This window comes from Amblyomma americanum, unplaced genomic scaffold, assembly GCF_052857255.1.
Source record: "Amblyomma americanum isolate KBUSLIRL-KWMA unplaced genomic scaffold, ASM5285725v1 scaffold_22, whole genome shotgun sequence".
Classification (NCBI taxonomy): Eukaryota; Metazoa; Arthropoda; class Arachnida; order Ixodida; family Ixodidae; genus Amblyomma; species Amblyomma americanum.
Window position 1 is genome coordinate 867,918 of NW_027526494.1, and position 142,315 is coordinate 1,010,232.

At 48.1% G+C, this 142,315-nt stretch overlaps 7 protein-coding genes across 8 annotated transcripts; 5 read left to right on the top strand and 2 right to left on the bottom strand.

The window, feature by feature from the left end:
- Positions 1–9,262: 9,262 nt before the first annotated feature.
- On the bottom strand, positions 9,263–17,938 carry LOC144111985 (uncharacterized). Of its 2 annotated transcripts, none has more exons than XM_077645072.1 (5): positions 17,715–17,938; positions 14,512–14,735; positions 11,972–12,125; positions 11,409–11,528; positions 9,263–9,402 (listed from the first exon to the last, which is right to left on the bottom strand). In XM_077645072.1, exons 1-5 carry the CDS (start codon positions 17,818–17,820, stop codon positions 9,368–9,370), a joined length of 639 nt encoding a protein of 212 aa, XP_077501198.1. In that variant the 5' UTR covers positions 17,821–17,938; the 3' UTR covers positions 9,263–9,367. The 2 variants fall into 2 exon arrangements, with proteins under 2 accessions (XP_077501198.1, XP_077501199.1); XM_077645073.1 differs by having other exon boundaries at positions 11,364–11,528.
- Positions 17,939–20,846: 2,908 nt separating this feature from the next.
- LOC144111980 (endothelin-converting enzyme 1-like) lies at positions 20,847–45,341 on the top strand. The gene is made up of 5 exons (XM_077645068.1): positions 20,847–21,600; positions 24,253–25,388; positions 25,974–26,176; positions 39,803–40,170; positions 44,792–45,341. Exons 1-5 carry the CDS (start codon positions 20,884–20,886, stop codon positions 45,089–45,091), a joined length of 2,724 nt encoding a protein of 907 aa, XP_077501194.1. The 5' UTR covers positions 20,847–20,883; the 3' UTR covers positions 45,092–45,341.
- Positions 45,342–52,666: 7,325 nt separating this feature from the next.
- Positions 52,667–57,332, top strand: LOC144111981 (uncharacterized). Its single transcript, XM_077645069.1, has 3 exons — positions 52,667–53,409; positions 55,409–56,546; positions 57,136–57,332. Exon 1 carries the CDS (start codon positions 52,714–52,716, stop codon positions 53,392–53,394), a length of 681 nt encoding a protein of 226 aa, XP_077501195.1. The 5' UTR covers positions 52,667–52,713; the 3' UTR covers positions 53,395–53,409; positions 55,409–56,546; positions 57,136–57,332.
- A 3,967-nt stretch (positions 57,333–61,299) lies between these two features.
- Positions 61,300–66,884, top strand: LOC144111983 (endothelin-converting enzyme 1-like). The gene is made up of 2 exons (XM_077645070.1): positions 61,300–61,664; positions 65,958–66,884. Exons 1-2 carry the CDS (start codon positions 61,332–61,334, stop codon positions 66,255–66,257), a joined length of 633 nt encoding a protein of 210 aa, XP_077501196.1. The 5' UTR covers positions 61,300–61,331; the 3' UTR covers positions 66,258–66,884.
- An 8,199-nt stretch (positions 66,885–75,083) lies between these two features.
- On the top strand, positions 75,084–89,039 carry LOC144111988 (endothelin-converting enzyme 1-like). The gene is made up of 5 exons (XM_077645075.1): positions 75,084–75,779; positions 77,685–78,820; positions 79,416–79,618; positions 83,374–83,741; positions 88,523–89,039. The coding sequence occupies exons 1-5, from the start codon at positions 75,084–75,086 to the stop codon at positions 88,820–88,822; spliced, it is 2,703 nt and encodes a 900-aa protein (XP_077501201.1). The 3' UTR covers positions 88,823–89,039.
- An 8,256-nt stretch (positions 89,040–97,295) lies between these two features.
- On the bottom strand, positions 97,296–139,370 carry LOC144111989 (uncharacterized). The gene is made up of 10 exons (XM_077645076.1): positions 139,182–139,370; positions 138,701–138,785; positions 136,446–136,603; positions 133,943–134,048; positions 131,442–131,611; positions 114,527–114,653; positions 110,676–110,804; positions 108,943–109,119; positions 100,805–100,928; positions 97,296–98,980 (listed from the first exon to the last, which is right to left on the bottom strand). The coding sequence occupies exons 1-10, from the start codon at positions 139,368–139,370 to the stop codon at positions 98,926–98,928; spliced, it is 1,320 nt and encodes a 439-aa protein (XP_077501202.1). The 3' UTR covers positions 97,296–98,925.
- LOC144111984 (uncharacterized) lies at positions 116,268–128,508 on the top strand. Its single transcript, XM_077645071.1, has 3 exons — positions 116,268–117,270; positions 123,784–124,029; positions 128,339–128,508. Exons 1-3 carry the CDS (start codon positions 116,268–116,270, stop codon positions 128,506–128,508), a joined length of 1,419 nt encoding a protein of 472 aa, XP_077501197.1.
- Positions 139,371–142,315: the final 2,945 nt, after the last annotated feature.

Below are 142,315 nucleotides of genomic sequence, written 5' to 3' on the forward strand. Positions count from 1 at the left end.
AAGGTTCACCTTACGTGTGCCCCAAAACTTTTGCTCGTACTTTACTGGTCTCAAACATAATCTTTGATCCAATCTGTAACTCTATTACAGCCAAGCAAGTGCTTACTTTGAACATCAGTTCTTAATGCGAACTGTGAAATAATGCATTTGATAAAACAAAGAAAAAGACAACAACCTGGCTAGGTTTGAAAAGAGCGAAGGGGAGCTCCTGCGTGGATTGTTTCCAGCATGTGGGTTGTAGTTCGCAAATATTCCCTAAAGCCGCATTGGTTGGGATCAATTTATTGTTTGCTTCCAACGAATGGTATAATGTGCTTCAGGATAGTTTCAATGATCTTCCATTCAGCACAGGACGGTGAAATGCGGCGGTATAGCTGTATGCATTTGTAGTGTCACCAGATTTAAGAACAGGAAGAAATCTAGGAGCCAAACGGCGATTAAAACCTATCACAAAGAGGCGGTACGTTCGAGTTTAAACAATTGCTTAATTTTCTTTGACAATTATGCTCCAACTAAACTGACTGCAAGGCAACTGTAGGACTAGTGGGAACAGTTCCGGAGAAGAGACTGTCCGGGCCCCTGTCCGCGCGAACAAACCTGGAACTACCAGCCACCACTTACACGACTATCAAAGAAAGCCAGAAAGTTGCAGATTAAAGGCTTCATTCATGAACTGATTGGCTGCAAACTTTGTTATCTGCAAGTTACCTGTAGGACTAGTAGGACCTGCTTTAGAGGCAGTCTTCGTCCAGGCGCCAGTCCGCGCATATATACCTGATTTGTTGTCGTAGTTATCGCCTCCTGGTTTTTCGAAGTACTGCAGCACAACAGATGTGGAATTCCAGTCGTGGACGATAGTCAGGTTCTCATCATGAAGCCTCCAGCGGAGAAGCTGCCGACGCAGAGAGTGACGGACATCCAGAATAAGCGTTCGTGCTTGTGGTCGAAGAGAACCAGGGAGAGTGGCGCCGCTGAACCTGAAAATGTGTGCTGTGTCTTAGTTAAATTTCATGGTGCAATGAATAAATGAAACATAACATATCTGAGGCTCAGGCAGCCGTTCGCTGTTTAGTTATAATTTTTTACGTCGTCACCACGACCCGGCCGACAATGTCACCGCGGCCCGGCCCGTCCTATCTACGTCTGAAATGCAGAGGTATACGTTGGAATCTTCATTCTTGGTCGTTGAGAGGGACATACAGAACGCAAGTGAGAATAGCGCAGGAAAAAATGGCAAGCGAAAATCTAGTTTCACTCGAGATGATTGACAGAAGTGTAGGGGATGAGCGATGTGTGCGAGAGATGTGCAGAAACGCAAAAGAGCCAAGTCCCACACGTAAAGGTATGAGTATTCGGGTGACAAACCAAATATGCTTCAATAAGCACGGGAAGCGACGAATGAAAAACCCGTCTTCCATGATTTGGCCCTCCCTCGTACTGGGATTTTTCTCGTAAGCCTGCAATTTGTTCAAATCGACGTAGTGCGGACGGCTTGTGCAATACTGTATGCCCTATTCAATGCAACAAGGTACACGTTTCTGCTCCCATCTTCTCGCCTTGCAATGAATGAAACTAAGAGTTAAACCTTTTGCTAGTTGTTTCAAGAACTGTTTTTATTATATTGGGACAACATAATTATTCAAATGAACACAAGGCCTGCAGTACTGTTTCCAATTTTTGTTTGCCTCGCGTACTCCTGTCACGCTACCTGTGAGACTTGCAACAAGGGTCTCTCATAGGCAGTGCATTCGACCACTCTGAAATAACTGGCATCCAGCAATGCTATGAAGCAGTACCTCGGCTCTGTGGTTATTGCTCCGAGAGCACTACGCTCAATCTTTATGCATAATCAGCCTCGTCTTCGGACCAAAAGGTTGCACATTTAGACAGAAAAGTTTGGCGAAGTGAAAGTCATCCTTTCAATTCTTTTTGAGGGCTGTCTGAATGCCAAACTAACGACCGCTCTTCATTTGGACATCACAACTTCATTTAACACCACCACTCCTTCAAAAGAACATTTCACTCTCAGGCAGCAACTGAGTGGGGCATTGAACAAGTTCCTGAATCCAGAGGCAAAGCTAAGAAACATGTTTGTGCGTGTCTCGGAATTGCCTTGTGAAAGAACTTGATTTTATGTTCGTTACAAACGATAGATGCGAAGTATTGCCACATATAAGAACCAAAACTCTGAGCACTTAGTACACTATGACGCACCTGTGAAGCGAGGCGACGCCGGTGACGACGTATGTTTTGCTGAAGCAGAACGCGCCATGCCCGAACTCCTTCTGCTTGGTGCCGTAGAAATTGAAGAGAAGCTCCTGGTTTCCAAACCACGCTGCCACCTGAACTGTGCACCAGGACAGAAGAAGGTACATTTCTTTCTCCCCGTACTCCGGCCACATCTTCAAGAAGTGATAAAGAAATGGGCATGAATTGGTGAGAAACTGGACATCTTCATCCTCGTGCATGTCCGCACCGTAGTCGAGCAAAACTTTCTTCCACCGCTCCAGCGTCAGGTTTGGGACCATTTGGTGCTAATAATAATCATTCACCTTCAACGGCTTATGTGCTACCGTGGTACTCCAAAGCCCGTTCAAAATTTTTTCTTCGAGTTTCCTTGTTTCCTCAAACATCACCACATCACCTTGTATACCAATGCTGCTTGCTACGTTGAGGTTTCTTTTGAAAAGTTCGAAATAACTTTCCCTGCTCCCAGGAGAACGATGGTGCTCGACTGTCCTCTGGCCTAATATGTAGAATTCCTGCGATGGTCGCAGAAGCACATGCTGTTTTCGCCCACTGGAGCTTACATCGACGCTGAGGATGCCATTCCCAACGAAGTCTGATTGACAGGTGCAGGAGGGTCTGCAGAAGGTCCAGATGGTCTTCCCTGAGAGGCCACACGATGTTCGCTGTTTGCAGCGCCAAGACGACGTTCGGAAGCTGGTTACAGTCGGCCTTGGCAACGCATTCGCAACTGAGGTAGAACGCAGCAGCGCGTTGCATTACACTTTGTCCACTCTGGGGTACCTTCATACCTTGAACAATAAGGGACATTCTGGCGAGAGTGTACAGAAGTGCATCGTCGTTGACACTGACCTCATAGCGACTGTTCCAGCCATCGCAGACGTACTGTGAGAAGCTGTCGCAAGGGTTCACTGAGGAGTTGATGGACTCTCGCCGTCGCTTCGAGTAGGCGGTGCATGCGAGGGTGTCGCAGGTCTTGTAGCGACGTTCCTCGATGCGGCTTCTAAATGCCAAAACCACCGTCAAGATGAAGGCCAGTACAACGCAGGGAATCCCGGCGCAGGTCTCTATACACACGCGGCTCTTAGCGACATCAGGACTCTGAAAGAGTGTGTCACGGCAATATGTATAGTCTCCACAATTTTGTGGTCAAATCATCTGGGTGCCCTATACGCCTGATCCTAAAGAAAGGGCATGAGCCTGTATAACGTATGTGGTCTTCTCCTGCACTTGTCCTTCTTAAAATTGTTGTTGTCCATCTGATCAAGTAACGAGTCCAATAATTGGCTCCGTTTAAATAACTGTGGGTATAAGTAGAGGTGTTCGTGCTCTATCCTCTGGTAACAATACCAGGTGACTGCATAGCGAGGCAAAGGTAGATAATTTTTTCCCAGGCAACGCGTATTCCTTGTACTTTAGCTAATGTTCTTCGTATAAGTCTTGCACTATACACATTGTTGGAACGGAATGTTTTGTAACTCACAATTACGACATTAACTAGTCTGTTTGCATCAGTTACTCTCCAGGTAAAGATTGTCGAACGGAGCCGTATTGGATCCTAAAGGGCAACTTGCCTTGCAGCTGATGGGACCAGTTGACGTTAAAACTTGTTCATGCCAAGGAAGTAACGAGACATTTTCGCTTAATTTTCCTGTGTTAAATGTGCGTGCAATATGATGACGTTGTTTTCTCCAAACCACAATAAGTCGTTCCAATTCTCGGTTATATCATTCACAAAACTATTAAAACATGCTGGAAAAAAAGTAATGCAATACTTCATTACAGGACCAGCCATTCCGAATATCATCACCATCATCAGCCTGATTACGCCAACTGCAGAGCAAAGACTTCTCCTATGTCTCTCCAATTAACCCTGTTCCCGAATATACAAAGCTTCAGTCCACACTCTGCAGAGAGAAAAACGGCAACGAGAGAGCGACGCCAAGGCTATTTACTGCAATTAGTTTTATAATGATGGCCTGTAAGCGTGCTCCGTTCCATTGGAACAAGAAAGTATCAGCTGAAAAACACTGAGCCAAGTAACGTCGTTTCTCCTCAACTAGCGAAAAAAGCATTCCTTTTTGAAATCCAACAGGCTCTAAGCAGGGCTCTCTGTAGGCCCTAACGAGGCTCGTGGTCGAAGGAGTACAGAACTTGTCAAGCTATAGCTCACGACAACTGGTTGAAATCTATCTTCATTTTACGCTGCACGTTGCTTACCATAATTTTAAACCTGAAGGCTTCTGCCCCTCTTCAGGGCGCTCCACGGTGGGCTGGGCCTGTGCACTCTGGGATCTTGCGTTGGGTTGGTATGCAGGGCTGCTTGGCTTGGTCGCTTCCTCAGCCTCGACGTCGGCTTTGACTCGAGTCGCCTTGCATATGGTGCGCGTTGTGTGATGCGGCTCTGTGTCAGTGCTCTGGACTTGCTCAGCTGGAACGGCGGTGGGGTCACCAGGAACATCGCTTGGGGCAGCACCTATGTCGTCGCTTGCTTTTGGAAGCAGCGCTTGGCCCTCGCTCAAAGATGGCTTATTGGTACCCTCTCTTTCTGTGAGGCCGAGTGGTTGTAGTCGGCTCGCGTTGACGACGCCGCGCCCAGCAGTCGGGAGGTGGGCCAGTGTTGGCTGCTGATCTTTTCTGATGGTACCAGGAACATCTGCTGCTCTAATTGTCGGTGTTTCGGCGAGGGCTTCATGCGTGCCTGTCTGGTCGGAAGTCTGCTTGCCACGATCGGTGATTTCTTGTGTTCTTTTGCAGCTGTGACGTTTGGGTGGCCTCTTGGCACTTCTTTGCTTCTTACACGAGGTTGTGGACGAATCTTAGTCATTTCCCGTGTCTTTCACATTTTTAGGTGTTTTCTTCTTCGACCTCTTGGAGATTCGGGAGGACCTTGACGCCTTTGTGGTTTCCTTGGACGCGGAGTCCTGATCCATTGAGGATACTGTAGGAGGGCTAGCTTCTTCTTCACCACGAGAGTACGCTATGCGTGGCCACGTTTTCTCGTGACCACGAGAAAAAGTAAAGAAAGAAGAAGATACCAACTAAAGCGCGCTTTCGACTAGTGTTTAATTTTATTTTTGTCTAGGAGTCTCGCGATATGGATCATTTTCGATCATGCACTCGCGTACTTCACCGGCCCGTAAATCCTTTGCCGCTCGGCGTCCACCTTTGTAGACACCATTTCTTAACATACCCGCCAAGGTAGATCAGTGGTTAGGACCTTTTGCTAATGAACTGTAAAACCCGAGTTCGAAAACTGCGTTTCGGTGGAGGCAAAACGCAAAAGGCCCCGTACATCACCGGCCCGTAAATCCTTTGCCGCTCGGCGTCCACCTTTGTAGACACCATTTTTTAACATACCCGCCAAGGTAGATCAGTGGTTAGGGCCTTTTGCTAATGAACTGTAAAACCCGAGTTCGAAAACTGCGTTTCGGTGGTGGCAAAACGCAAAAGACCCCGTGTACTCAGCGATGTCAGGTCATGTTTAAGATCTTCAGGTGGTCGAAATTGTCCCGGGGACCTCCACTACTGAATCTATTTCTCTCATCTTTCCAACATTCCCACCTGCCTCTCTTCACTCACGGCGTGGTTGAAGTGTCCACCCAGAAGTTAACGCTAAGTTCTTGCTTTGCTTAAAAGCTGTTCTTTTTAATTTTTCTAAAAGCGTCTAGCCTTCTATACAGGACGTCAGTTCGGTAACTTGGTCAAAATGCTTTGGAATATGGAAATGCCACTGACCATCAAAGCCTGTTTTTTGCGAAAATGTCTGGGGTGATGATCGACCCCTGGCAAGTACTTGGGTGTCCATGTTGCTTATCGTGAAAGCGAGCACTGCTGGACTTTGCAGACAATGGAGAGAGCAGAAAAGTAGAAAGGGGCCAGCCTCTAAATGTTTGCCAGATCTATTGTATGTAACGTCTTTTTATCAATACACTCTAATGTGTAATGCAAGTACTGCATTGTTCCCGTCTAAGCTTTCAGAGGCTACACAGGATTTTCGCAGAGTTTGTATGCGGTTCTGAATGGGAGATATGCAGCAGAGCGGGTAAACTTGTTCAGCGGGTAAACGAAGGACGCTGGGGCTAGGTCCTGTTTTTACGGCAGTTCGTAATTCGGTTTTTGTTTTTTCGACAAGTCGATGATCCTTTCCTGCGCACGGTGTTGCAAAAGCTACCAGATTGGCTGTGGGCTACCAGATTTTGTTGCGTCCACTAAAAACACTTCGGTGAGGATTTGTGGTTACAATAAAGCAATCGTAACAAGTGTTCCTTTGCTGGCATATGTTCTTCCAATGAAGTAAAGAAGAAAAAGAATGGTACCGGCCTTGTGCGACGTTGCTTTTCCGGAGCCATTGTACTGGACCTTTACACTGGAGATCCAAGCAGTTACGTTTTAAAAAGAGCCAAGAATATGGAAGTGCCGCCAGGAGCAAAGACCTTTTATTTCAACCCATGTACTGTAACGTTATCGGTTAAGAGTTTTTTAGGAGCATGGAATTGCTTCTGCCATGGAGATTGCATGTTTAATTTGTTACAGCCAGCAACAACAGACCGTGATTTCTTAAATTGTTCGGAAGGAATATTACAACGGACAATAGACAAACAATTTCCATTCGACTAATACGGCATTAGCTACATATACGTAGAGAATGAAGTCGGTAAACCAGTTGATTAAGTTAAGCTGATGTCCCTCCACTGTATATATGGCGCTCCAGAATGGGAGGATACCACCCCCAAGCCAGACCTGCTCAAATTTACTTTCGTGAAATTATGCATTGGTTTGTCTTAACCCATAAACAGGCGTAGAAAATTCCCGAGCAGCTCTCAACAGTAGAGTCTTTAATACAGCTGCGCGAATTTTTATTTAACAAAACCAATCTGTGGCTGGCTGATAACGACGTCATTGTGTGCATATAAATTATGTTCTGCGTGCTATTTTGGTTTTTACATGTTGTTATGCATTGCGTGTTTTTGTGAAATGTCGTGCTATGCAGAAGCTGGGTATTAGAAAAAAATTTCTGTGGCGCAGTACACTATAGCATTGCTTCAGAACGCGTAAGATAGCAGTTCCGAGTCAAACGTTTTTCTCTACACCTTAGATTGTTTTCTTAAGTGTTCACATTCTGCAAACCGTGTGTAATTTTCCCTTTGGGGTGTGTTCACTTTTAGTCGCCTTCCAAGAGCTTTTTGAGCGAACATCGCGTTTAAGCCACAGGATAAAAACCAATTTTTCTTTTCTTTTTCTTTACTTGAGCAACCATTTTTCGCACTCCTAAAATAGTTTACTATTTCCCATCCCGCTGTGTTTACCTTGTATACAAGTTGTATGATAAGGGGCTTTGTAGAAAAATTTGACGTTTAAGAAACTTTCAGACCACTTAGGAGACAACACCAGGAATTCGCACGCTGTACTGTTGAAATGGAAATACGCACCAACTACATTTATGGATTTCGATAAGTTGCACGGCGTGCCTCGGAAGTTCTCGGAAGGTTTTTCTAAAGGATACTCGACAATAGACCATATTCACACTATCAGTCAGGTGACAAAGAAAAACGCAGATTAGAACCTACCCCATATATATATATATATATATATATATATATATATATATATATATATATATATATATATATATATATATATATATATATATATATATATATATATATATATAAATTTTTTAGATTCAGAGTAAGCATTTGACTCATTTGAAACCTCAGCAGTCATGCCGGCATTGCAGAATCAGGGTGTTGAAGAGCATGTATAAATATACTTGAAGATACCTTTAACGGCTGAGTGGTACCAAAATCGATGTCCAGCCATAATTGACCGGGCACAACACGATGGCGGCCCCTAAATTTGGCCCGGGTGGTTTACAAATTATGTTCCCGGCCACCACCGAAACTTCACCTCGGCCGATTTCGAACGAAATCGATGTCCAAACGTAACTGATCGATCACAACACGATGGCAATATCGAAATTTAGCCCGATCCACCTTCGTTTAGACCAAAATCACTGTCTAACAAATTTAGCAGTGGCTTAGCTCGGCTATGCCAGGATATACGTAGCGTGAGCAGCAATTTCGCTCTCCTTCTCTATGGCTATACCGCACTGGCAAACGCCCCGCTATACGTATACCCCCATTGATACCTCTGCGCATGCGCACAAAATTTGAGGCGCTATCAAGCTGCTCCGGCGCACGCAGCGTCAGACTTGTCTAGTTCACAACGGAAGCGCACTGATGGGCACGCGCCGGCGCCTATGCGTCTGCCCGCGTGGCGGCGGCGGAGCGCGCGGAAGCTGTGCGCCGTGTGACGTCACTGCTCCTCGCGCATACGCAGCACGGCACGGCTCTCCATAAGCCACGCGATACTGCTCAACCTCAGCAAGTGTAGCTCACGCTACAATATAACTGACCACGCCCGACACGATGCCGACCTCTAGATTTGGCCCGGGTCATTTCTAAAGTTTGCCCCGGGCCACCTGCGAAATTTTACAAGGTCTATTTGGACCAAAATCGATGTCCAACAATAACTGAGCGTGGCCTACGCGATCGGCCTCCAAATCTGGTTCCGGCCATTGTCTAAATTTGACCTTGGCGATTTGTGAATGCTTTCACATTATTATATAGATTTAACCAAGTTCCAACCCTGTGGTGTGTCATTTCTATCAAAGGCACACAATGATGGCTTACCTTATGACCCTTGATCTTTGAACCTGAAAAGAGTGTCGTGGTGGCTCTACCGTGAGGTCACGTGACATGACGTCCACGAAGGGCGCATACATAAACACCGCGTAGCCGCGCTTGACTAATTAGCCATGGAAGAAGAGTCGGGACCATCTGTCTAGCTATGCCAGGGATATCGCAGACCTTTGGGTATAACCATGGTTACACCCTGCCTAAGTTTTTATTATCTGCCTTAAAATGTGCCTGCAGCCCACGCAACTTCAAATATGATGTTTTTGTAGTTCGTATGTGAGCGTGATGAAGGATATAAGTTCAAAATATGACCCTCATTTATTAACTCTTTTTTATTTAAAAAACACCCATTTGATACATAAGGCGGATTAATACGTCCACCAAGCAAGCGTAGTGAAGACATTGCTTCCTGAGGTGTCTCAAGGAGCGGTCACCGCAGAAGAGAGCGTTGAGCCTGCACACAGAAAGGGGAAACGAATTGGAGGCCACACTGAAGCTCCGGCATTAGGTTTGATTTAGTTTATGAAGGTTTAACACACTAAGATATATTAATCTATGAGGGACGCTAGTGAAGGGTTCCGGCAATCTCGACCACTTGGGGTTCTTTAACGTGCCCTGGCATCGCGCCGTACACAGGCCTCTACAATTTCGCCTACGTCGAAGATCATGACGCGATAGCGTGGTTTCATTCCCTTATATGCAAAAAGTCATTCTCTCTTTGACATTCATAGATCCATGGGAGTGCTCGTACTCCTCTGGAGCAGTGGTGCAGCGGTTAAGCGATGCGCCACTACTCCACAATGGTAGGTGCTCCCAGCAGTGGGCCTTGTGTGACCTAGGTTGCTCTTCTCGAGCGACCAATCATTCTAACTACAGCCTGTCACGGTGGCCAGTTTGCTCACTTAAGCCCCGCATAACGGGCATGACGCGATAGCGTTAAAGCCCTATGCCCATTCCACACTTCACATTCATATATATCCCTGGGAGTCCTCATCCCTAGGAGTCCTCATACCTGGCGCAGTGGTGCGGTTAAGCAATTCGCCACTGCCGTGCGATGGCAGGTGCTACCACCGATGGGGCTTGTGCGGTCCAGGTTGCTCTTTTAATTTAACTCCCACCTTCCGCTGTGGTCAGTTTGCTCGCAATCCACTGGGAAGATTGTGAGGACTCAGTAGGCCACGTCACCTAGGGTTGCTTCTGCGGGTATTTTTCGGTCACAACGCCAACGACGATTATGCCAAAGACGGCAGCGACACCGACTTTTCTGCAGAGGAGAGCTTGACGCTGTCGTGTTCAAATTGAGGCCACTCTCTTTCAGTGAAGAAAAAAATTACGGGACTCAAATGCTGCAGAAAGTATGGAAAATTTTATGGCACGTAACAACAAGCCTCCAGAACATGCTTCGTTGACCCTCTCCGGCAGGAAAGGCTGTTTCCGGTCGCTTCGAACCAATTTGTGTTGCTGCTAGAATCGGCTGAAACCAGCGGCTTCATGATGCCCCTCTAAAGGAACTACTTCCTGTACACTTGGCATCCTTCTTGGGGAAGTTAGTATTCGACTGCAGCAAATTTCATTAAAAGCACATGATCCTAATAGATACAGGTTGCAAGTGGTTATTTTGATCTTTGGAAAATAATCATGTGGACAATAATTCCTATTGTTATTCCTATTTAATTTCCGAAGTGGAAAATAATTTTTAACTTAAAAAATAACCAAACCGAAAAACCGAATGCTGTTTTTCATGTTTATTTTTGTACTAACTAAAGTTGATAAGTGAGCATGAAAATTTCCGCTTTCAGAAATGGTTTGAATGGGCAAATGATTCCACATAAAATGCCTCTGTTACACCAGCTGCTTTTGACCTTCCGGTTCGAGCGATTATTGTAACGAACCAAATGGGGATACTCGGAGTTTAACTTGCTATTATACCTCTAACAGGAGAGATAAGGCTACTTTTTTACTACATGCCAGTAAATCGGGAAGGGGTTCAAACGGCACATCAGGATGTGAAAGAGTATTCACATGCATCAGCAAAGGTACATAGCTAAAAATAAATTACTGATCCCGGATTTAACATTTTTGTCACCCACGCAAGTTCCAACAAAATACACCTCTCCTTAGATGCTGAACAGCTATATCTTAGGTACAGTGACCTGATCCTTTTTTATGAGCAGCGATTGCATTCATAGTCTTTAACTGCTTAAATACCACCTGCCTTTATAAAGTTCAGGTACGTATGAACAAGCATTTTCTTATGAAACAACAATTTCTCCAAGGCCTCAATGGTGATATTGCCAAACTCCTTCCACTTTCCTAGTGTGCCCGGAGGCAACAATTATGAGACCGTTTCTTGGCTGGCACCAGCCTCACTTTTTGAGCGACACACACCTAAAGATTGTGCTTAGTGACACTCACAGAAATGACACTACTTGCACTGGGGAAAACCAAAGGCTCATTAACCTATGCATGAAGCATGGCTTGTCTCGTCACTGTTGTCACCACAGTGGTTGACGCCATCGCATGTCAAGTTGCTTGAGATGCAGAAGCTGTTGAGACACTCAAAGTCCTGGCAGTTAAGACCTGTAATCACAAATAATGGCAGCTGCTGAACTGCTACAACAAAAACACAAAAGCAGTGGTCTAACAAGTGTACGACATAATGCATGCTAGAAAGGCACTTAATGTACGCCTGAAATTGAGAAAATTATCCTTCTTTTATTGTTACCTGAAGTTCAGGAAGTCAAAAATATGTCGTTAAAGACAAATAGCGAAAACTGCTAATGAAAACGTTTATGTGCGCCGTTGACAACCGAGTGCTGCACTTGTCTTGGGATACACTGCTGCACTACTTTCAGGCTATACAAACACTGCTGTGGTGCACCGCTTTACGCAGCACAAACTACTGTGCTGTGTAAAAATCTCGGGCACCTCAGAATTTTTCCATCACGATAATTTCGGGTTTGTCTGCAAATCCATGTCACAGTGCACTTAGGAGTAACTTGCTCCAAACTGCTGTTTCTCACCGAGAGGTTGGATGTCCTTGTAGGCAGTGATGATTAGTTTGAAGCCGTTTTCTGGTGGACTTGAGTTGTCCGTGGTATACTCGAGGGTTACAAAGTTCGTAAGCGTGAAGATGGTCCCCACATCCGTGTGGGTGCTCCCACATGAAAGGTCCACCTGTGGCCGCATAGAATATGGTTACCGGAGCTCACAAAATGGCACCAGAGAAAATTCGACTGATATTTCTCTCCATTGTGAGAAATTTACAGGAGAAAAATTTTCTTACAATGTACTGATCTATGATCCTGAATGCAATCTGACATAATTTTGACATGAATGCACAATTTAGGTTTTCCTCAAGCACTCTAAAAATGTGCAGCATGCTGTATGTACACATCTTATGAGCAGAATTTCGTAGTAGTGTCCTTCTGTGTTGTCCTTAACAGGAGTGGTATGTTTGAATAAAATTGCCTAATAAGCAACAGGCTAACCCCGAAATCTAACAGCCAAGGATTCGAAGTTGTAAAATAGTGCCCTTTATCACGCAGGGTGACAGTGAAGGACACTAACAATTTTTTTTTATCGAGATGAAAATTGTTGTAGCATGAATGCAATAAGAGCACTGTGCTTGAGAACAGCACCAAGCGAATATTCCTCACAAGAATATGTTCATGACGATTCATTCATTCATCCAGGAAATTTTTTGCATTTTAGCCCAACCAGAATTATTTGCGTGAATCCAACAAGAAACCAATGCAAGAGTACAGTAAATTTATGGTGTACTATGGAAAGAATTCTCATTATTAATTCCATGCAATTATATCTATGAGTGGTGCATATATCTTTTCACTATAAAATATATGATACCTCATATGAAAACTGCCCTACACACATGCAGTCATTCCTCAAGTTATTCAAGAAATATTAGCCATATCGCTGATTATCACGGGGTGCAGTTGAATGCTTAGATTCCATGCTTGAAAATTTTCGGCGAAAAATGACAAATAAAAAATGTTATGATAATTGCCCATAGGCCTAGGTATAACAATTTGCATTCGGAGGTGTGCTTACATGAGCTTTTTCTTAACTTCTTGTTCATTAAACCGAGAACAAGCCACATTGTTAGCTCCAGGAGAAATCATTTGTCCACAACAGATAGGAAACTAGTCGAGTAATCATTTCAATAGCACGGACTTATATAAGAAAGTAGTAATAATTCTATGATCTTACTTTTTTTCCTCTTCAGCTACAGCCGCCAATATTTTAATGCGAAAACACTAAGGTTGTCTCACAAACATTTCCGGCTACTCTCAATAAATTCACCGATTAGTCGAGAGAGGTCAGACATTGTGACGCCATCAAAACCTGTCCACCACGGATTGTGAGAGAATTACCCTGTGTCACGAGGCAGTTATTATTTATTGGTCCAGAGGGGTTACGTGTCGTCAAAACCTGGCCACTATTGCACCTCACAACCTGGCCCCGGGTTGTCAGCTACCTTCTCAGCGTGGCAAGTGACAATGAATTCAATTCAAAGTGGTTGCCACTTTCCCACAGTGGAGCTCCGCATACCAATTAGGAGAACTCAGAAACAGCACCCTGGATCTCGCAAGCCCCACCGGCACCTGTGTGTTAAACTGCCACCTGCTGGGGCAGTAGCGCATAGCTTTTAACCGCTGCGCCATTGCACCAGAAGTAATATAAGGACCCCCCCGCGATCGCCGAGTGCTATTGACAAGGTCTTAACGTCATCAACACCACGTCACCACCAGAGGAACAATAATAAGGAATCACCAATTTCAACAATCCGAGGATCGCCAACATTTGGTAGCTGGCCAACCCCCAATTTCAAAGGACCTCCGAAATAATCGAAGCAGGCCCATCCCCCAAAAATGCATTAAAACGGACGAGCTAAGCGGGAATTAGTTGGTGAATTAAGGTGGATTAGTGTATAGGATAAGTAAAATTCCATTTGATAATCAAATTGAATGCACTGGTACATTCTAGGTGATTGATACAATCATATAAAGGCAATGGAACAGGTTCCAACCAGATTTCTGGCGGGAAAATCGCAGGGGGAACATTAGGCACTCTTTTTAGACGCCACTACAGGTAAACTGAATGCTTTCGCATTTTTTTAAGAATGTGGTTAACAAGGCCTTCGGGTTCCATCCCTTGCATATGTTTACATGTTCCTTCAGGCTGGCTTCACTGCAAAGATTATCAAGGAAAAGTGACGCTAGCTTGCAAGCAATGGTATCTTCTCTACACTATTGTTGATAGGACATAGCATTTGCATAGGATATCACAGTTCTTGTAAGAGCTTTGTAAAAGAGAGGCAGGGACACTTCGATTACGCGTTTCTGCTAAAAGATATGTTCTCTACAAAACATTCATGTATGCATGCTAGTCACGGCCGTTAACTTCCGATGAACACTGTCCAAATTGTGCATGCGCGCGGCTCTAGTGACAGAAATTATATAGATGGCAAAGCAACGCATTTTTCCCTGGTTTTTAAAAACACTGAACACAAAGGAACATCCGTAAGGAGACATTCCAGCACCTTGTGATTCCCTATGGGTTGGGAGCCATCAAAAACCTTTAGATGATCGTTGCAGTCCAAGGCCAGCTTTTCAAAGCGAAGCATGAACCGCTTTAAGATGGAGTCGGTCTGGAAGACGATAAAACAGTCCCGGTTGTTCTCGCTTTCTGACGTCAGCACGGCACCGTCAATCGTCCTGAAGATAGTGTAGTGTGGGCCTGTCATGCACAGCGACGAGGTATTAACTGCAAAACATAATAAAATAAATGTTTGCAATATAAACTCTACGTACAAATTTTAATATTTCATTTCTTGCATGGGAGGCCTGAAGAAAAATGCCTCGCATATATGCAAGAAAATGCATGCATCTTTCATGATAATAATTTTAGAACAGTTCTTTTCCTCCTCTCCCGTTGCCATTCCGTCTATTCATTTTCCGTACCTGTCTCACCCAACGTTGAGGGCTTAGATAGCCTCGTACCAGCTGACGGAGTAGTTGACTTTGGCGACCCTGGCCCAGGAAATTCTCTATGCTTAATATCCTCTATGCACTGGAATTAATTTTTCTTTCTCCCTCACTCTTTCTTTCATGCATTATAAATATATTGTCGCGACAGAATTAAACTTCATATAATGCGTTGCCGTACCTGCGTTCGCCGCAAAAGTGGCAGACTGGTCAAGAGGACAATTCAGTTAATCGGTTTTCTAGTGAACAAAATTCGCCTCTTTTCAGACGTCTTCCATAACTGGAGTTACTATGCCGCATACAGCATCTGTTTTCCTCAAAAAACCCATTTTAAAAAATTAGTAGCAGGCTTCCCAGAACTACCTCGTATATCTGCGATTGACGCATCCGCAAACTGCGTGCATAGCTTAATCGGTTCAAATGTGCACATCAGTGGATTCACAAGCAGAACCCATGTATCAAGGCACATGAAATCACGCTCATTTGTCTATTAACCGGCAACGATGCACTTTCGACGCCGTTTCGTTAGAAACATTCATACTTGGCAGCGCAAAAAAACGAGGACAAAAGCGAACGAGGAGGCACAACACAAAGAAAGGGGCGACGGTCTGAAATTCACATTTGAATTACCACAATCAGGCTCCATCCAGTTCCTAGACCTGAGGATTGATTGCCACGCGAGTGGTGTGTGCTGGGAGTATCGCCCACGAACGGAAAAGCCCCTCCTCAATCACAGTTCTGGTCATTCGAAATTGGTAAAAGCCGGCATTGCTACTTCTTGCCTAAAAGCTTCTCTCTCAAAATCCTGCTCCCACAAGGTTGGAACAAGCTTCCTGGGACAAACGCGCAGGTTAAAGGAAGCAGGTTTTCCTGATCAGACTCTGGCTAGGGTCACTGAAAGGATCTTAGCCAGGTCAGGCAGGCCCCCAGTCATCGCGAAAGAGAACGGTGCGGAAAAACGATTGGTAGGAATCCCCTACGTGCACGGCATTTCACAGCGCCTAAGAAAAGTGGGGGCGAGGTACGGGGCGAAAGTTGTTTTCACCGCGAAAAACAAACTCGGTGGTGTGTGCAGTGCTGTGCGCAAAAAGATTGAGCATGGTGGTAACCGCGCAGTGAATGATTGCACGATAGCCCGCAGAAAGAGGCTCACAGATTGCGACACATGTGTTGTGTATCGCATTCGACTTTCATGTGGTAAGAATTACATCGGCCAGACTGGTAGATGTATCAATGAGCGCCTAGTGGAACACCGCAGATCTCTAAAAGGTGCTGTGTCCTCCAACCTCGCTTTGCACTGCAGGGATTGCAAAGATTGCTTTCTTCACCTTGACAGGACAAGTATCTTGTTCAGGCACAAAGATATGGCATGCCGGAAGCTGATAGAAGCTTACTTGATTAAGAAAGAGAGAGAAACGTGTGCCGCATCACCGTCGGTCAGCCTGCAGGATAAGGAAGTTCCTTTTCTGCGCAGTTTCTTGGGGGCAAGTAGACAGTACGGGGAGTTGGCCTGATGTGATTGAATTTGGTTTTCCTGTTGCTGTGGTGTTCCTTATCACGCAGGAATGAAATGTCATTGATTTCTTTGTGCACCGGTTGTGGCGGTTCCTTTTGTTGTTTTTGTGTTTTATCACGCCTATAAAGCTTCCTTTCAGTGAATAAAAGTTCAGTTGATAGTACTGCTAATGTGTTGTGTCTCTTCGTTCGCTTTTGTCCTTGTTTTTTTGCGCTGCCAAGTATGAATCCACACCAACTAGCCCAACTTTCTGTTCTTATCGTTAGAAACGAAGGCTCTGCACTATGTAGCAGCAAGAAAGACAGTTCCGAAAACGTACATTCGGGCAGGAATTAAACGCCATGCATGCATTCTCTGTACTTTTCTACTTTTCAGCGAGATATTTCTTTACAACTTGTTTACGAATCTCTACTTCGGTAGACGCTTTAAAGAGACTCATGAATCAGGCCAGTTGCTTGCTACAGCTGAAAGCACAGAGGTGAAATGAATTGGTTTTTGATATGTTTTTTGGGGGAAAGGAACTGGCGCAGTATCTGTCTCATATATCGGCGGACACCTGAACCGCGCCGTAAGGGAAGGAATAAAGGAGGGAGTGAAAGAAGAAAGAAGGAGGTGCCGTAGCGGAGGGCTCCGGAAAAATTTCGACCACCTGTAGATCCTTAACGGGCACTGACATCGCACAGCACACGGGCGCCTTAGCGTTTCGCCTCCATAAAAACGCTGCCACCGCGGTCGGGTTCAAACCCCTGTAGTCCGGCTCAGTAGCCGAGCGCCCTAACTACTGAGCCACCGCAGCGGGTAAAAGAGGTTAAATATTTTGACTTGTTCACAGGCGCTGTTTGCGTTTCATTTCATCCTGACTGTGCACGCCCCAATCGCGATGCCATTTTGACTCAGCTAGCTTTAAAAAAACGCATTAAACGAATGTAATTCACGTTTCCTATTATTATTATCGCTCCCGGCGTTAGCCAGTAGAGAACTGGGATTAATCGCCTCACATGCGCGCAGTTCCCAATTCTTGTCACAAGCAAGGCCGCCTGATTTTGAGCGGAGCACAGCAGCTGGGTGACAGCCTGCAACGGCGTTGCGTGGGTGATCACCTTTCCCATCACCAGCGTTCTTTTTATAGGGGCCCGGAGGATCGACAGAGCCGTGCACATTCATGAGACACACTAATGGCGCATGCATTGCGCCGCACGGTGGCTAGTGCGGAGTAGAGCTCTCTTATGCGCAGATACTCACAGTACTTGTTCGGGTCCGCGAAGGCGCGGTGCATGCATATGAACAGCGATAGCAGCAGAAACGGAATCACGGCGAACGACCTGTGGACTCGCTGGATGTTGGACATGATCAGTCTTGCCTGCGGATCACGTAATGTCGGCTTTTCCTCACGCCGAGCCACAGCCTCTTCGGCTCGCCTCCACACGCGATAGCACTCCTCGCACCATATATGGCAAGCCGACGCTTTCCGCCAACGGATGGCGCCGCGGGCAGGGGGGGGGGGGTCTATGATTAGCGACTCTCCTTCGACGGTCGCAGGCGCTGCCTAATCGCGCCATTAAAAATACTGCGCCCCACTCGGGGTATACGAACGGCAGACTGGTATATCTGACCGGAAATGTATCCGGCAACTGCAGCGCTGAATCGTGCGATAGCGTTCGCGTGCAACTTGTGCCTTCCAAAGCAGCAAGCAGAAACTCTAGCAGCAGGGACCTCGGAACAGGGGAAGGGGCAAAGGGGGGGGGGGGGGGGTCGACGCCCCTCCCCCCTTCTCTTCACCCGGTCTCCAACTGCTCGCGCTCAGATAAAAGCTTCAGTTCAAGTACTTAATTATCCTAAATAACAGTGTGCCTGAGCCAGTTGGCTTCGTAGGCAGTCGCAAAGCATTTGTTTGAGTAAGCTAAACAAGTCATGTCCTTACAGAAGTCGTTGGCTGTCTCATCTGTGTTCATGAGCATGATTAAACGAACTGAAAAAGCAGAATTGGCAACAGCGTCAGCACTTAGTGCGTACCTAATCCCGTCAAACTTTTGTTTTTCGGAAACTGCTTGCTCTTTGTTCTCCTTTCGTTGAAGGATTGTTGTGCAAAATGGCGCGCACGACACAGACAGAGATAGCCGCGCTGAGAGCCGTGACCGACGCGTCAAAACGTCGGAAGTTAAGGAAACTTTAACGTTCATAAATAAGGGATATGAATAATTCGAAAAGCAGCTTAACGCAGTTCTGGAGGAAAACAAGGAATTATAAAAAAAGAGCGTCTTCACGAAACATGAACAGAGAATGAAGGAGTATAACTACACTTGAAAGTAAACTTGTGCAGTGCGAGCAGTCTTCGCGACGGTGCAAGTTGGAAGTAAAGGGAATAAAGCGTATCAAGAGAACCTTGAGACGATTGTACGGAAAGTGCGCTTTGCCGTAGGTGAAGCGTTATCTTCTGCGGACATCGAGACCTGTCATCGGGTGCCAACACAGGGCACAGATGCATCGAACTTTAGTGTGCAGTTCAGAAGCCTCAAGCTAAGTTACTGTGATCTCGGAAAGGCCAGGAAACAATGCCTCACAAATGACTCATTTATATTGGCGCCTTGCACAATCCAAGCTGAAAACCCTCCTCTTAGCGATTATCGTCGTCTTTTTGTCAGTGAGCCCTTATGTCCTTGTCTGAAAGAGCTTCGGTCCTTGTACATCGCAAAAAAGCCCCAGTTTCACTGGCAATATGTATGGACAGGAAATGGGCATATCTCTGAATGTAAGACGGAGGGTATTGAGTCAGTTCAGATAATTCCTTCTAAGTTCTCGAAAACCTCATAAGGAACATCGTCATGTTCAGGCGCAGTTTTGCCACTCGCTTCTTCAATAGCAGCCAAAAACTCTAATTTGGTAAATGCTGCCGTTATCCCCGTTTTATCAACCGCGTCCTTTGTCGGTGGACGAGCCGGTCACTGTGCATGATTCGGAAAGAAAAAGACTGAAGCTTGATCTGCAAACGCCTCTGGCGTCAGCTGTAAGGCGAGTCTGATACTCTATGCATGATCTTTGGTGTGCAGTCCCGCTTACTTGGCGCTGAAAATCCTCCAGAGGGCCCTCTTGGTTGTTCCTGAGACCGAACGACTGCGACGGTCGTTCCACGTTATGCGCCAGTTGCTGTTCATAACGGCGGTACAGCGCTGTCACTCGATTTACTTAATATTTTTTAACGTGTTAGGACGGCATGCAGCCTCTACCTTCGCCTGTTTTTGGCGTGTCCAAAGTTCTGGAAGCTGAAGGTCGGGACATGGCTGATCCTCGTCCACTGTCGTTGTAATGGTGTGATCCTTGAAAACCGTTTGAAGGGTGGGCACAGTACTATTCGGACTGACTGCATGTGTTCTTTTATCCTACCGTACGCCATCCCAATTGGTTACAGAAACTTTTCGGAATGTTCATCAGTCCCAAATTTAGACCTATCGTAATAGGGGCATGCTCACTACACGACGCATCTAATTCTGCCGACCATTGTAATTCACCAGGACCATTTCACCAAGTCACATCTTGTGAGTGTGTTCGTGTTGCAAGGAGTATTGCGAGCTCTGGGTGATTTCGCTGTGTCAACACCATTTCTGTGAAGGCAGCGTAAACTTGACCACCCCTTTGGAAATCACAATCATATCCTCAAACAGTGTGCGGAGAGTTAAAATATCCACCAATTGGGTTACAGGGCATGAACGACGAATATGTTTAACCCATCCAAGTGGTTCTGGGATGTGCGTACACGTACACAAATATCAAAGGCGTCTTGTTTAGGCGCGCAAGTACCGCAAGTACCGCAACTACTTCCTTCTGAGTGTTTCTCCACTTGATCAATTCAAGTGGCGTTTGGGTAATATTGGCCAAATTGTAGATAGCAGGTTCTTCTGGCATTTCCGTTTCTGCTCTTGACATTTTGTCTGGGGTAGACGGGCACTGGTACCCTATATATCTATTGATAGCAAACAATCGGTTTTGTTCCTGTATCAAGAATGCCCATGAACGCAGATGTCCTGTTCTATGGATCCTCCATTGCAGGCTCTTCCCAAGTCGCATCATCAAATAGCTCTTGAGAAAGAGCAGTAAATCATTTATTTACCACTATAGCGGTGCTCTTTGTTTCCGTCGTCTTGCCTTGCTAATTTGAGCTTTTGATTTTTTTTCGAACGCTTAGACGAAGTGCTTTCATGATCATTAGATTTTTAGAGGCCGCATTTCAATTTCGCATCGCCCGATTTTGCCACACAATCTGGGTTAATTGTAGAAGTGCACCGGTCTAGGCTTGTACGATCTCTTGGCCTTTTGTTTTTTTTTTTTTTACTTAAGCGCGCGGTCAATAGAACGCCTCTGCACGAGAAGCGTTCGCACGTGACGAAGAAGCAACAGCCTTCCTAGAGCGCCGGTCATGGATCTCGACCCTCCGCCCATGGATAGCACGAAGACGTCAAAGGCATTCAGAGCCTCCAAGAAGGCGAAGAAGAAAGTAGCCCAACAATCGAAAGACACGGAACGAGAGAAGGACTCGTCCAGAACATCGCGCAAGAAGCGAAAAATCGGCGCAGAGAGATCACCCGAACGCCACAGCGGCACAAGAACCCAAGAAGTCGCCGATGAACGCAATCAGGCTTCTGACCAGGCAGGCACGCATGAGGCCCTCGCCGACACACCGACAATTAAAGCTGCAGATGTTCCTGGTACCACCACAACCGATGAGCAGCCAACGTTGTCCCAGCTCCCGACTGCTGAGCATGGCGACGGCACCGCGATGCGACTACAACCGCAAGGCCTCACAGAGACAGAGGGTACCAATATGCCACATTCGAGCGAGGGCCAAGCGCTGCTTCCAACAGCGAGCGACGACTTAGCTGCTGCACCAAGCGGCGCTCCTGCTGACCTCACCACCGTTCCAGCTGAGCCAGTCGAGAGCGCTGACACAGAGCCACATCACACGACGCGCACCATACGCAAAGTGACTCGAGCCCAAGCCAGCGTCGAGGCTGAGGAAACGATCAAGCCAAGCTGCCATGAAGACCAGCCCAGCGCGAGGTCCCAGAGCGCGCAGGCCCAGCCCACCGTGGAACGCACTCAGGATGGGAAGAAGCCTCCGGGTTTTCGAATGATGGTAAGCAATGCCCAGCGCAAAGTGTAGCATAGGTTTCTGAGTTTTCATGAGTGATGACGTGCCTATAGGGCTGCGCTTGTTGCACGACCAACCCCACTGAGCCCAACACAGAGCGCTGCTGAGGGCCTTTTGTATTTGAAATGGGAGAAGTATTATATTTTCACAAGTTAAAGGGCAATGATGTTCATGAGTTCACAAAATTTTGCAGTAAAAATTTGCACCTTTTCCCTTCATCAAGGAGGCTCACGGGGAACCATGATATTTTAATAACCCCATATAAACTTGAGCTAATATCACTTTTATTGGCTGTCCGTAGGCACTAACTTTGCTTCTACTTTTCTTATTTTGTTGTTTCCCACCCTTGCCGCATGCCGCCAGCATATTGTGGGCAGAAGCTGTATATTTTCAAAATTGGCTTGTCTTGTCCTGCAGTCTTGCATTCCCGTATTGTTGCATTTTTTGTTATTTTTCTAGAGGATGTAACCCAGAATTGTAACTGCTGAGAAAAGGTTGAAAAAAAATGGCGTTACGTGATTGAACGCACATTGCACACACGAAAACAAACAACCCGACAGAAACACCTAGAGCTGCTTACGTGTGAGATGGCGTTTGCCCGCCCGCTTACATTGTGATCGCAGTCGCCGCGCGCTGCCACGAGATGCAGCCAGGTTCCACGCAGCTGGCAATACTACCTCTGCTTGGCTCTACGTAGCCGCCGCTGCAACCTTTCTTATCTGCGCGCTGTCCCGGCTTGAGGGTATGATGAGACAGCTAATGGGTTAATGGCCGTGTATGCAGAATTGGTCTTCCTGTACTTACCATTCAGAGGGCACTTGGAATCTTTATATCGCTCTTGGTGCTGCGATTAAATGGTGCGTCACTGCCCTGGGATGACAGGCGCTGCCAGTGGTAGAATTTGTGCGATCCAGGTTGTTCTTGCCGAGCAACCTCGCGTGACCAGTCGTTAATTTAACTGCCACCTGCCAGGCTTCGTGTGGGCGCCCTGCATGTGTTGCAAGCGTTTCTCTGCGGCGATAGCCTGCTTGTCTTTGAACCTGATCTATTCGCGCCGCCACGGGTTCGACTCCCAGATAATGACGTGATATTAATCCTGGATAGTGACCTGATTTCTTTTTCGCCTCTTTTGCTGTACGCTCCCAAGGTGGACATAAAAGATACGATTTTGCTCGGCTCTGAACCTCCGGATTAATGCTCTCGCATTAAGAGAAAATATATGCGTTGAAAGCACGAAACTAAAAAAAATAGGCAGTGGCTTAGCTCTGGTTAAGCCTGGATATACAAGCGAAAATCGATGATGCCGTGATCTCCGAAGCGAGTACTTCTGGATTGGACGAATTTTGTTTCTTAGCTTTTCTGCGTAGTCTAGCAGCAGCCGCACTCTCATTCCCTTCCATGTCGAGTGCCTACGCGTATTCTCTGGCAAGCGCAATATATAGCACTCTTGCGCATGCAGATGACGTTCGTTTCGTTCTTCAGGTGTCTGGGACGCTCGTTGAGCTTTTAGCCTTTCATTTCTTCGTTCCTTTTCAGCCAAGTTCCGTGGTAGCACTTCTGTATCGGTGGTATCACTCTCGTTTCCTTCCGTGTTGAACGCGCACGCCTATTCTCTGGAATGCGGTTATATAGTCGGCCTCCGCGATAAACACGCGCTTGCGGCGAACGTCAAACGATGACACATAGCGCGCGGCTGTGGCCAGCTGCACCGCTCGGGACGTAACGCACAGCAGCGGCGAAAGGTCAGGCGACGGAGTCGGCGACGGCCACATGCGCCGTGTGTGACGTCACTCGCGCTCCGACTACGCCACCTCGCGCGAAGGGCGGTGTTGAGTAGTGTAGAGAAGCTTTTCGCTTCAAAACATCGCGTACCCAGGCTGCATGCAGAGCTCGGCGGTAGAAGTGCGTATACAATAGGGCCATAGAAAGAAACAGCGCCGGGTGGGCTTTCACTGCACAGTCCATCGCTAAACAGGCTCTAAAAGATTGCCTGGATGTAAATAGAGATAACTTCCTGCGCCTTCATTGCAAGGATAAGCAACACGGTGATTTGACTCAGTCGGTCTTGTGCACTGTGGGTTTTTTACCCCGTAGAGTGGCGCAAATTGCGACCTTAGGAGTTTGAAGTTCAATTAAATTTGGGTGCGTTTCTGGTACGCAGTGTCGTTCATATTCGGTGATCTTCATGCCGGTATTGTGCTGGGATGAAAATATAGAGATGGTTTATATATTCATGTCCTGTTTTGCACCACCCTCCCGTTTTAGTCACTCGCCTTGAGAATTATAAAGTATTCGATATGACTCAGGTTTCTCAAATTCTCAAATAAGGGTGCAGTAACAAATTCGTGAATCTTAAAAGCAAATACACCTGAATTAGATTTTTTTGCTCCTCTCCGCCCCTTTTTCATTTGTGTTCTATTAAAATGTTCCGCTTTCCACAAAGCTTTATGAAAAGGCACATCTCGTTTTTTCCGATACCTTTTACTGGTCAGGTGGACATTGAGAATGAAGCAGGAGTGTAGCAAAGAATAGATTAGGTATATTGTTTCATGTGCATTCTCACATATTGCACACACAAAATGCTTGAGAACGAGATAGCAGAAACCTAATACTTCCTCCTGTGGCGCGCCCTTTCAGAGCCCTGATGTCCCCAAGAGGAGCACTTGCATCAAATGTTGCGCCGGGACATCGTGCGTATTACTAGCCGTCATCGTGGCGGTGCATCTGGCACTTCGAGCGCCCTCCCGTGAACGTCACTACGAGACCTGCGACACGCTGGCATGCGCCGCCTACTCGAAGCGGCTCCTAGAGACCATCAACTCCTCAGTGAAGCCTTGCGATAGCTTCACTCATTACGTGTGCGATGGCTGGAACAGTCGCTACGAGGCAAGCGTCCATGACGTTGCCCTGCTGTCTGCTCTTACTCGAATGTACTATATCGTTCGAGATATGAACGTACCAAAAAGTGGGCAAAATATAATGGAACGCGCCGCAGCTTTCTACCTCAGTTGCGAATGCGTTGGCAAAGCCCGCTGCAACGAACTACTGAACGTCGCAGTGGTTCTGGAAGCAGCGAATGTCGTGTGGCCCCTCAAGGCGCAGCGTCCGGATCTTCTACACACCCTGCTCCACGTGTCGATCCGACTTGGTTGGGCAGGCATCCTTGCTTTCGAGGTAAAAGCTACTGGGCCCAAAAAATACGTCCTGCTGCGACCACCGCAAGAGTTCTACATATTGGGCCAGAGGGCAAAAGAGCAGCTCCGTTCCCCTGGCAGCAGGCAACATTATTTCGAGGTACTGAAAACAAGCCTCAAGGCCGCAAGCAGCGCTGCAGTTCACGGTGACTCGGTGACATTTGAAGAAACACGAAATATTGAGCTAAAGATATGGGACGACCTTTGGAAAAGAGCTGCCTTACATCCCACGTCCATTATGAAAGAGGGGCTTTTCTACAATTTCGTCCCAAACCTCACGCTGGAGCGGTGGAAGCAAGCTTTGCGAGACTACAGAGTCGGACTGCGCGAGGACGAACGTGTCGTGTTCATGAGCGATTCCATTCCTTTTGTTCACGCCTTCTTCAATATGTGGAAGAAGTACGGGGAGGAAGAGATGCACCTTCTGCTGTCCTGGTGTACGGTTCAGGTGGCGGCGTGGTTTGCTAACCAGGAGCTGCTAATCAACTTCTACGGCACCGAGCAGAAGGTGGAGATCGTGCACCGGGCATTCTGCTTCAGCAAAACTTTCGTCGTGACCGGCGACGCCCTGCTTCACAGGTGGGTTTGGTTCCTGATAAATTCGTTCTGATAGTTCTGCTCTTATAGTTTGGTTCCTGACAGCAGCAATAGTTCGCGACTTGTGTCTATTAGTTTTGTCCTCGTCTTCCACACGAAGAATACAGTTGTACTGATGAAACTTGATGAAACTGTATAACTGTTTACTTTAATTGCGCTGATATATTTTGGTCTGCATATGACGCGTAGCCATCTGCAAAATTAAAGAAACAATTTGCTGCCGCGCCATGAGGGTGGCGTATACCCATGTCAGGCACTTTCCGGTCTGTTCGCTATGCCTCCCGGGCCAATTTGTATGAAATTATCTCAAACAAAAAAGAAAGAAAAATAAAAATAAAATCAGCTTGTCCCTTCCCATTTCTCTCTCTCTGCTCTTAACTTGAACGGTCAAGAATCAACCGCAGCTGTGTCCTCAAGCGTGTGTACAGGTACGATTTGCGCCAAAGCCGGCTTGCCATGAAGATTTATGAAATTAGACCTAAACAACGGTTCGCTTCCTGAACCTCAGACTGCTTCATTTTAATATTGCACCATGATATGAAACTAACACATGGCACACATTTTCAGATTCAGCGACGCCACACTTCCAGCGAGAATTCGGCCTCAAGCACGGGCACTGATCTTGGACGTTCGCCAGTCTCTGCATGGCCGGCTTCTTCGCTGGAAGTTTTATGATGAGAACCTGACAGTGGTCCACAACTGGAACTCCACATCTGTAGCGCTACTTTACTTCAAGAAACCGGGAGGAGGCGACTCCGACGACAAATCAGGTATGCACGTGCGGACATGCACCCGGAAAAAGACTTTTCCGAAAGCAGTTTCCACTAGCCCTACAAGTGCCTTGCAGGCAATCAAGTTGGAGTATATGTCACAGAAAATGAATCAATCTTTAAATTCTAACGTTCTGGGTTTCTCTCAAAGACAGGTGGCTATTTAATTGGTTCATTCCGGAATCCGGTGACACTATAAATGCACCGAAATATACGGCCGCATTTCACTTAGTTGCGCTGAATAGAAGATCCTTGACTGTCGTTAAACCCGCCGCGGTGGCTCAGTCGTTAGGGCGCTCGGCTCCTGATCCGGAGTTCCCGGGTTCCAACCCACCCGCGGCGGCTGCGTTTTTATGGAGGCAAAACGCTAAGGCGCCCATGCGCTGTGCGATGTCAGTGCTCGTTTAGGATACCCGGGTCATCAAAATTATTCCGGAGCCCTCCACTACGGCACCTCATTCTTCCTTTCTTCTTTCGCTCTCTTCTTTATCCCTTCCCTTACGACGAGGTTTAGGTGTGCGCCGATATATGAGAGAGATACAGCGCTATTTCCTTTCCCCAAAAAACAATTATATTATAATGGACTGTCGTTAACCACAAGATGACATTAATTGAAAATAATTTATTCGATCCTAACTAACGCGGCAGAGTTGTTGTTAGGCTAGTTGGATTGACACTTGTAATGTCATCAAGTAATGCCGTACTTGTATTGAAATCCTTTCTAAAAAAGAATGTGCACTATTGCGTGTGTGTGTCATGGATCTCTCCGGAGAACACTCGGACTGAAAGAATGGACTAGGCGACGGGTGTGCCCACACAAACGCACATTTAATACACCCTACGTGGCACACATCCTAGAACACAAATCTAACAAAACTAACACTAAACACAAAGACTATAAATACACACGACCCGAGCACACTGCTACTAGCGTCTACTACTAGTGTTCTACTATTAGCGGTCGGCGTTCGTGCTCACGGTTGGTTCGGTGTGGTTGCAGCGTTGAATGGATCCAGTAGGCGGCGTCGAGGCGGCGTACGCCGTGCTTGGGCTGGCGTCGCTGGCGGCGTTCGACGCGCTTTGGCTGGCGTCGCTGGCTGCGTCGTACAAGCTCCAGGTCCAAGCGCCCGTGGAGGTGATGCCGGTGTTGTTGGCTTTGGGGGCACCACCCGGATGGGTAGCAACAGCGCTGGAGATACCCCTGGCCGTAGCAGGTGGTGGCGTCCTCTGTTCACTGCCCGGAACGGGCTCATGCACGGCAGGAAGTCCACGATGCGGAGTCGTAGAACGCGAGCTCACCGGAGCAGTAGCCGGCGTCGCTCTCTTCCAGCCGATGTGTCCCTGACCCGCCGGAGCCTCCGCTTCTCTGCTGTTCCCCCCGGGCCTCGCTCTCACTCGCCCTTTTATAGCCGCGGTGTTAGTCCACGTATGCCTTGTTGTCGTCTCCTTCTCTTCTCCACCAATCATCTCTCTTCACCTCACCGAATGCTTCTCCACCAATCATCTCTCTCCACCTCAACGAATGCTTCTTCCTCGTCTTTATTCTTCGCTTAATTCGCGTCTTCTTCACACCCTTTTCCTTTAAAATTTATTTAGGCTCCTTAATATATGTGACAACGGCCCCCTCTCTCAAGAGTTTTTCCATGAAAAACTGCTCACGACATCCTCATCTTCAAGCCATGAAGCCAACCGACTATCTTCTGTGGCGATTCTGGACCCAGCACACAACACACCGCAGAGGTCCAGCACACACCAAACGCACACCACTAACACAGCACAGCAAATTGCGTTTCCAGAACACTGATACACCACTTCCGCTGTCCGCACAGAGTCCTTAATAAACATGTTTGTGTCCACAACACACTCCCTTGTATAATCACATAACACCAACAACAGCAACAACAACCACTAGATACATCAAAGATATACCTATTGCTGTTCAGTTAGCTCTATCTCTACTCTAAGTCTACTTGGTAACATATGACCTCAGTTTTGCTTGGCCCATCCCAAAACGTCTCCCCCTTGATTTGAGTAGAGCTGTAATCCTCTGTCTGCTTCAAATTGGGCTTCTTCAGTACCTCATCCCCTCCTGCGTTTTTCTTCCCACTGCACGGGGGCATCTCGGCAACATGATCTGTGTTCTCGGCCACTACCGAGCATGCTACCTTAAGGGCGTACCGTACGGGACCCTTTCTTCGTATTTCTTCAACATATTTATATGGAAAACTTCCTCAGTGTCATCTATTAGTAATTCATAATTCATATCCCTTTTCTTCTGCGTCACAAGGTACGGGCCCTTCCACTGCATCATTAACTTATCCTGATCCATGGGTAGCAACACAAGAACCCTGTCGTCCGGATTCAGATTTCTGTGAATGGCTTTCTTTTCAAAACATCCCTTGTGGCGCTCACGCGCCTTTTCCAGGCTTTGATGTGCAAGCCTGCATGTTTCCTTCAACCTATCCCGCAACTCAAACTCGTATGTGTATGTGGTCTTGAGATCTGATGCAATCTCTTTATTAGCCCACAGCTACTTGAGTATTGCAAGTGGACTTCTAACGGTTTTCCTATATAACATCTCTAAAGGCGAGAAACCAAGACTCGTTTGCGGCTCTTCGCGGTAAGCGAACAAAAGAGCTGGGAGATATCTATCCCAATCAGTAGGTCTCTCCTGGCACATTTTCTTGATCATGTTTTTGAGGGTGCCGTTGAACCGCTCTACAAGCCCATTCATTACACATGGGATGGTAAGGCGTCGTCAGTAACTGTCTTACTGACAAAAGGTGGTTAACCTCCTTCATTAGCTCCTATGTGAAGTTCGAGCCCCGGTCACTCAAAATTTTCCTCGGGAACCCATAACGCGAAAACATTTCCACAAGACCCTCCGCCACTTGGATACCGTCAATAGTTCTCAGTGGAATAGCGTCAGGATAACGAGTGGCCACGTCAACCAGAGTAAGCACATATATATTGCCTTTGGCGGATACTGGAGAGATTGGCCCCACAATTGCAACCGCCACTCGCTGAAACGGTAGGTCGATGGCTGGCATCTTGCCCAGAGGTACGGGACCAACTCTTGCCTTCCGAACTGTGCGCTGGCACACATCACATGAGCGAACAAAGCGCTTAACGTCACTCTGAACACCCGGCCAAAAGAACTCCTCGGTGATCCTAGACACCGTTTTTTGAACACCCTGGTGTCCGGCCATAATGGCGTCGTGTCCTAAGCGCAACACGGTCTCTCGCATATCTCTCGGTAACACCAGCTGTTGGACGCGCCTTCCTGAACTAAATATGCATTCCCTGTGGCAGAAGACCATTTACCAATTGATATTCGAAGGACGTGCGACTCTTCTTTCTTTCCACTTTTTCCCCGACTCTTTCGAAGCAGGTCTTCAGGCTCGGGTCTTCTTTTTGCCTAATTGCAATTTCGCCCGTGTTACGCTCATGCACATCGTAACAGGAGTGGAGAGTGATGCGTCGTCGGCAAACCTTGGCTTGACCATGTGATCACAATGTCACCTCACCGGCGGGCTATAAAAGGGGCTGCCTGAATAAATCGTTCCTTCTTGTTGTGTCATTTCTGCGTGATACTACATTGCAGTGGCGACAAGATAGCGCGCCGGCGCTAGGCGAACTTACGTGCGCAAGAATGAGTGCCGGGCGGCCACCGGAATTCACGGATGCAGAAGGTACGTGGCCTACGTATCGTGTTCGGCTGGAGGCTTACTTCGAAGCCCATAGCATCGCGGAACCAACGAAGAAGCGAGCGCTGCTCATAGCTTCGCTCACAGACAGTGCGGTGCGAGTGGTGCAGGGGCGGTGTCATCCAAAACAAGTGAATGAGCTGAGTTACTAAAAAGTCGTCCAGCATTTGGAAGACCACTATGCTCCGCAAGTTAACGAGATCGCTGCAAGTTATGCTTTCTTCAGGCGCTCGCAAAAAGACGGGGAGTCTGCCCAGGACTTCATTGCGGAAATTAGGCGGCTAGCTTAGAAGTGCAACTTCGGAACGTCATTGGAGCGCATGTTACGGGACAGAATTGTGTGCGGTGTGCAAGATGAAGACGTCCGGCGACACTTACTGACTCAACGGAAGCTTACACTAGAAGAGGCGGAAGACTTTGTTGTCTCGGCACAGAAAGCCTCCCAGAACACCAAAAGCATGCACTCTTCAGAGCCAGGAGAGGTACATTTTGCCCGTCAAAAGAGTCGTTCATCGAAGCCGCGCCCAAGGCTGGAGAAGTGCGATACATGTGGCAGGTGTGGTGGCGAGTCGCACACCGAGGCGGAATGCAAACACCTTCACGCGGTGTGCTACCGGTGCGGCAAACGAGGACATCTGCGCCGAATGTGCCAGTCCAGCACAAGTTTCCTTCGGCACGCATCGCACCCGGGAGGCCAACGACGCCAGGGCTCCTACGCAATGGCAGCAGCAGGGGACACGAGCTCGGACGACAGCGAAGCCCTGTACACTATTGCAGCGGTTCTCCACCAAGAAGCCAGCATCCGCAAGGTTCGGCCAATTTACAAGGACATTAATTGGAATAACGTCCCTCTTACTATGCTGGTGGACACAGGATAACCCGTGAGTGTCATCTCCGTAGCGACGTTCCGGAAGTACGAGGCGCTGTGGCCGCCGTTGCGCAAATCACAGCTTAAGCTATCCTGCCTCTTGGGCGAACTTCCAGTTGTCGGACAGCTCAGTATGACGGCTACATGCGACGGGAAAGGCATTCCGGGTACGGTCGTAGTGGTCGACAGCGTCGGACCATCTTTGTGCGGCAGAGACACAATCAAGGCATTCAACGAGGCTGGGGTGGCAATGCTGTCGCGTGTGGTCGCGAGTGTGCAACCAGTCGAGATAAAAGCTGACAGCACAGAACTGCAAGAGCTGCTCAACGAATATGCTGACGTGTTTGCTCCAGGACTCGGCGTATGCAAGGGACCACCGGTCACATTGCAGCTGAAAGAGAATGCGTGTCCAAAGTTTTTTTAAGGCCCGTACGGTTCCCTACGCTTTGAGGGACAAGATGTCTGAAGCGCTGGACCAACTGGTTGCGCAAGATGTCCTGGCGCCTGTGAAAACCGCCGAATGGGCAACACCAGTGGTACCCGTTTTAAAGGGCGATGGGTCTCTCCGAGTGTGCGGAGACTTTCGTATGACAGTGAATGCAGCCACAGTGATGGAACAGTACCCGTTGCCTCGAGTGGACGACATTTTTGCTAAGCTGAATGGCGGAGAAGTATTTACGACGTTGGACTTACGCCAAGCCTACAACCAGCTACCTTTAGACGCGGATGCCAAAAAGATAGCAGTGCTGAACACTCAGAAAGGCCTCTTCTGTTTCAACCGATTACCTTTTGGCATAAGTTCTGCTCCAGCTATATTCCAGAGGCGGATGGACGCGCTGCTGGGCGATATTCCAGGAGTTCAGGTTTACCTGGATGATATTATCATCGCTGAAAAAAAGGACGATGTATCAAGGCTGAAGAGGGTGCTGCAACGCCTGCGGGAGTACTGTCTCCGACTGCACAAGGATAAGTGCAAATTCCGGCAAGACGAAGTCACTTTTCTCGGCCATCGGATCGACGCTAAGGTTCTGCGACCAAAGGACGATAACATCAAGGCTGTTATCGAAGCCCCAGAACCTACTTCAGTGAGTGAGCTGAAAGCTTTTCTCGGACTTGTAAATTATTACGGCAAGTTCTTGCCCAATCTGGCCACTGTGCTGGCTCCGCTGTACGCCCTCCTAGCTAAAGGGGCCAAGTGGGAGTGGAACAAGGAACAAGAAAAAGCTGTTCAGAAAGTTAAGCAGGCAATTGTGGCTTCCAAGTTCCTTGCTCATTACGACCCGGATAAGCCACTGCGGCTTGAGTGCGATGCGTCATCAGTAGGCATTGGGGCCGTTTTGTCCCACCGTGTGAACGGTGTTGACTACCCCATCGGATTCCGGTCCAGGACACTCACAAAGGCAGAGCGTAACTACTCTCAGTTAGAAAAAGAAGCACTAGCACTGGTGTTCGGCGTCGCACGGTTCAAGGACTACTTGTATTGACATCGGTTCGTGTTAGTAACCGACCACAAGCCTCTTACTGGTTTATTCAATCCAGGCAAACCAATACCACCGATGGCGGCTGCGAGAATCCAGCGCTGGGCCTTGTTCCTTGGCAACTACAGCTACACATTGCAGTACCGCAAGGGCAGCGAGAATTCCAATGCAGACGCCCTCAGTCGCTTGCCATTGCCGGTTACGGAGCCGCGGGATGTCGCTCCCGACGAGTAAGTTTTGTATGCCCAGTGTCTTGAGGAAACGGCGGTCGGCGCCCGGGAGGTTGAACAAATGACAAACCGATACGCCACTCTTCAACAGGTCAAAAGGTGGGTTGCCGACGGATGGCCTCCGTATCTACCGCAGTATCTTGAGCATCTCCGGGCGTACTTCAACAGAAGAACAGAGCTAACCGTGAGCCACAATTTGGTGTACTGGGGACATCGCATTGTTCTACCTATAGCGGCGGCAAAGCGTTTGTTGGGGCTGCTTCATGAGACGCACCCTGGTATGACGTCCATGAAAAGCACGGCGAGAACGCTGTTTTGGTACCCGGGTCTGGATTCTGACATAGAGCGACTGGTGAAATCATGCTCTATTTGTGCACAGGCCGCTGCGATGCCACCGGCACAGATACCTTTGGCGTGGCCAGCAACCGGGGAAAGATGGAGCAGACTACACGCAGATTTCGCAGGCCCAATGGACGGACATATGGCATTGGTCGTCGTAGACTCTGAAACAAAATGGATAGAAGCAATTCCAATGAAAATTGCCACATCGCAAACAACGGTGGACGCACTACGGTCAATATTTGCACGCTTCGGCCTTCCAAAAACCTTCGTTTCGGATAACGGTCCACCATTTGTGGGCGCCGTTTTTCGCGAGTTTCTGGCACGAAACAACGTAAAGCAACTCACAACAGCCCCTTATCACCCACAATCGAATGGTTTAGCCGAAAGAGCTGTGCGCACGCTCAAGGAAGGGCTAAAGAAAAACCCTGGAAAAGACCTGGAAATGCGTATAGCTCGGTTTTTGTTCCGATATCGGCGAACGCCTGTTAAGCATGGCAAGTCGCCCGCGGAACACTTATTCGGCTACCAGATAAGAACAAAGATGGATTGCATCACGCCCGGTGAGAAGTCGGCAGAAAGCCAGCGAAGAGTAGGTGCGACTAAATTGGATGTGGGAGAACCGGTCTGGATGCGCAGTTTCGGAGCAGGTCGCAGGTGGATTCCAGGAGTAGTGCATGGTCAACAGGGCTCCAGGATGGTCTCCGTTGACTCGGAGCAAGGTCTTCAGCGGCGGCACTTGGACCAACTGAGACGTCGGACTGAATCAGAAGACAGAGCCCCTGGAGAAGTTGGCAAGCGGGAACCTGCGGACGACGCTCCGACCACGTCGCAAGATAGCCCAGAAGCATCCGGGACGAAAACTGGCCCGCCTGGTTTGCGAAGATCAACCAGACAGCGACGGCCACCTGTACGCTTTCCTCTTTAAGGGGGGAGAGATGATGCGTCGTCGGCAAACCTTGGCTTGACCACGTGATCACAACGTCACCTCACCGGCGGGCTATAAAAGGGGCTGCCTGAATAAATCGTTCCTTCTTGTTGTGTCATTCCTGCGTGATGTTATATTGCAGAGAGCGGACGCTGCGTTGCTCGGGCTGTCGCTTGAGCTCTTGTCTCCACTGCCGACGAGAAACTGACTGCACCCGTCTGAGCTGTCGCGGGCCTTTCCTCCTTTGGATGTTCTTCAGCGTCGAACGCTAAGGCGCCCGTGTGCTGTGCGATGTCAGTGCACGTTAAAGATCCCCATGTGGTCGAAATTATTCCGGAGCCCTCCACTACGGAACCTCTCTCTTCCTTTCTTCTTTCACTCCCGCCTTTATCCCTTCCCTTACGGCGCGGTTCAGGTGTCCAACGATATATGAGACAGATACTGCGCCATTTCCTTTCCCCCCAAAACCAATTATTATTATTATTATCCTCCACTCGGGATCGGGCTCTTCGACACTTCTTGCACCCGTAATGTTTCCCAAGATGAGATCGTAGATGGGTTGGTCTACGCATTTTGCCACTACCTGTTCAGTATAATATGGAGTGGACGCTAGAATCCTTGCTTCAGGAAGGTACCTCACTGTGCTATCCACAAGAGTGACGCCGACGCTTCCCCTGTAAGATCCTCGTCCTTCACAAGGCTTCATCGAACCAAGACTTTGTTGGCTCCGCTATCTCTAAGCACCAATATAGGACGGTCCCCTATTTGCCCATCCACTACTGGCATTGCTGCTTTCGACTTGGGTGTCCCACTCACTGCCTCATTTTCCAGCGGCGTTTGCTCTCCTTTCAGCTGTGGAACTTCGGGTGGCGTGACAAGTTCTACCCTAGAGTCGACAACGCCTGCAGCTCGGTCCTGAGTTCAGTATCGGCACTCATCTAGAGCATGACCGCTCCTCTTACAACCTTGACACACAACCTGTATTTTTTGGGCAGCACTACTAGTCTGGCAGTCAGCTGCACGGTGCCCCACCTTGCCGCAGAGAGAACACCTTACTGGCGCCTTATATGCACTGGCTTGGTTTTGCCGCATCTGTCTCTAGGGTCTTTTGGGTTTCTTTTTTGCCTTACTCAAATTCCTTAGCCCTTGAGCCTCGAGGAATTGGTCAGCAGTGTCGGCGAACTCTTCCAACGAACACAACTTTCATTCCTTCAGGAATAGCGCCAGCTTTGAGCTGCAACACACTAAAAATTGCTCTGTGACCAGCTTGTCACGCACACTTTCAAAACTCTTTTCTGTGTTTGACATATCAAGCCACCTCTCAAAATAGTTGGTCAGCCTGCAGGAAAACTGCTTCGCGGTTTCCGAATCCTCAGGTTTCGGGGGGCGAAATCTCTCACGAAACCCCTCTGCCATAAGCCTGAATCTTTGGAGGTGTGCCTTTTTGACTTTCTCGTAGTCCATGGAATCAGCAGCAGGCATCCTTCCAAACACATTCAGCTCTTCTGCGACTAAACAAATGCTCAATGCCGTGGCTCATTCACTGCGCTCCCAGCCTTGCCGCAAAGCTATCCGCTCGAATCGTTGCAGATATGCATCCAAATCATCTCTCTTGTCATCGAAAGGAGCCATCAGCTTCCTTGGACAAACTCTGGCCAGTCGAGGAGATTCTGTACCCTCTAAGGAACGCTGATCATTGTCCGTGATCTCCTCATATCCTCCCGCGACATGAGCCTGTTTCCACAAAATAAACTCCTTCTCCCGTTCTATCATTCTTTTCTCCTGTTGTTCTGCCTCGCGGGCTTTATTAGCTTCTCGCTGTTCTGCCTCGAGAGCTCGTTTCGCCTCGCGCTCTTCTGCCTCGCGAGATCTTTTCGCCTCGCGCTCTTCTGCATCACGAGCTCTTTTCACTTCTCGCTCTTCCGGCTCACGAGCTCTTTTCGCCTCGCGCTCTTCTGCTTCGCCAGCGTCTGCGCGTGCTTGCGCCCTTTCCTCTCTCTGCCTTTTTGCCTCTTCTTTCTCCTCGTCACAGAGACGCATCGCCTCTTCCTTGCTTAACCCTAGCTTGAGCGCCAGCTCTAAAGTTTTTCCAAGTCCATACTTTCTGCCGTCGAGAGATCGGAAAAATCCGAGACAAAGCAAAAAAGAAAAAGGAGATGTATCCTGGCACACGCTCGCCACTTATCTTTGTCATGGATCTCTCCAGAGAACACTCGCACTGAAAGAATGGACTAGGCGACGGGTGTACCCACACAAACGCACATTTAATACACCCTACGTGGCACACACCCTAGAACACAAAACTAACAAAACACAAAACACAGACTATAAATACACACGACCCGGGCACACTGCTACTAGCGTCTACTACTAGTGTTCTACTATTAGCGGTCGGCGTTCGTGCTCACGGTTGGTTCGGTGGGACTGCGGCGTTGTATGGATCCAGTAGGCGGCGTCGAGGCGGCGTTCGCCGTGCTTGGGTTGGCGTAGCTGGCGGCGTTCGACGCGCTTGGGCAGGCGTCGCTGGCTGCGTCGTACAAGCTCCAGGTCCAAGCGCCCGTGGAGGTAATGCCGGTGTTGTTGGCTTTGCGGGCACCACCCGGATGGGTAGCAACAGCGCTGGAGATACCTCATGCCGTAGCAGGTGGTAGCGTCCTCTGCTCACTCCCCGGAACGGGCTCAGGCACGGCAGGAAGTCCACGATGCGGAGTCGTAGAACGCGAGCTCACCGGAGCAGTAGCCGGCGTCGCTCTCTTCCAGCCGATGTGTCCCTGACCCGCTGGAGCCTCCGCTTCTCTGCTGTTCCCCCCCGGGCCTCGCTCTCACTCGCCCTTTTATAGCCTCGGTGTTAGTCCACGTATGACTTGTTGTCTTCTCTTCTCCGCCAATCATCTCTCTCCACCTCACTGAATGCTTCTCCACCAATCGTCTCCCTCCACCTCACCGAATGCTTCTTCTTCCTCTTCTTTATTCTTCGGTTAATTCATGTCGTCTTCACACCTTATTCCTTTAAAATTTAATTTAGGCCCCTTAATATATTTGAGGGTGTGATACGACCTCGGCTTTACACAGAAGCGAGTCGCCTTTTTTAAAATCTGTCTTGTAGGGTATGATGGTGTTATCACGTTTACTAGGCGTGATGTGGGTGTATCCGCCGCGCATGCGCCTTCATGTCTTATATATAGAGGTGTCAGCTTCTGCTCTCAGCTTCTGTTAGTTTGCGCTCATCCTGTCATACCTTACACCTTTGTGGCATCTTTTTTGCGCATAAGCGTTGATGGCATTAAAACTAACCAACGCGACTACAACCCATTACAGCATTTATTGCTTGAAACTACTCATGAACTCATATTCGCTTTTTACAAACCTATAGCTAAGTTGACGTCATATTTAGGTATCAAAGGCTTTTATCACGTGTCTCTATCAGAATTGACGCTAAAACTTCAACTCATTCTTGCCTGTCGTAACATTACAAATTGCATGAAATATCTTCCAAACCAATATCAATAAATCAATTTCAAGGTCATGCATCAAGCCTTTCGGCAGGGTCTGGTGTGCAGTATGCACCAAAGAAATGCGTGTGGATCCAATGTATTCTTTGTTTAGATCAACAACCTGACGTCAAGTGCCAACGTAACAATGTGAACGTTCGCAGGTGCTGCAGTACCTACAAAAAATAGTTCCCATGAGTACCATGCAAATGTGAACAATGCATATCGTAGAACCGCGAAGCGATGTCTAAAATTAATGATCACGTTCAATCGCGTAAACGAAATGTTTACGTACTCATTAAAAAAGTCATTTTTACATATGAAATTGAAAGTCAATCTGATCTGAAATAGGGCAAATATGCATCATATGTTGCGTGAAAAGCAATCTTGCGCTTTTATCTCATAAGCGATTGATCCCGTCAACAACTCCACATGCATAATAAGTTACATGCTGGTCTGTTGTCCGCTCTCTGTACTTGAATACAATATGCTTTGGAATGTGATTGCAATTCCTCTGTTTTGCTAAATTTTAATTTGCCAACAGGCTCTGAAACCAAGGCGCACAAGATGTTTTTTTTTATAGTGGAGCTGATAACGGTTATTTTTATTATGCAACTATAATATCGCTCAAAGATAATCTGCTGAAAGCAGAAAAAAACAACCACGTGCCACAAGTGGGATTCGAACCTACGACCTCCCAATTTCGCGTCCGGTGATCTACCTACAGAACTACGTCGGCGGCGGTCTAATCTTTTGCTTTCTGGTGTATTTACTTTCGACGTGCAGCCTAACCATGAGATTGTTTACTGGCGTCCACCTCGTCCATAGCGGGGGACGTAGTTACTACTGTATTACCGTGACTGGGACGTAGATCGTAGTCGAATGTGGAGCGTGGAAAGTGTGTGAGAACATTCTGTCACGTACCCGGCGACAATCTTTGCCTCGTTGTTGTGGCAGCGACACAAGGCTGTGTGGGAGGGCTTTTAAGCTCTCGCAAGAAAAAAAGACAGGAAATAAAAAGAAAGAAAAAATTAACGTGGATTAGCCCAAGCTAATCCAGAATATACAAAGCGAAAGCGAGATTGAGGTCTCCACTGACCCTCGGAGCCTGTTGTGCGCATTTCTTTCCGTGAAATGAACGGTCTTTACATAGTTGTCAACGCCAATGAACTCTTTGAACGCCGTCAATTCATTGTTTTGTTTGGTTTTTGAGGAAAGGAAATGGCACAGAAACCGTTTCACATATCTCGGTAAACACCCGAACAGCGCCGTAACGGAAGGGATAAAGGAGGGAGGAAAAGAGGAAAGAGAGAACTGAAAATTGAAAGTTGGATGCTGAGGAAAGGCGCAGCGCTGCGCAGCGGCGGAAGACCTTTGAATCGATGCTACTAGTGGCGTATACGCAATAGTGACTAGGGAGCAAGACAGAGAGAATATTGGCAGTGGATTAGCTCGGCTATGCCAGGTTATACGTAGCGAAAGCTATGGCATGGCATGGTTAGCCTTGGTTAATCTTGATTGCAAGTCCAGGTTAGTCTGGTTGTCTGGCTATGTTGTTTCGCATTAAAGACGACACAACTGTGGTTGCGGCGCACGCGAGCTCTCCTTTTCAATCCTCCGATATGTTAGTCAGGCATGCGACGGACCTTTCGAAGCGAGCGGAGGCGAGCGCAACGACAAAGAACCCGGAATGACCTCACACCAAACGGCGACGAGCGGCGAGGTGTGACATCATGCCAGACGGCGCGGCGAGCGCACAAAGCACAGTAACCGTCTCACATATCTCGGTGGACACCCGAACCACGCCGTAAAAGAATTGATAAAGTAGGAAGGTAAAGAAGAAATAGAAAACTGAACATTGAAAGTCGCATTTTGTGGAAAGGCGCAGCGCTAGCTGCGGCTGACCACCTGTGGCTCGGTGCTACTAGTGCCGCATGCGCAGTAGTGACTAGGGAGCGCGAGAGAGAAATGCGCCGTGTGTCGTCACTGCTCCTCGCGCATTTGCACCATGGCGCTCCACGAATCATGCGAAACTGCTCAACCTGCGGCGGGTAAAGCTTTCGCTTTAAAAACGAGCAAGACAGGATAAATATCTTGCGAAACATTGTTTATCAAAACTGCTTGAGGAAGGACAATGAGAGTAAGGAGGGGCATTAGCTCTGGGGTGTTGAATACGACTTTTCAGGGATATATAATGGTTAAGAAGACCATTCATGATAGGGTATCATTATTTGGCTTGGCAGGCGTGGATATAAGAGTCCTAGGTTTTTCGTCAAGATCCTATTGATTAAGTGAATATATATGATTTAGAAAAGAATCCACATAGCGGTGAATATTTGTTTAGAATGTGAATGCTTTTCTAAATCATCCACCTTCCGCCCTCGCAGATTATATTTTCATTGGTCACGGAGTCATTGCTTCAGGATTATGTATTGCGACATAGTACAAATCAGAGGGCTACGCTGAGCCCGGTTACTCCTACAATGTTACGTGTGTAGGTAGGTGTTTGTGGTATGCAGTACAAGTGAGAGATTTCACAATTACACGTGGCTCAAATTTATACCATTTCCGGTGCGGGAATGCAGAAGCCACGGACGGCCACCAGGAAGGCTTAGTGGACATGGGCGAGTCGCTGGTGGCCAACTGGCAACTCGCCGCTCAAGGTTCGTTCCTGAATCCGTCTTCCTGGCGTCTCTCCAAGGTCATCCAAGAGCTAGGACTGTACGTACTCCACGCCGATACGGAGGAGCCCGACGCGTCCCTGCTGCCGTACGCCTTCAGCTTTCCGTACTTCGATCATGGAGCCACTGATGCGCTCAACTACGCCGGGATCGGCAGTCGCGTAGCGGAAGCGCTGAGCCAGCTCTTCTTCTCGGCCTACTTTACGTCTCCGGAGGCATTGGACGCGTTCAAGAACCAATTTCATTGCATGGAGAACTCCACATCTAATAAGGTGAGACCAGAGCCAAGCCCTTCAGAGGTGTTAGCAGACTTCCAGAGTTTTCTGTGTAAATGTGAGTCACCTTGAATGAGTGATCTCATGTGTGTTATCGAGCTTCTTGCAGAGGTTATCGCTCTGCGCTTTACTAAGGGCAAAAGGACTCAACAATGAGAACCCCTACGCCCTCTTAGCTGGTTCAGGTTTCCTTAACATGGCCGTCTGTATAGGGCTGCGCTGCAGTCAGATGAAAGGAAACACAAGTGATGCGGAAGAAACAACAAATGAAGAGGGCGGCGTCCTAAGTAGTTGCAGCCATTCTTCCATGAGTCTTTCACAAACTCATGCTAGTGCGAAAGAGGTAGTGCGAAAAAGGCAAACTACCACGCTTCTGGAACTGTACTGCTTCCTTGGTAAAGGCAGTGACGGGGCACCACCACATTCACCATGCGGGACAGATGTGACGTAAAATTCCGTAGCATCTCTATATTAACTGACAGTTACATTTTGCGAAAGTGGTCGTCTTCGTGAGCTATGGAGGCACAGACTGCAGCTTGCAGAATGCGCGGTGAGGTTTCCTGGCAAAAATATCGCATGCTTTTCTATACTTGCGCAATCTGTCGTCAACGCAGCGTCTCGTTTCTTATGAGGGACCTATAGCACCTGCCAGCGGTATATCGTAGGCAATTTCCTTCTTGCATTACTTGCTCTTGGTCTTATGCTGTGTCGATAACAGCAGTTGAGCTTAAAAATCAGCATGTATTAAGGTAGCGCCGAAACTGATAGTGACAAATGGTCGCCATGGTGTGTGTCGCGAGGAAATGTCTGGTAGCAAGGAGTTCGAGAACATTTTTGGATAGGTGACATTTCCCTATTCTCTCTCAGCATTGTCAGCATTCCAATACTGTTGCGTCTAATGTAGTTCATGGTTTCTGCAACGACGCCTTCTCTATTGTGTCAGGCATTAAAATCTACTTGAGATTCACTCATGACGCACACATTGCATGGCCCCTCTCAGGCTGCGGTAACCGCCGCAACCTGAAGAAACGAAGCTTCTGTGTTTGTGCTGGGGAAGGCTGGAATCTCCCTCGGGGATGTCGTTCTTTTAGTGTTGATGCGATGAACGAAGAAATACTCCCCTTCTTTCAACCTAAAAAACAGGTATTCACTTTAAATATTGACGAGCTCTCATAAAATTTGACGTGGCGAATCTGCGACAGGCAGGGTTTCAACCGTTTCGCCTCTGCTTGTGCTTCGAGTTTTCTGGGGCAAGTCGGTCGGCCCCATCGTTTCGACGACTGCCCCCGTGGGCGGGAACACAGATTTGGTTAATTTTGTGGTCGGAACTGCAGCCGCGCAGGATTCATGCAGCGAGAAGGCAGATGCACCCTGTGGAGTATCTTAGAATTGCTTGTTTTGAGTTCCTGAGGACTGTGGACGTGTGGTGGACAGCGATGGCTTCCGCCATCGCTGTCTCTTCCACTGAGGTGGGGGGGGGGGGGGCGCACCGTGGCGGCGGAGATAAGGCTAGACTGCGGCGTGGTTGCACAGACCACGCATATTGTTGCTTCTTGCGTAGCCGCGTACATGTAGGCTGCGTGTTCGTCGGAACGATAAAAATCATCCAGTGCCCGTGCTTCGTGCTGACGGCACGCGTTGTGTCAATCAGAGAGCATGTTCTTGGGTAGCAGTTTGGTAACGAGGTTCCTATCTACGCCTGTGGGGATGCGGGCTGCGGGATGGGGATCGCCTATTGGGTTGACGTTCAGCCGGTCAAGGATGAGATGCCCGTTTGCTTCTAGAGAGGCGACGAATTTGGTCCGTCTTGTGTGCATCTGCAAGTTCTGTAAAAGTGTTCTAAATGTCGAGTTAAAGGAAGTGTTCGGTGCTGGCGTATGGACACCCTAGGACAGCCTTGTACTCCGAGCGGATGATGCTGTTTTTAGCCCCGTCATCTTTTTGCGAATGTGATAGTAAGTGTAAGAGTATACTATGCTTATGCTGAAAAATGCCTGTGTTGACCAGCAGAGGTCGTCCTCCTTCATTCATTTACGGTATGGGGCGGATAAGGCCGATTAATAAGCGAGCTGCGGTACCAGCATGCCCAGGACCCGAATTGTCCGGATGGAAGGTATGGGGTGTGTGTCGATGTGGAGTGTGATGAGCTCGTGTGCTTCGGGGGCGGGTCGCCGCACTGTCCTGTCATGGATGACAAGGATTTCCGATTTTGTGGAGAACGTGATGCCTTTCGCGTGTACGAAGGTGTGGACGGTGTCAGTAGGTCTCTGGAGGAAGATCTGCATCTTCCCGTCTGAGCCAGAGTTGGTCCAGAGTGTGATGTCGTCGGCTCAGAGGGGGTATTTTACGTGAGATATTCCGTGCAAAAAGGAAGGGGGGAAGACCCCTCATGATGACGTCAAATATTTGTCAAAGTGGAGGCGTGTGATACGCTGTCAAGTGCGGTCATCGCAGTCTGAACCGTGACGTCACCCGCAACTTTCCGGGAAGAAGAGTGTTTATTTCTAGACATACAGGTGGTGGTAGTGGAGAACATTTATTCATGGCTATTTACAGAAGAGAGTGTGGACTGGCCTTAGCGGCCAGCCCCTTACAAATTCTAGGAGGGGTTCGTAGTTCGAGGCCCTTGGCTTCCGCTGTAGCTCGGGTCGTAGCGACGAGGGCTGTTTGGCTCTGTAACCCAGAAGAGCCGAGCAGGGCAGCCTCCCAGCTCAGTCTTGTAGGTGAGGGTAAATGGGGGTAAGCAGGGTTAGAATGGCAAGCTAACACCATGTGGTACACGTCCGAGAACGCGCATTCATAATGCGGGCACTCCCGGTTAAAAGCCGGATTAAAATATTGCAGCGATGCCGGGCACGGTACCGTGTTGGTATATAAGCGAAGGAGACAACGCCCCTCGCTTTCGGTTAGCCCTTTCGCAGGGGGATGAAAGCGGCTATGCTGTGTTTGATAAAACTGAATAATTTCTTTGTATGTGATAGCCGGATTAGGTTCTGATACCTCAGTCGGGGACTGTCGAGACGATGCCCGGATATTGAGCGCGCGAGCGTAGGCGTCTGCAGCCTCGTTTCCTTTTCCCTCCAGTCCCACATGTGTTGGGGTCCAGATGACGACACGTTTGACCGGGCGATCCCGGTACTCGAATCTGTGTAAAATTTTGGCGGCGCATTGAGATTTGCGTTTCATATGTAGATTTCGACAGGCTTCGAGGGAGTCAGTAATGATAACCCGGGAGTCTGGTTCTTCAGCGACGAGTGCTATGATGTCCTCCTCCGCGTGTGTATTGTTTGGAGAACGGAAAGAAAGCCCCTTGAACATACAGAGTCAATCACACTTGTCTTGAGTGCTCGGGCGGTGTGCTGTGGATAAAATAAAGTGAACTCTTTTCTCAACTGCTTACCTAGCGTTAAGGCGCTGATGCCTGTGCGGTCCACGTGTCTATTCGGCTGCTCTCCAGCGCAAGCATTATCAGTGAAATTCAATAACTGCTTTGGAATGTCCTCTTATTTTCCCCGCACGGCACCTCGCGAGCACTCTAGACAAGTGTGATCGACTCTGTACGTGTTTTGATGGAATACTCCCGCCGTATACCATCACCCGTGGTGTGGGCCAGCAGCATCCATGTAGAAGACTCCGTAGCAAGAGCCATAGCGGTCGTTAAAGGACGTCGCGCGCGTGGTTCGACAGCCCTCGTGAGTGTCCTTTGTCATGTTCTATGACAGAGGTTGGACCTGCAGCGCGTGGCGCTAGTCCACTAAAACCTTGGCCCTTTCCTCTGCATGCGCGTTGCAGGCAATGTGCAGGCCGTTTAGGAGGCTTTAGCTGGCTTAGGTTTTGTTCAACCGCAAGTATTGGTTCTTAAAATGCTCCTCATGTAGCTACACAAAGGTGTTGGTCATCCGAGATAGCTGATTCGTTGATTAGACGTAGCTACGCAAAGGTGTTGGTCATCCCGAGATCGATGAGCTGTTTATTGGAGGTTGTTATGGGGAGGTCGAGGGCGTGCTTATGCATTTCACGAAAGATCAGCTCTAGAGCGTTCTATTCACATACAGGAAATGGGCCTCGGGCCAAAAGCTGCAAAGGTAGCTTGAGAGATGCTCGATGCCCGGAGAAGAGAGTGCAGCAGGACATGCTCACAAATATACATATAGAGAATTAAAATATGTAGTATGGTAAACAGCAAAAACAGGGGAAATGCCTGCGCTCGTGAAATTAGAATGAAGACAGAAGCAACAGTGACAACGTGGCTTAACTTTTAAAAAAACTAGACAAAGAACAGAGAGTGTGCGGCATTGATGAAATATAACTTAGTGTTTAATAAGGGCGGTAAAGATGCTTGGGTTGTTTATGCTCTGGTGATTTAGTGTACATGATGAAACGAAACGAAGTCTCACATTTCCGTAAAACGTCCTCGCTCCAGGAACAACCGATATTTGTTCGCTTCTGGTATGAAAGCGTCTTTCATATGGCTTCTTCAGGAAGTCGGATAAGCATTGTGGTGAGAATCTAAGTCAGTGTAACAAGCGGTACTCAAACTTGGTATGCACCGGGTGAATACTATATGGTGGAAATAAAGCTTCATCAAAGTCTCCGGCTTGGATGTTCCCTCCCGCAGATCTACCGGAGGTCATACGCACCTTACCTGGAGCCCCTCTCTCTGAAGACTGCTCTGTACGCGTACCGAGCGCGCAACGCCGCGACGGACGTGCGTGTCCGCGGCCTCGAGTTCCTGACCCCAGAGCAGCTGTTCTTCGTCGCCGCGTGTTATGTGCGCTGCGTGAGGCCCAGCGGACCTCCGGGCACCGTCGACGGGCAGTGCGACAAGACGTTTCAGCACGTCGCCGAGTTCGCCGATGCATTCCAATGCGCGCCAGGAACGCGCATGAACCCCTCGCATCGGTGCGAACTTTTGTGACCGCCCTCCTGCGGCGTTTTGACTCTCGTGTTGTGCTGATTTGAGTGAAGTGAAAAAAAATAGACTTTCTTGAATGTTTGTCAAAAAGGCCAAGCTTGTTTGTCGCAGTAGAAACGTTTGTACAACGCATTAAATAGTGGCACTGTTATCGCTAAATATTAGTTTTTACATCGATATACCTTATAGTAATCGTCACCGTCCTGTTATATGGAAGCAGTCCTTGAACGCCATAAATCTTTTAACCTGCTAATGAAAGAATCACTGACGAGGAGGAGGATAAACTTTATTTCATAGTAAAGATTATACAGAGATAGCTCTTTTCTGGAAGGCTTCTCAGTCCAAGAGCCCTCTGGCCTCCCCTCCAGCCGAGCGCGGTCAATCAGTCTGCGCTGTTCGCAAGCTCGTGTGGCCAGACGGGCGGTCTCTCTGGAAACTGGAGTGGGTGTGTGAACGGGCGGTACACGGATGCGATATGGGCAAGCCCAGATGTAGTGATAGAGTGTTGGGGGATATAATTAGCTCCGCAGGTGGTACAGTATGAAGGGAAAACAAAAACAAGCGAAAATAAAAAATAAGAGAAAAGAGAAAGTCGGCAGCGACACGTAAGTCTACTTACATGGGAGAAGGCGTAAGCCAACCTGCTCACATCGCTAAGGTATTTGTCGCGCGATGGGGCGCGATGAAACCCGATGTGCACGCAGCTGCCAATTCTACCTCTGCATGGCTCTAAGTAGCCTCTTAATAGATTCTTGGTGCTCTTTGTGAATGGCGACCGCGTTGAACGCAAAACGCCCGAATGCTGTGCGCCCGTGGTCTGTGCGATGTCAGTCCACGTTAAATATCCCCAGGCAGTGGAAATTATTCGAGAGACCACTACGGCACCTCTTTCTTCCTTTCTTCTATATATAGCTGGCGTTCGGTGCGACATGGTTGGGTCAGCGCCCTGAAGAAGCGCATGCGCTCCCGGCAAGAGCCGGGTTCCAATATTGCCGCCGCCCGGTTGACGAGACCTCGGGCATGGTGACTGTGGCTTCTTTTCTGGGGTTCCCAGAGTGCATGGACACACACACCAGGGGCCAGATTACGCAACTGTAAATTAGAAAACTTGTCAAAAACTTGTCACAAAGGTGTCAATAAGCCTCGCTCCTATTGGTCGGTCGTGGCCGGCGGCCATATTGCTTTTTTGCGTCATGGGTGGCTGCAGATTATGTCAAGGATGTGGAAGGAGTGGTGACGTTGCACACATAATTATACAGCCGCTAATTGACAGTTTTTTGTCACAGTTTCGAGGCCGTCAATCTTGCCATTGCCTTTGTGACAGAAAATGCTGGCGGTGTACGTGGCCATACGACTAAGGCGGCTGCACTCGCGAGCAACGGCGAAGGAGGGCGCACGAAGACGCGTTTGATTTGCCGGACGAGCTGTTCCGACGCCTTTTTCGACTGGAGAAGCAGACTGTAGAGTGGCTATGCGACGAACTCGCCGATTAACTGGGAGGTTTGCGTGCGAGCGCGCTGTCGATGCGGCGGTAGGTGCTGTGTGCACTGCGATTATTTGCCATGGGCGGCTTTCAGGCTGCCGTTGGTAGCGCGGCGCATGTCGGCATCGCACAACCGATGGTGAGCAAAGGCGTGCGGCAAGTATTGCAGGCAATCTGCTAAATTAGCGCGCATAAGGGGTGGGTTCCTGCGGTCACATCTGTGCCACAGATATATAAATAAATTACTCTTATACTGCCAAAGCACTTTATTTTTCCCAGGAAATCGCACTTCGTGATCGTCTTTTGTTTCACAAGGGAAAGAAAGAAGACAAATACTGCAAAAGATCAAATACTGCAACACCTCACCTTTTCGTATCTTTGTCATCGATCGAAAGAGTTGTCTCGGTCGATTTTGTACCATGCGATCCTTGCAAGTTCGCTCAGCAGGCACGCAGCCTTCACTGCATTCGTTCAAATTTTTCGGCACACTTAAGTTAACCGCACAGTAGCTTCACTTCACACGCCGCGTAACAAACAACAAACACGGCGTAGAATCGGCTGCTTTTGTGCAAAGCGGCTTGACGCTTTACCTCCCTCAGCGCATCCCCGACGGCAGCAGAAGTTGGCCCCCAGCCAATTAATTAGCACAACTTCGAACATTTTTTGTTTTGCTTAATATTTTCCGACTTTAAAGACAATGTTTTCGCCAAGTAAAATATTAGTTATTTTCATCGGTGTTTATTTCTTATTTCTTTTTACAAAACAATCAGCCGACGACCCCTCAAATGCTCTCGGGGCGCCGCCCTGCTGTAATTGGCTGATTTCTCGTTGCGTCACGTGGTGACGCCTCATCGTTTCGCCATTCTGACGTCACTGTCAATAACTTTTGACAGAATTTCTCACAGTTGCGTAATCTGGCCCCAGCTCCACATGACGGGGCAGGTTTAAGGCTGGCTGCCTGAGGATGCAGAAAGCGGTCTCGTGGACTGGCCCCAGTGGGAAATTTAAGAGTACCGTTTTTGAGTCTTTAAGGACGTACCTGGCATTAGTGTGTGTAAGGGCAAGAGCGACTGCCACCTCTTCCGAGGAGACTGGGGTGGATGCGGCAGGAAGATGGAGAAAGGCTATGGGTGGTAGTGTGTGCAATTGCCGCGTCTTCGCCCGTGCTATCTGCGTCCACTCATACAGCGTCGGCTTCCGAACTGTAGTGCTTGTGGAGAGCATTTGCGCGGGATATGTGGTGGGCCGAGTAATACGTGGCGTGGGTGTTCTGAGCGACCAGTTTTATTATGAGCTGTGTGTTTGTGCGGCGGGGGCAGGTAGTAGTGTGGCGTCGGCTGCCGGTATGCGAATTTGGAAGCGGTCAAGTATGTGACGTCATGTGAATGCTTGAGTTAGGCCAGTATATTGTGCTTCTCTTTGGGCCCCTATGAGTTCGTGTGTAGTGTCGTGGAGGCCGAACTGGAGAAGATTGGTCGTTTGGGTGTTAGGGGGAAGGTGCATGGCTACCTTGTAAGCTTTACGGAGCATAGCATCTAGGGTGGCTATTTGTTCTTTTCGGAGTTTGAGGTATTTGACTGTAGAGGAAACGGCAGAGTATGAAGGTATGAATGAGGCGGCACAAATTGTGCTCCTTCATGCCATAGTGTTTGGAGGTATTTTACTGTGTAGAGGAAACGACAGAGTATGATGACATGAATCATGCGGCTCAAATCGTGCTCCTTCATGCCATGGTCTTTGGAGGTATTTTACTGTGTAGAGGAAACGACAGAGTATGATGACATGAATCAGGCGGCAAAATCGTGCTCCTTCATGCCATACTGTTTGGAGGTATTTCACTGTGTAGAGGGAACGGCAAAGTATGAAGGTATGAATCAGGCGGCACAAATAGTGCTCCTTGACGCCATGGCCTTTGGAGGTATTTTACTGTGTAGAGGAAACGACAGAGCATGAAGGCATGAATGAGGCGGCTCAAATCGTGCTGCTTCATGCCATAGTGTTTGCAGGTATTTTACTGTGCAGAGGAAAGGACACTGTATGAAGGTATGAATGAGGTGGCACAAATCGTGCTCCTTCATGCTATGGTCTTTGGAGGTATTTTACTGGTAAGAGGAAACGAAAAGGCATCAAGACATGAATGAGGCGGCACAAATCGGGCTCCGTCATGCCATTGTGTTTAGAGGTATTTTACTGTGCAGAGGAAACGATAAAGCATGAAGGCATGAATGAAGCGGCACAAATCGTGCTCCTTCATGCTATGGTTTTTCGAGGTATTTTACTGTGTAGAGGAAACGAAAAAGCATGAAGACATGAACGAGGCGGCACAAATCGTGCTCCTTCATGCCATTGTGTGTGGAGGTATTTTACTGTGCAGAGGAAACGACAAAGCATGAAGCCATGAATGAGGCGGCACAAATCATGCTCCTTCATGCCATAGTATTTGGAGGTATTTTACTGCGTAGAAGAAACTACAGACCATGAAGGCATGAATGAGGCGGCTCAAATCGTGCTGCTTCATGCCATAGTGTTTGGAGATAGTTTACTGTGTAGAGGAAACGGCAGAGTATGAAGGTATGAATGAGGCGGCACAAATCGTGCTCCTTCATGGCATAGTGTTTGGAGGTATTTTACTGTGCAGAGGAAACGACAGAGTATGAAGGCATGAATGAGGCGGTGCAAATCGTGCTCCTCCATTCCATACAGCTTGGAGGTACTTTACTGTGTACAGGAAACGACAGTGCATGAAGGCATGAATGAGGCGGCTCAATTCGTGCTGCTTCATGCCATAGTGTTTGCCGGAAACTTTGCGGATGATGGGCGACAGCACTTCTGTCACCCGGTGGACACTTCTGAGAGCGAAAGTGTTCGGCCGTTGTTCTTGCTGTGAAGGCACAGGATGCAGAGTGTGTTAACCTCCGGAACAGGGCGTCTGGTGATGGGGCCGTGGGGAGGCTCGTATGTTTACGTCATGTTTAGTGTGCGGAAAACAATCATATCCACGTAAGCCATGCGCACTACTAGCGTGTGTGTGATCACATCCTATAAAAATGTCAATACCATGCACACTGTACTGCGAATGGAACCACTACTCACGCGGTATACTAAATAAGAGGTACTTTTTCTAACGTACTTTAATACCCTAATTTTTCTCTCCAAGATTCTTGAAAATTTCCTCATCAAATAAGAGAACTCCCCGACTTTACACCCGACGAAACATCTCCAGCATGCAGCTGAGAGCTTTTATATGATATTTTATATTGACATGGCTAAAGTGAACTCTGCCTGTCTCCAAAAGAAAGTTGCTTGTCGAGCGAGCAAGCATAGGAGACCCTTGTATAAAATTGGCCTTGCTGAAATCACATCAGAGAACAACAAAAGATGTAAAGAAAATTGTTTTTTGAAGAAAGGAAATGGTGCATTATTTCTCTCGCATCTCTGTGCACACCCCAACCGCGCTGAATGGAAGTGAGTGAGTGAGGGAAAACTTTTATTGATACAGTCAAGAGATTCGCGGATTCAAAAGCTCCGTCGTCTTTGTTCTTGGCGCTTGCGATCGGAGTCTTCTCTTCAGCATGGGTGGGCCCCTATTCCAGGGCTCCACTGAGCCATGCTGCATCGCCCGCCGTGCGCTCGCTGGGCCGTGAGCTCGCTGCTGGTGAGACGGCTCTCCCATTGCTCCGCACTCGGGTGTTCGTGTTTGTGGAATGCTTTGTTGCGTTCGCACTCCCAAGTAATGTGATAAAGTGTGGGTGTGGCTCCGCACCACGGGCAGGTGGCCCTGTATTGTGATGGGAACATTTTGTTGAGTATGTGTAGGTTGGAGAAGGTGTTTGTCTGTAGTCTACGCCACATGGTGGCCTCCTCCTTTGTCAGAGCTTTGTGTGGTGGTGGATATTTGATTCTGATCCTCCTGTGTAAGTTTAAAAGTTCTGCGTATCCCCCTCGCAGGCTTGCAGATGTAACTCCGGGGCGTTAGACTGTCCTGCTTGGATTGCTTCGCCTCGAGCTAGGCTGTCTGCCCTTTCGTTTCCCTCTACCCCCGCGTGGCCTGGGATCCAAATCAGATTGTGCCTGGGTTTGTTTAACTCGGTAGAGGCTACCCCGCTGAGTATCCTGAGGGCCGTTTTGCTAATTCTGCCCTTCATGTAGTTTTTGCACGTTTCTTTAGAATCTGTTAGAATATTTAGAGGGCGGCCGGTCCTATAGCCTTCTGCTGCCGCCAGCGCGACGGCAATTTCCTCGGCCTCCGCTGCGCCAGCGACTTTCGCCGTGGCGCTCGTCACTAGGTGTCCTTCGTTGTCTACTACCACCATTGCGGCTGCATGTTCTGCTCCGCATGGATAGACGGCAGCGTCTGTGTAGCCAGTGTTGTCTTTTGGGGCTAGCGTTCGTTCGACGTATTCTGCCCTAGCCTGGCATTGGTGTGCGTGGAGATTAGGGTCCATGTTCTTTGGCATAGGCCCTATGTTAAAGGATTTTCTGAGGTGGTCCGGAACCTCCGCGTATCTATCGACTAGTGCGCACGTGTCCCGACCCAGCCTTTTCAGGAGCGCCCGTCCTGCGGGGGTGCCTCCGAGTCTGATGGTCTGTGCACCCAGCAGCGCTTCCGCGAGTTCGCTGAAGGTGTTGCTGACGCCCAAATGCGGGAGTTTCTCGTTGGACGTGTTTCTGGGTAGGTGGAGGGCTGTCTTGTAAGCCTTTCTGAGGATGGTGTCGACTTGCTCTCTTTCCGTCTTGGTGGTTGCGTGGTACGGCAGGGAGTACGTGACTCGGCTGACGATGAGGCTGTTGACGAGTTTGAGGGTGTCTTCCTCTCTCATTCCGTGTCTTTTCTGGGAGACTCGGTTGATCATGCGGCCCACCTGTTCCGCTGCCTTGCTTAGCAGGCTGATGGTGTGGCTGCTCTTGCGGCTGCTTTGCAGCCACATTCCCAAAATTCTAATCCTGTTCTTCTCGGGGATGTGTTGTCCCTCGAGGGTGACTTCTAGTGTTGCCTGGGTGGGATGTTTGCCAATTCTGAGGAGTTCCGATTTTTCCGTCGAGCATCGTAGGCCCCGTTCTTTGGTGTAGTTTTCCACGCAGGTGTAGTTTTCCAGCCTCTTCCAGCCTCTCTTGCTTTTCACCGAGTGATCCCTGAGTGGTGCAGATTGTGACGTCGTTGGCGTACTTTGCATGCTCGATACCTTGGATCTTCTTTAGTCTGTTTGCTAAGCCGATTATTGCCACGTTGAAGAGGACGGGCGATATGACGGATCCTTGGGGTGTGCCTTTGCAGGGGGTGTGAAAGACGTCGCTTCTCAGCTCGCCCATGCCCACTGTTGCTGTTCTGTTGCTTAGGAAGTCCCTGATGTAGTCATGGGTTCTCCTCCCGCAGTTGGTATTGTTTATGCCCTCCATGATGGCAGCGTGGCTCACGTTGTCAAATGCCCCTTTTATGTAGAGGGCCATGACCACGTTCTCACCCGCTTTTGGCATCGTCTCGAGCACTTCCTCCTTGAGTTGGAGTAGCACGTCTTGTGTAAAGAGGTTGGCCCTGAATCCAAACATACTGTCCGGGTACAGTTGCTCTTTCTCCAGGTAAGATTGAATTCGTCTGGTGATTACTTTCTTGTAGAGTTTTCCCAGGCACGACGTGAGGGATATCGGCCTGAGGTTCTCTATTTGTAGCTTCTTGCGTGGCTTCGGAATCATTACGACGACGGCATGTTTCCATTCCGCCGGAACTCTTCCTTCTTGCCACAGTGTGTTGAGGTATTTGGTTAGTTGGTCGATTGCATAGTCGCTGAGATTTCGGATCAGGGAGTTCCGGATCTTGTCCGCTCCTGCTGCCGTGTTTTTCGTTGCCGATCTGATCGCTTCTACAACTTCTTCCCTCGTGATGGGTCTGTCCATAGTGGGGTTGTCTTCCCCGCGGTATTCTTCTTTGTAGTTTTCGACCTGATCTCTGCCGTAGCATTTGATCTTGACTTCTTCTCCCCCCAACCGTAGAAGTTCACCGGTCTAGGTTTGTACATGATCTTGGAATTCTGCTTTTTTACATCCGCGCGCGGTGAAAAGAACGCGTGTGCACGAGAAGCGTTCGCACGTGACGAAGAAGCAGCTGCCCTCCTCAGCGCCGGTCACAGACCTCGATCCTCCGGCCATGGATAGCACGAAGACGTCGAGAGAATCCAGAACCTCCAAGAAGGCGAAGAAGAAAGGAGCCCAACATTCGAAAGACACGGAACGGGAGAAGGACTCGTCCAGAACATCGCGCAAGAAGCGAAAATGCGGCACCGAGAGATCTCCCGAACGCCACAGCGGCGCAAGAACCCAAGAACTCGCCGATGAAAGCAAACAGGCTTCTGGCCAGGCAAGCACGCATGAAGCCCTCGTCGACGCACCGACAATTAAAGCAGCAGATGTCCCTGGTACTACCGGATCCGATCAGCAGCCAACGCTGTCCCACCTCCCGACTGCTGAGCGCGGCGACGTCACCACGAGCCGACTACAACCGCAATGCCTCGCGGAGACAAAGGGTACCAATATGCCACCTTCGAGCGAGGGCCAAGCGCTGCTTCCAAAAGCAAGCGACGACTTAGCTGCTGCACCAAGCGGCGCTCCTCCGGACCTCACCACCGTTCCAGCTGAGCAAGTCCAGAGCGCTGACACAGAACCGCGTCACACGACTCGGACCATACGCAAAGCGACTCGAGTCCAACCCGGCGTTGAGGCTGAGGAAACGACCAGGCCAAGCTGCCCTGAAGAGCAGCCTAACGCGAGGTCCCAGAGCGCGCAGGCGCAGCCCACCGTGGAGCGAACTGAAGACGGGAAGAAGCATTAGGGTTTTCGAATCATGGTAAGCAACGCCCACCGAAAAATGAAGCATAGGTCTCAATGACTTTACATGAGTGATGACGTGCCTCTAGCTGTGCGCTTCTTGTACCACGAACCCCATTGAGCCCAACACACAGCGCTGTTGAGAGCCTGTTCAATTTTAAACATGAGAGGTTTTATATTTTCACAAGTTAAAGGGCAATGATGTTCATGAGCTCACCAAATTTTGCAGTAAAACTTTGCACCTTATCGCTTCATCAAGGGGAGTTACAGGGAATCATGATGTTATAATGAGCCCTTTTAAAGATTACCTAATATCATTTTGAATGCCAGTGCGTGGGCCCCATCATTGTTTCTACTTTTCTGGATTAGCTGCTTCCCACTCTTGCCCCTTGCTGCCAGCAGATTGTGAGCTGAAGCTGCGTATTTTCAAAATTGGCTGCTCTTGTCCTGCAGTCTTGTTTTCCCGCATTGTGGCATGTTTTAGTTTTTTGTGCAGGATATAACTCACAATTGTAACTACTGAGAAAACGTTCGACAAAAATAGTGTTACGTGATTAAACGCACATTGCACGCAGGAAAGCAAAGTCGGCAGAGACACGTAATACTGCTTACGGCGCAAGCCCTCCCTCTCACTTTGTGAACGCTGTCATTGCGCATTGCCGCGAGATGTAGCCAGGTGCTACGCAGCTGGCAATTCTACCTCTGCATGGCTCTACGTAGCCGCCGCCGCAACCTTTCTCTTCTGCGCGCTGACCCGGCTTGACGGTATGACGCGATAGCTAACGGGCTGATGCTCATATGCGCAGAATTGGTCTTCCCTTATTTAACATTCAGAGGTAACTTGGAATCTTCATACTACCCTTGCTGCTGCGATTAAATGGTGTGTCACTGCCCTGGGATGACAGGTGCAGCCACCGGTGGAATTTGTGCGGTACAGGTTGTTCTTGCCGAGCAACCTCGCGTGACCAATCGTAAATTTAAATGCCACCTACGAGGCTTCGTGTGGACAGCCTGCACGTGCCGCAAGCGTTTGGCTGCGGTGATAGCCTACTGGTCTTTGAAGCTGATCTGTTCGCGCCGCCACGGGTTCGACTCCCAATAGTGGATAATGACGCGATTTCTTTTTCTGCTTCTTTTTCTGTATGCTCCCTTGGTGCACATAAAATCTACGAAGCTGCTCGGCTCTGAACTTCCGGATTAATGCTTTCGCATTAAGAGGAAATAAATGCGTTGACTGCACGAAACTAAAAACCATCGCTTACCCAGGCTGCATGCAAAGCTCGGCGGTAGAAGTGCGTACACAGTGATGCCTTGGAAAGAAACAGCGCCGGGTCGGCTTTTAGTGCACAGTCTATCACTCCAATAGGCTCTAAAAGATTGCCTACCTTCCAAGAGAGATAACTTCCTATGCCTTCATTGCAAGGATGAGCAACACAGGAATTTTACTCAGTCGTTCCAGTGCACTATTGGCTTTTTTCCACGTAGATTGGCGCAAATTGCGACCTTCGGAGTTTTGAAGTTGAATTATATATAGCTGCGCTTCTTGTACGCAGTGTCGTTCATAATTGGTGAACGACATGCTCGGATGAGAATATGGAGACGGTTTGCATATTCATGTCCTGTTTTGCACCACCCTCCGCTTGCAGTCAGTCGCCTGGAAAATAATAAAGTATTCGATATGACTCAGGTTTCTTAATGTCTCAAATAAGGATGAAGTAAGAAATTCGGGACTCTTAAAAGTAAGGACGCCCGAATTTGATTTCATTGCTCCTTTCCATCCCTTTATCACTTTTGTCCTATTAAAATGTTCGGCTCTCCACACAGCTTTAGGCAAAGGCACATTTCGTTTTGGCCGATACCTTTTGCTGGTCAGGTAGACAATGAGAATGGAGCAGGAGTGTAGCAAATAATTGATTCGGTATATTGTTTCATGTGCATTCTCACATATCGCACACACAAAATGCTTGAGAACGACATAGCGGAAACCTAGTTCTTCCTGCTATGGCGCGCCCTTCCAGAGCCCTGACGTCCCAAAAAGGAGCACTTGCATCAAATGTTGCGCCGGGACATCGTGCGTATTACTAGCCGTCATCGTGGCGGTGCTTCTGGCACTTCGAGCCCCCTCCCGTGAACATCACTACGAGACCTGCGACACGCTGGCATGCGCCGCCTACTCGAAGCGGCTCCTAGAGTCCATCAACTCCTCAGTGAAGCCTTGCGATAGCTTCACTCATTACGTGTGCGATGGCTGGAATAGTCGCTACGAGGCAAGCGTAAATGACGTTGCCCTGCTGTCTGCTCTTACTCGAATGTACCATATCGTTCGAGATATGAACGTACCCAAGAGTGGGCAAAATGTGATGGAACGCGCCGCAGCTTTCTACCTCAGTTGCGAATGCGTTGGGAAAGCCCGCTGCAACGAATTATTGAACGTCGCACTGGCTCTGCAAGCAGCGAATGTCGTGTGGCCCCTCAAGGCGCAGCGTCCGGATCTTCTGCACACCCTGCTTCACGTGTCGATCCGACTTCGTTGGGCAGGCATCCTTGCTTTCGATGTAAAAGCTACTGGGCCAAAAAAAAATACTTGGTGCTGCGACCACCGCAAGAGTTCTACATACTGGGCCGGAGGGCAAAAGAGCAACTCCGTTCCCCTGGCAGCCGGCAACATTATTTCGAGGTACTGAAAACAAGCCTCGAGGCCGCAAGCAGCGCTGCAGGTCACGGTGAGTCGATGACATTTGAAGAAACACGAAATATTGAACTAAGGATATGGGACGTCCTTTGGAAAAGAGCTGCAGTACATCCCACGTTCATTATGAAAGACCGGCTTTTCTACAATTTCGTCCCAAACCTCACGCTGGATTGGTGGAAGCTAGCTTTGCGAGACTATGGTGTGGCACTGCGCGACAATGAACGTGTCGTGTTCGTGAGCGATGCCTTTCCTTTTCTTCACGCGTTCTTCAATATGTGGAAGAAGTACGGGGAGGAAGAGATGCACCTTCTGCTGTCCTGGTGTACGGTTCAGGTGGCGGCGTGGTTTGCTAACCAGGAGCTTCTAATCAACTTCTACGGCACCGAGCAGAAGGTGGAGATCGTGCACCGGGCGTTCTGCTTCAGCAAAACTTTCGTCGTGACCGGCGACGCCCTGCTTCACAGGTGGGTTTGGTTCCTGATAGATTCGTTCTGATAGTTCAGCTCTTATAGTTTGGTTCGTGACTGCAGTGGTAGTTCTCGAGTTGTGCCTATTAGTTTTGTCCTCGTCTTCCACATTAAGATTACAGTTGTAGTGATGAAAGTGTATAATTGTTTGTTTTATTCGCGCTGATATGTTTTGGTCGGCATATGCTGTATAGCCATTTGCAAAAAAAAAATAATAATTTGCTGCCGTGCTATCAGGGTGGCGTAGCAAGGTCAGGCACTTTCCGGGCCTTTTGCTATGCCTCGAGCGACAATTTGTATGAAATTGCCTCAAATAAAAGAAACAGACACTAAAATAAAAGCAGCTTCTCTCTGCCCATTTCCCTCTCTCCGCTTTTCACTGCGCTATGTGTCACAGTGACCGGTCAAGAATCAACATCCGTTGTGTCCTCAGGCGTGTGTACAGGTCCGCTTTGGGCCACAGCCGGGTTGTGACGACTTATGAAATTAGACGTAAACAGCGGTGTGCTCCTGAACCTCAGAGACCTTTAGGTTCATTTTAACATTACATCATGATATGAAATTAACACACAGCACACATTTTCAGGTTCAGCGACGCCACACTTCCTGCGGGTCTTCGGCTTCAAGCACGGGCACTGATTTTGGACGTTCGCCGGTCTCTGCATGGCCGGCTTCTTCGCTGGAAGTTTTATGATGAGAACCTGACAGTGGTCCACGACTGGAACACTACATCTTTGGCGCTGCTGTATTTCGAGAATCCGGGAGGAGTGGACTCCGACGACAAATCAGGGATGTACGGGCGGACATGCACCCCGATAAAGACTCTTCCGAAAGAAGTTTCCACTAGTCATCCAAGTGCCTTACAGACAATCAAGTTGGAGTATATCTCACAGAAATGAATCAAAAATCCAATGTTCTGGTTTTCTCTGAAAGCCGGATGGGTATTTAATTGGTTCGTTCCGAAATCCGGTTGACACTATATATGCATGGAATTATACCGACGCGTTTAACTTAGTTGTGCTGTAGAGAAGATCCTTGACTGTAGCTAAGCACTTGAAGACATTAATTGAAAATAATTTAATCGATCCTAACCAACGAGGCAGAGCTGCTGTCTACCTAGTGGGCTTGATACTTGTAATGTCAAGTAATGCCGTACTTCTAATTAAATCCTTTCAGAAAAAGAATGTGCACAATTGCGTGAGTGATACGTCCCACGGCTTTACACAGAAGCGAGTCAGCCTTTTTAAAATCTGTCTTGTAGGGTATGATGGTGTTATCACCTTTACCAGGCGTGATGTGTGTGCATCCGCCGCGCATGCGCCTTCATGTCTTATATTTAGACGTGTCGGCTTCTGAATTCAGCTTCTGTTTGCGCTCGTCCAGTCACATCTTCCGTCGTCGTGTCGTCTCATTTGCGCATAAGTGTTGATGATATTACAACTAGCCAACACGGCTACAACCGATTGCAGCATTTATTACTTGAAACTACTCATGACTTCATATTCGCTCTCGAAAAACCTATAGGCAAGTTGACGTCATATTTGGTATCAAAAGGCTTTTACCACGTGTCTCTCTCAGAACTGACGCAAAAACTTCAACTCTTTCTTGCCTGTCATAACGTTACAAACTGCATTAAATATCTTCCAATCCGGTATCAGTAAATGTAATTTCAAAGTCACGCATCAGGCCTTTCGGTAGGGTCTGGTGTGCAGTATGCACCATAGAAATGCGTGTGGAAACAATGTATTCTTTGTTTATATCAACAACCTGATGTCAAGTGCCACCGCAACAGTGTGAACGTTCGCAGGGGCTGCAGTATATACAAAAAATAGGTCCCATGAGAACCATGTAAGTCTGTACCATGCATATCGTAGAACAGCGAAGCGATGTTTAGAATTAAAGATGACGTTCAATCGCGTACACTAAATGTTTACAACCTCATTAAAAAAGTCATTTTGATGTATGAAGTTGAAAGTCAATCCTTTGAAGTAGTTTAAGAATAAATACATTAGGCAGTTGTATTCCCCTCTGATCTGTAATAGAACAAACATACATCACATGTTTCGTGAAAAGCAGTTTTGCGCTTTTTTCTCATATGCGATTTAACCCGGCTACAACTCCACATTCACAATTAGTGACATGCTGCTCTCTTGTCCGCTCTCTGTACTTGAATACAATATGCTGTGGAATGTAATTGGAATTCCTCTGCTTTCCGAAATTTTAGTTTGCCAACAGGCACTGTAACCAAGGCGCACAAGATGTTTTTTTTTTAATTGTTGTGCTGGTAACGGTTATTTTCGTTGTGCAACTATAATATCGCTCAAGAATATTCTTGTTAGAAAGGAGAAGAAAAAACAACCACACGCCACCAGTGGGATCCGAGCCCAAGACCTCCGAATTTCGCGTCCGGTGATCTACCAACAGAACTACGTCGGCGGCAGTCCAGTCTTTTCCTTTGAGGTGTATTTACGTTCTGCCTGCAGCCTAACCCTGAAAGTGTTTACTGGCACTCCCCTCGTCAATAGCGGCGGACGTAGTACGTACTGTACTACCGTGACTGTGACCTGTAACGTCGTCGAATGTGGCGCGCGGTAGGTGTGTGAGGACCTTCTGTCACGTATTAGGCGACAATCTTTGCCTCTTTGTTGTGCAGCGACAAAAGTTTATGCGGGAGGGCTTTCAAGCTCTCGCAAGGAAGGAAAAAAAAGACAGGAAATAAAGAGAAAGAAAAAATTAATGTGAATTATCCCCAGCTAGTCCAAGATATACAAAGCGAAAGCGAGACTGAGCCGGTTTTCACTGACCCACGGAGCCGGTTGCGCGCCTTTCCTCTCGTGAAAATGAATGGTCTTTGCTAAGTTGTCAATGCCAATGAAAACGATGAACGCCGTCGGCTAACTTGTAATGTTTGGTTTTTGAGGAAAGCAAATGGCACAGTAACCGTCTCACATATCTCGGTGGACACCCGAACAGCGCCGTAAAAGAAGGGATAAAGGAGGGAGGGAAAAAGGAAAGAGAAAAATGAAAACTGAATGTTGGATTTTGAGGAAAGGCGCAGCGCTGCGCAGCGGTGGAACACCTTTGGCTCGGTGCTACTAGTGGCGCATACGCAGTAGTGACGAGGGAACGAGAGAGAGAGAAAATTTGTAGTGGCTTAGCTCGGCTATGCCAGGATATACGTAGCGAAAGCTAAGGCATAGCATAGTTACCCTTGGTTAATCTTGACTGCAAGTCCAGGTTAGTCTGGTTGTCTAGCTATGTTATTTTCGCATTAAAGACAACAGAACTGTGGTTGCAGCGCATGGGGGTTCTACTTTTCAATCCTCTGGCATGTTATCAGGCATGCGACGCTGCTGGCGAAGCGAGCGGAGCCAAGGGCAACGACGAAGAATACGGTGTGACGTCATACCAAACGGCGGCGGTGGCGAGCCGCGTAGTGTGACGTCATACCAGATGGTGCGGCGAGCGCGCAAAGCACAGTAACCGTCTCACATTACTCGGTGGACACCCGAACCGCTTCGTAAAAGAAGGGGCAAAGGAGGGACGGAAAGAAGAAAAGACAAAACTGAAAATTGAAAGTTGAATTTTTTTTTTGTGATGTCAGTGTACTTTAAAGATCCCCAGGTGGTCGAAATTATTCCGGAGTCGTCCACTGCGGAAGGAAGGAAGGAAGGCCTCAGATGTTGCTGGCACATATCCACTACGGGGCAGTGGCCAAGACACAGGCGGTTAATTGTTGCATACAGGAATCTTTTGACAGGAAAAGGAGTGGCAATAGTATGTAATCTGATAGATTGGAAGACGGAAGAAAAGGGGTCTTGTTAACTAGGAGATCGAGGACGGGATAATGGCCTAATGTGCATAACAATGCAATGTCTGTAATTGTCCACTGCGGCACGTCATTCTTCCTTTCTTCTTTCGCGCCCTTCTTATCCCTTCCCTTACTGCGGGGTTCAGGTGTCCAACGATATATGACACAGATACTGCGCCAATTCCTTTCCCCCCCCCCAAAAAAAATTAAAGTTGCATCTTGAGGTAAGGTGCAGCGCTGGCAGCGGCGGAACACCTGTGGCTCGGTGCTACTACTGGCACATGCGCAGTTGTGACTAGGGAGCGAGAGAGAGAAATGCGCCGTGTGTCGTCACTGCTCCTCGCGTTTGCGTAGCGTATCTCTCCAGGAATCACGCGAAACTCCCAACCTGCGGCCAGTAAAGCTTTCGCTTTTAAAAGGAACAAGACAGAATAAATATCTTGCGAAACATGGTTTATCAAGACTGCATGAGGCAGGATAACTAGAGTAATAGGGGCATAAGCTCTGGGGTGTTGAATATGACTTTTAAAGGATATATATATATATAATGGTTAAAAAGACCATTCATGATAGGGGTACGATTATTTGCATTGTCTGAAGTGGATATAAGAGTCCTAGGTTTTTCGTTATGATCCTATTGAATAGGTGAATATATATGATTTAGAAAAGCATACACCTAGCGGTGAATATTTTTTTTAATGTGAATGCTTTTCTAAATCATCCACCTTCCGCCATCGCAGACGACATTTTCATTGGTCACGACGTCATTTCTTCAGGATTATGTTTTGCGACATACTACAACAGAGAGTTGGCTACACTGAGCCCGGTTTCTCCGATAAAGATCGCTGTGTAGATGTTGATTGTTTGCAGTGGAAGCGACATTTTTCACAATCACACGTAGCTAGAATTTATACCGTTTGTGGTGCGGGAATGCAGAAGCCAAGGCCGGCCACCAGGAAGGCTTAGTGGACATGGGCGAGTCGCTGGTGGCCAACTGGCAACTCGCCGCTCGAGGTTCTTTCCTGAATCTGTATTCTCGGCGTCTGTCCAAGGTCATCCAGGAGCTGGGATTGTACATACTCCACGCCGATACGAAGGAACCAGACGTGTCCCTGCTGCCGTACGCCTTCAGCTTCCCGTACTTCGATCATGGAGCCACTGACGCGCTCAACTACGCCGGGATCGGCAGTCGCATGGCGGAAGCGCTTAGCCAGCTCTTCTTCTCGGCCTACTTTACGTCTCCGAAGGCATCAGCCGCCTTCAAGAACCAATTTCATTGCATGGTGAACGCCACATCCAGTAAGGTGAGACCAGAGCCAAGCTCTTCATAGTTGTTAGCAAACTGTGTAAATGTGAGTCACCCTGCATGAGTGATCCCACGTGTGTTATCGGGCTGCTTGTAGAGGTTATCGCTCTGCACTTTACTAAGGGCAAAAGGACTCAATGAGAACCCCTACACCCTGTCAATTCGTTCAGTTTTCCTTAACATGACCGTCTGTACAGGGCCCCGCTACAGTCCGATTGAACAAAGCACATTTGATACGGAAGAAACAACAAGTGAAGGGGCGGCATCCCATGTGGTTCCAGTCATTCTTCCATGAGTCTTTCACAAACTCAGCCTTGTGCGAATGGGGTAGTGCGAGAGAGGCGCACTACCTCGCTTCAAGAACTGTACTGCATCTTGGTAAATGCAACGAGAGGGCACCACCACATTCACCATGTGGGGGAGATGTGACGTAAACTTCCGTAGCATCTGTATTTTAATTGACAGTTACATCTTGCGAAAGTGGTCGTCTTCGTGAGCTATCGAGGCACAGACTGCAGCTTACAGAATGAGTGGTGAGGTTTCCTGGCAAAAATATCGCATGCTTTTCTATACTTGCGCAATCTGCCGTCAACGCAGCGTCCCGTTTCCTATAAGCGACCTATAGCACCTGCCAGCGGTATATCGTAGGCAATTTCCTTCTTGCATTACTTGCTCTTGGTTTTATGCTGTATCGATAACAGCAGTTGAGCTTAAAAATCAGCATGTATTAAGGTAGAGCCAGAAGTGATAGTGACAAATGGTCGCCATGGTGTGTGTCGTGGTGAAAACTCCGCTAGCAAGGAGTTCGAAAACATTTTTGAATCAGTGATATTTCCCTACTCTTTTTATCAACATTGCCAACATTCCAATATTGTTGTGTTTAATGTAGTTCAGTTTGTGCAACGGTGCCTTCTCTATTGTTTCATGAATTAAAATCTACTTGAGCTTCACACATGACGCTGTCATTGCGTGGCCCCTGTGTGGCTGCGGTCACAGCCGCAGCCTGATGAAACGAAGCTTCTGTGTTTGGCTTGGGAAGGCTGGAATCTCCCTCGGGTATGCCATTTTTTTTTTAGTGATGCTGCGAGGAACGATCAAATGCTTGCCTCCTTTCCAGCTACAAACGGGTATTACTTTTAAATATTGGCGAGCTCTCATAAAATTTGACGCGGCGAATCTGCGACAGCCAGGGTTTCAACCGTCTCGCCTCTGCTTGCGCTTCGAGTTTTCTGGGGCAAGTCGGTCGGCCCCTTCGTTTCGGCAGTTGCCCCCGTGAGCGGTGGCAACTCAGATTTAGTTAATTTGTGGTCGGGACTGCAGCCGCGCAGGATTCATGCGGCGTGAAGGCAGATGTAGCCTATCGAGTATTTTATAATTGCTCGTTTTGAGTCCCTGAAGACTGTGCGCGTGCGGTGGTCAGCGATCGCTTGCGCCATAGCTGACTCTTCCGCTGCGGTGGGGGAGGGGCGCGCACCGTGGCGGCGGAGATAAGGCTAGACTGCGGCGTGGTTTCACAGACCACGCATATTGTTGCTTCTTGCCTTGCCGCGTACATGTAGGCTGCGTGTTCGTCGGAACGAGAGACATCATCCAGTGCCCGTGCTTCGTGCTGAAGGCGCGCTTCGTGTCGGACAGAGAGCATGTTCTTGGGAAGCAGTTTGACAACGAGGTGGCTATCTACGCCTGTGGGGTTGTTGGCTGTGGAATGGGGATCGCCTATTGGGTGGGCATGCAGCCAGTCAAGGATGAGATGCCCGTTTGCTTCTCGAGAGGCGATGAAATTGGGCTGTCTTGTGCGCCTATATAAGTTCTGTAAGAGTGTTCTAAGTGTCGAGTTAAAGCAGGTGTTGCGTGCTGGCATATGGCAACCGTACGAGACAGACTTGTACACCGAGCGGATGATGCTTTTTACTGCCCCGTGACCTTTAGCGAATATGATAGTAAGAGTAAGAGCATACTACCCTGATATGAGAAATGCCTGTGTTAGCGAGCAGAGGATTTCTTCATTCATTCCTCTGTGGTATGGGGCGGATACAAGCCGATTAATAGGTGAGCTGTGGTGCCAGCATGCCCAAGACCCGAATGGTCCGGATGGAAGGTATGGAATGTGTGTCGATGTGCAGCGTGATGAGCTTGTGTGCTTCGGAGGCAGGTCGGCGCACTGTCCTGTCATGGGTGACAAGTATTTCCGATTTTTGGGAGCCCGTGAGGCCCTTCGCCAGTACGAATGTGTGGACGGTGTCAGTGGGTCTCTGGAGGGAGCTCTGGATCTTCCCGTCTGAGTCAGAGTTCGTACAGAGTGTGATATCGTCGGCTCAAAGGGAGTGCTTTACGTGAGATATTGCGCGCAAAAAGGAGGAGGGGGAAGACCCCTCATGGTGACGTCAAATATTTTTCAAAGTGGAGGCGTGTCATACGCTGTCAAGCGCGGTCATCGTTGCCTGAACCGTGACGTCGCCCGTAAGATTCCGAGAAGAAGAGTGTTTATTTCTAGACATACAGGTGGTGGTGGTGGAAAACATTTATTAAAGGCTATTTACAGGCCAGCCCCTTACGAATTCTAGGAGGTGTCAAGAGTTCAGAGCCCTGTGGCTTCCGCGGTAGCTCGGGTCCTAGCGACGAGGGCTCTTTGGCTCTGTAACCCAGAGCAGCCGAGCAGGGCAGCCTCCCAGCTCACTCGGGTATGTGAGGGGAAAGGGGGGTAAGCAGGGTTAGAGGGGCATGCGCACACCATGGGGAACACGTCGGAGAACGCGCATCCACAATGCGGGCACTCCCGCTTAAAAGCCAGATTAAAATATTGCAGTAGTGCCGGGCACAGTACCGTGTTGGAATATATAAGGGAAGGAGAGAACGCTCCTCCTTTTCGGTTAGCCCTTTTGCACGTAGATGAAAGCGGCTATGCTGTGTTTGATAAAGTTGAATTAATTTCTTTGTAAGTAATAGCCGGATTAGGTTCTGATACTCAATCGGCGAGTGTCGAGACGATGCCCGGCTGTTGAGCGTGCGGGCTGAGGCGTCTGCAGCCTCGTTTCCCTCTTGTCCCGCGTGTGCAAGGATCCAGATGACAACACGTGTGACCGGGCGTTCCCGGTACTCGAATCTGCGTAAAATGTTGGCGGTGCGTTGAGATGTGCGTCCTTGTAGATTTCGACAGTCTTCCCGCGAGTCAGTAATGGTAACCCGGGAGTCTGGTTCTGCAACGGCGAGTGCTATGATGTCTTCCGCCGCGTGTGTATTGTTTGGGGCACGGAAAGAGAGTCCCTGGACGTACGTGTTTTGATGGATTACAGCGGCCGTGTACCATTCGCCGTGGTGTGGGCTAGCAGCACCCGTGTAGAAGACTTCGTAGTGAGAGCCATAGCGGCCGTTAAAGTCCGTCGCGCCCGCGGTTCGACGGCCCTTGTGAGTCTCCTTTGGCATGTTCTGTGGCAGAGGTTGTACCTGCAGCGCGTGGCGCCAGTGCTCAGGAACCTTGATCCTTTACTCTGCATGCATGTTGCAGGCATTGTTCAGGCGTTTTAGGGGGCTTTTGCCGGCTAAGGATTTGTTCAACCGCAAGTATTGGCTGTTTAAGTGCTCCTCATGTAGCTACACAAAGGTGTTGGTCATCCCGATATCGATGAGCCGTTGATTGGACGTCGTTTTGGGGAGGTCGAGGGCGCGCTTATACATTTCGCGAAGGATCACCTCTAGGGCATGCTCTTCACATACAGGAAATGGGCTTCAAGCGAAAAGCAACATAGGTAGCTTGAGAGATGCTCGAGGCCCGGAGAAGGGAGTGCAGCAGTACATGTGCACATTAAAGGCAAATATACATATAGAGAATTAAATTATGCAGTATGGTAAACAGCAAAAACAGGGGAAATACTAGCGTTCGGTGAAACAAACTAGAATGAATGCAGTATTAACGGTGGCAACGTGCCTAAACTTTAAAAAAAACGGGACAAAGAACAGAGTGTGCGGCATTGATTAAATATATCTTAGTCTTTAATAGGCGCGGTAAAGATGCTTGGGTTCTTTATGCTCTGATGATTTAGTGTATATGGTGAATCGAAACGAATGCTCTGATTTCCGTGTAACGTCCTCGCTCCAGGAAACCCTCATATTTGCTCGCTTCTGGTATGAAAGCGTTTTTCATATAGGTTCTTCACGAAGGCGGATGAGCATTGTAGTGATAAAATAAGGCAGTGTAACAAGCGGTACTCAAACGTGGTATGCACCGGGTGAATCCTATATGGTGGAAATAAGGCTTCATCAGTGTCTCCGGCTTGAATGTTCCCTCTCGCAGATCGACCGGACGTCATACGCACCATACCTGGAGCCCCTCTCTCTGGAGACTGCTCTGTACGCGTACCGGGCGCGCAACACCGGGACGGACGTGCGTGTCCGCGGCCTCGAGTTCCTGACCCCAGAGCAGCTCTTCTTCGTCGCCGCGTGTTATGTGCGCTGCGTGAGGCCCAGCGGACCTCGGGGCGTCAAAGACGGGCAGTGCGACAAGGCGTTTCGGCACGTCGCCGAGTTTGCCGATGCGTTCCAATGTGCGCCAGGAACGCGCATGAACCCCTCGCATCGGTGCGAACTTTTGTAACCCCCATCCTGCGGCGTCCCGAATGAATGAATGAATGAATGAAAAACTTTATTGTATAAGGGTTATTTCTCGCAGCGTAGGTGGAGCCCTCAGTCCAGGGCCCCAGCGGCCTTTGTAGTCTTGCGAGCCCTGTCGATCAGCTTGAGCTGCTCTTCAGGCTTCGAGCTGGACAGCGCAGCCTCCCACTGCTCCGGTGTAGGTGTGTTGTTTATCGGCGCTGCCTGCATTTTCTGACAGGCCCATGTAACGTGGTAAAGCGTTGCGTGTTCACCGCATAGCGGGCATTTGTTTTCATAAGTGGATGGATAGATTTTGCTGAGTAAACTCAGATTGGGGTATGTATTAGTCTGTAGTCTCCAGGCAACCGACTGCTGTTCACTAAGGTCTTTGTGGGGAGGCGGGTAGGTCCTCCGGAGGGCTCGTTGGTGTTCTAAGATGGCTCCATACCGTCTAGTGACTGCGTCCAGTTCCCCTTCGGTGCGCGCCTCCCGGTTGGCGTATGCTCGGGCATTGGCGTCCGCAAATTGGTTCCCTTTGACAGCCTCATGGTCTGGTGTCCAAGTGATGAAGCATCTCGTAAAAGTGATTGTCCTCGCCTTGAGTATGTGAATGGCTGCAGAGTCTCGTGTGGAGGGGCGGAGGATTTTTCAAGCCGCAAATGTACGGCTTTTCCCTCCACCTCCTTCCACTTCTTTGTGGAGAATAAAACTTGTATATATGTATGTATGTGCGGTGGTGGTTTGAGTGAAGTGAAAAAAAAGACAATGTTTGTCAAAATGGCCGAGCTCGTTTGTCCCAGTAGAGAATTTGTGCAATGCATTAAATAGTGGCACTATTATCAGTATAAAGATTAGTTTTTACGTCGATATATCTGATAGTAATCGTCACCGTCCTGTTATACGGAAGCAATCTTTAAACCCCATAAATCATTTAACCTGCTAATGAAAGAATCACTGACGAGGAGGAGGATAATCTTTATACATCAGTAAAGATAATAGATAGCTCTTTCCTGGAAGGCTTCTCAAGAGCCCTCTGGCCTCCCCTCCAGCCGAGCCCAGGCAATGAGTCTGCGCTGTTTGCACGCTCGTGTGGCCAGACGGGCGGTCTCCCACATGGGTGTGTGAATGGGCGGTACACGGATGCGATATGGGCAAGCCCAGATGTAGTGATAGAGTCATGGATCATATACTATCTCCGCAGGTTTTGCAGTATGAAGGGAAGACAAAAACAAGCGAAAATCAAAACAAAATAAGCGAAAACAAAGTCGGCAGTGACACGTAAGTCTGCTTACGTGTGAGAAGGTGTAAGCCCGCCTGCTCACTTGGCTAAGGTAGTCGTAGCACGCTGCGGCGTCATGAAAACCGATGTGCTCGCAGCTGCCAGTTCTACCTCTGCATGGCGCTACGTATCCGGCGCCGAAACGCCGCTGCACCTCTTCGAGCTCCGCGCTAACATAGTGAAAGAAGTCGCTGCCTTACCGCGGCCAGCGCCCCGCTACGCCACCAGCTGGCGCATCAGTTTCCATTTGGGCGCCGACTGTCTCCACGAAGTCATTCTCAACTTTTACCTTCATTGGTCCCTAGCAGTTCTCGTACCACTCCTGGCGCAGCGGTTAAGCGTTGCGCCACTGCCATGGGATGGCAGGCGCCGGCACCAGTTGATCTTATCGAGCAACCTCGCGCAACCTCGTGCAAGCTTACCCGAGACACTCGGGTAAGCTCGGGTAGTAATTCGGCTTGTTAGGCAGCGGCGCAAGTTCGAAAGAGCGTACGTATAGATACGATGAAAAGAATCTTGGTCGCTGTTTGTGAATGGCGACCGCGTTGAAGGCAAAACGCCCGAATGTTGTGCTCCCGTGGGCTGTGCGATGTCAGTCCACGTTAAATATCCCCAGGAAGTCGAAATTATTCTGAAGACCACTACGGCACCTCTTTCTTCCTTTCTTCTATATATAGCTGGCGTTCAGTGCGACATGGTTGGGTCAGCTCGCTGAAGAAGCGCATGCGCTCCCTGGAAAAGCCCGGCTCCAACATTGCCGCCTCCCGGTTGACGAGACCTCGGGCATGGTGACTGTGGCTTCGTTGCCGGGGTTAATAATAATATTAATAATAATAATAATAATAATAATAATAATAATAATAATAATAATAATAATTGGTTTTTGTGGAAAGGAAATGGCGCAGTATCTGTCTCATATATCGTTGGACACCTGAACCGCGCCGTAAGGGAAAGGATAAAGGAGGGATTGAAAGAAGAAAGGAAGAACAGGTGCCATAGTGCAGGGCTCCGGAATAATTTCGACCATCTAGGGATCTTTAACGTGCACTGACATCGCACAGCACACGGGCGCCTTAGCGTTTTTCCTCCATAAAAACGCAGCCGCCGCGGTCGGGTTCGAACCTGGGAACTCCGGATCAGTACTCGAGCGCCCTAGTGCGGGTGACTACGCACTCTGGGAACCCCGGCAACCAGGGCTTTTGGTGCGTCACCGCCTCAAGCACCAAAAGCCCTGGTTGCCGGGGTTCCCAGAGTGCGTAGTCACCCGCATCAGCTCCACATGACTGGGCTGGCTTATGGCTGGCGAGCTGAGGGTGCAGAAAGCAGTTTCGTGGACTGGACCCAGTCGGAAATTTAAGAGTGCAGTTTTTCAGTCTGTGAGGACGTACCGGGCATTAGTCTCTCTAAGAGCAAGAGCGACTGCCACATCTTCCGAGGACTCTCGGGTGGATGCGGCAGGAAGGTGGAGAGAGGCGATGGGTGGAAGTGCGTGGTCAACGACTGCAATTGCCGCGTCTTCGCCCGCGTCTTAACTGCGTCCACTCATACTGCGTCGGCTTCCGAACTGTAGTAATTGTGGAGAGCGTTTGCAAGAGCTATGTGGTGGGCTGAGTAATATGTGTAGTGTGTGTTCGGGGGGAGAGGTTTGATTATGAGCTCTGTGTGTGTGTGTGTGTGTGTGTGTGTGTGTGTGTGTGTGTGTGTGTGTGTGTGTGCGTGCGTGTGCGTGTGCGTGTGCGTGCGGGCGTGTGTGTGTGTGTGTGTGTGTGTGTGTGTGTGTGTGTGTGTGTGTGTGTGTGTGTGTGTGTGTGTGTGTGTGTGTGTGTGTGTGTGTGTGTGTGTGTGTGTGTGTGTGTGTGTGTGTGTGTGCGTGCGGCGGCGGCAGCAGGTAGTAATGTGGGGTCGGCTGTCGGTATGCGAATTTGGGAACTGTAAAGTATGTGACGTCCTCTGAATGATTGAGTTAGGCCAGTTTATTGTGCTTGTCTTTGTGCCCCTGTGAGTTCGTGTGTAGGGTTGTGTAGGCCAAGCTGGAGACGTTTGGTGGTTTTGGTGCTAAGGGGAAGGTGCAGGGCCAACTTGTAAGCTTTACGGAGCATAGCATCTAGGGTGCGATTTGTTCTTGTCGGAGTTGGAGGTATTTGGCTATAGAGGATCGACACAGTATGAAGGTATAAATGAGGCGGCACAAATCGTGCTCCTTCGTGCCATAGTATTTACCAGAAACTGTGCTCATGAGAGGCGACAGCACATGTGTCACCCGCAGGAGTTTCCTGATAGCGAAAGCTTTAGGCCGCTGATCTTATAGTGAGGGCCCAGAATGCGGAGTATGTTAGCCTTCAGAATAGGGCGTCCATCAAAATAAACGGCGATGGGGCCGTGAAAAGCTATGCGAGAAGGGTCGCATGCTTGCATCATGCTGAGAGTGCGGAAAACAACCGTACACACGTGAGCTATGTGCACTGGTAGCGCGTGTGTGTGTGTGATTAGAGGCGGGCTCGAGAACCAAGTGTATCATATATACGAACTGCGAAGGGAGCCACTACTCAGGGGGTTCGCTAAATAGGAGGTACTCTTTCTAACGTGCTTTAATATCCTAGTTTCCCTCTCGTAGAGGCTTGAAACATTTCTCCTCAAATAAGAGAACTCCCTGACTTTACATCCGGCGAAACATCTTCGGTGCGCGGCTGTTGGCTTTTATATATTTTCTATTCAGATGTCTAAAGTGAACTCTGTCCGTCTCCAAAAGCACGTTGTTCGTCGAGCGAGCAAGCATAGGCGACCCTTGCAGAAAATTGGCATTGCTCGCATCGACAGTTTCACCGGCTGTCGCGCACTTACACGGTCACAACGTGCAATGATCCTCCGCGCGCGCATTGGCTGCGTGTGGACCGGGGAACGACGGGTGCGTCACGGAATCGCGACGAGATATGTGTGTGACGGATGCGGTGCAGTGGAAACACTAGAACACCTGCTCCTTCACTGTACCGCGTTCGCCGATGCTCGTCGCGATATGCTCGCGGCCTATAGGGCGCAGGGCATACTACCAGACTCCATCAAGACGCTATTGTGGCCGCAGGGCAGTGCGCGCATTCTTGAGCGAGGTTTGGTGAGCCTCTGTGCATTCCTAGAACACACGGGCTTGACGTCCCGCCTGTTCTCCGTCAGGCAGTTACACGCAGTGACCGAACGCTCCGCGAGTTCTACCTTGAACGATTAATGACTGGACGCCCCACTCCAGTTGTAACCAACACAGTGCTGTGCGCGTGTGTGATTTAATTCCTCTAAAATGAACTAATCACGCGCACAACCTGGACACATTTCTTATTGTGTAAATAGTTTGTACATATTGCTTCTCCCCCTATCCTCTCTTCCTGTCCCCTCACCTCTTTCATTTCATTTCTCCATTCTGCCTGCTATCCTTCATTTCCGCTGCCCCAGCACAGGTGCTTCAGTATCGATGGCAGATGCCGGGGCTAGCAAAAATCTTTTCCTTCCTTTTTACTATTCTTTTTAATAAAACCACTACCACCACCTTGAAAGCACATCAGAAAACCACAAAGTATGATAAGAAAATTGGTTGTTGAAGAAAGGAATTGGCGCATTAATTCTCTCGCATCTCCGTGCACACCCATACCGTGCGTAAGAAAAAAATGCAGGGCGCTTAAGCTTCGTCTTTAAGAGACGCGACAGCGTGTCGCAGCGTTGCCGACGGTTACACGGAACGCCATCGCCCGTTCGGAGCGACCCGTGGCCCTTTCGTCTTTTCAAGGAAAGGACGCCTGTCTCACATATTTCGGCGGACACCCGAACCGGGTCGTAAGGGAAGGAAAATGAAATGAACAATTGCTTTTAAGGAAAGGAAATGACGCCCGTCTCACATTTCTCCCTGCACAACCGGATCACGCCGTAAGGGAAGGAAAAATCGATCGATCGATCAATTAGTCAATCAATCCATCTATCAGTCAATCCTTGACGCTGACGCGCTAACATTCTTTCCGTTACGGCGCAGTTAAGGTGTCGACCGAGATGCGTTATTTTTCGCTCTATGGCAAAGACGCCGATACCTACGACACCGGCTTTCCTGCACACGAGCTCCTTGATGCTGTCGCGTTAAAAAGGCCCGTCGTAGTGGCTATGGTTAGGGCGCTCAACTACCCATCCGGAGTTCGCGGGTTCGAACCCGACCGCGGCGAGTGAGTTTCGATTGAGGTGAAACGCAAGGCGCCCATGTGCTGCGCGATGTCAGGGCACGTTTAAGATTGCCAGGTAGTCGAAATTATTCCGCAGCCCTTCACTTCGGTACCCCTTTATCCCTTTCTTTTTCCAATCCCTCCTTTACGCCTTCCCTTACGGCGCAGATCAGGTGCCCGCCGATATATGTGACAGATACTACGCCATTTCTATTCCCCGAAAAACAATTTTTTTTTCAATTCTAAGGTAAGAGTGAACGAAGAGAGAGAAAGAGGCGCCGTGCAAGAGGTCTCCGGAATAATTTTTGACCACCTGGGATATTTAGCGTGCACTGATATTGCACAATACACGGGCACCTTTGCATTTAAGATGCAATTGAAAATTTAACATTGGTACTTGAGGACAGGGCATGACGCGGTATCTGCGTCAGCATCTCGATGGACATCTAAACGGCGCCATGAGGGGAGGCATAAAGTAGATAGTGAGAGAGGATAGGATGAAAGAGGTGCCGCAGTGGAGGTCTCTGCAATAATTTGGACCACCTGGGGATCTTTAACGTGCACTGACATCCCACAGCACACGGGCGCCCTTTGCGCTTTGCCTTCATCGAAACGCTGCTGCCGCGGCAGGTTTTCTTCTCGGGGACACCGCCTGAGTAGCCGAGACAACCAGCCACTGAACCACTGCGACTCTATCCACGGCGGCTGACAGGAACTTTAATAATAATAATAATAATAATAATAATAATAATAATAATAATAATAATAATAATAATAATAATAATAATAATAATAATAATAATAATAATAATAATAATAATAATAATAATAATAATAATAATAATAATAATAATAATAATAATAATTGGTTTTGGGGGAAAGGAAATGGCGCAGTATCTGTCTCATATATAGTTCGACATCTGAACCGCGCCGTGAGGGAAAGGATAAAGAAAGGAGTAAAAGAAAGGAAGATGTGCCGTAGTGGAGGGCTCCGGAATAATTTCCACCACCTGGGGATCTTTAACGTGCACTGACATCGCACAGCACACGGGCGCCTTAGCGTTTTTCCACCATAAAAACGCAGCCGCCACAGTCGGGTTCGAACCGGGAACTTCAGATGGGTAGCCGAGCGCTCTAACTACTGAGCCACCGCGGCGCGGCTGAAGTCAGGTGACGTTTGAGGAATGTTGACCCTAATATAGACTGCAGCTTTTTCTGGTGTTTCCGTCTCTGCTCATGCTCTTTCATCAGGGATGGAAGGGCACTGGCACCCTATAGATATATCCTGTGAGTGCACACAACCTGTTCCTGTATCAAGAACGCCCATGAATGCAGAGGTCCTGTTCTGTGAATTCTCCGTGACAGGCTCTTCTCCAGTCGCATCATCAAACAGCTCTTGACACAGAGCAGCAAATCTGTTCTTTACCACTGGCGGATACGATACTCAGGAAAGCCTAAAAGACGGCCCTTCACCTGCCAAAATACACGTCGAACGAGAAGTTGCTCCAACTGGGCATCAGCAACACCTTCAGCGAACTGGCGGAAGCCTTGCTCGAAACGCAGAAGATCAGACTCAGAAGCACTGCTGCAGGGAGAGCGCTCCTGACTAGGTTGGGAAGGGATACGAGCGGATACGCAGACAGATATGCAGACGTACCCGACAACATAAGAAAAACAATAAACGTTAGGCCGCTACCCAAAAACATTTGACCCTAACCTCCACGAGCACAGGAGACAGGCGCGGGCTGAACATGTGGAAAACACACTAGCGTGACTGAGCAATACGGTACACACGGATGCCGCCACATACCCGCGAGGAGAGGACCGCGCGGCCACAGCGGTGGTGGTAGATTGCACAGGAAACCTAATCACATGCGCGACGGCGAAAATCGCCAGTACCGCAGAGGCCGAGGAAATTGCCGTGGCGCTGGAGGCAGCAGAAGGTTACAGAACCGGCAGGCCTCTAAACATCCTAACAGACTCAAAGGAGGCGTGCAGGAATTGCACAAGAGGCAGGATAAGCTGAACCGTCCTAAAGATCCTCGGTGGGGTCAAGCTCGCCAGGAGAGACATTACACACAAGTTAATCTGGATTCCGGCCCATTCAGGCATAGAAGGCAACGAAAGGGCAGACAGCCTTGCTCGAGACCCCGCCGCGGTGGCTCAGTGGTTAGGGCGCTCGACTACTGATCCGGAGTTCCCGGGTTCGAACCCGACCGCGGCGGCTGCGTTTTTATGGAGGAAAAACGCTAAGGCGCCCGTGTGCTGTGCGATGTCAGTGCACGTTAAAGATCCCCAGGTGGTCGAAATTATTCAGGAGCCCTCCACTACGGACCTTTTTGTTCCTCTCTTCTTTCACTCTCTCCTTTATCCCTTCCCTTACGGCGCGGTTCAGGTGTCCAACGATATATGAGACAGATACTGCGCCATTTCCTTTCCACCAAAAACCAATTATTATTATTATTATTATTATTATTGCTCGAGAAACCACGTTCCGAGTCGGGCAGACGCATGCCCCGGAGTATCGCCCACACGCGTGTGATGGAGGATATACAGACATCCTAAACCTACACAAGGGGACGACAGCTAAATACCCTCCACCGCATAAAGCCCTGACGAAAGAGGAAGCAACGTTTTGGCGCAGACTGCAAACAAACTCCTTCCCAAATTTACACATCCTAAACAAAATGTACCCGACGCAGTACAGAGATACCTGCCCCTGGTGCGGGGCCACACCCACACTCTACCACATCACATGGGAATGTAAACGCAACCAAACATTCCGCCAACACAATAACCCGAGTGCGGAGCAATGGGAAAGTCGGCTCACCAGCCGCGAGCTCACGGCCCAAAGGGCTTTAGTGCAGCACGCAAGAGAGGTAGCTAGGCTCAGTGGAGCCCTGGAATAGGGGCCCAACCTTGCTTAAGAGGAGGCCTCAAGACGCCAGCGCAGTGAACACGACGGAGGCCTCGACACGCCAAGCCCTTGAAAGCACCCATATAAAGTTTTTTTTTCTCTCTCTCTCTTTAGCACTATAGCGTTGCACGTTGTTTCCGTCGCCTTGCCCTCTCTAACTCGAGCTTTTGCTATTTTGTCGGACATTTAGAGGAACCGATTTCATGATCATTAGATTTGCGTAGGCCGCATTTGAATTTCGTCTCGCCCGATTCTGCCACGCAGTCTGGGTTAACCGTAGAAGTGCACCGGTCTAGGTTTGTACATGCTCTTGGAATTCTGCTTTTTTTTTACATCCGCGCGCGGTGAAAAGAACGCGTTTGCACGAGAAGCGTTCGCACGTGACGAAGAAGCAGCTGCCTTCCTACAGCGCCGGTCACAGACCTCGATCCTCCGGCCATGGATATCACGAAGACGTCGAAAGAATCCAGAACCTCCAAGAAGGCGAAGAAGAAAGGAGCCCAACATTCGGTAGACACGGAACGGGAGAAGGACTCGTCCAGATCATCGCGCAAGAAGCGAAAGAGCGGCGCCGAGAGATCACCCGAACGCGACAGCGGCGCAAGAACCCAAGAACTCGACGATGAAAGCAAACAGGCTTCTGGCCAGGCAGGCACGCATGAAGCCCTCGTCGACGCACCGACAATTAAAGCAGCAGATGTCCCTGGTACCACCGGATCCGATCAGCAGCCAACGTTGTCCTACCTCCCGACTGCTAAGTGCGGCGACGTCACCGCGAGCCGACTGCAACCTCAAGGCCTCACCGAGACAGACGGTACCAATATGCCACCTTCGAGCGAGGGCCAAGCGCTGCTTCCAACAGCAAGCGACGACTTAGCTGCTGCACCAAGCGGCGCTCCTCCAGACCTCACCACCGTTCCAGCTGAGCAAGTCCAGAGCGCTGACACAGAACCGCGTCACACGACGCGCAGCATACGCAAAGCGACTCGAGTCAAACCCGGCGTCGAGGCTGAGGAGACGACCAAGCCAAGCTGCCCTGCAGAGCAGCCTAACGCGAGGTCCCAGCGCGCGCAGGCGCAGCCCACCGTGGAGCGAACTGAAGATGGGAAGAAGCCTTCGGCTTTTCGAATCATGGTAAGCAACGCCCACCGCAAAATGAAGCATAGGCTTTTATGAGTTATCATCAGTGATGACGTGTCTATAGGGCTGTGCTTCTTGCTCCACGAATCCCATTGTACCTAACACGGCGCAATGTTGAGAGGCTGTTCAATTTCAAACGGGAGAGGTTTTATATTTTGATAAGTTAAAGGGCAATGATGTTCATGAGCTCACAAAATTTTGCAGTAAAACTTTGCACCTTATCATTTGATCAAGGAGAGTTGCGGGGCACCATGATGTTTTAATGAGCCTATTATAACATGACCTATTATCATTTTGAATGGCAGTGCGTAGGCCCCAACTTTGCTTCTACTTTTCTTATTTTGTTGTTTCCCGCCCTTGCCGCATGCTGCCAGCAGAATGTGAGCTGAAGCTGCGTATTTCCAAAATCGGCTGCTCTTGTCCTGCAGTCTTGCTTTCCTGTATTGTGGCATGTTTTAATATTTTTGTGGAGGATATAACTCAGATTTGCAACTACTGAGAAAACTTTCGACAAAAATGGCGTTACGTGATTAAACGCACATTGCACACAGGAAAGCAAAGTCGGCAGAGACACGTAATACTGCTTACGGCGCAAGCCCTCCCGCTCACTTTGTGAACGCTGTCATTGCGCGCTGCCGCGAGATGTAGCCAGGTGTCACGCAGCTGGCAATTCTACCTCTGCATGGCTCTACATAGCCGCCGCTGCAACCTTTCTGATCTGCGCGCTGTCCCGGATTGAGGGTATGATGCGACGGCTAATGGGTTAATGGCCGTATATGCAGAGTTGGTCTTCCTGTACCTAACATTCATAGGCCAGTCGTTAATTTAACTGCCACCTGTCAGGCTTCGTGTGGACAGCCTGCATGTGCCACAAGCGTTTGGCAGCGGTGATAGCCTACTGGTATTTGAAGCTCATCGGTTCGCACCGCACGGGTTCAACTCTCAGTCGTGGATAATCACGTGATTTCTTTTTCTTCCTCTTTCTGTATGCTCCCTAGGTGCACATAAAATATACGATTTTGCTCGCCTCTGAACCTCCAGATTAATGCTTTCGCATTAAGAGGAAATATATGCGTTGAATGCACGAAACTAAAAAACATTGCGTACCCATACTGCATGCAAAGCTCGGCGCTAGAAGTGCGTAGACAGTGGGGGCATGAAAAGAAACAGCGCCGGATTGGCTTTTAGTGCACAGTCCATCACTCAAATAGACTAAACGATTGCCTAGCTGTAAACATAACTTTCTTAGCCTTCATTGCAAGGATGAGCAACACGGTGATTTGACTCTGTCGGTCCTGTGCAATTTGAGTCCTTCACCCTGTAGAGTGGCGCAAATTGCGAACTTTTGAGTTTTAGCGTTCAATTAAATTTGGCTGCGTTTCTAGTAAGCAGTGTCGTTCATATGTAGTGAACGACATGCTGAGATGGTGCAAGGATCAAAATACGCAGACGAGATGGTGCAGGGATCAAAATACGCAGACGGTTTGCATATTCATGTCCTGTTTTGTACCACCTTCCCCTTGTTGTCAGTCGCCTGGAGAATTATAAAGTATTCGATATGACTCAGGTTTCTTAAAGTCTCAAATAAGGATGAAGTAACAAATTCGTGACTCTTAAAACTAAATTCGCCTGAATTTGATTTTTTTGCTCCTCTCCGCCCCTTTTTCATATGCGTTCTATTAAAATGTTCCGCTCTCCCCACAACTTTAGGCAAAGGCACATCTCGTTTGGGCCGATACCTTTTGCTGGCCAGGTGGACATTGAGAATGAAGCAGGAGTGTACCAAATAATTTATTACGTTATATTGCTTCAAGTGCATTCTCACGTATCGCACACACAAAATGCTTGAGAACGAGATAGCGGAAACCTAATTCTTCCTGCTGTGGCGCGCCCTTTCAGAGCCCTGACGTCCCCAAGGGGAGCACTTGCATCAAATGTTGCGCCGGGACATCGTGCGTATTACTAGCCGTCATCGTGGCGGTGCTTCTGGCACTTCAAGCCCCCTCCCGTGAACGTCACTACGAGACCTGCGACACGCTGGCATGCGCCGCCTACTCGAAGCGGCTCCTAGAGACCATCAACTCCTCAGTGAAGCCTTGCGATAGCTTCACTCATTACGTGTGCGATGGCTGGAATAGTCGCTACGAGGCAAGCGTAAATGACGTTGCCCTGCTGTCCGCGCTCACTCGAATGTACCATATCGTTCGAGATATGAACGTACCCAAAAGTGGGCAAAATGAGATGGAACGCGCCGCAGCTTTCTACCTCAGTTGCGAATGCGTTGGGAAAGGCCGCTGCAACGAACTACTAAACGTTGCACTGGCTCTGGAAGCAGCGAATGTCGTGTGGCCCCACAAGGCGCAGCGTCCCGATCTTCTACGCACCCTGCTGCACGTGTCGATCCAACTTCGTTGGGCAGGAATCCTTGCTTTCGAGGTAGAAGCTACTGGGCCAAAAAGATACGTGCTGCTGCGACTACCGCAAGAGTTCTACATACTGGGCCGGAGGGCAAAGGAGCAACTCCGGTCCCCTGGAAGCAGGCAACATTATTTCGAGGTACTGAAAACAAGCCTCAAGGCCGCTAGCAGCGCTGCAGTTCACGGCGACTCGGTGACATTTGAAGAAACACGAAATATTGAACTAAAGATATGGGACGTCCTTTGGAATAGAGCTACCGTACACCCGACGTTCATTATGAAAGACGGGCTTTTCTACAATTTCGTCCCAAACCTCACGTTGGAGCGGTGGAAACTAGCTTTGCGAGACTATGGTGTGGCACTGCGCGACAATGAACGTGTCGTGTTCGTCAGCGATTCCATTCCTTTTCTTCACGCCTTCTTCAATATGTGGAAGAAATACGGGGAGGAAAAGATGCACCTTCTGCTGTCTTGGTGTACGGTTCAGGTGGCGGTGTGGTTTGCTAACCAGGAGCTGCTAATCAACTTCTACGGCACCGAGCAGAAGGTGGAGATCATGCACCGGGCGTTCTGCTTCAGCAAAACCTTCGTCGTGACCGGCGACGCCCTGCTTCACAGGTGGGTTTGGTTCCTGATAGTTTTTTTCTGATAGTTCAGCTCTGATAGTTTGGTTCCTGACAGCAGCAATAGTTATCTGCTTGTGTCTATTAGTTTTGTCCTCGTCTTCCACAGGAAGAATACTGTTGTACTGATGAAACTGTAAAATTGTTTACTTTTTTGCTGATATATTTCGGTCGGCATATGATGTGTAGCCATCTGGAATAAAGAAGAAAAAATTTGCTGCCGCGCTATCTGGGTGGCATAGCCCGGTCAGGCACTTTCCGTTCCTTTTGCTATGCCTGCAACGCCAATTTGTATGAAACTATCTCAAATAAAAGAGAATGAAAGTAAAATAAAAATAACAGCAGCTTGTCCCTTCCCCTTTCCCTCTCTCCGCTTTTATCTGCGCTATGTGTCACGGCGAACTGTCAAGAATCAACTTCCGTTGTGTCCTCAGGCGTGTGTACAGGTCCGCTTTGCGCCAAAGCAGTGTGGTCATGACGACTTATGAAATGAAACCTAAACAGCTGTCTGCTCCTGAACCTCAGAGACGTTCAGGTTCATTTTAACATTACACCATGAGATGAAATTAACACATAACACACATTTTCAGGTTAAGCGACGCCGCACTTCCAGCGGGTATTAGGCCACAAGCAAGGGCACTGATCTTGGACGTTCGCCAGTCTCTGCATAGCCGGCTTCTTCGCTGGAAGTTTTATGATGAGAACGTTACAGTGGTCCACGACTGGAACTCCACATCTGTGGCGCTGCTGTACTTCGAGAAACCGGGAGAAGTGGACTCCGACGACAAGTCAGGTATGCACGTGCGGACATGCACCCGGATAAAGGCTTTTCCGAAAGCAGTTTCCACTAGTCATTCAGGTTCCTTGCAGGCAATAAATTTGAAGTATATGTCACAGAAAATGAATCAAACTTTAAACCCCAACGTTCTGGTTTTCTCTGAAAGCCGGATGGCTATTTAATTTGTTCGTTCCGAAATCCGGTGACACTATAAATGCACGGAAATATGCCGCCGCATTTCGCTTAGTTGTGCTGAACAGAAGTTCATTTTTTTAGGGGAGAAACAGCGCAATGAAACACGGACACACGAAGTCCTTGACTGTCCTTGACACAGATGTTCCTTGACTGTCGTTAAGCACATGATGACATTCATTGAAAATCATTTAATCGATCATAACGAACGCGGCAGAGTTGTTGTCTGGCTGGTTGGCTTGGTACTTGTAATGTCATCAGGTACTGCCGTACTTGTAATGAAATCCTTTCTGAAAAAGAATGTGCACAATCGCGTCAGTGATACGTCCCCCGGCTTTACACAGAAGCGAGTCGCCCTTATTAAAATCTGTCTTGTAGGGTATGATGGTGTTATCACGTTTACCAGGCGTAATGTGGCTGTATCCGCCGCGCATGCACCTTCATGTCGTATATTTAGAGGTGTCAGCTTCTGAATTCAGCTTCTGTTAGTCTACAACTTCTGTTAGTCTACAACTCCACACTCATAATTAGTGACATGCTGCTCTCTTGTCTGCTTTCTGTACTTGAATACGATGTGCTGTGGAATGTAATTGGAATTCCTCTCTTTTCCGAAATTTTAATTTGCCAACAGGCATTGAAACCAGGGCGCACAAGATGTTTTTTTTATTGTGGTGCTGATAACGGTTATTTTCATTGTGCAACTATAATATCGCTCAAAGATAACCGAGTAGAAAGAAAAAGAAAAACAGCCATATGTCACCGGTGCAATCCGAACCCACGACCTCCGAATTTCGCGTCCGGAGATCAACCAACAGAACTACGTAGGCGGCGGTCCAATCTTTTTTGCTTTCGGGTGTATTTAAGTTCTGCGTGCAGCCTAACCATGAGAGTGTTTACTGGCACTCCCCTCGTCAATAGCGGCGGACGTAGTACGCACTGTATTACCGTGACTGACGTAGAACGTGGTTGAATGTGGAGCGTGGAAGGTGTGTGAGAACTTTCTGTCACGTACCAGGCGACAATCTGCCTCTGTTGTGGCAGCGACACAAGTTTTAGTGGGAGGGCTTTCAAGCTCTCGCAAGGAAGAAAAGAAGACAGTAAATAAAGAGAAAGAAAAAAATTAATGTGGATTAGCCCCAGCTAGTCCAAGATATACAAAGCGAATGCGAGAATAAAGTCTTCACGGACCCACGGAGCCGTTTGTGGGTTGTGCGCCTTTCCATTCGGGAAAATGAACGGTAATTGCAAATTTGTCAACGCCAATGAACTCTATGAACGCCGTCGGCTCACTTGTTTTTTTGTTTTTGAGGAAAGGAAATGGCACAGTAACCGCCTGACATCTCTGTGGACACCCGAACCGCGCCGTAAAGGAATGGATAAAGGAGGGAGAAAAAGAGGAAAGAGAAAAGTGAAACTTGAAAGAAGGATTTTGAGGAAAGGCCCGGCGCTGCTCAGCGGCGGAACGCCTGTGACTCGGTGCTACTAGTGGCGCATGCGCAGTAGTCACTAGGGAGCGATTAGAGAGAGAAATAATAATAATAATTGGTTTTGGGGGAAAGGAAATGGCGCAGTATCTGTCTCATATATCGTTGGACACCTGAACCGCGCCGTAAGGGAAGGGATAAAGGAGGGAGTGAAAGAAGAAAGGAAGAAGAGGTGCCGTAGTGGAGGGCTCCGGAATAATTTCGACCACCTGGGGATCTTTAACGTGCACTGACATCGCACAGCACACGGGCGCCTTAGCGTTTTTCCTCCATAAAAACGCAGCCGCCGTGATCGGGTTCGAACCCGGGAACTCCGGATCAGTAGTCGAGCGCCCTAACCACTGAGCCACCGCGGCGGGGAGAGAGAAAATTGGTAGTGGCTTAGCTCGGCTATGCCAGGAAATACGTAGCGATAGGTAAGGCATAGCATGGTTAGCCTTGGGTAACCTTGGTTGTAAGTCCGGGTTAGTCTGGTTGTCTAGCTATGTCAACTGTAGTCGCGGCGCACGCGAGCTCTCCTTTTTAATCCTCCGACATGTTAACAGGCATGCGACTCCGGAAGCGAGCGGAAGCGAGCGCAACGACGAGGAACGCGGTGTGTCCTCATACCAAACGGGGACGGCGGTGAGCCGCGCGGTGTGACGTCATTCCAGATGGCGCGGCGAGCGCGCAAAGCTCAGAACCGTTTCGCATATCTCGATGGACACCCGAACCGCGCCGTAAAGGAAGGTATAAAGGAAGGAGGGAAAGAAGGAAGAGAAAACTGAAAATTGAAATTTGCAGTTGAGCCCCGCCGTGGTGGCTCAGTGGTTAGGGCGCTCGACTACTGAATCGGAGTTCCCGGGTTCTAACCCGACCGCGGCGGCTGCGTTTTTATGGAGGAAAAACGCTAAGGCGCCCGTGTGCTGTACGATGTCAGCGCACGTTAAAGATCCCCAGGTGGTCGAAATTATTCCGGAGCCCTCCACTACGGCACCTCTCTCTTCCTTTCTCCTTTCACTCCCTCCTTTACCCTTCCCTTACGGCGCGGTTCAGGTGTCCAACGATATATGTGACAGATACTGCGCCATTTCCTTTCCCCCCAAAACCAATTATTATTATTATTAATTTAGTTGAAAATTTAAAGTTGCAAGTTGCACTGACTTCGCACAGCACACGGGCGCCTTAGCGTTTTTCCTCCATAAAAACGCAGCCGCGGCTGTCAGTGCACGTTAAAGATCCCCCGGTGGTCGAAATTATTCCGGAGCCCTCCACTACCGCACCTCATTCTTCCTTTCTTCTTTCACGCCCTCCCTTATCCCTTTCTTACGGCGCGGTTCAGGTGTCCAACGATACACGAGATAGGTACTGCGCCATTTCCTTTCCCCCAAAAACAATTATTATTATTATTAAGGAAAGGCGCAGCGCTGCGCAGCGGCGGAACACCTGTGGCTCGGTGCTACTAGTGGCGCATGCGCAGTTGTGACTAGGGAGCGAGAGAGAGAAATGCTTCGTGTGTCGTCACTGCTCCTCGCGTATTTGCCGCATGGCTCTCCAGGAATCACGCGAAACTGCTCAACCTGCGGCCAGCAAGGCTTTCGCTTTAAAAATGAGCAAGACAGGATAAATATCGTGCGAAACATTGTTTATCGATACTGCGCGACGCAGAATAATGAGAGTAACGAGTGGAATAAGCTCTAGGGTGTTGAATACGACTTTTGAAGGATATATAATGGTTAAAAAGACCGTTCATGATAGGGGTACGATTGTTTGGTTTCGGGGGCGTGGATGTAAGAGTACTAGGTTTTTCGTTAAGATCCTATTGAGGATGTGAAAATATGATTTCGAAAAGCACTCACATAGCGGTGAATAACCTTTTGGAATGTGAATGTTTTTCTAAAGCGTCCACCGTCCACCCTCGCAGATGTAATTTTCATTGGTCATGACGTCACTGCTTCAGGATTATGTTTTGCGACATGGTACATAGAGGGCTACACTGAGCCCGGTTACTCCGACAAAGATAACTGTGTAGGTGTTGGCGCTATGCAGTGCAAGCAAGAGATTTCACGAGCGCACGTGGCTCGAATTTATACCGCTTCCGGTGCGGGAATGCAGAAGCCACGGACGTCCACCAGGAAGGCTTAGTGGACATGGGCGAGTCGCTGGTGGCAAACTGGCAACTCGCCGCTCGAGCTTCGTTCCTGAACCCGTCTTCCCGGCGTCTGTCCAAGGTCATCCAGGAGCTGGGACTGTACGTACTCCACGCCGATACGGAGGAGCCCGACGTGTCCCTGCTGCCGTACGCCTTCAGCTTCCCATACTTCGATCATGGAGCCACTGACGCGCTCAACTACGCCGGGATAGGCAGTCGCATGGCGGAAGCGCTTAGCCAGCTCTTCTTCTCGGCCTACTTTACGTCTCCGGAGGCATCAGCCGCCTTCAAGAACCAATTTTATTGCATGATGAACGGCACATCCAGTAAGGTGAGACCAGAGCCAAGCTCTTCATAGTTGTTAGCAAACTGTGTAAATGTGAGTCACCCTGCATGAGTGATCCCACGTGTGTTATCGGGCTGCTTGTAGAGGTTATTGCTCTGCACTTTGCTAGGGGCAAAAGGACTCAACAAAGAGAACCACTACGCCCTGTCAGCTGGTTCAGTTTTCCTAAACATGACCGTCTGTATAGGGTCCCGCTGGAGTCACATGAACGAAAACACAAGTGATACGCAAGAAACAACAAATGTAGGGGGCGGCGTCCCATGTAGTTGCAGTCTTCCTTTCATGAGTCTTTCACAAACTCATGCTTGTGCGAAAGAGGCGCACTACCACGCTTAAGGAACTGTACTGCTTCCTTGGTAAAGGCAGTGACGGGGCACCACCATATTCACCATGTAGGGCAGATCTGACGTAAACTTCCGTAGCATCGCTATTTTAATTGATAGTTACATCTTGCAAAAATGGTCGTTTTCGTGAGCTATGAAAGCAATGACTGCAGCTTGCAGAATGCACGGAGAGGTTTCCTGGCAATATGTAATGCGGCATGCTTTTCTCTGCTTGCGCTCTCTGTCGGCAACGCAGCGTCCCGTTTCCTGTGAGCTATCTATAGCACCTGCCAGCGGTATATCACAGATAATTTCTTTCTTGAATTACTTGCTCTTGATTTTATGCTGAGTCAAAAACTGCCGCTGAGGTTAAAAATCTGCATGTATTAAGCTAGAGCCAAAACCGATCATGAAAAATGGTCGCCATGGTGTGTGTCGTGATGAAAACTCCGCTAGCAAGGAGTTGGAGAACGTTTTTGGATGGGTGATATTTCCCTATTCTTTTTCTCAGCATTGTCAGAATTCCAATACTGTTGCGTCTAATGCAGTTTACAGTTTCTGCAATGATGCCTTCTCTATTGTCATGCATCAGAATCACTTGACCTTCACTCATGACGCAGTCATTGCATGGCCCCTGTGAGGCTGCGGTTACCGCCGCAGCCTGAAGAAACAAAGCATCTGTGTTTGGGTTGGGGGAGGTTGGAATCTCTCTCGGGTATGTAGTTTTTTTTTTACTGTTGCTGCGAGGAACGAAGAAATGCTTCCGTTCTTTCAACCTCTATAACAGCTATTCACTGTAAAAACTGACGAGCTATCACCCATTTTGACGCGACGAATCTGCGACAGCCAGCGTGTCAACCGTCTCGCCTCTGTCTGCGGTTCAAGTTTTCTGGGGCAATTCGGTCGGCCCCTTGTTTCGAGAGTTCCCCGCGTATGCCGGTTCTCTGATTTGGTCATTTTTGCGGTCGGGAGTGCAGCCGCGCAGGAGTCTTGCGGCGAGAAGGCAGATGTAGCCTTTCGAGTATTTTAGATTTGCTCGTTTCGAGTCACTGAAGGCTGCGCGAGTAGAGCTGTTTGCGAATACCAGCGATGTCACTGTCTCTTCCGCTGCGGTGTCGGCGGAGATAAAGGTAGACTGCGGCGTGGTTGCAAAGACTGCGCAGGCTGTTGCATCTTGCCTCGCCGCGTCCACGCATCTTGCGTGTTCGTCGGCATGATAGAAAGCATCCAGTGTCCGGGCTTTGTACTGACGGCGCGTTTCCTGTTGGCTAGGGAGCATGTTCTTGGGCAGCAGTTTGACAGCGAGGCGGCTCTGTACGCCTGTGGGGTTGTGGGCGGTGGGATGGGGATCGCCAATTGGGTTGACGTTTAGCCGGTCAATGGTGAGATGCCCGTTTGCTTCTGGAGAGGTGACGAATTTTGGCGGTCTTATGTGCCTCTATAACTTCTGCAAGAGTGTTGTAAAGTTAGAGGAGGTGTTGTGTGCTGGCATATTCAGACACCCTTGGGACACCTTGTACACCGAGCGGACAATGTTTTTTACTGCCTCGTCATCTTATCGCGGTAATGATAGTAAGGGTAAGAGCATACTATCCTTATGATGAGAAATGCCTGTGTTAGCCGGCAGAGGTCGTCCTCCTTTATTCCTCTACTGTATGGGACGGATAAGGCCGATTAATGGGTGAACTGTAGTACCAGCATGCCCAGGACCGAATGGTCTGGACGGAAGGTATGGGGTGTGTGTCGATGTGGAGCGTGATGACCTCGTGTGCTTCGGGGGTGGGTCGGCGCACTCTCTGGTCACGGATGAAAAGCACTTCCGATTTTGGGGACCATGTGCGGCCGTTCGCCTGTACGAAGGTGTGGACGGTGTCAGTGGATCTCTGGAGGGAGCTCTGGATCTTCCCGTCTGAGCCAGAGTTGGTCCAGAGTGTGATATCGTCAGCTCAAAGGGAGTGTTTTCTGTGAGATATAGCGTGCAAAAAAAGGGGGGGGGAGAGACCTCTCATGGTCACGTTAAAGCTTTGTCAAAATGAAGGTGTGTCACACGTTGTCAAGTGCGCTCATAAGTGATCTGCACCGTTACCTCGGCCGTAACATTCCGAGAAGAAGAAAGTTTATTTCTAGGCATACAGGTGCTAGTGGTGGTGGTGGTGGAAAACATTTGTTCAAGGCTATTTACAAGTGAGTTGGAACTCGCCTTAGCGGCCAGCCCCTTACAAATTCTAGGAGAGGTCCCTCGTCCGGTACCCCTGCGGCTTCCGTGCTAGCTCGGGCCTTAGCGACGAGGGCTCTTTGGCTCTGTAACGTAGAGCAGCCGAGCCGGGCAGCCTTCCGGCTCTCTCGGGTAGGTGAGGGGAAAGGGAGGTAAGCAGGGTTAGAGGAGCATGCTTACAGTACCATGTGGTACACGTCCGAGAACGCGCATACACAATGCGGGCACTCTCCGTTAAGGGGCTCTGAAACGCCTTCCGAGGAGAGCACATTAACTCACTTAATCACTGCACTGTGTTGCCATGAAAACCAAAGTCAAATAATACTCTTGTACACGCAGCAGACGAGCCACAATCACGCGTCAAAGTCGGCGAGCCCTTCCCGGCGACTTTTTTAAGCTCGCAACCTCCTCCGTCCCCCGCATATACGTAGACAAGGTCAGAGGTGGCCATTGGTTAGGTTCTTTCAGACGTCAGGCAGCTACCGTGGCCGCGGCCAATAAGTCACTGAGCTCCGGTGGGACAGGAAGCTCCGCTTCCAGAGAGGGGGTCGGCGAAGGAGCGCCTACCTTCCAGCGTGCAAAAAGTGACAAGAGAGGGAAATGCGCGAAGACGGTGAAATTAAAATTTTAACTACAGATAACAGCTTCTACAAAGCGATTTTAAAAAATCCTTCCTGGACACTATTCGTGAAGTGGCGTGCTTCAATGCTGCAACTTTGTCAGAGCCCCCTTCACAGCCCCTTTAAAAGCCGAATTAAAATATTGCAGCACTGCCGGGCACAGTACCGTCTTGGTATATGAGCGAAGCAGGCAACGCTCCTCGCTTTCAGATAGCCCTTTTGCAAGAAGATGGAAGCGGCTATGCTGTGTTTGATAAAATTGGATTTCTTTGTAAGTAATAGCCGGATTAGGTTCAGATACCTCAGGCGGCGATTGTCGAGATGATGCCCGGTGGTTGAGCACAAGGGCTGAGGCGTCTGCAGCCTCGTTTTCCTCTAGTCCCGCATGTGCTGGGGTCCAGATGACGACACGTGTGTCCGGGCGATCCCGGTACACGAATCTGTGTAAAATTTTGGCGGCGCGTTGAAATGTGCATCCTTGTAGATTTACACAGGCTTCCCGGGAGTCAGTAATGATAACCCGGGAATCTGGCTCAGCAGCGGCGAGTGCTATGGCGACCTCCTCCGCATGTATATTGTTTTTGGCACGGAAAGTGAGCCCGTGAACGTACGTGTTTTTATGGATTACTGCGGTCGTATACCATCCCCCGTGGTGTGGGCTAGCAGCATCCGTGTAGAAGACTCCGTAGCGAGAGCCATAGCGGTCGTTAAAGTCCGTCGCGCACGCGGTTCCACGGCCCTCGTGAGACTCCTTTGTCATGTCAGAGGTTGGACATGCAGCGCGTGGCGCCAGTCCTCTGAAACTTTGGTCCTTTACTCTGCATGCACGTTGCAGGCAATGTCCAGGCGGTTGAGGAGGCTTTTGCCGGCTGAGGACTTGTTCAACCGCAAGCATTGGTTGTTTAAGTGCGCCTCACGTAGCTACGCAAACGTGTTGGTCATCCGGAGATCGATAAGCCGTCGTTATTGGGAGGTCGAGGGCGCGCTTATATATTTTGCGAAGGATCACCTCTAGGGCGCTCTCTTCACATACAGTAAATGAGCCTCGGGCGAAAAGCTACGAAGGTAGCTTGAGAGATGCTCGAGGCCCGGAGAAGGCAGTGCAGCAGACCCTGTGCACATTCAAGACAAATATACATATAGAGAAATTATGTAGTATGGTAAACAGCAAAAACAGGGGAAATACTTTCGCTCATGAAACAAACTAGAATGAAGACAGTATTAATGGTAGCAACGTGGCTAAACTTAAAAACACACCTAGACAAAGAACAGAGAATGTGCCGCATTGATTAAATATAACTTAGTGTTTAATAGGGGCGGTAAAGATGTGTGGGTTGTTTATGCTCTGATAATTTTGTGTGCATAGTAAAACGAAACGAAGGCTCTGATTTCCGTATAACTTTCTCGCTCCAGGAACATCCCATATTTGCTTGCTTCTGGTATGAAAGCGTTTTTCATATGGCTTCTTCAGGAAGTCGGATGAGCATTGTGGTGAAAATCTAAGGCAGTTTAACAAGCGACACTCAAACGTGCTATGCACCGGGTGAATCCTATATGGTGGAAATAAAGCTTCATCAATGTCTCCGGCTTGAATGTTCCCTCTCGCAGATGGACCAGAAATCATACGGGCCTTACCTGGAGCCCCTCTCTCTGAAGACTGCTCTGTATGCGTACCGAGCGCGCAACACCGGGACGGACGTCCGTGTCCGCGGCCTCGAATTCCTGACCCCAGAGCAGCTCTTCTTCGTCGCCGCGTGTTACGTGCGCTGCGTGAGGCCCAGCGGACCTCCGGGCGTTGCGGACGGGCAGTGCGACAAGGCGTTTCAGCACGTTGCCGAGTTTGCCGATGCGTTCCAATGCCCGCCAGGAACGCGCATGAACCCCTCGCACCGGTGCGAACTTTTGTGACTCCTTGCTGTGGATTTTTGACTGTCGAGTTGTGGAGATTTGAATGAACTCGAAAAACAGAGTTTACAGAATGTTTGTTAAAATGCCCGAGCCTAGTTACTAGTTCCTAGCAGGGAATTTGTGGAAGGAACTAAATAGTGTAACTGTTACCATTAAAGACTTTTTACGTCGATATGTCTAATAGTAATCGCCGGCGTACTGTTCTATGGAAGCATGCCTTGGATGCTATAAATTTTAACTATAGTCATTGATGTGGAGGAGGAAGAGGATAAACAATTTTATTTAATAGTAAAGATAAGAACATTCCAGGGAAGGCTTCTCAGTTGAAAAGCCCTCTGGCCTCCCCTCCAGCCTTGCCGCGGTCAATTCGTCTGGCTGTTGTGGCCAGATGGGCGGTCTCGAAGTTGGCTGGAGTGTGTGAATGGGCGGTATACGGATGAGATATGGGCATGCCCAGATCTAGTGATATATGGTACAGTATGAAGGGAAGTGGGCGGGGTGGAACAAGTGAGCAAACTGATTGGATAGGAATGTGTTCATTTGAAGTTGTCGCCAATGTATGCTCTGAAAGTTGTATAGTGTGGAGTGGGCTCGTTTTTGGTCTGAGTATGTTTGCGGGTTGGGGAGGCCATCCACATGCGCCCGGACGCGAAGTTCGCGGGCAAACGCATGAACGCACTCATCCGGGTACGCTCTCAACTAATGGCGATTTGATGCTGTACTAATGGTAGCATAGATAGGTGGCCTGCAGATCAAGGAAAGGTGCCTTTACTGAAAAGCTACGCTTGCCTTCTCTTGGAATCGGTTCCATTACCGTTAAGGACCAGCGGTTATCTTCCCTTGTATTACATGCCCTGCCCAAGCCCATTTCTTCCTCTTGATTTGGACTAGGACATCATTTACCCGCGTTTGTTCCCCACCCACTCTGCCCGCTTTCGGTCTCAACGTTAGGATGGTCTTCTCGTGTTGTAAGGGGTGGGTTGCGCGTGCTTTTCTGAAACCTTTGTGGTAGTGTGGGTACATGTTAAGAGGGAGTTGTTTCAGCAGCTGATTCCTTTGTAGGTGAGGAGCGAGGATTGTTAGCTCGGGGGTGGCGGTACTTGGCGGGTTGTAGCCCAGTGTTCTGAGTAAGTGGAGCCCCGTCGGTTTTCTTCCGAGTATACATCGCTGATTGGATAGGTGGGCTTCAATTATTTCTCCTATGTTCGTAAGTAATCCGAGCTTTAGTAGTTTGATGGTGTTACAGCTGTTCGGTGTATTGTGTTTAGTTCCGTCCGTTGCGCTTTGTTAAGGTTGTAATACGGTAGGTGGCATGCAAGTCTACTGGTGATTAGGGCATCAGTGATGCGCAAGTTGCCGTTTTCCTTGAGTCCGTTATGTTTGAATACCCGTCTGATGAATGTGTTATTTGCCTTATTTGAGTCTAGGAGATTTATGGGGTGCGTCGGTTTTGGTGTCTTGCTTTATGTGCAGACCAAATCTGGGTTTTAATGTGGGAATGGATGTGCTGTCAAGGCTTATCTTGATAACAGGTGTTTGAATGGGCAGTTTAATGATAAGCATTTAGGATTTAGTGGGGGTGCAGCTGAGACCAATAAACTGCGTGTATGATCGTATGGTGTTGGTTGCTGTTTGCACAGTGTCCTGTACATGACCTGGTGCTCAAGTGGCGCACCTGAGTGATATCACTGGCATATATTGCGTGGTGGAGATTCGGAATATTTTCCAGTTGTGCAGCCAGCGGACTGATGGCGACGTTAAATAGAAACTGTGATAAAACTGATCATTGTGGAGTGCCGTGGTTGGGTAGATGTACACGGAACACGAAGGCAGCAATTTAACTCTACGACCATCACTTGGTACACCCCCAAATATTGATGCCACAAGGCATGATATCACAATAAAAAATCAATGCCTCTACGAGAATTACGTTGCGCTAAACTGCTGACAGCGAGTACACTAGCGCCAAACCAAAGTAAGTGAAAGAGACGAGTGCTTAATTCATTGCCGGAAATATCGGGCATGAAGACAGGGTTTGTTAAACCTGGCTAATCATGAAGTGTGGCTATTTCATGAAGGCCATATCCATGAGCATTAAGAGCGCCACCTCACGAATCGACCGCGTCGGGGCACTGAGCTCTCCCTTCCGCATAGACCGATTGAGGTAGCGTGGTACACACCTACGTGCGTGCCTCCAGCTATGATGACTAGATCGCCGGAAGCTTCTATGAAGACATGGAATCGCCAGTAAGCAAAAAAAATAGCACACTGCACTGATGGCCTGCTTCAAAGCCAAGGTGAGCAGGAAGTAGGCTGGAGACCAGGCAGTGGGTGACTATGGCATAGGCTCTAGAAAAAGCTGGGGGAGGGGGGGGGGGATTTAGTAGAGTTCCAAGGAGAAATAATTTACTGATCATGAATACCTTCTTCGGCAAACGAGAAAGCAGTAATTGAATGTGGAAAGGCCCCAAAGGAGAGACTAAACATGAAATAACTTCATACCCCAGTGACAACAATGACGTCCAAGAGGACATCCCTGTGATATCTTGACAGGATATGCAGATATCCCTGGCAGATCCAGAAATCTGGGGACATCCCTTACACATCACTTAGGAAAGGGTTTATGTATTCCACGGCGGTCTCTGGTATGTTTTTCGGGATCGACAAGGGACACGTGGCAGCGCAAAAATGGACAACATTCTTATGAAACTAAAACTTCATTGGACAGCTCTGAAAATCACATATGCTGGGAGCCCTCAGCAATAAACCAGTGTTTAAAAATGTAAATGCCGAAAAAATTTGGCACACATCTGGAAATTTTGAATACGCAACATTTTCTAACATCACGTTGGTTACAGCACAAACAATGAAGACTACAAAGAAAACAAATGACAGCGTGCGTCCTGTGCTTTCTTGGCAGTCTTCGTTGCTTGTGCTAGAATGTACTGCGTCACTGACTGGGGGCAAACACTGTCCATGCGCTGATGATCACCATTGTACAAGCACGAGTTGAGCCTACGATACATATGGGGTGCATGCGCCATGAAAATGTGCACTAAAGGTGGCGAAATGTCCAAAATATTATGATGAAGCTCCAGCACATCATCTGGAGAGTCCACATCAGTCTCTGGTCCAAGATGCACGAGAGCTCGCGGTACTACGGCTGCGAGGCGATTCCGAAATGACCACCCACAGAAAGCCAAGGCTGATGAACCCCATTGCTGCGTATAACAGTTGTGACTACACTTTTTAACTAAAGAACGCTACTCTTTTTAACTAACTAAAATCAGGTCTAAATCAGGTTCTAGGTTTATTTTCAACCACTGGCAAGCATCAACAACGGGCCGCAGGAGTGTTGCAACCGTGGAGTGGTGGAGTGTCTCCCCGGGTCAGAGCTTGGGAATGGTAGTGAACGTAGTGGCGCATCCTGGGAACACGTTTGTGTAAATTGACTGAAGTTTGTGTGATCAGGTCCAAAAGCGCGTCCTAAGGCCACTCTTTTTTTTGCTCATGAAATTGTGAGCATCGTTTTATATCTTTTTGAGAAGCGTATGTTATTGTAATGGGTAACTTGATATTATAACATTTTAACTACAGAAAGTACTTAGAAGCAGATATGCCTATATATGTGCAGAGCTACAAGAAAAGTATATGATGTATAAGGGCCCATAATAAGAGCGAACGAGATATCGCCGGATAACCTATCAGGACGCCAACATCATCAGCATAACCTCCACGGGCACTTTGACTGGGAGCTGGTACGACGCCAGCCTGAGCACTTCGAGCGCCACCTCGACGCTGGCTACTGGACCCATGCAACACTTTAGCACTGAACCATGAGCACGAACACCAAACGGTAGTAGTAGACGCTAGTAGTAGTGTTTCTGGGTCGTGTATATTGGTAGTCTGGGTTTTGTGCGCTAGTGTTTACGTCACGTAGGATGCATTAAATGTGCGTTTGAGTGAGTACACCTGTTGCCTAGTCCATTCTTTCAGTCAGAGTGTGCTTTGGGGATCCGTGACAGCCGCCCTCTCGGAGTTGTTCCGTGGTTGCCTGCAGCCATCCACTCGGTGTAGCACCACCAAAATTCCGTGTTGAATGGCCGGTTAAAGCAAACATCGAGTGGCTGCGGCACTAGGCCAGCAGGAATTAGTCAAGAACGTTCGGCAGTCTGCCAGCCGAGTCTTCACAAGAAGGCTTTGTGGCGTAGTAGGCCTCCTGGTCGGTTCTGCCACACTGTTTTCAGTCAGACTATGACCAATTCGTCAGATATCCAACCTTTTTCTAGCAACCGGACTACGATACCTTGGGGGAACTTCTCTCTTGGCAGAGTCTTTCTCTTAAAGACAACGCAGAGTGGAAGCTTCCTTCCATCAGCGGTGATGCAAAACATCCCTGTGAACCTCTGCCGTTGTTGCCAGCAGTGCGCAGGGAGACACTTTTTGCCCCTTTGGCTCCCACCGTGCAATTCTCAAGGGGCATCGAACCAGACAGGGGTCTGATCAGCACTGCCTATCTGCAAAAGGTTGTGCTCATGCTCCCTCCCAAGTGCGTTGAAAAGATGGAACTTCATTATTTGGTCCTCAGCTGACAGCTTCTGGCACAACGTCGTTCGACTGCAGATGGAAAGTTGGTGCCGTTTCATAAAACGAAGCCACCTACGACTGGCTTAGATGTCTGCAGGTTGAATGTCCATGTGCTGAGCGATGCGATTGCTTTCATGCGGATCATTTCCGCAGACACCGCGAAGGCGTTGCTCCTAGTAGTGCGAAACATACTCGAAGAGCTCCTCTTCAAGTTTTGGAAACTCGCTCTTTCCCACTGAAATCCTTCCAGGTTCGGGTAGTCTCGGCGAGGTCTTGCGTTTGCATACACCAGTAGTTAACGCAATTTTGATCGATGTCAAACTTGCGCCCGATCTCCTGTTTACCATGTTCCTCAGCGTATTTTTTCACTTTAAGTTTGAAGCCTGCAGTGTAGGGGCGTCTGCGCTTGCCTTTTTGTTCGCGTTCAAAAGCACACAGCCTGCCATACGACGGCGTAAGCAACAAAAAAGTTTCCGCAAGAAGTCCACAGACTTCCACACGCAGCACCGGATAACAAAAACAAAACTACAGTGTACTATAGTAGAATACAAGTAAAAAAAACAGCAGTTGTTAACACTGGGAAACGATCCATGGTGTACTGTATTACCCCGAAAGCCAGTCACAAAAGTAAGCAAAATCAGCCTTTGAATGTTTGACTATATTAAACAAGCCAGGTATCAAAATTCTAAAGCTTATAAATTTCTTCTCGTAATTATCTTCTTGGATAGGTGACAAGTTTTAACAATGGACTACGTTTTTGTCGTGGAGGAATTCTGTACGCCGGTCCTAAATGTGGGAGGACCCTAACAGCAGACGAGTTTTATCCGACTATAGAATATTATAGTTCACTATAACCAAATGGCACTGGGCAAGACATTGTGAAAAACTGGAAACAAAGCCGCAGAAACGTGTTGCAAAACAATGATTATAATAGATGCGGTGCAGGAAATACTAACGGGCGCCATCTTGTAGCACTTGGTGGGACTGCGCGTTTTAGTTTTATTTTAGAAATTTTCGTGGCTGAAATTGGAGAGTGGAGGCTATACAGGAGAGCAGCTTATACACGAGTACATATGGTGTAAACAGAACCAACCATGCAGTGCAGAAGGAAGGTAGCCTAAAAGCCGTAAAGAAGATAAACAAGCCATAGGCAAAAATCAGATGTACGCAGTAAGAGATTTACAGAGAGGGTAGTGTTAGAAAGCCTTAGGAGCAATGAAAGGGGCAGCCAGCTGGTGAGGATCAGGAAACGGCAGATCTGTTGAAGGACGGAAGAGAGATTGTGCTAGAAAAAGTAGCCGCACTGTATACGCAATATGTCACGGTAGAGAGTCTACCGGAAGCTTGTAAAAATGCTGTCATCTTCCTAATCCACTAGAAACAAGACGTCAAGGACTTGATAATTATAGAATGATCAGCTTACTGTCCATTGCCTACAAAGCACTAAGGTAATCGCAAATACAGCCAGGACAACCTTAGACTTTAATCAACCAAATAATCAGGCAGGCTTTCCTTATAGCCACTCGACCATATTCACTATCGATCAGGTGATAGACAAATCCACAGAATATAACCAACACCTATATATAGCCGTCACAGATTAAGGGAAAGCATATGACTCAGTCGAAACCATTAGCACCGCGAGGTTACACATACTGCTCACCTCATTATTTCGGTTCTTATGCCATGCTTGCAATTGAGTTTTGCAAGAATTTCAGCTTTAGATGCAAACCTTGCTATGGGAATACTAAGGTCAGTGTGAGTGGTGCCGAACCACAGGCGCGTGCTGTGGCATCGTGCGCATGACGCACACATGCACGTGAACACACATTCAAAACTTTCCACCATTTGTTTTATATTAGGAAACTTTTAAGCAAATTCTTTAGTCTTAATTTTGGCTTCGTATGCGCTCTCGGAAAATTGCGGCAGAGGTGCAAAATTTAATTTAGCTGTAGAAACATATACCGTGTCATGAGACATGTTTCCCAATACTTAGAGGCAAGTCTTTGGGTTCGATCCCGGCCGTGATGGCCAAGTTTTCGATGTAGGCGAAACGCAAAGGCGCAAAGTTTGGAAACCCAGTTGCCCTTCAGAAACGGTCGCAAATGTCTACGATGTCTGTCATTCCTCTCTCACAGCTGGCATAGCCATGCCAGCAAGCGTGGCCAGCTTTCGTTCGATAAGGAAGATGCATCTGCAAAGCAGATATTGAAGCTCAGTGCAATCATGCAGCTGCAGCGCCCTTTCATGTAAATGATCACGAAGAATAATCATCACCAGCCAGCCTCTGAAATAGGGCAAGCCGAGTGGGAAGAGAAGAGGCACCTGTGACAGGACGTTTTCACATGCTGGTACAGTTTAAGAAGTATATCGAGTCTCTTGGTGTCATTCGCACTCTTCTGGCAGCCCGCATCTGTCATCGCGAAAATTTTTCGCTCCACACGCTTGAATGAGCACACCAAACTAGCAGAGCGGAGTCCTCTCCTCTGCTGTGTGTTGCACTGCAGAGTGCGTGCACACACTATTCAAAGCATCGGAGAGACGTTTGTTGTATATGTAGTAATTGCTTTTGTAGCAATTGTTTGTATATATTCAGTGAAAGCTCGTTAATTCACAACTCGTTAATTCAAAATTTCGGATAATTCGAAATAGTCATCGTGGTCCGGTCCGCAGTGCATAGAACTCTATGCGCGTAGCAGCTCGTTAATTCACTCAAAAATTGGTGCCACCACCCAAAAATCGAACTGCGCGCCGCCAAGCGCCGTTGTTGAGAACCATCGTTGGAACCTTTCACGGCAGAGCGATAGATGGCACAAACATCGGTGCGCCGCTAGGGTGCTGGAACAAGTACTAACCAGTCTTTCCTGCCACAACTGCTTTGAGGAACGACGTTTTAGTGTTTTAGCCCTCGTTTTGCACACCGCTTGCTGTGAGCTTGTGTCCGCGAGATGTGTTCGCTTGGGAAATACTGCGCCAAGACGGTGAAGGAGAAAGTGGCGATTTTACGCGAGGTGGACGAACGGAAGGCCAGCAATGTGGAAATCGCGAAAAAGCACGGGATTCCACCAAGCACGTTGTCGACCTACGTCCGAAATAGGAAGTCAATCGAGGATGCCTACGAAGCCGAAGATTTCGCCAGCAACAGAAAAAGGCTTTGATTAGCCAAGTATCCGGAAATTGAGATCACTGTGATCACGTGGGTGACGGAAATGAGAAGCGCAGACATTCCACTGAGCGGCCCAATTATCATTGCGAAGGCGGCCAATTTCGCCCTGCGCATGAATGTGGATGATGTTTGTCGCCTCCGAAGGATGGTTTCACCGCTTTCGAGACAGACATAATCTTGTCTTTCGGGTGTTGTCCGGAGAAGCCAAAGAAGTGGACGCAGAAACTTGTGCCACGTGGCGAAGCGGTGCTCTGCAGCAGTACTTAGAAAGCTACTCGGTACAAGATATATTCAATGCTGATGAGACGGCTTTGTTTTATAAGCTCCAGCTTTGAAGATGGGGAAGAAGACTCCCTGCATCGCATTCGCGCGCTAGAAGACCGAGTGACTACGGTAGCCCTCAGAGAGAAGCAGAAGATAAGATTGTTTTGCTAAATAAATGTTTTTCGTGCCCTCCGGGCATCAAACGCGTCCATTCTTGCACACTTTCATTAGTTCGAATTTTGGTTAATTCGAACTGGCCTGGCGACCCCATAAAATTTGAATTAACGAGCTTTTACTGTACCATATAGTAATCATTTGTAGCAGCCATGTACCGGCTCTTGTGCATGGAATGACCACCTCAACCATGACAATCATAAAAGAAAGTTACATGCTACTGCACACTCTCCTTGCTAACCCAGTGTTCTCAGTGTTGTCCACATCGCAAAATCAACACAATGAGAAGAAGCCAGTTGGCTAATTAAAAGCTTTATTATGTAACATCAAGACAGAACCAGGAGTTTGGGGCCTGTACACTAATAAATGAACTCGTCATTGGTAACTGCGTCATAAAGCCTGCCTGCAGTCCACAGATACGTCAAACAATAAATTACAATGCCGTCATTAGATTTTCGGAATGCGGTATGAAAATGCACAATAAAAGTATGCCCCCAATTCACAGTCATTAAAAGTGAACACATCATCGTCAGTTGTAGTCTAGAACACTTTTAACTGCTCAAGATAACATGAGCGCTTGCTCATGAACAAATGCAGTGCTACAACCAAAGTATGTTTTAGGGCAATGGCAATTTGTCTCCGATGCAACAAACAAGTGTAACCGCACACCATTCCGTTACAGCGAAGGCACTGTAAACTTGCCCTCGAAGTTGAAAAACTCGCACTTCCAGCTTAACACTAACAGCAGGGCAACTCTCAGCTCCAACGAAACTGCTCCTAAACAACATGTCCACCCAAAGAAGCAATAAAGAAGGCAGCATTGAAACTGCAGGTAAATGCTGGCCAAGCGCACGCCAATGGCCTACAAGGGCAATCACTGATTACGTGTGCTCCTGCTTGTTGAAGCATCCCAACCAGAAGCATAAGAGAGGTATGCCAGAAACAGTGGCAGTGTCAAAAGCAAAGTTAGTACGTATGGTGGTGGGTAAACTAACGACAACGATTTGAGAAGTTCGAATGCTTTGCTGACCACGCTGGTTACATGGTACGTGTGACCTGCCTAGTATGCTCCACCTTTTGTGCTGCCAAAACCATGTGCAGGCAGCCCCAGTTAGCAGTGCAGCTCATACATTCAGTGTGCATGTCATTGGTGCAAAGTTGGCCGGATCTTGGCTCTGATGACAACATTTGTGCGGACGACAACAGTGCACAGCAGTGCTCTGACGAAGCCTTTGTATGCGAAGTATGAGCAGCCCCCTACCGCTATGAATCAGATTACTGTGGCCAATTTGCCACCAGCTGCCGTGGATGGTTCAACCGAGATTAGTTTTATTCCGTCCCTAAAGCAGATCGTCCTGAAGAGTCTAGAAAGAGACACTGCAAGGCCTGCTTTGAAGAAATATATTTGCGTGATGCAGTTGTTAAGGGATGAATGTCACTTTCGGCAGATTCAGTATTTTGGGCCGCAATACGGGCAATCCGCTTAATATGAATATTAGACAATGAATGCAATACTACGCATAACTGTCAGGTGTTCATTAAAAGTGGGCTCGACTGTAAGTCTTAAAATCTGCCTGCAGCCCAAAAGGCTTCAAAAAGAAATTTACAATGCCATCATTAGCCTTTGGCCATGCAGGATAAAAATACGCAATCAAAATATGCCCCCAATTGACCATGTCATATTAAATCAACACATCATGTGTAATTAAGTCTTAAAATCTGCTTGCAGACCACAAAAACTGCCACAATGATGTTTTTATAGTTAATCTTTGGGCACAATGCAGGATAAAACTACAAATTATAAACGTGCCCCTCTTTTCCCACCACATTAAACTGTGTTAAAATACTTCATAAAAATTTCCATTCTACACGTCAAAAAGATTAATACATGCACCAAGGAAGCGTAGCGAGGTCATCGCTTCCTGATGGGCGTCAGGTCAGGGCCACCACATAAGGGAGCATCGGACCTGCACACAACAAAGCGAAAAGAAAAAATTGAAGCCAATGAAATGTTGCAGAAAGTGTGGAAAAATTTCACACAAAACAACAAGAACCCAGCACAATGAAATAACACCCCAACCAAGCATATAAATTTCGGTGGTCCTTTATTGGCGGCAAATGCCCAATGAAAATGGTATGGAAAAACAAGCACGCACTTTAAGTGGTGTTCACACACAGGACACATACCTCTCCATGTGGTGGCAAGTGTGCATCATATGATGAAAACATCACACGTCTCCTTGATGTGCAACTTGTAGACACATGCATGCTGCTCCTTACAGACATTAGGTGCTAACATTGTTACCTTTCCCATGCCCAGTACTGCAAGTGTGAATGGCCCAAAAAGTCTCTATGCCTTTTGGGAAGAGGAACTTCTTACTGGAACTGGCCATGGTGTGAGGGTGTGGGCTCCCCTTTTTCATCCCCATTATGTAGTGCTGCCGCTTTGTATTTCTCTCTGTCTCGGGTTTCATAGAAAATGTAATGACTCTTGCTAAAAATCGCAGCGAAATTTTCTAAACGATAAAAAAAATGTTTAAACCCCCACTGAAAATGGTTGCTTCCTCCGGATTCATGCGTTCTACAATCTAGCACAAGTGGTCTCAGATCCCATTTTGTATAATAGTAGGGGGCCTAAGCACCCTCCTAGACCTCCCGGACATTATTCACTGGTAGCAGCGCACTGTGTTTGTTGGCAGCGGCTCAGCTAAGTGGCCGTTTTTTGAGACCATCTGCGGGTCTTCATTGCTCGGTCGGCCGCACTTCTTTGGAGGTGCTTCTACATCGGCTATTTTCATGAACGCTTCAGTGCTGGAGTCGCCCAATGTTCTCATTGTACAAGAATAGTTTTCAACGTCCGTAAGCAATAACACCATTTCCTACCGTACGAGCACAAAAAAAACGGGGCGTTGTGGCAAGGAAACACCACTTTGATATTTTCGGCATTAAGGCGTCGTGTACACGTACATGCCACTCTGAATGTCCACCGCAGCACTTTTGCTTCGTCTGTGAGGAAAATTGGTGTGCCGTTTCTACATTATCTTATCGACATATTCCGAGCCCAAAATTGCATCATTCACGATCATTTGTAAAGACAGAATGCAAAAAGGAAACATATTTACTCGTTCTGCCAAAGAACGACATGATGCACATACTTTATTTTTTACATAAACGAGTTTCACTGTAGCTGCAAGAGATGGCGACACAAACTTGACAGGGAGGGTCAAAATGGTAAGAGCGCGGTATTCAAAGGTGGAAATTCGCTTTGTGTACGAAAATATGAGGAGGCTTAAGTCGCGTCTACATATGTGGACCCAGCGTCTAAGGGGACATATTTAGAGGTAAAACCACCTATTTCTTGCCATGCTACTGCTCATTTCCTTTTCCTTGGCAGCTCCGTGTCACCGAGGCAGGGAACCAACAAGCTAGACTTTCTCTGTTGCGCCTCTGTAACTAGAATGGCATACAGACATGCAACAAGTGCTCAACATGGTCGCACGTACACGCATTACCTGAACCCACAAAAGCACAGCAAACATCGAATTTCACCATGAAGCTGGTGAATTAAGGTGTATCAAATATGGTTAGGAAATCTCCCCGAAGCCTGCAAACACACGCTACAAGCAGACAGCAACGGGGACTTCAGTGGCAGACCAGCTAGCAAAATAAAATCTGTCCTGGAACATATGAATCACGAACTAGTTATAGTAAAAACAACTAGGAAGGAAAGACTATCACACATTCATTGTCCGAGCCAGAGTTACCACGACGAAAAGCAGAAAGGTACGCACCGCACTGGAGTTGAAGACAGGCGGGTTGGCACTGGGGACTCCACAATCGGCAGCAGCAGACGAGGTGGTGGTTGGCTTGAAGATACCCCACTGGATGGGGCCGGCCGAGGCATGCCACCAATCCCTGCTGGACAAACAAGAGCAGGCAAGGAAAACGTGCAAGAGTAAATACAAACAGGAGTCAGAGAAGACAAAGGCCTGAATGTGTACTGCCAGCGTCAAATAAAACAGAAAGAATAGCAGAGGCACGTATTCGCCAAAATAGCACGCAGCTCTGCAGGATGGCCTGTGTGCAACTAATAGCAACTGTAACTGTGCTGTGGTGCTAAAATGTTAATACAAAACTGTACGGCCAGCCTAGTTTCTGGCGGCAACCTTGTTAGCAGCACGGCATCACATCTGCAGCTGCGCGACATCAGAAGTGCATGGCCAACTGTGGCATCATGCAATTGAGGCTTGAGGAGGGACATTCGGACAACTGCTTGTCGTATAACAACACGTGGACACTGCCTCCAGTCAGGAGTCCATCCAAATTAACAGGTGCCCAATTCGGTAGACATGCATGGGTATTTGACTGAAACCTACCAACAGCTTAATCATTCGAATTTTTCTGAGTTAACTGGGCCGAATTTCCACTGTGCTCAAAAACAAAGCATACCACTAGCGTCATACTGTCCCATATTTTTCGCCAGTCTCTCTCATGAGGTGTCATACCGCATGACTGCAAAGTGGGCAGAGTTATCCCAGTTCTAAAAAAGGGTCCATCATCTCGTCATAATTACAGACCCATATCCATCACTAGCATTCCTTCGAAGTTAATGGAGCATGTAATCTATTCGCATATTATGAAATACCTAGTTTCAGTAAAATTTTTCAGTCCTCTCAACATCACAGTTTTTTAAATGTTTACTGTGCGGCACTCAATTAGCATTGTTCGTTAAAGACTCAAGATCCAGCCTCGACATCAATATCCCAGTCAACGCCCTGTTCCTAGATTTTGAAGAGGCCTTCAACAAATTTCCTAATATGCAGCTATTTCTAAAAACTTTCATGCCTAAATCCTAATTGTTTCGTTTTGGAATAGATTTGGAACCTTTTACTAACCAACAGCAGTTTGTTTTGGCTAATAAGCATGGATCTTATGCCTTTGCTGTAACTGGGGTATGCCAAGGTACTGTCCTGGGACCCCTTCTCTTCCTTATTTATATAAATTACTTGTTTGCAGATGACTGTTGCTTACCACCCAATAACCAACAGTAGTGACCTTCAACTCCTACAATCTTACAACGAATACGCAGGAACATGGTGTAACAAATGGCTAATGTCTTAAAACGTGAAGAAAACATCTCTAGTATCCTTTCATCACCGTCACGCTCAACCAACTTCAAACTACTTTATATCCAACTTCGAAATGACTGCCGTGAGAGATAAATACTTGGGTCTTCATTGAACCTGCGATCTTAATTGGTCACATCACATAATGCAGATTTCTAACAATGCTAATCATGTTCTGTTAATTTCGACGAACCCTTCATCTAGCACCCTCAGCAGTGAGGCTATTAGCTTATTTAACATTACCGTATTTACATGATAGTAAGTCGACCTATTTTTCAAAATTTGAGAACCCAAAGTGCAGGTCGACTTACAATCGAAAGCGAAGCATGGCACCACAAATAAAGGCGGGATAAACGATATATCAAGCATGCTACAGCGTGGTTGCATTTTTGCTGGTTGCTTGGTGCTGGCTTTGGGCAGCTGATACGCAAACGCGCAGAACCGGCATCCCCACCCCGCACGCGGCTGGTGGCCGATAGCAGCTGTTGATAAGCAGCAAACTGGCAACACCAGTGCAACTGTGTCATCCCTTGAGAAGGAAAGAAAAAGTCCATGGCCAAAGCACCTCACAGACTCATTTGGTTACGAAAAAAAAAAAATAGAATGCAGTAAAACAACACTGTGGAAGTAGGAAAATTGAGGAAAGGGGACACCCAGTGGTGAAACCCAGAAACAGAGGCCAAACAAGAAAACCATATACTCCCACTTATCTCAGCACGGTGCTTGCACAATGACATAGTGCAAAAACGCAATGCAGGCTCTCACCAAGGCAAGCAGCTGTATGGCAGTGCTAGGGCTTTTTCCACGCAAACTCCATGCCAATATACTGTATATACACGCTTAATGAACCCCCCACCACACTTTTGTCGGCCAGAATTTACTTTTTTCAACCTTTATAGCTTTGTGTAGCTGGTTGCTCAGTTTTCGCGCCCTCGGCAGCGCAGAGCTTGGCAGCGCGCCAAGATGCTGCCCGCCTTCAATAACACCACCACTAGTTTATCTTTTGAGGAGAACTCCTGCCAGAGGAGTGGGGGGAAGGAGGGGAGCGTGGCGCACTCATCGAACTTGGCAGAGCGCCAAACCGTGTGATGTATGTTAAGGCATAGTCATTCGCATTATGCACTCGTCGCCATCCTGTGTGTTTTTTTTAACCTCGCATAAAAAAAAAGAGCGCCTGACTATCAGAGCCGGTGTTTAGGATGTTTGCATTATCTGGATGCGATTCGTCCATGCCGCCAGCTGCCAAAAAATTGCCATTGACCACGTATGCGTTTGTTGATGAGGGAAGGACGGATGGAGGTATGATATGAAACATCGACCCTTCCAAAAAAATCTGTTGGAACATTTTTTCCCACGTAATGAACCCTCCCACCAAACTGATGTCAACTGTTCCGGAAAAAAGTGGGTGCATTACATGAGTACATACGGTATCTCACCAGTGTTGCTTTGAATTTCTTTGTGGTGCATGCTAGTTGGTGCAGTATCAGATTGTATTGTCACAGTGCCAACAGAACTCGCGAATGTGAGAGAAGGCATAGTGCGGGAGTATCAATGTAGCATCTTTACGAGTGAAGTTTTCTGCTGTGCAGCTGCAATATTTGTATGCTTTGCTGCCAAGCAACCATAAAACAGCCTTGTCTACGCTAATGGCAAACCACGCTATTATTGTTGGGATGTCAGCGACTGCTGTGCAAATGAAACAGAGCCTCCTAACTAGAAGGTATGGTGCAGAAAAAAAAAGTGCCAAATGGCGCTACTCATAGGTGCCATCAAAGATTGCTTTCACATTCACTTTTGGTGATCACTCTCAGTGGCTTGTACACAGATAAGGAAGGTTCTGCTGGTATGCTCAAAATTGCAAAAGATAAAAATGATAGTTCCACTGTATTTCCTCCAGCTAGTACATTCCCGGGAAATGTGATTCCCTTGTAAAGTGCATTTATATTTTTATACAGTCGAACCCCGCTACAGTGAACGCTGCTTCAACGAAATATTTCAGATTTCCCGTCAGCTAGCCATAGAAAACAATGCGTGCTAGTTCTTGCCACAACGAATTTTCTTTCCAGGTTAGTTTCCGCTTCAACAGAATTTTTTTTCAGTGGAGATGGGCTTAACATTTATTTTACGACAAAACAAGCATAACGTTACCCGTCCGTATGTTCATGACGTTTAATTTCACCGAAAACGCTTGCTGGAATCGATGTGTGCCCCATAGTGCGTCGAGTGCGAATGGGTGGCGCCATTCGATATCGTCCGTCATATCGACAGAGAAGCTCAGCGGAGCCGGCCGGACGCTGTGCGATTGTCCGGTGTTTCATTGGTGTTTGTGTGCTAGACTCGACGCCAGCATGGCTACGCCGTGCAGAAAGCGCAAGTTCCTTCTTTTGGAGGATAAAGCAAGCATAATCTGAGAGGCCTCAAGCGGGAGGAAGAAAGGTGACATCGCTGCGGATTTCGGCATCTCCGAGATGAGAGCGACGTGCAAGATGCACCAGCCTTGCCATCTGCATTGCATGTGATGGATGCATTTGGCACCATTCGTGCTTTCATTGGTGCGCGTAACAACGACATCGCGATGCAGTTGTTGGCCGATTGTGAGACTCGCACCACAACGCTCATGTCCACTAAAAGGACGCAAGCCAAGATGGCCGAATTTTTTGGAAATAAATGATATTTTTGAACAGTGCAGTCAGGTCCTAGTTTTTTTGGGCTGATTTCGCCACAACAAAATTTCCGCTTCAACGAAATTTTTCGCACACCCCGTGAATTTTGTTGTAGTGGGGTTCGACTGAATTCATACCAACTTTCATACCTTACAGAAGTTTAGCAACAGTAAGCTGTCAACGTACAAGCAGGTTGAGTGTGTATGCATGCGACATGAACAGCATAGGCATAGAAGCAGCTTAGAAGCAGATGCATGGGGGCGAACCGTCTAAAATTGATCTAAATCCGAAAATCAAAGGTGCTCCATTCAGGCCATGCTGGGCAATAAAAATGCAGACACAAGTCTGCAAGCACCACAGAACGTCAGCTCTTCAGCCGACAAATGTTGATCAACATTTGAAGGAAGTGAAGAAGTAATGGGGTAAAATGTTTAGCAGTTAAGCAGTTCCGGATCACATGTTTTCTTTAAATTTATTTATTTTAAAACACATAGTAGAGGCCCTACTATGTCCAGCTTGCCTGTGTCTCCTCTGCTCTCACATAGATTCTGCACTGGATCTGCCTGCTCCAAGCGAGCAAATCTAAACAAATGCTTGTACTGAAACTAACTGCAGACCAATGCTTGAAATGCATTCAACAGGCACTCAGCACGAACACAATAAAACGACAAGCACTTATCACCGCTGCACTACATGCGCTTTCTTTAACTGCTTACCCTGCTTGTCTTGCGATGTAATACCTACAAACTAGATCGTTTTTGTTTACAGGAAGTGTTTAGCAACATTTTTGCCAATTTAGTTAGCTATCCTTATCTGCCAATATATCAAAAGGCTCAAGCACAAAGAGGTGAAATAGATTTTCCTCTAATGAGTATACATCCAGGGGTATGTACAAACAGTTTAACCTGAATGTAATGAACCTCCATATAGCGAATTCATCGATGTAACAGTTTTTTTAATTCCCAACGCCGCGTCCATTGAAGCGCGTGTATGAGTTATGAAATTTGGGAGAAAAGCTTCATGACGATTGGCATAACAGGAACGCCAATACCGCAACGAGCTACCATAGTTGGGTCAACACGTCGTGCTCCAGCGCCGCCGGCTCTCCGTTGCTCTCGCTTTTGGAATGCCACACCATGTGGCACTACAACAGTTCATGCTCAAAAGCAGCGAAAAATGACACGGCATAGCAAAAACTAAACGGCACCAGCAGTGCACGCCCATCGCCACCACATGGTACGTTGCTTGCGTGATTTCGACGTCGATCGCTCTCGAGTGTCCGTACTCCAGGGCGGGGACGGCAGAGAGTGCCAGCGACCCAAGGTGAAGAGTACGTTTCCTGGGGCGGCAGTGCCAGGCAGACCAAGAGAGGTAACATGCGGGAAGAAGCATGTGCCTCTGCGGCTGGTCTACAGTGGTGGCACGACTGCGCCCTCTCTGCTCTAGTTTAACCGATGCCCCTGCCTCTCCCACTCTCCCCACCGTACTCGTAGCGGCGTTGCACACGCCGCGACGGAGGTGACTGCTGCTGCTGTGGCAGTCACGCTATCAGCACGATCGTGGAACGTTTCTCCATGTTTATGACTTGGAGTAATGGGGGTTTTCTGTAAACCTTTTCAACGCGATTTCACCTACTACCCAGACAGCCAACAATGTCCGACGGACGTCCGATTAAGGTCCGTACGTCTGAAGCCGAGACTGGACATCCAAAGCAAGAACGAAGCAGATCCGGAAGCGGACATCCGAATCCGGATGTCCAGTGGGCATTCGAAAATTCGGATATCTGAATCCGGACGTCCGGTGGGCTTACGAGGGGAGTCCAACTTAGGACCGATTTTGAAAACGGGCAGAACGGAAAAATCACTTTTCCATTCAGCAGTAAACCGGCATATTTCGTGTCTGGTTGCTAGGCGGGGAGGGCTAGAGAGCTGCCCACTGAGGACTTTTATTAGGAGCTCGAACTAGCTCGGCGACCTCTAGTCTTGTGTTTTACAACAGTGTTGGTGCTGAAAAACTTATCCATATTGCAGGCTGTAAGAGCAGCACATGTTATTGGGTCTGCAATCTTTAGCACAGCTGCTTGAACACAGATGCCGCTAAATTCGTATTCAGCACGCGGTGCCCCGTACACTTAAGTGAGCAACCTTTCATTGGGAGAGTCCTTCAACAAAAAAAAACTGCGGAGCTCCACTCATGCAATGAATCCATCGCGTGGGCGTAACCTTCACGGCGGACTAACTCGCTGTGAGGACGTTCCACTGAGAATACGAATGGGTGCAGTGCTGCATCCTGGACATCACAGGCCCTTCCACTGACATGTCCTTCCTGCCCTACTCCAACCAAGGAGGCATTTGACAGCTTGATCCAGTCTTAGTGCAACACGCGCAACTGACTACGCAGACACAGCTCCACCCAAACCGCCAGTCAGATGCACGCATGTTGACACATGCGCCTCAAATCGAGCCTTAATTCGTGCCGAAAGGTTAATTTGTGCAATGAACAAAAAAGCAAGCCTTGAACAACGCGAACGATTGATTTTGTTATAGTGCCCCAGTATTCTAGAACACAATAGTTTTGGTCCACCATGTTTTATATTTATCAGATTCTTGGTAGACTTGAATTGACTTGAATCTTGAATTTAGAATTGCTTTTAACCAAAAAAATGCCTTCTAGTGATTCCGAACGTTCAACTACAATTTTAAACACTTTAGAAGCTACTTATACACTTTATTCTTATTTTTATTCCTGATTGAAAATGAAAAGGCCGGCTTAAGACAAAACTTGCAAAAGCCGATCGCAAGCCGCGCTGAAGTAAACAATATGGCCGGCGTTCTTTGTGGCTGTGTGCTTGCGAGCTCGATTTGCCGATTTTTTTTCGTTGTCAAGCGCTGTTTACAGACGGTGTGACTCTTGAGATCGATGAATAAGTATCTCGTGCATCTGTAGGTGACATCTGTTTTCGGCAAAGAACATTCGACAGGAAGAGAAAGGAGCAATTTGCCATTAGGCGTCGTACTCTGACGTTGGGCAGTGGAATATTTCTTGTGACAGTGGTTACTGAAGGGAAGCAAATGCGTGAAAATGCACCCTGGGGTGGTCAAGTAATACCGGTGATTGAAAAAAAAAGCTTGGAAGTTGAAAGTTCCCCTGCATCGCAACGTCGTCTTACGCCTGTACACCTAGCCTGTACTGCCAAACTCGACTGGAATGCGCGAAACGCAGCGAAAGGTGAGCCGCAAAAGAGCCGCAAAGGTGAGAAAGCAAATTTTTTAACCAGGTACTGATTTTCAGAAATAACCACGCTCAAGTACAGCCTGATAGGAATGCAACCCCGTGCAGGAACAAGCACTTCATCCTTATGCTGTGTAAAATTTTGCTCCATTCACTCTGTATGCCACCGCTCAAGAGTTCTAGGCAAACGTGCTCACCTCTGTATACGTGAACAAATCACCGTGACGGTGCTGCAATTTTGTAATTGGACGTATAATTATATTGTGTGTCGTGTTTGACGCTTCGAAAGCAGCCGTTTCGTGAAATAAACGATTTTTCGTTGGACATATTGCTGGTTAGTTTTGTTCTAACTGTGGCCTAACGAGGTCCTGCGGCAAAACCATGCAGGAACCGCTTGAATAACCTGGATATGCACGGTACCCTGCGATGGTCCGAGAAATGCCCGTACATCCACGTTCGGACGTCCGTTGGATGAACTACACATGGTCCGCGGTCTTGCATCGGATGGTCCGACAGACGTCCAGTGGTTGACTTTGGGTAAAAAATGCGACGGACATCCGAAAGTCCGAAGCGGGATAACCGTCGGACGTCAGTGGCCGTGTGGGCATATTTACACGATTTAAGTCAACCTAGTTTTCAAAATTTGATAATCCGAACTGGGGGTCGACTTACTATCAGAACGAAATCATGGCCCTATAGGTAAAGGTGAAAAAAACGAGATATTGGGCATGACGACTGCCATGTGGTGCTGCTCAGCGACATTGTTTGCACAACGAGACAGATACTCGTTCGTCACATATACTCAACACTACACTGTTGTTGACAGGGCTCGCTGTGCTCTTTTGATTTATTCTATGCACAAAGCAAGACCCAAAAATTTCAGGACAAAAATAAAAAGGAAACAAGCACCTCTGCTCTTGGGAGGAGGAAGGCGGGAGCGTGGCAGTTGAGGCGCCAAGGCTGCCTTTGGCTTTGGTTGCGGTGCTGGCTGCGAACCAGGCTTGGGTGCCTGCTTTGCCATCTGTGCTGTGGGTTGGCCAGCTGGAGTCTGCGTTTTCTGTGGTCCGGCCAGAGATTTCCTTAAACCTGTGTTAAAGAATAAAGTGCGAGTTAGGCACCCCATGATTGATTCTCAAAACTACTGCTAAGCAGAAAGCCGAGGTCAGAAAACGAATGAGCAAGAAAATTCGTAGCACAGACACTGCTTTATTACAGACACTCCTTTAATTTTTAGCAAACTTGATGTTCACAATGGCCTTGTTCTTGAAATCACATGCGCACAGCATTATCTGGAATACAACATTACTCCCACCAATGCCTGCATTAGGACCTGTAGGCATATATAAGAGTCGACAGTCGACAGATTTTACATGGCAACATGAAGCCATGGGCCATGAGGCATGCTATAGCAGATGGCTATGAATTCATTACGACTACACCGTCCATGCACAGCTCGCCTGGCCTGATGATGCCTGGGGCGATTTTGTTGGCGCGGATGACGGCGCCAACATTGCAAAGCCACACACTGACGAAAATGCTAATACACGAAGTACGAGAACTCTCGCACTGCAAAGAATCTGATGAGGATGATGACGAGGAGGCTGACATACCACCTGCTACCATGAACGCTTCCAACGCGATTAGTTATATCGAGTACCCAGACCAGCCTGCTGGTAGCAAGGGTATCCACGAGGAGCCTCTAACGGCGCTGGAAAGCTTGAAAAGTGCCGCAGCAGGGTCTAGCTTGAATAAGCAGATGCGCAAAAATTACTTACGCTGCCCGACTTTGTATTCCTGGCTGAATTTCGGCTACCTGGGGATTTTTAATGTGCACTGAGAAGCACAAAAAAAAAGCAAGGCTGTTATAAATGCAGAAAGAAGGAGACGTGGGTCGCTGAGAAAAGAAATGCAGCGAAGAGTAGGGAAGAGAAGGAAATGGCGAACACTGGCATTGGGAAGCGGCGGCAAAAAACAGAGGCATAGCAGCACTGTGTGAGCGGTACTGCTGCACCTCGACTGCGCCGCAAGCGGTTCTTAAGTACTGCCGCAAACAACACCGAGGCTGTGAAAAATGATGCTGCATTCACGCAAAACATTGGTTTTCACTTTAAGTCAAACTCTCATTATATTCGAAGTCACATTGCATTTCTGCACTTGCGGTACTTCCACAACACGTACAAAATCGTAAACGTGATAATATGAAATATAACTGAAAATAAATAACTATCACAATGCGATAAAAGAGCAGGATGAAAGGTACTATTTGCGAGAATTTCTTTTATAAGCCAACACTGTTCAGTAAGCAGCTAATTAATTACCATAGGACATCCTTATATAGTAAAGACCCTGATATAGTAAAAATTTTTGCTGGTCCAAGTCACTTCATTATAGAGGTGTTTTACTGTATTCAGTTAATTCAGGCATTTTCCCCACTCCTGTGAAAACAGCATTAACGGGGTTTTGCTGTATGTACCTTTTTTTTCTTCAGAATCTAATGCGGACAGGACAATGACACTAATGGCTTGAAACAAGAACTAGGTTAATACAGCGACTGGTGGTTGTGCATGCACCCGGATAAGGAGACTATTTTTTTACAGCACAAGTTCCTGACCAATCATGGCCAGCCAAGTGGCACAGCTCACCAGTTGCAGCTGGCTTAGCTGGTGGCTTCAGCGATGTTCTTGAAGCAGCTGCTGTCGCAGGTATCACCGATAACCTGGATGCTGGGCCTCTCTTGGCAACACAACTCGCCAGTGCACCACTCGCTGGTGCTGCACAAACACAGCAGCAGCACAAGGTGGTTACTCAGTAAGCCTTGCTCTGTACACTTAAATGAAGATCCCAGTGTAGACCAAGAACTAACACACATAGCACAACCATCATTCGCTTCAAAGTCGACCCCTTTCGTTGTTGAGAAAGGAGTCGCACACTGCCCTGCTTAGTACTGCTACGCATGACCCCATGTGTTTTCTGTGTACAGCAACTTGCACCCCTTGCTGCCAGTGTGCACCACTCCGGCTCTCACAATTCTTCCAACAACTTTGTGCAAGGCAAGGAGCCAGTCCCTTTCCCAGGGAAACGGTGGGAAGGCAAACCGAAAGAGGGGCAGACAACAAGAAGCAGCACCGCCAATTGCTCCCCACTCCTCATGCACTACGGCAAAACTAAGGCGTTCTTTCCACTTAAGCCGTAGCCACATGAAATCCCCAGCTCCACTTCTTTAAACCACAGGCATTTGGTGCCGGCTTAAGTATAGTGGCTTCCTGTGAATGCCCCAGTTAATATGTACCAGTCATCGCGCACGAGGTTGAAGACGTATCCTGTAAAGCATCCATGAACCACGCTACGCATCGCAGCTAAGCATCATCATCAGTGCTCCTAACGTGTAAATCCTGCCACAAGTCAATAGTGATATGGCGAAGCACAATGGTGAGTGCATTTTGCAGCTGCTGACATGCCCAGAAAGAGCACACTCTCCAGAAGACCCTTTCCCGTGGCAGGCAGCCAGGGGCGCCAGAGTACGCCAGCTGCCCTGCTACCATTCCGTTCACTTTACAGGTGGCGATGTCCGAGCAGTCCCGGTCCGAGCCACGCGAATGTGCCTATCGCCACAGCCATTGCTTACCGTCGCGTGACGGAGCTTGTCCCACAGTTAAGGCTATCATAGCAATGTTTTGTTTTCCCCCCTGACCCGTAGCTGCCATTGCCATATTGCTGGCCGATCGGTGTCACCGCACCCTGCAATTCAGCCCCCATTTCACTGCGCTGTCAATGTATTGGTGTCATCATAGATCACGTGCTTCCCGCATGCAGTAGTTTTCAAGTGACATTAGTTCCCAGCAGAAATGTCTGGCATCAAGACAAACCTTGGAAGTGTTGATCATCAAGCAGAAGCTCGACGTTAAAGGAAACAGAGCATGCGAAGTATAATATCTGTGTAAGTGGAAGGGCCCTCTCACATGCCATCATGTGTGTGGAGTGCAGATCAAGCTCTCTTGCTCCACAGTTGATGCAGCCTCTGATTTGAAGGTACACTTGTAACTGGAAGGCTGCCTCAGGGGCAGACAAAAATAACAGATTTCTGTAGTCCAAAGTGAATAAATACATCTGCGAGGGCCTTCCTTTGTAAAATACGTCAGGTCTCAATCCTCTGTCGGGCAAATAGAAATACGCAAGCCATTTTCAGCAAGGGCATACTGCTGCTTTCAGCCTCATTTTTCCGCAGGCCCGCGGGAAGCTGTACACAAAAATGAGGTTTTATTGCAAAGGCCATTACATTTTGCACACTGAAGTCTGAACAACTCTCTGGACTGTAGGAAAACCGGTTCAAAGAGCTAAAGCAACCACTTCCACTGTGCTAGCACCAGGAGTGCACGGAAAGTTCAGGGCGAGCAATAAGGAAACAACCACTGTTGTAGGCATTACCGAAAAAAAGTAACTAAATACGTTACTCGTTACGCTAAAAAAGAAGGAACGCATATCCGCCCTACGTTACCTACAAAAAAAAGGTAACGCGTTATTGTTACCGTTACCGAAAAAAAAGTACCGCACGTTACTTTGCCGTTACTTCATGACCATAAATTTTAAGTTTTCGTCACCTTAAGAACTTACGATAACAATTTTATAAAGCTCACATATAACATCTAGCCCGAACGATTTTACGCGATATCCTGATTTAACGAGAATACTTTGCACAAATGTGCAGGAGCTTAGCAATGTTTTAGTGGCCTAAAGTTGCCTGTAGAGTTACATGCATTGGATTCTAACTGTGTGGCACATGATGAAGCCATCTTCTGAATGTGGCATTAAACACAAAATGACACTCCAACATCAATTCTAACTTCAGAAAGAAAACATTGCTGAACTCTCAACAAATTTAGAGTAATTCTGAAAAATGTGATGTTCCAAAATGCTCGGCATGCTTCCACTCTGTAGAGAGTTGTGTGTGTGAGTTGTTTGGGAAGGGGACGTAGGTGAAGGCAAGTGCGTGAATGCGCGTTCGTGCAGGTGTTTCGTGCTTTATGGCTATTCTGTCTTTTTTTTTAGTTGGGTGCGTTGTCAAGGGCAGCTGTTTTCTGGCATGCATGCGAGCCCTAACAAGGGTTGTCAGGAGCACCTGCACATTTTGTTTATTTACATCACTTTAGATGCTCTGCAGTTTTTTTTCTAAAAAAGGGGGCGGAGCGGGTCACAACTGGAACAAAAAGTTAGTAATGTGACACCTCACGTTACCGAAAAATGTTAACATAAGTACGTTACCCATTACAGTTCCGAAATGGTAGCGAGTACGTTACTAAGTTACTGAAAAAAGTAACACGTTACCAGTAACGCCGACAACACTGGAAACAACACGGAGCTTTTATTGGAAAGTTCCACCGCTGGTAGCAGCATCTTTCGAGCCATGGCAGAGGTGGCAGTAACCAGAGCAGGCACTGTGTTAGCAACACTCGTTTAGGTAGGGGGGTTACTTACTCTGCCATGATATTTTGCAGGACTCCTTGAATTACCCCTGTTAAGGACCGTGGGACAAGTGTGGTCCCACTTGCTTGAAGTGCCAGCAAACAGCCAATGGTGCATCTATGTACCGTATTTTTGTGTGCTCAATAGTGCCGCATTATTTCAACAGACCATTTAGCCTATTTTCAGCTTTAGCTAACAGGCTTACTTGGTGTTCCGTGTCCATACAAGCACTGGTGTGTAGTTGGGCGCGGCCCAGTTTGGCAGGAAAAATAAATTTTCACAATCTGCTGACCTTTTGAGCCTTTTCCTTTAGTCAACTGCTTCATAATACTTAATGAGGCAGTTTTCAACAGTAATGCAAGTTCTCTTATGCTTCGACAGAGGGACGGATACATACCAAATTATAGGTCCTTTTACGCAGTCATTGGTCAAATGTACCCATCTTTTAGAATACCAGCACATGAAACGGCTTAAAAGCGATATTGAATTTCTAGAGTAGCTCTGAGTGCAATCTTACCACATGTATGAATGCGAGATATGTATACAGCTCACGTCTTAAAAAGTGTTAAGTGCATGGCTTCAGTTCCGTAATTTGTAGTGTAAATCAGATGAAAACTCATTGCAGTAATGTACGATTCGTACACTGAAAGCTTTGGTACAGAGTTCAAGTTAACAAAAGCGTACTCTACACCCACAGTCCAAAGTTCATGAAAGGTATTACCGAAAAAGTTTAATTTTGCCGCTGTTTTTTCCTGCGTCCTCGAAGACACATATGCCTCTTTATTGGGACTGAACGGATTAAATGGAACACCACTGAATGTCAGGTAATGCACCTTAGCTACAAAGAAATTGTTTGCGACACAATTGCCTTCCATAAACTTTGACAGCGGGTATACATCTATGGAGTTTACACCACAAGGTACATGCCGCTGGAACTGCAGTGCCAAAATGCTCCACCCTATTCCCCAGCCACACTCACTGTCAATACCAGCAACCACATGCACAGTGCCCGCTGAAGCAGAGGCAGACAGACCTTGGAGGCTTCTCCTTGAAGCTGCAGCTGCAGTACCAACTGAGGCCCCCGCAACCGACCTCCTCAGGGAGGACACCCTGGGGCCAGGTATGGCAGTCGCAGGTTGAGACACAGGTGCTGCCTGCCGCTGGGCAACAAGGAGAAAACATTTTCAGGCACAGGCAAACATGGCCACGTTTGTCACCTGCACAAACCATGATTGCCAGCAGAAGCTAATGTCGCGTGCATGTGAGGGGTATAGGGTGTAGAAATGCTATGACACAGCATTGACCGCTTAAACTTAAAACTGTCACAAAATTCGGCGCATTTTCGAAAAAAAAAACCGGCGCTGCGCCCAAGCAATCACGCCCGCGCGTGGTAAAGTAAAACAAAAAAAAACAGCGGGGAAGAACCCCCGGAGAGCGAGTAAACCGTGCGTGGGCTTTTCACTCAGCTCGCCGGCGGGGCACCAAAGTAAACAGACACGCGCGGCGTCGATTTTTCTCTAATGTCGGAGAAGTTTTTGCTCGTTGTCGACGGAAAGGGGTAACCTTGACCATGCCAAAGTGATACCCTCTCCCTTTCACTCCTGCGCCGATGACTCAGCATGCCGCGAATGACCTGATTGTTCTAGAAGGTGGTTTCCACGCCCGACCAATGAGGTTGCGCGCCCGGTGCAAGAAGGAGGAGTTTGTGCAGTTGAAGCTGCGTGTATGTGCGTGCCTGCCCTGGCGCGAAGAACAAACAGACGCAGACTGCGCCTATAAATGAGGGGCTTCAACCGCTGTCTGTCAGCCCGAGCCGCCGTTTAAGCTTCCGAGAAGCGCGCCCGCTCGACTCCCAGGAGAACACCATTCGCCCAGCCCGGACCAGCGAAGCAACGTGTGCCAGTCTGCGGATCGGCCCCGTTGTGCTCCTCAGGTCGTCGGACTGTCGCAGTGCGAACAATTTGCGTTTTGTTTATTTGTCTCTGTGTTAGTGCACTTTAGGTGCAAAGATTTTGTTCAATTGTATCTCTCTCCATTGTGACTTTGCATGAGTGCATTGTATTTGTAAATCACTTCGTATCTGCTCGTACGAGTGATTGTGAAAGCCTCTGTATCGTCTCGTAGCTGTATAAACTTTGTTTTGTTTGCGAACCTTTGGCTCCGACCTATTCTCTGGCTTGCGATCGGCAAAAGCTGGGCACCAAACGACCAACCCACTTGTCACTTGGTAGCTGGTCTCCGGCTGAGCTTGCCACGCTGAGTCGAGGGCATCTCCTTAATGACCGAGACCGCTACCCCCACACGCTCTAAGGGTGTCTGGGAGCGCACGGAAAAGTGCGCGAAGTGGTGACATATTCTGGCGTCCACGACAGGACGTTTGGTGCTTTGTGAGCTCACAGAACGGAGAAAGAGTCTGAAGGAGTTTACGAAGAGGTCGTAAACGAGTGTTTAGCAGCAGAGCGATATTGTGAGGTGCCGCGCTGAAGCGGTTATTGAGGTTCACCGTGTAGACGTAGTCTTTGCCTCGAAAAGTTCAGTTTCTGAAAATGAACTTGAAGGAGCTAGTTGAGGTTGGCACCCATATGGGGATGTCTGGGGCTGAACTGCGGAAATGGGTGAACCAGGAGAGAGAGAGAAGGCTGAAAAGGAAAGGCAGAAGGCTGGAGAAGAAGCCGAAAAAGAGAGAGAAGATTAAAAAAGAAAGACAGAAGGCTCCAGAAAAAGCTGAGAAAGAAGGAGAGAGTGAATTCGAATGCGAAAAACAACTGCTTGCCATGAAGCTTGAGCTCCAACGTGCTGCGAACCACTCAGCAGAAGTTCATAGCACTAGAGAAGAAGGCAGCGGCCTGCGGATAGATGCCAGCAGATTACTTCCCAGGTTTGATGAAAAAAGGAACGATCTCGACGCGTTTCTCAGGCGATTCGAAGGGATCGCGGAAAGTCAGAATTGGTCAGACGGTGAATGTGCTACCGTTCTTAGCACATGTCTCAGCGGGGAAGCTCTAAGCGTATTCGGGCGACTTTCTCCGGATGATGCTGCAAGCTACAGCAAGGTAAAGGCCGCCTTGCTTAAGCGATTCCGGCTCACCACCGAGCGATTCCGAGATAAATTCAGAACAGGAAAGCCCACAGATGGCGAAACAACAACCCAGTATGCGGCAAGATTAAGCCACTACTTTGATCGGTGGATAGAACTTTCAGAAATTGCTCAGGAATACAGTACACTTCGTGAGCTACTCATCAAAGAACAGTTCCTGAGTAGCTGTCACTCGAGCTTGTCGCTGTACCTGAAGGAAAGAAGAGCCAAGACTCTCTCCGAAATGCTAGATCTTGCCGACCAATTTCTAGAAGCTCAAGGAGGAACGAATCTGACCAAGATTAAGAATACGAATTCGGAGAGCGCAGGGAAAACTGACAGCCGTGATGCCCGATTTAGCCCAAAGGCTCCACCAAAGTGCTACCTGTGCAACAAGTTAGGCCATTACGCATCTAACTGCCGCAACAGCGCTACAAACAGTAGCCCCACAGTTTGTTTTAAGTGCGGCCAAAGGGGACACAGAGCAGCGGTTTGTCCGAACCCAAGCAAGCCCATTCCCCAGGTATCGTGCGTACGGGCCTCTTCAGGTCACACCCTGGAGGAAGATGAAAATGGGTTTGTAGAACTAAAGAACAGCAAGAAGGTACCAGTCGTGAACGCCATAGTGAACGCGCTGCCCGAAGCCGAAATGAACAGAATGCCTCTCCGGAAAGGGAAGGTAGGAGAGAAAACAATTAGCAGTGATGGGAATGGCCAAGAACATTTTGTAGCAGGCCTTGTAGCAGGAAAATTTTCGTTTTGTAGCAAGCGTCGCCCATTTTGTAGCAAGAGACGGCATCACAAAAAAAAAAGCTCAGAAGACAAATTTATAGCTTTTTATTTGTAACAACATCTCTTGTAAATATCACAAATAACAATTCACTTAACCACAGAACAGCAGATCAAAATTATTTGAATATGACTAAGTTCCCATTACACTTTGAGAAAACAGGTATGATTTTTCGTGGTATCAGGAATATTGCAGCGACTCCCACATGACATACTAGATAAGTAAAAGAAGCCAGAAAAGGAACTACTGAATAGCAAAACATGGCTTTAGCAGCAAAACTGTTAAAACTGCTCTGCCATCTGCAACAGAAACAGCACAAATGCAACACATAATAAACAAAAGCTAACCAGCTCAAATAAAAATTCACCTTGAAAATAAAACCGCTTGCCAGCAAAACAACTATTACAAAACATTGTGCAGCAGAAATTTCAGGTAAACTAGATAACATAATAAAAGATCATACCGAAAAATCTATACTCGCTGATCTGCAGAGCATAAATAAATGCAATACATCACTCACATCACATCACTTTATTTTCCTTAAAGACCCCTTTCGGGGTGTTACATAAGGGGTGGGGTTTACAAAATGCAGGCGATCACAGAAGTCGAAAATGTGGATGGACAGGTTATGGCAGTGACATGGTGGGGAAGGCCGTTCCAGTCAGTTGCTGTTCGTGAAAAAAATGAGTTCATGAAGGTAGTAGTACGGGCTCGTGGACGCAAAACTTGAAGAGGGTGACCGATGCGATGGGATCTGCGTGGTGGGGGTGCGCAGATGTATGGTTCTTGCCTTAGGGGCGAATGAAAAAACTTGTGATACAAAACAAGACTGGCAATGCGACGGCGAGCAGAAAGATCACACAAACCTGATTGTAATTTTAGAGATGATATGCTAACGTCGTATGAGTATGAAGAGTGAATAAATCTGGTAGCTCGGTTTTGTACAGCTTCGATGGCATTTGTTAAATATGCTTGATGAGGGTTCCAGATGGGCGATGCGTATTCCAGTTTAGTTCTGATAAGTGAGATGTATGCTTGTAGTCTGACGTGTTGAGGAGCTTCCCTCAGGTGACGTTTTAAGAAACCTAATGTTTTATTAGCTGATGATATCAGATTAGTTACGTGCAGTCGCCAAGATAAATCATCAGAAATGGTGATACCTAAGTATTTGTAAGACTGGACGAGGTCAACAGGGCAGTTAGAAACGGAATATTCAAAAACAAAAGGGTTGCGACGGCGGTGAAAGGACATGCACTTACATTTGTTAGGGTTGAGTGTCATCATCCACTGCGAACACCAGTTTAGTACGAGGTTTAGGTTTGCTTGAAGGGATTCTTGCTCAGAAGGGTTAGTTACCGAACGATAAATAATGCAATCGTCAGCGAACAAGCGGATATGGCAAGATACGCGCTGGGGTAAGTCGTTAATGTAAATGAGGAATAACAAGGGACCAAGGACGGAACCCTGCGGGATGCCAGAGGTGACTGGGAGCGGGTTGGAGGATTGGTTATTAATGTAGACAGACTGAGAGCGATGCGTGAGGAATTCGTTAATCCATGCGATGATGTTTGGATGTAGGTTTAACTGGGAAAGTTTAAGAAGCAAGCGTTGATGAGGTACTTTATCGAATGCCATAGCGAAGTCTAAGAAGATGGCGTCAGTTTGCAGATTAATATCAAGGTTGGCGTGAATGTCATGAAGAAAAATGGCTAGTTGAGTCTCGCACGAAAAACCCTTACGAAAACCATGCTGTGACGGATGAAAGATGTTATTGGAATCTAAGAATTGCATGATTTGGGAGTAAATGACGTGTTCCATGATTTTGCAGGGAATACTTGTTAATGAAATGGGCCGATAATTAAGAGGTGAATCAGTATTACCTGTTTTGTGCACGGGAACGACCTTCCCCACTTTCCAGTCGTCTGGAATGGTTCCTTCGGAGAGTGATTGCGAAAACAAAAAAAAGAAAATACTGGAACAGGCTGGGTTAGCGTTTTTCAAAAATTTTTGGATTGATGTCATCTATTCCGGCGGCAGATGAATGTTTTATTTTATCTATTATGCTCGAAATTCCACTACTGCTGAAAGTTATGGCGTCCATGACTGTAGTAATAATAAGTGGTAATGTAAAACATGGTGCTTGGGATTCGTCGGTGAAAACAGATGAAAATGCAGAGTTAAAGATGTCTGCACAGTCGGAATCAGCCACGATTTCACCAGCATTGTTAGTGAGGGTGATAGCGCACGATTCCTTCGGGTTTATCACCTTCCAGAATTTCTTGGGGTTATCAACTATCATTTTTGGTAGTACTACTTCGAAAAATGAACGCTTAGCACTTCCAATCTCAGGCAAGTATGCGTTCTCAGCTTCATAATATTTTTCCCATGCGTGGGGGTTTGCGTGGCGTTTCGCTGCACAAAATGCGCGTTTTTTCTTGTTTTCGAGCCTTTTCAGTGTCTTTGTGAACCAGGGTTTCTGATTACTCTTTCGTAAACTGCATGACGGAATATATTTATTTGTTAGTTCGATAACTTTATGTTTGAAAAGGGTCCAGTTCTCATTTACACTTCTGGAAAGATAGGACGTTTCAAAGACCGACAGAAAGTTCGTTATTTCAGAGTTGATGGCTTCATAGTTTCCCTTATCGTAGAGCCTAATAGTTTTCTGGGAAGTTTGTCTTAATTCAGGTGAGAAGTTAATGGTGGCATGGATTACTTTATGGTCGCTGATTTCTCGGAGGCCTGTAATGAAATTAAGACTGTCTGGATGAGTGGTCAGTATGAGATCCAGAGTGTTCGCTGCTTCCCCTGCGACGCGTGTCGGTTCCGATACAACTTGAGTCAAGTTAAAATTAAGGCAAACGTCAATGAAGTCATTCGGCTCTTCTTGACTAACTATGGGCTGAGGTTGGTTACTCCAGTCGATATTGGGGTAATTGAAGTCCCCAAATAGTAGGACGTGTGCTTTAGGGTGCTTTGATACTAGTTTGTTCAGAACATTGTGAAGCTTGCGGGGAAAGTCGGGACTTTTGCGAGGCGGACTATAACACACACCAATTAATAACGTCAGAGGTGAGGCGCGGCACATAATCCACAGCATCTCTAAGTCTGACGCGATATCAATGGCAGAACAAGACAATTGTTAGCTGACTGCAATTAGGACTCCTCCCCCACGAGAATACTTGCGATCAGCGCGAAAAAGATTAAAGTTGGGCAGGTCAAACAGAATTTCTGAGTCAGTGATATCGCTGTTCAGCCACGTTTCGGTCAATATAAGTAGATTGCTGCCTGACGAAGTTACAAGGTTCGATACGATATCGCGTTTCGGAAGGAAGCTGCGAACGTTAGTAAAGATTACTGATAGTGAAACGGCGCATGGCGTAGGTGGGGGATGAGCTGAGGGCGATGATCGGCAAGGATGAGCTGATTGCTAGGGTATTTCTCTTACAGATTCTGAAAGTTCATCGAAAACGTAACGTTTGGGGCCAATATGCAAAGTTTTAAATCTCAGGAAAAAAGGCACGGACTTCGCCCTGGCAAAAGCGACAAGATGTTTCCGGCAGTTTTGAACGCGGCGCGAAAAGTCTTCACCTACGCTGTAGTCTGTACCTTTGAATTTGGAACCTTTAGAAAGAATTGATTCTTTAGTTTTAAAGGATGTAAACTTAACGATAATTGGGCGTTTCCTGTCCTTAGAGTGTCGTCCGAGGCGATGGGCGCGTTCAATGTCGTTAGGGCTCAACTGGGTGTCCAGGTGGTCAGAGCAGTGGCGAATGATCAAGTCTTCTGTAAGCGAATACGTTTCGGTGGGGTTGGTATCGGGTAAACCATAGAAAAGTAGGTTATTGCGGCGAGAGCGATTCTCTGCGTCATCTAGACGAGCTTCCAGCACACCAACTAAACGAGACGTTGCAGCCGAAGTGGCCTGAATCCCCTCCAGGTCATTGCGGAGTGTAGACAGACTTTCGTAGTGAGTTTCTAAGGCTCTGAGACGCGTATTTAGATTAGTCATTTTCAGGTCTATTGAGAGCAGTTGGCCCTTAAGCTCTTGCACTTCCTTAACCAATTCTGTCTGGCCAGTAGACATCTTTTTTTTTTACAATACAGAAACACACAAAGTATATACTGACTACCACTGGTTATCATTAGCATGGTAATTTTACCGGAAGACAAATAAATATATGACTTCCCCAGCAACACAAACTCAGACCGAAGCACTCAAAATATTAAAATAATAAATGATAAGTGTAAACAAAAGCAGCCACTAAACTAAAACTGCATTTGAAAAAAAGAAGGAACTGACCATGTGGCTTGCAGTAAGCATGTATGACAACCCTTCACACAAGAATCAAGGGAAATGACAGGGAATCAGGCATGTGCTTTACAAATACGCGGGGATACGCGGGAGAAAGCCTCCGCCGCGGAAGGGCGGAGGCTTTCTCCCGCGTATCCCCTACCCGCCCGTTAATTGTTGCCCTAAAAAACAACCTTCTTGTTTCCCTTCCGTGTTTCTGAAAGCTTCCGCCGTCAATTCGCTAAGCCTGCCATGCTTCGAGAACAGGAAAAGAGGTGACATGTGACGGCCATTAACGCAGCGCCAAAATCGTACGAACGTCGCGGGCGTGCTAGAAGAGGCTTGCTTGTTGTTTCATCGTACAGCTAGCGGGCCGCAAAATGCCGCATTCCGTGGCCCTTTCTTTGAGTTTCGACTCGAAAGTTTCTTGATTACGGGAGCGACGACACGGGCACGAGTACACGTCTGTCGCGCGTTTCCGCCATTCTCGTAGGCAGTAGCACCTGCACCCCTGCCTGTAGGTTGCAAGCCCGTTACAAAGCACTCACGTTTAAGGAGCCCCTCGTTGCTGTTTTACAGCTAGCCGACCCGCTGCGTATAAGTTGTAATAGTAGCAAATACCACGCCAGTGTTGACGTCGGTCTACCTCTAACATGGATGCGTGCGCGAGGTGCGAGCGACGATGCCGCATCTGCGGTGTAGGGAAGAATGCCAACATATTAAGTTAAACTGTCTATTATCAGCAATATATTTGGTCAAAATGCAAATGTAACGTGTCTTTTATTACGAATGCCTTCTACACCCTATGTCTGCTACGCAAGGGGTCCATTTGTTGGGAATGACGGCGCCAACCAATTTAGTGAGAAATGTCCGCCTCCCGATTGCTGTATGTTGCTGCCGTGCCACATATAACGGCATTTAACTGTATTCGGAAACAATTTCGGAACTTATAAAAAAGCGAAAAATTACGGCGTCATGCGCACGCGGTATATATACTTATTTCAGAAGCCGCTACATTAAACTACTTAGCATGAGTTCACTGTTCATATCCATGAAACACTCGTGCTGCAAAGGCACTGCTTTGAGAGCATATCTTCCTACCGCCCAAGTGATGTCAGGAAAACGCATTCCGTAGGCTCCATAGCCAGACAATCCGAAACTACCAAGCGACCTCGCATGTCGAGTGAATAAGGCATGCATAAATAGCCCGATTGCCTGCGAGTTATCCATTTCGTGCCGCAAGCCTGTTGTCATGGGCAGCCCAGACGTCACTGCAGTGTTTTATTTCAACCCTGGAGTTCTCACAACTGCGCATGGCAATATGAAATTAGTGAGCGACGTTACATGGCTGCCCTGCACGCCACATGCTGCAGGGCTTTCGACGTAATCAGTTATATTAGCTTAAAACGAACGCACAAAACTACGTGCCCTCTTTCATAAACAGTGATCAAACCGGGAATCAGCAGCACACACTCCTGCGGGCTCAAACTACGTAATCGTCAGTACTGCGACGAGCAGCCGTTGCCATTCGCTCAATTTGTGACTGTTAAGTCACGTTCAGTTTCTAAATTTGGACCCCGACACATTGACTCCGCGCAATGTGCAGAGAAATTCATTCGAATAAACTGAAAGGCACAAGGAAAGAGAAAAAGCTTACCTTTCAGTTTCGAGAGTGCCATCGTGACACCGCCACGATGCCGCTGAAACCACGCCGTAGAGGCTACCGAGCGGCCGAAGCGTGCAAGAGCGCGTACCACAGCACTACAAGCGAAGGCCACACAACTGGCCACACTCCACAAACCCGCCGGAACCGCTCGGACGCAGTGGAAAGCGAGAAGCGTTCATCGGCTACACCAGTGACACCCTCGCTCAGTCACTCTCCCACCTTCCTCCATGCTCTCCCATCAGAGACGAAGACTGAGAACTGGATCGTACTGGATTTTACCGGCTACTCTCTCAGCCTTCAATGGCGGACAACAGTCGCGAGCATAGTTTCCGCGCAGGGTAGTACCTAACGTTGGCGACGGCTCGTTTTGGCGCAGTTTCGCAAGAAAGCCGCTGTTTGGAGCAGCATGTAGCAGCTTTATCGAAATGGCGCAGACTGGCGCAGCATTCCCATCACTGAATTAGTGTTGCGAGACACGGGAAGCAGCGCTGTAATCATAAAACGAAGATTAGTGAGAGGTAAGGATCTCACTGGAACGAAGAGCCTTGTGCGGCTAGAGGACGGCTCGTTTCAGTGCTTGCCGGAAGCCAAAGTACATGCGCAGACTCCCTACTACAGCGGGAAACTAACTGCACTGTGCATGGAGCGCCCCATATATGACCTCATATTGGGAAATATAAAGGGGGCAAAATTTCCAAAGGGCCCAGAAAGTAGCCAAGAGACAAATTCGAATCCTGCTCTTCGGAATGGCGCAGTGAATGCCAAGCGAAAAGAAACTGGCGAAGGAAGCGCGAGCGCACTAGCTCAAGCAAAGGAGCAGCGAAGAAGACAGTCAAGCATGAAGAACGGAAGAGTCCCGCGGAGGAACATTCCGAGGACGAAAAAATGTTTCCGCGGGAAGGGACGGGCCCTGCAGCAGAAAGCTGTGCGAAGCCGAAAGAAAGGCCACGGAATGGTCACAAGGAAGCAGCGAAACGCGAAAGACAGCTCAAGAGGACAAGGTGTCTGAAACTCCGGCTATGCTCAGCTTAGCACAGGTTGTGGACATGTTCATCGTGCTTTTGTGCACATTACTGCAGCTGCATTTCGATCGCACAGGAAAATTCTGGAATGTGACCAAGAGGGTATTCACACCGGTCAATATTGTGAGCCTGTATGCTTTGACGCAGGTGCCCTGGAATCCATCGATTGCCTGGTGTATGTGTGCATATCGAAGCGCACAACTCTTTTCCGAGATGGAAAATTTATCTGGAGGAATCAGGTGGGGCGAAACAGAAGCCTATGTTCACCGAGAAAAAGACCCGCAAGTCGAAGAGACTCTTGTTGACAAAAGGCAACTGTGAAGGTCCTCACTTGTGCATTACGGAAGCGCAAGTAGGAAATGTAGGTGGAAGTATCGGCTAAAGTATGCATCGTACTTGTGTGCTGCCTGTGTAAAGTTGTGCTAATGTGCTGCTGAGTTGCGGCATGAAGTGAATCTTGACTGTAGTCAAGTGTGTGCGTGCAGACATCATTGTATTGATGTGTGTATTCTGGCATTCACCATATGGACCTCCTGCATGTTTGTAAACAAACGGGGTGGCGCTGCAGTCGCTAGCGAGCTCGTGGTAGGCAAAAGGTCGGGGAGTGGCGTCGCGGATACGTGTTGAGCGCGGGTTTTCAAGGCTTGTAGGCGCGTTTCCAGTTTCTGCGAATCATAGCAATAGTCGATGCTTCCAACTTGGTAATTCGTTGAAGTACACGAGCTCGCATTGGCCACGTGCGGCCTATAAAGAGAAATAGATTGCCACTGTATTGTATATATGGTTAGTAGTAAACATGTAGAAAGCGTTCCTGCCGTTTATTTATGCGCTAGGCATTGAATAAAACAAGTTTTGACACTCTGCACTAGCCGGAATGATTTTACTTCGGGACAATAGTGAGGGAAAGTGCTGCTGGCGTTGTTTCGTCGGAGCAGACGTGCGCTCATCATCTGTTGGCATGCGTGTCGTGCTGTGCGAAAAGTGGGGACAGCGTCGTGTCTCTGATCTCCTGTCTCGCTTAGCGCTGTTTTTAGACGCATGACCACGCACCAGCCAAGCCGACTTGTCCTCTTAATAAACTGGTCGATTTGGCGAAAATTTTTTATTTCTAGAATTATTTCTTTCCTAGCCCTGAAGTCTAGTTTCGTGACGAAAAATTATAGCAAAATATTGAGTACAAATTTATAAATTACGCTTTTTAGAAGTGTGGTCGTCCAAAATTGTGAGGTAATTTATTTGATATCAGTGCCGCATTTCTTTGACCAAAGCGAAAGCGAAGATGCTATAAACTTTAAGGTATGTTTTGTGACCTCTCACATTTTCTGCGACTGGATCACTCACCTTCGTAATTCGCATGAAAATCAAATGATTCCATTTGTCGCAAACTATTCCTGAGACGTTGAGGAGCGTAATAAATCTCGATTTTTTTCCCTACACGTGCAGTACTGTGTTAGTTATTTCTTGTAAGAAACGCTTTCATGTAACTATGCATGCATAAGTACTGTCATATAGAAAAAGAACTAATCGCGTCATCGTACAGAACAGGGCTTTATGTACATGCTGGCATAAAAAAACTGCCGCACTATCTACTCAATTATTTGAGACCTTGGGGGGACTTGACGACGGTGTTAATTATAATTACCCAGAACTGCACCAGGTATAGCTATAAATAAAAGGAATTACTGAAACTAGCGTAGGAATTTCATATTTGCACCAAGTTTAGTTACATATCGCATGCATGAATAACGAAAACACTTTTCATTGTCACGTCCCCTCTCAATCTTGCCACGTGTCTGTTAGTAGCACGCCTGCGGCTGCTTCTTTCCAAACAAACTTCGCGATCATGTACTACTCATGAAACATGACACATGCATGATGCAATGAAAAAGAATATGGCGTTTAGCACACTTAAGGTACGCTATTCTAAGCACACCAACGCGACCACGCAAGATTGACACAACTTACCAGACTTCTTTCTACTCGAATGAAATAATTACGTCGTCATATCAAGAAACAGTTTCAAGTAAATATTAAATGCCATAAAACGCGCCATTAAAACATGGGGTGCTATTAACAAAAAAACGCATTCCTTGGGGGTGAGTGAACCTGTCGGCGCCCCGTGCACTCCGGCTCAAGGTGATAAGTACGTGTGCAGCTGCATATGTCTTTTTTTTTCCTTGAGCAATTACCAGCCTACTAACCTGAAGTTCAGGTGAATGAACGCAGTAACTTACATGCTATTAAGTGCATTGAGTGGCAGGGCCTATCGACTCCCAGACTTCGCGCTTTACTACCGTGGCCCAATGCCTGTTAGCCAGTTTCCGAATGCGGCATTTATGCGCGAGAAACCTATCGAGGCTAATTTAATATTTTTTATGCTACTACGCGGATCCAGCAGTGACGCAGCTGGTCAATATATGCTGCTTCCGCAGTGCACAGGCTTGAAGCAGCCGCCGGTAACTGCGGCAGCTGCGGTAGGCACGGGCAAGCGGAACCTGTTTTGCCTGCCATGCGAAAGTCGCTGCTAACATCAGCGCCACCGCATCTTCGTGACGTCGCGGGGTGAAGGAGGTCCATAGATTGTGGGCACAAGCATGTGCGCACGAATTTTGTGTTTTGTGAATATTGTAGCACAATATTCTTAAAGGAAGGGGCAGTGTCACAAAATACGGCGCATTTTCGAAAAAAAAAAAAACCGGCGCTGCGCCTGAGCAATCGCGTGTGGTAAAGTAAAAAAAAAAACAGCGGGGAAGAACCCCCGGAGAGCGCGTAAACCATGCATGGGCTTTTCACTCAGCTCGCCGGCGGGGCGCCAAAGTAAACAGGCACGCGTGGCATCGATTTTTCTCGAATGTCGAAGTTTTTGCTCGTTCTCGATGGAAAGGGGGTAACCTTGACCATGCCAAAGTGATACCCTCTACCCTTCGCTCCTGCACCGATGACTCAGCGTGCCGCGAATGACCTAGATTGTTCTAGAAGGTGGTTTCCGCGCTCAACCAATGGGGTCGCGCGCCCGGCGCAAGAAGAAGGAGTTTGTGCAGTTGAAGCTGCGTGTATGTGCACGCCTGCCCTGGCGCAAAGAACAAACAGACGCGGACTGCGCCTATAAATGAGGGGCTTCAACCGCTGTCTGGGAGCCCGAGCCGCCGTTTAAGCTTCCGAGAAGCGCGCCCGCTCGAGTCCCGGGAGAACACCACTCGCCCAGCCCGGACCAGCGAAGCAACGTGCGCCAGTCTGCGGATCGGCCCCGTTGTGCTCCTGAGGACGTTGGACTGTCGCAGTGCCCAGTGAACAATTTGTGTTTTGTTTGTCTCTCTGTGTTAGTACACTTTAGGTGCAAAGATTTTGTTGAATTGTATCTCTCTCTATTGTGACTCTGCATGAGTGCATTGTATTTGTAAATCACTTCGTATCTGCTCGTACGAGCGGTTGTGAAAGCCTCTGTATCGTCTCTTAGCTGTATAAACTGCTTTGTTTGCGAACCTTTGGCTCCGACCCATTCTCTGGCTTGCGATCGGCGAAAGCTGGGCACCAAACGACCAACCCCCTTGTCACGTGGTAGCTGGTCTCCGGCTGAGCTTGCCATGCTGAGTCGAGGGCATCTCCTTAATGACCGAGACCGCTACCCCCACACGCTCTAAGGGTGTCGGAGCGCACGCAAAAGTGCGCGAAGTGGTGACAATAACGCAAAGCACGGGAGTCGGGAAAATCCGCATTATAGGCGGTACTGCACTGTAACCAAAACATAGTTTTTCCATTCATTCGCGTTTTCAGAATGGCCACCCTACCTTTCAGAGTGCACCTGACAATGCATCAGACGCACAAGACTGCAATCACAGGCAACAAAAGTTTATTTGATCTTCTTGTTGAAGCGTCGTAATGAATGAAAGAACGTTATTTTAGTCTGGTGCTGCGATTAACTGCGTTGCTAATGACGTGATCTTCAAAAACAGTGAAGCACTTCAGCACTTGCTCGCTGAGGTTTCTCTGAGCATAGCAGAGGCGCAGTTTGTTGCAACAGTAGAGAGTGTCTTTGCACGAAACTTCTGCTGCACTTTCACTCACTTCATCGGGCTCGTTGCGACCGCGCACCACTGCCACGATGTATTCATCTGTGGAGGCTACTTCACATGCAACGCTGCCGGGGTTGGCGACGACGACGACTAGCTTGCCTCGTGCCGGTTCTTGAAATGCTGAATACAACCGTTCAATAGGTTGAAACCATCATGCCCCAAAATGTTTGCAAAGCACCTGGCCTTGGCTTGCAATATCCAGCCACTCACAGGAACACTCTGTGTCCAGACCTCACGAAACAGTTCAAACCAAGCTGCAACATCTTCATACTTTGATGCACGAATCCAGTTCCTTGCAAGCGACGCGGAGCCTTCCTGCAGCTGTTGTCGCAACTTGAGACTGTTCTTCCAAATGGCGGACACAGTAATGTCAACGACAACACACTTTTTTTCCCACCGTAGCCTTTTTCAAACTGCTCTCGATGTCTCTTATAACACTCTGCTTGGTTTCGAGAGCTTGCCGTTTCCTGGCTTTCAGAGCAGCAGACGCCATCGGAACTGAAGTCTTGCTCACGTTGTCAGCTGACTTGCCTACATTGTCAACTTTTCACTAGACGCGAGAACGCATATCTTGCTCATGAGCTCAGGCATGACAAGACACTGCCGCATGTGCGCGCGGTGCGAGCAGCGCTTGCAGCATCATGCCGTGTGCTCACCGCCGCCACTCTGGTGCTGGCCGTGCCATCATGTGCTTTCAATTTTTGTCCAATCAGTGTGCCCAACGGAGGAGCATTGGAGAGAGAGAGAGGAAAAATGCTTGCTTTGCGACTTCTATTTTTTTTTCTATCCTCTCCTGCCTTCCGCCTTGCTTTGATTCATGCTGACAATGCTCCACTGCTCCGCCTATTGCCCCTTTCTTGCGCAATTCAGGGAGCACGCTGCTCGCGCCCACCGGTACCCACGGGTCCGCGCCGGTACGCGGGCTGCCAGGCTTTCCAGAAACCGTGCTATACGCGGTCTTCGGTTACGCACTGCCGCTTATTAAGCGGAGGAGCGCCAATACATTGAACTCTATGGGAACGAAACAGTTGTCACAAAAAGCCACACACAATGCTGCCCCGCATTATAAGCGGTTACATGTATAAAGGTCTGAGCTGTATTAGTTTTCAGGCGGTGGTACTGGTATGTATCGCCCAATGTCCGAAACCTGCACACGGGCTATGAAACATGCTCCGGTGGAGGAGTTGAGGTTAATTTCAACCACCTGGGGTTCTTCACGGGGTCACCGAGGTCAGGCTGCAATGGTGCAGCTGCCATGTAACTGTACATCTTGTGCATTAGAAAAAAAAGACTATTCCCAAAGGCCTTTGAGGTGGCAATGTGACAGGGTTGCCTGTCCATGGAATCCCTTCAAGCCATTGATTTTTGTATAGCCCTTACTGCAGTTTCCCTTGCTTATTACATCACAGCTGTTGGGCTTCTTTACCTTGTTGCCGTCACAGAATTCTGATTGCAACCTTTTGTCCTCCCATTGCTGTAGTACAGCCCACTGTGGACAGTAGTACGCAACAATTAACCCATATATGCTGAAACTTCAAAAATTTGAGAAAATTAAAATCTTTCGATATAAAATGTTCATTGTAGTTCACAATTCAGAATCATCCTTTTGCAGGTGGAAATATTTTTCTCCACACAGACTTAGGATAGCAGGTAAATTTGCTACTGTTACGTGTTGTAAAGCTTCAAGCATTTGACAGACTTTTCTGTCACATTTCTCATCACGAACGGTGCTTCCTTATGACAATGTGCAAAAACAACTTTTTTTTCTTGCAGTATTACAATGTCATAGATGGTGTCAAATTTCAACAATGGCATCCAGAGAAGACTGGCAGATCTTTCTGAATGCACACAACGCACAAAACAGCTCGCAACACAATCCTTGCACTGGAAAAGTTCTGACCCTCTTGAACCTCTGCTAGTGGGTGCAAGCTTTCACACAATAAACTTTGAGAGTTACTGCTTAAAATGGCTGTGATTTAGCTCTAGTTAAACCTCGAGTGACACGATAGCTACACAGCTACATCTGGCCAAGTGGAACTCGCTCAGCCGAATTGCAAAGTCAGTCTTTCGCCGCTCCATTTCGCTGGGCGTTCCATCCTGGACATGGATTCACGCTCTCTCCCCCCCCCCCCCCATTCTCTGCTCTGCACCAAGTGACCAACCACATGACCAACCATGTGACCAGCCACGGCGCCGCCACGGAGCTCGAGGGGTGCCACGCTGAAGGCTCAAAGTGCTAGCCAAATTAATTCCCGAAAAATGTACCAGTATCATTTTTTTTTTGGCAAAAATGGCTGTCGTCAGGCTTAAAACACTACTATATCCTCTAGTGTTGAAACTTGTAACCAATGCTACTGCAAATTTTAACTCACCTTTGGCGGTGGGAGCAACGCAATACCGGGCCAGATGAGTGGGACTCATCATTGGCTATGTTTGTACAGTCTGCGATGAGAAGTGCAGCTAGTGGTTGGTGGTTAAAAGGTTAATAAAACAAAGCCCTTTCTCCACAACCCTGCACCCTGTCCCATTTATAAAAGAGGGCCTATCTTAATACAAAAATGAAGAGTTCCAAGTCGACAGTTTCAGAACAAATTAATTAGTTAGATTATGGGGGTTTAACGTCCCAAAGCGACTCAGGCTATAAGAGACGCCTTAGCGAAGGGCTCCGCAAATTTCGACCACCTGGGGTTCTTCAACGTGCACTGACATCGCACAGTACACGGGCCTCTAGAATTTCGCCTCCATCGAAATTCAACTGCCGCGGAGAACAAACTAATTGCCATGCATCACAGTCGCATGATAATGCAAGAGGCAGAAGGCAGAATCACATTGTGCGTGCCACTTAGTAACTCCATGTGCTCATTAATCGCTATATCATAGTAGCAAAGCTGAAAACGCTTCCCTTAATCAGGGCCCTTCATTGCAGTTGGTGACATGCCTTGGTTCAAGGAACATTGCTTGTTCAGCTTTGTCCCTGTGTAGATAGCCACTGTTGACCAACCAGCTCGAAACTGCAGTAGGCCTCACCTGGCTTGGCTGCTGCAGGGCACTTTTGGGTGCAGACAGCCGTCCGTCTGGTGTGGCCTTGTTCGCCCCAAAGGTGGTGTCTGCTGCTGTAGGTGCAACACTGAGCCGGCCACGTGGCGCAGTGAGTCTGGAAGGGACGGACAACCGCCCAGCACGCTGCGACGGTGGTGCTGGGAAGGGCACAGAACGACACAAGAAAGGTCAGTGACCAAAGTTTTAAAAAAAATGGAAACGCTGAGCAGGGGGCACGAGTTCATCTGCAGTTGGATGCAACAAGGATGTGCATATGTTACTAGGCAGTGTACTGGAGGACAGACTTGGCCATGCAACGGAGATTGGCAGACAGTTATATTGGGTGTTTCACAAAATAAGTTTTGCAATATTTAAAGATAGTGGGTATGTTCGAATAGCGATTTTTTTTGGTTCAAAGCAAATAGCACCTTGCTTCAAATAATTTCAAAGTGAATATTTCGAATACTTCTCACATACAGAAAAAGTTGAATGGCACACATAGGCAATTTCATAATCGTGCATTTCTTGAACATAAACTGCCATCACTTGAAAAAAAAAAAAGAGAGAATGCATTGAAGTTTTGTGACTCATTGAAGCTGTGTCAACTTTCTACAAAAACGGCCATTGGAAATTGGGGGAGCTGCCCTACATGCGGTGCCAATGCATCTGTGGTGCGAGACCTACAGTATGTGCGGGGCCTCGGATAGTAAATCTTAACCGTGATTGCTTCGTTGCACAGCTGTGGTCATTAAGCAGCGATTCCATGACACCTGCTAGGCATATACACTGCGCACCCAGCACCACCTTGCATCAGGTGTCGGAACAGAACATCCATCTTCATACATCTCATGCTAAGTGCCCTTTGCTAAACAAGCGCGATGGTGTGAGCACGAACTTCATGCGGAGAAGCGCTGCTGCGGCAGCTGCAGTCAGCTTAGACTTTCCCGCGTAAGTGAAGGGTGCTGCTAGACTTCCGACTAGAGATTTAGCATAGCACAATCCGCATCAGCGAGAAGCCACTGCGCATGGGCAGCATCGTAAAGCTACAAAGTGAATGTATAGGAAAATCATACAAAAATTAGCCGCCACATCCGATAAATCGACATTCGGGCAACTCCAGTTGACTCAAAAAGCTGGCTTTTCCTCAGCACATCTCTGAAGGTTAGCTTTCCCGCAAGGACTTGAGGATGCTTATGGTGTTACATAGCACGCGGGCTTTCCATGACGTAGGTGGTGGGCGCGTACCCAGCCATCCAGCCATCCAGAATAAGTGTTTAGCGCGTTGCTTCAGTTATGCAAACCGTTGTGATGCAGTTCGCGCGTTCAGTGCGTAATACTGCTATCGGCAATTTCACAGGGTTTTCGTTGTTTGTATATGCACGATTGAAGCCACGAAATGGCAGAACCTCCCTTTTTTCAGAAAACCAGACATTATCAAGTAAGTTGAACAAGGTGAGAAGAAATCCAAGTTGCTGACCACCAACAAGGATGGATCGACAAAGCTTCGACCACCCGCGGTCGGAAAAAGCAAGGCTCTGCAATGCTTGCTAAACGCACTTTTGGTTCTGGTGACCTACAGAACCAATTGAAGAGCGTGGATAAGCTGCGAAATTTTTTTGCCAAGTGGCAGGGTGCTTGGCATGATGACCTGCTATTCCATGATTGGCCGCTGAACGGAAATTATCCGCATGGTGAGGGTTGGTTTTAGGAAGCCTCAGATTGAATGACTCCTGCAGAACCAGAGGACTAGAAGAGACCAAAAACTGACCTTTCAGGCACCTTGTCTATGTATATGGGTCACGGAATGTCACAAATGAAGCTATACAGATCTGCTTTCGACATTCTGGTCTCTGCTCAAATTCTTTGTCGGGATGAGATTGATGAAGCAGTCACGGGTATTGATTTGCAGAACGAGCTGTCCGAAGTTACTGGTGCTATCTGTGGTGGGGCAGCCAAAGGTGTTGGCCCCGCAGACGACTGCATTCAGACAGCGGGAAAGCTTGCGGATGAAGACACTGTTGACATCGTGCGCAACGAGGACACCACTGATGCGAGTTGCGACTAGGACAGGAAAGAATGTGTGCCCATGTGCTTTGACATGCTGTGCGCACACAGCATGGTTAGACACCATCACACATCTATAGAAGGCTACGGCCTCAGCAGTTCGGAGTCCATCAATAACATTTGAAAATGTGCTCTCTTCTAGGCAGCGAAGATGAAAAAAAAAATTCGACTATTTTGATAGGTAATCTGCACGCAGTAAGTGGCTATTAAAGAAATTCATTTTTTTCCATCTTAATATGTTTATGTGCTGTTAAACTACCGCTACATTTATATAGAATGACACGTTATATCGAACTCTTGGGATGTTTTGAGAGTTTGATATAAGCGGGTGCGAGTGTACTCAGTCAACACTTCCAGAGTGTGGGCACATATAGAAACGATTAACACGTACATCCAGCACAGCAGTAAACAAGCAGAGTACTCACGTAGCATGCTCCTGCGTGGAAGGGGTTGTCCCGAAGGCCTGCGCGGAATGGCACCTCGCCCCAGTGTCATAGTGGTGACCGCCGCCGCCACTGTTTTAGATGGGACCTGGGCATCCAAGGGACAGAGGCAAGGCACCATCAGACAAACAAAGAAAGGAAAAGTTCAGCAGGGGAAAAATAGAAATGCCCCCAAAACCAAGGATCTCCCAATAACTGCTGTTCAGAGCCTTCCCTAGAGTGAACGAAAATGAGTGAAAAGAGCTATGCACACAGGCAGCTCTTTGCCTGGTCGTTTCACATGGGGATGGCTGCTGTCTTGTCAGTTAAGAAAACAAGATGCCACCGTGAGACTGTTGCCTCCCGCCAGGTGCAACTGTGGTTTCACCAGTGCAAATGGCTGTGTACTTGCTTATGTGCTTGGTACAGTGACGTTATAACTAAGGGTGTGCGAATATTCGAAATTTCGAATACGAATCGAATATGTTTCATATTCGGTTCATATTCGTACTCGAGAAATGATATTCGTGAATTTCCGAATATTCGAAAATTCCCGAATACTCGGCAGCGATCGTACACCGTGCCGACTTTCGTAAATTTGATTGTGGCAAAAGCGCAATATCTGGGCATATTATCTGAATATAGCGCTTAAAGTTCTAGGAAAACAATACAAAGGCCCTGTTTTCTTTCTTCTCCATCGTTTATTGCGTGGACCGATCGCATTCCGATGCCACTAGGCTTGACCTTGTGCGCAATTCTGCAAGTGGGCTTTCCCACATGCCACACGTACTGCGAACAAGATGGGGGACGACCCACTCCTAACAATTGCAACGCGAAAGCGCGTTTATTTTTTTATCCTTCCATAATATGTTATCTAATTAATGCCCACATTCATGGCATTCGTTTTGTCATCTTAACTCTCTGAGCGTGACCACGGCCATCTTGTTTTGGTCAACTACGCTATGCGGAAAAGCCTACTTGCGGAATTTCGCGTGAGGCTCCCGAAGGGGCGAGTCGAGGTGTCATAACAGGGCAAGCGATACAGTAAAAATCCCGCCTATTTATTGCATGGTGCACTGTAACCCATGCTCCTCTTAAGTGGGCCTAACGGCAGGCGTGACAACGTTCGGAGGGCTCCTGTCACTAGGTCAAAAAAATGACCTAGCCACGTAGTTTTGGTTTCTGAGCTTCACCACTCGCCCGTGGCAATGACAACTGTCGGCCCGCGCATTCGCCAGTAGTTCAATCTCAGCACCGTGCCACTTTCAGACGCTGACTGACGCGTCGCTGGTCAAGTTTTTTTTTCCTTTTTAGAAGCACTCTCGCCATTCCGACGTCAATGTGCGTTCCCATCTCGATTGCGTTCGCGATGTCTTTCAGCACGCCGAAACTCTGTGCTCGTCACGTGATTACAGGTGTTTGCATGATAAAGCCGCCTCATAAGACTACCGCATTTTCGGTAGATTTTTTTTTCGGGGCCGCGGGGCATTTTATAAATTCACCTTCGAATAACCCGGGAATTTATGTCGGTTCTTTGAACTCCGAATTAACGAGGTTTTACTACCCATCATGTTATTTTTGTTTCCAGTCTTGTCATGTTATGGATTTCATTTTGCCTGACCACAATGCAGGTTGGATACTGTTATGCTGTTCAATTAAGTAGTATACATTTCTGCACACATCATGTTTTTTTTTTATACATTGCTCAGGCAGTCTAGTTTTGTTTATTTCAGCTGCAAATGCCATACACTACTTTGAAAAAAATATGAGCAGCAATGTTTACTTGTTTATCTTTTATGAATTTATTTTTTGTGCTGACCAGATATTCGATATTAGATTCGATATTCGAAGCCATTTTTTTTTCTTATTCGTATTCGATTCGTAATCGAAAATTTCAATATTCGCACACCCCTAGTTATGACTGACCAGTGCAGTTTATGAGCTGCACCAGGTCTGCCCTGGTGTGCTCCTGCATGCTAGAACTAGAACTTTAAAGCACACCTTAGTATCTAAAAGCATATTCTCAACTGCCTTGGGAGCTTTCCTGTAAAGGTGCACCCTTATCAGAGTGCATCCCGTATCAACCTAGTGTTGTTTCTGTAGCATGCCTTTTTCTTTTTCATTGACCTTTGGCACAGAACAAGCAGGGGGGAAGTCCCAGGAGAAAACAGGACTGCATTAAGAAGAATGGTCACAGCACACAGCAGTACCACACTCGTTCTTTTACTGCCACCAAGAGACAGTACTTGCAACAATGACTCAAGCCGAGATGCACTGGCTAGCAGACCGTTCTCAAGTCTGAGGCCCTGGATGAATCGATCACGCACACTCTTGAGTGTGCACACTGCTTGGACCCCCCTCCTTGCTATATAGTTGGTAAGGTGGCTGGAAGGAGACATGACAGAAGCAAGCAAGGGGCGGCAGAGCTCTAACATGCTGCATGAACAGAGTGCAGGCAGCAGGCACGTATCCAAGGGGGAGACAAGGAAGCAAAGATTGCACTTGCCTTCCTGGAGACAACTGCCGCAGAAGGAGTCGTGGACATGGCAGGAACAGCGAAGGTGGTCTCTGCAGTGGCCACTGCAAAGTCCTCCTCACTTCCACACGAGTCCAATGCTGCAGCCTCTTCCCCGACAGGTGCAAGCGACGAGTCTGGTGTGGCAGCTGTGAAGGGGCAGAGAGAAGGCCAATAGCATAAGCTCAAATGTGAGCCAAACAGCACCGACTAAAAGTATTACAGGTTCGCACAGAAGCAAGACAACTCTAGGCCGGCAGAGGTGTGCAAGCCATGGGCAGCCTCCTAGGAAAGAACAATGGCAGCCGTGAAAGAATACTTGTTCCTGGGCATGTTCTTGGCATAACGAGGTAGAACCAAGGATTCTTGAACTTTACTGTGCAGAACAGTGCCAGAGTGAACAAAGAAGAAAAATATATAGATAACAGACCAATGCCACAGGCCTTTGTCCTACAGCCGGTGAACCTGCCTGTTATGATGTTCAGTTAGAGCAACTAGAGTTCAGCCTCTGATCATGTTCACCGCTTTCCTATAACTAAGGCTGCCAATTTTCCTGTGTTTCAGCAAAAAAAAAGCAGATCTTAGCATATTTTGCGAAACTAAGCGTCAGCAGCCATACTTTTTTATTTATTACATATGTTAACAACAGTAGGAATGACAGAACGATGGGAATTTGATTAATTGCATTACCTGAATTCTCTTGAAAGTCAGACATTGCAACGAGCAAAGTTATCCCAGTGCCTTGACATGCCTGCTGCCCCAGCTGGTCAAACAAGCGAGCGCATGATGTGCTAAGGTTCTAGCAGCAACATGCTTACACACTTTTATGGGGAGACAATGCTAGTGCCTATCAAAAGCAATATAACATGAGTTTTTAATTGAACTGTCTGTCTCAGAAAGCACCTCGTTTTATATTTGGAGCCAAGTCAGTAACATAGGCCAAATTATTTTATCCGTTCTTAGAGATACCTAAGAGCTCACCCACCACACTTGTAAGATGTGAGGACAAGCAAACCTCTCGACGACCTTGGTTCATCAAGGCGAAGTGCACACATACACTAGCATTAAAGAGTTACTGCAAACAAGATGGCACAGGCAGGTAAGAACAAAAAAAAAATGCACAAACTGGTGCAGAGTTGCAGTATTCTGAGCAGCACAAAACAAAGCAATGAGGCAAGAAGTGGCAGCACAGCATCAGTTGCTGTGCGAAAGGCTTGTCGCAGAATACTGCAGGTTCTTTGCTTCAATTCGTGGGGCTGAAAAATTTAGGCTGCAGCAAATCCGGGGGCCTTAAAGAGGCACCGAGGACAACTGAATCCAAATTTTATCCCAATTAAGTCTGTTCTGTGTACGCTTGAACCTCTGAGGTTTTGAAGTTGCGACTTCAGCAACTGGAAGAAGGTATGCATTCCTGTTTCTGGAGCACCAACTTCTAAACCCAATAACTCAACTCAAGTTCTGTCATAGTCACAATGATTATTTATCCCTAGTGCATTCCTTGGTTTCACAAAAAGGCAATGGCATGCATTTAGGCTTGTTTCCTGCAGCAAAATATTTCATAAAAGCTGACTGCAAAAAAACTTTAACATGTCACTTAAACGCATAAGGACTTCTTTTTAATGCCGGGTAGCTGCTTAATATGGGTACCCACCAGTGATACAATGGGCACAAGCTTTCTCCTACCCTGGTGCTGGGCTTATTTAGGGTGAAATGCTTGGGAAATGGGTCTTGGGCCTCACCTTGAGTAGAAGAAAAATACCTTGTTCCATGGCGCTCTTTGGCCATAGATGCCCTTGTGCCATAAAAATCCATGATCATCACGGACTTCTTTTTGATGACATTAAATGGCAATAGCATTTTTGCAATTGGCATGTAAAAACCCATACGCCCTGAAAATTTTATAGACGCGACTTCATTCATAAATGATTTTTTCCAAAAACCGCTTCACTCCCTTAATTGCAAAGAAAATTTGAAAATTTCCCCAACGCCCAATTCAAACTCTTGACCTCTACATTGAAAATGATTGAGACTTCATTTCAGTATTTCATGACATACACCTGCATTTCATTTTTTGGCCTCTTGCTTACAAAAGCTCTAATCAGAAAAAGAAGCATTCCTGTCGTTAGAATGTGGTAATCTATGGATACTGGCGAACTTCAATTTCTCTTCAGTATCCCTTCAACGATTTAACATGCATGTCTAAAAAGTCCCTCGACTACAGGGTGCACTGACACAGCTGCACTCACAATCACACTGTCCTGCAGGCGTGCGGGCAACAGCACCCTGACCCAGCGTCACAGTGGTGTCCGCAGCTGCCGTGTCAGAGGTACCCTGGACATTAAAGAATAAGAAATGTATAGGATCAAATTAAAATAGGTAAGAAAAAAAAGCATGAAAGCAAACATCTGACACCTGCCGAGATGTCTGCCAAAGGGTCTCTAAAACACTCCTGCAAATGGCTGAAAGAACCATCACAAAACTAAACATCATTTGTGGCTTTTGCCAGTGGAAGGAGAAAAAAAAAATTTAGGCTTTCTCGTTGTACCCTGTAAATTAGCATAGTCAAGCACCACTTGCCATGCGGATGCATCAGCATGGGGGCTCTAGTTCAGCTGGTTTACGGAAGATGCACATGCAACAAAACCATCAGTTTCTCCCCATGCTCTCTCGGCACATCCCAAGCTTCACAGCACCAACATATACACTACACGGACATGCCACACTTGCCTTCCTGGGAACAGCTGTCGCAGGTGGAGCAACAGGTACGGCAGGAATGGCAAAGGTGGCCTCCGCACTGGCCACAGCCAAGTCCTCTTCGCTGGCGCATGAGTCCACTGCCGCAGCCTCTTCAAGAACGATGGTCGGCAGCCCGTCTGGAAGGCAGGAAGAGCTCAAGAATGAGTCCAGAGGTCGCATCGGCTCAAGGTGTCACACTAAGTCATACAGCAACAAGACACCTTAGGTCCAGCAGATGTGTGGGACATGTGGACAGGAGCACCGAAGCTGATATGTCCACGTAGCCGCGGCTTCGGTACCAATCTGATCTGTTCGCGCCACAGATGGAAGCTGACGAAAACAACGATGCGCAATTGCACTGCGCGAGGGAGCATTGCAGTTTAAAACGAGGCGTGATCAGTGGCGAATATAGCATAGCGCTCTCGTGCAGTGAGCACCGAAGCTGATATGTCCACGTAGCCGCGGCTTCGGTACCAATCTGATCTGTTCGCGCCACAGATGGAAGCTGACGAAAACAACGATGCGCAATTGCACTGCGCGAGGGAGCATTGCAGTTTAACACGAGGCGTGATCAGTGGCGAATATAGCATAGCGCTCTCGTGCAGTGACCAGCGAAGCTATGTCCACGTAGCCGCGGCTTCGGTACCAATCTGATCTGTTCGCGCCACAGATGGAAGCTGACGAAAACAACGATGCGCAATTGCACTGCGCGAGGGAGCATTGCAGTTTAAAACGAGGCGCGATCAGTGGCGAATATAGCATAGCGCTCTCGTGCTGTGAGCACCGAAGCTGATATGTCCACGTAGCCGCGGCTTCGGTACCAATCTGATCTGTTCGCGCCACAGATGGAAGCTGACGAAAACAACGATGCGCAATTGCACTGCGCGCGGGAGCATTGCAGTTTAACACGAGGCGTGATCAGTGGCGAATATAGCATAGCGCTCTCGTGCAGTGACCAGCGAAGCTGATATGTCCACGTAGGCGCGGCTTCGGTACCAACCTGATCTGTTCGCGCCACAGATGGAAGCTGACGAAAACAACGATGAGCAATTGCACTGCGCGAGGGAGCATTGCAGTTTAACACGAGGCGTGATCAGTGGCGAATATAGCATAGCGCTCTCGTGCAGTGTGCAGCGAAGCTGTTATGTCCACGTAGGCGCGGCTTCGGTACCAACCTGATCTGTTCGCGCCACAGATGGAAGCTGACGAAAACAACGATGCGCAATTGCACTGCGCGAGGGAGCATTGCAGTTTAACACGAGGCGTGATATGTGGCGAATATAGCATAGCGCTCTCGTGCAGTGACCAGCGAAGCTGATATGTCCACGTAGCCGCGGCTTCGGTACCAATCCGATCTGTTCGCGCCACAGATGGAAGCTGACGAAAACAACGATGCGCAATTGCACTGAGCGAGGGAGCATTGCAGTTTAACACGAGGCGTGATCAGTGGCGAATATAGCATAGCGCTCTCGTGCAGTGACCAGCGAAGCTGATATGTGCACGTAGGCGCGGCTTCGGTACCAACCTGATCTGTTCGCGCCACAGATGGAAGCTGACGAAAACAACGATGCGCAATTGCACTGCGCGAGGGAGCATTGCAGTTTAACACGAGGCGTGATCAGTGGCGAATATAGCATAGCGCTCTCGTGCAGTGACCAGCGAAGCTGATATGTCCACGTAGGCGCGGCTTCGGTACCAATCTGATCTGTTCGCGCCACAGATGGAAGCTGACGAAAACAACGATGCGCAATTGCACTGCGCGAGAGTGCGTTGCAGTTTCACACGATGCGTGATCAGTGGCGAATATAGCATAGCGCTCCTGTGCAGTGACCAGAGAAGCTGATATGTCCACGTAGTCGCGGCTTCGGTACCAATCTGATCTGTTCGCGCCACAGATGGAAGCTGACGAAAACAACGATGCGCAATTGCACTGCGCGAGAGTGCATTGCAGTTTAAAACGAGGCGTGATCTGTGGCAAATATAGCATAGCGCTCTCGTGCAGTGACCAGCGAAGCTGATATGTTCACGTAGGCGCGACTTGAGTACCAATCTGATCTGTTCGCGCCACAGATGGAAGCTGACGAAAACAACGATGCGCAATTCCACTGCGCGAGAGAGGATTGCAGTTTAAAACGAGGCGTGATCAGTGGCGAATATAGCATAGCGCTCTCGTGCAGTCACCAGCGAAGCTGATATGTCCACGTAGCCGCGGCTTCGGTTCCAATCTGATCTGTTCGCGCCACCAATGGAAGCTGACGAAAACAACGATGCGCAATTGAACTGCGCGAGAGTGCGTTGCAGTTTCACCCGAGGCGTGATCAGTGGCGAATATAGCATAGCGCTCCTGTGCAGTGACCAGAGAAGCTGATATGTCCACGCAGGCGCGGCTTCGGTACCAATCTGATCTGTTCGCGCCACAGATGGAAGCTGACGAAAACGACGATGCGCAATTGCGCTGCGCGAGAGTGCATTGCAGTTTAAAACGAGGCGTGATCTGTCGCGAATATAGCATAGCGCTCTCGTGCAGTGACCAGCGAAGCTGATATGTCCACGTAGCCGCGGCTTCGGTTCCAATCTGATCTGTTCGCGCCACCAATGGAAGCTGACGAAAACAACGATGCGCAATTGCGCTGCGCGAGAGTGCATTGCAGTTTAAAACGAGGCGTGATCTGTCGCGAATATAGCATAGCGCTCTCGTGCAGTGACCAGCGAAGCTGATATGTCCACGTAGGCACGGCTTCGGTACCAATCTGATCTTTTCGCGCCACAGATGGAAGCTGACGAAAGCAACGATGCGCAATTGCACTGCGCAAGAGTGCATTGCAGTTTAACACGAGGCGTGATCAGTGGCGAATAGAGCATAGCGCTCTCGTGCAGTGACCAGCGAAGCTGATATGTCCACGTAGGCGCGGCTTCGGTACCAACCTGATCTGTTCGCGCCACAGATGGAAGCTGACGAAAACAACGATGCGCAATTGCACTGCGCGAGGGAGCATTGCAGTTTAAAACGAGGCGTGATCAGTGGCGAATATAGCATAGCGCTCTCGTGCAGTGAGCACCGAAGCTGATATGTCCACGTAGCCGCGGCTTCGGTACCAATCTGATCTGTTCGCGCCACAGATGGA

Coding starts and splice junctions, on each gene's coding strand:
- LOC144111985 (XM_077645072.1), bottom strand. CDS start 17,820: ATGTCCAACATCCAGCGAGTCCACAGGTCGTTCGCCGTGATTCCGTTT. Junction 12,126..14,511: donor AACCCATAGGGAATCACAAG/GTGCTGGAATGT, acceptor ATGCGGCCACAG/GTGGACCTTTCATGTGGGAG. Junction 11,529..11,971: donor CAAGGACATCCAACCTCTCG/GTGAGAAACAGC, acceptor TTGTGATTACAG/GTCTTAACTGCCAGGACTTT.
- LOC144111980 (XM_077645068.1), top strand. CDS start 20,884: ATGGATCTCGACCCTCCGCCCATGGATAGCACGAAGACGTCAAAGGCA. Junction 26,177..39,802: donor CGACTCCGACGACAAATCAG/GTATGCACGTGC, acceptor GCGGGAATGCAG/AAGCCACGGACGGCCACCAG. Junction 40,171..44,791: donor AGAACTCCACATCTAATAAG/GTGAGACCAGAG, acceptor TCCCTCCCGCAG/ATCTACCGGAGGTCATACGC.
- LOC144111981 (XM_077645069.1), top strand. CDS start 52,714: ATGGATAGCACGAAGACGTCGAGAGAATCCAGAACCTCCAAGAAGGCG.
- LOC144111983 (XM_077645070.1), top strand. CDS start 61,332: ATGGGCGAGTCGCTGGTGGCCAACTGGCAACTCGCCGCTCGAGGTTCT. Junction 61,665..65,957: donor TGAACGCCACATCCAGTAAG/GTGAGACCAGAG, acceptor TCCCTCTCGCAG/ATCGACCGGACGTCATACGC.
- LOC144111988 (XM_077645075.1), top strand. CDS start 75,084: ATGGATATCACGAAGACGTCGAAAGAATCCAGAACCTCCAAGAAGGCG. Junction 75,780..77,684: donor CTTCGGCTTTTCGAATCATG/GTAAGCAACGCC, acceptor GCGCCCTTTCAG/AGCCCTGACGTCCCCAAGGG. Junction 83,742..88,522: donor TGAACGGCACATCCAGTAAG/GTGAGACCAGAG, acceptor TCCCTCTCGCAG/ATGGACCAGAAATCATACGG.
- LOC144111984 (XM_077645071.1), top strand. CDS start 116,268: ATGAAGCTTGAGCTCCAACGTGCTGCGAACCACTCAGCAGAAGTTCAT. Junction 117,271..123,783: donor AGGAGAGAAAACAATTAGCA/GTGATGGGAATG, acceptor TCACTGAATTAG/TGTTGCGAGACACGGGAAGC. Junction 124,030..128,338: donor ATTTCCAAAGGGCCCAGAAA/GTAGCCAAGAGA, acceptor CTCTGAGCATAG/CAGAGGCGCAGTTTGTTGCA.
- LOC144111989 (XM_077645076.1), bottom strand. CDS start 139,370: ATGCGACCTCTGGACTCATTCTTGAGCTCTTCCTGCCTTCCAGACGGG. Junction 138,786..139,181: donor CGACAGCTGTTCCCAGGAAG/GCAAGTGTGGCA, acceptor TTTAATGTCCAG/GGTACCTCTGACACGGCAGC. Junction 98,981..100,804: donor CTGTCTTCAACTCCAGTGCG/GTGCGTACCTTT, acceptor TGTTGTGTGCAG/GTCCGATGCTCCCTTATGTG.